Source organism: Crinia signifera, chromosome 6 (assembly GCF_055691185.1).
Source record: "Crinia signifera chromosome 6, ASM5569118v1, whole genome shotgun sequence".
NCBI lineage: Eukaryota > Metazoa > Chordata > Amphibia > Anura > Myobatrachidae > Crinia > Crinia signifera.
Genome location: NC_139222.1, coordinates 107,924,553 through 108,038,823, shown reverse-complemented (window position 1 = coordinate 108,038,823; position 114,271 = coordinate 107,924,553). Strand labels below are relative to the sequence as shown.

Below are 114,271 nucleotides of genomic sequence, written 5' to 3'. Positions count from 1 at the left end.
TGTTTTTTTAGGAGTCTAAACTAATGGGTATCTATTGGAGCAATTAATTTATAGCTCCAAACAGATGCCCATTAGCTGCAACACTTTATATCACACAAACTGAAAAGTGCGAAAAGTTGACAGGGCACACGAACAGCACTTTTCCGTTCACCATCCATTAGTTTAGCTGTGTTTAGCTGAGTAAACTGGACTAATTGGGTACAATGATTAAAGGGTGCCAAAAACCATTGAATTGAGACAATGGACACCTATTAATTATTGTACTTAAACAAAAAGTGTTAAAAGTACAGTATATACATTTAAAGCTGTAGCTCATTGTTGGTGCTTTCTATATTCATCAGGGGTGCTGAGAAGGGGGGAGCAGGTACAGTTTACCCAGGCCCGAGCCTGTCAGGGGAGCCCTGGTTTGGACACACAGGGTTTTTTTTATTTGGTGGGTCTTAGTGCGCCGGAGTCAGCTGTTCAGCGGCAGCATTGGCAGTGCGGATGTGGGCCAGTGTGGGGGAAGCAGCATCACAGAGGTCCTTCTGTGTCGTTCGGCTCTCCGACTCCAGGGCCTGCTGAAAGCCAGCCACGTGACTTGGGAGTTTACCGTGGCTTGGCGACAGGAGGATAATTAGGGTAGGTAGTCCCTGGGTGCCAGGAGGAACTGGGTCAGAGAGAGGCCACCTCCCGCGGGAGTACCACCCACTCCGCAGACCTAGCCCATCCCACTTCCCACATTCCCATCCCAACCGCCACCAGCAGCAGCAGGTGCCAGTGCCATGTCTCCAGTCTAGTAGTCCCAGACCTGGTTCTCCTCCCATCCGTACTTGCGTGGGTTTCCTCCGGGTACTCCGGTTTCCTCCCACAATCCAACAATATACTGGTATGCTAATTGACTCCCAACAAAATGAACCCTAGAATGTCTGTGTGTGCGTGTACATGTGGTAGGGAATAAAGATTGTAAGCTCCACTGGGGCAGGGACAGATGTCAATGTTCAAATATTCTCTGTAAAGTGCTGCGGAATCTGTGTGCGCTATATAAGAAACTGTTAATAAATAAATGTCCAAGGTGGGTGGCTGGTTGTTCTGTGTCTGCTGCCTCCCTACATGCTGCTGGGGCTGAGATCCAACTCTGGATGTCAGCATGTAACCCCTGGCAGAGAATGTAACCCACGGCAGAGCATGTAACTCCATGGCAACAAGCATTTTAACCCCTGGCAGAGCAGGTTAATCCCATGGCAATGAGCATGTTGACCCCCTAATATGCAATGAGCATAACGGTGTGTGGAATGGGTCTGGGACGGATATTAGACAGCACTTACATCGACACCATTAGTTAGACAGCTCAATAGGTCAACATGGTTTTAGGTCGACATACCATTAGGTCGACATGTCATTAGGTCGACAGCTCATTAGGTCGACAGCTCATTAGGTCGACATGTTTTTAGGTCGACACTACCATTAGGTCGACAGTGTCTATGTCGACATGGATTTTTTCACTGTTTTTTTGGCCGAAATGTCGACACAGTCGACATGGACACAGTTTGAAGTGTACCGCAGCCCCTCGCATCGCTCGCAATGCTTCGGGCACGGTGCCTCGCTGCGCTCGGCACACTATTTTATTCTCCCACCGCGCCCTAGTGGATAGTAGGGCATGAAATACCGCCTGTCGGCACATGTCGGCTCAAAAAAACAGTGAAAAAAACCCATGTCGACCTTTTGACTGTCGACATAGACACTGTCGACCTAATGGTAGTGTCGATCTAAAAACATGTCGACCTAATGAGCTGTCGACCTAATGACATGTCGACCTAATGGTATGTCGACCTAAAACCATGTCGACCTATTGAGCTGTCTAACTAATGGTGTCGATGTAATGGCTGTCGATGTAAGTGCTGTCTAACAATAGTCCGGATACCGTGTGGAATAATATGTAATGGGCATTATGGCAAAATATGTAATAGGTATTATAGTGTATGGCATAATGTGTACTGCCCACTACGATGTGTGTGGCATAACATGTTATGAGCATTATGGCATGTGGTATAATATGTAATGGATGTGTGATGTGTAATAGGCATTACAGTGTAAATGTTTGGCCCTGTATCCACCTTGGAATCAGCGGTGTAACAATGGGTCCGCAGACAGGGGGCCCAGGAAGTTGTTGTACCGGGGCCCATGATTTCTCTTGGCGGCCCTGATATTCATATGTAGTTTCATATGTTTAACCTGCACTTTGTTCATGAGCGCTATAAAAAACAAAACAAAACAAAAAAAAAGACTCATCAGGACACCATCCTTCCCCAACCATGGCAAAAAATGAACAGATAAAGGGTCCAGTGTTAAATGAATTTTGTTCTATGAAAACAATATAACCTAGTATATACAGTTATTCCGTTGCATCAACTTTGGATGTGTCTATATTAATACCTAAAAAAATGTTTGTTTTTTTGTCGATTCTACACTTTAATTACATGACCAGTGTCACATGACTGCAATTATCCATGCAACAGGTAAGCCGCAGATCTCTGTTGGAAGAGCAGTTGGATCTTTGAACAACACAGGTGCTGATATATGCAGATTCCCCTTTTGGACTTGGAGCGCAGAGGCAAGAGACTCCATTGCAATTTTTGCATTGTGGTATTGGTGCCCTGTTCCCTTATTCCATAAACTGATTGGCCTGTTACATTACATAAGATTTATGTTTATATCATGTGACTCAGTGTAACATCCTTTAAATGAAAGATTTGTATGGCATTGTATTTACGGTAATGTTTCATATGTTATATAATTCACCTATGTTAATGTGCAGAATGTGTTTTTAGATACAGCAATAAAACTAGCAGCAGCTGCTTCTGGTTTCTAAACAGTCTAGGTATAGAAGGACAAAACAGTTATTGGGGTACACCACATACTTCTGAGGGTCATGGGGGTACCTTCCAAAACAAAACACATTAAGCCTGACCCCAACCCTTTTGCAACCTCTTTTTCAGACCAGCTCATTGAACGATTCCAACATATTCATAACTGTGCATCGCATATTTGCTGCACAGCCTTTGTTGCTTACAGACATTTGGGATTACCGAGCAGGTAATATCACACATCATCATTTGGTATTATTACTAAACACAAATTTTCCTGTGGACTGTGACAGGCATTGACAGGACTTAAGGACCTTATTCTGATTGAGTCGCAAGGCTGCGAATTTCCAAATTGGGAGTCCATCAGACGCCACCCCCTCTCGCATGCAGGTCCCCCCCGCATGACTGCGAATGGATGATTTACATAATAATTCATTCGCAGGTTGAGAGAAACTGCTCCAGCACTCGCAGTTCAGAGACACCTATATAGTGACTCTAAACTGCGAGCCCCAGTACGAAGACAGGGTGTGCAAGCTGACATCCGGTCATGTCAGCTGCCCACCACCTGCATGTCCGTCACTGCCTCATTAGCCTTAGAACGCCCATGAAACGCTGGGCGTTCCCATATGCTAATCGGGCTTCTCGGCACCCCCTGCACTTCTCAGCCCCCTGCTCGATGTGTAGGGTGTGTGCACCCAATGAACTGAATGTTCGCCATGGGCGCAGAAGCAAAACATCGTCCCTCCATTTGAATGCACGGAGGACCGAACGGATCTGAATAAGGTCCTAAGTGTGGGTTGTGTCCAAATTGAAGTGTGCCGTGCGCAGTGGTAGTGAAGGCACCTGACCAGAAGCATTGCAAATAAAGAGCTATGAGAGGGTACGCACTACACTAATTGGGGCGCTGGTCTAGACATGGACACCAAACTGTTATTTTTTTGTTTTTTTTTGTTTAAATCATGGTGATTTTTTGTCAATGACACGGCCTATCCTATGACCCACACCCATCAGTCACTGTGGAGCAAGCATCTGGGCAGCATGAATGGTGTAATTGGTTAGCATTGCTGCCTCACAGGTCATGGGTTCAATTCCCATTTTGACCCCAACTGTGCAGAGTTTGTATATTCTCCCTGTGAGTGTGTGGGTTTCCCCCGGGTGCTCATTTCCTTCCACAATCCAAAAATATACCGGTAGTATAATTGGCTCCCCAAAAAATTAATTTGATGTGAATGATCAAATATTCTTATGAAAGTGCTGTGGAATATGTGTGCGCTATATAAGAAACTTAATAAATAATGTTGTGGGGATGCAGTCAATTTACCAGCAGTCAAAGTACCATCAACCATTAGCAGTTAAAATACGGACACGGTTCATAGGTGCCGATTTATCGTTTTGCTGGTGGGTGTTTAAGCCAAAACTATAGGTAAGTGGCTTCATGGGGAAGGGGCGTGGCCATAAAATAATACCAATTTATATAACGCAGCACAGTTGTCTCCAATATTCAAATTACGGCAGCAGAGTCCCCCTTTTTACACATTGCAGAAGCAGAGTCCCCTTTTTACACATTACAGCACAGATGCACATCAGACACATGTGACCTCCTGGTGCCCATGATTATAGGATGATTTAATTTTTCTGCAGCAAACTCCTTTGTTATTAGGCATTAACTACAATGTAATTGGAGAATAGTGCATCCAAATGCGCTTCCTATGTTAAAGCAGCTCTATTAATGAAGTCTAAAAAAAATTAATAAATCTGCTTGAACATACCGACAGACTAACCAGTGCCAGCGGGGTGCCTGTGGCTGTGAACTCCCCCAGGTTGCAGCCCCCAATAGTCCTGCGGCCAGTCCATCCCTGAGCCACCACTACTTTGGAGCTGAGCATATGCAAGTACAGGTGAGGTGAGTCATATGACACACACACCTCAGGCTCAGCCTCTGCTCATATTTAACGACTGACAGGTCACAGGAGTGGTGGACTCACTTTGATGCTGTTGGGGGTCCGGTAAGCTGCCTGCTGCCTTCTCCTGGCACTGGTCTGCAGGTGGCCGGGCACGCTGTCTTCGTGCGCGGAGAGGGAGCCGGGAGGTTGGAGATGGCGTCAGTGAGCGTGTGACACATGACGCGCGTCGCGTAAGAGAGAGAGTGCGCGTCACGTGGACTGCACAGGCAGGGCCAGGCGGAACAAAAGTAGAGTGGCTGTGGCAGGTTAGGTGGTGCTGGTTTGATTTGTTTTAGATTCAGCACTGCAGCCTGCTGTGGCAGTGCACAGCACTAGTACTACCTGCAGCGGCCCAGCAGCGGCAAGCGGGACTCGGGGGGCGGCCAGTAATTTATGTGGGTGCACAAGCCCTTGAGCAGCCACAGTATCGGCACCTATGACACGGTTAACATTCCAAAGCAATACTAATCTGCATAATGACTGAGAATTTTGAATATGTTGGTATTTTGACTGTCAATGCTTGTCGGTATTTTGAATGTCAGGAAAATCGTACTGAACATCTGTTGTGTCATCCTGTTTTTAAGAAAAAAAAAATATTTTTAAGTTGACTACACTTCACACAAGCGAGACCTTTTCATGTGTAGAAAACATACAAAACCAAGATTTTATTAGAAAATTTAGCTTTCTATAAAGCACTTGCTCAAAATATGTCAAGTGAACAATTTATGAATAAGAGAATAATCAAAATTAACCGTTGTAGAGATTTATTCTACTTACAAAAAATTTACACTTTACAACTTCAATGTACATTGATTTTTTTTGCCATAAAAATGCAAATTTCTAGAAATACTAAACAAGCACTTTCATTCTTGCAGGTAGATCTTGATCTCAGAAATATACCTTGGCATAATAACCACGGTAACCCCGACACTCATGAACTAGACAACCTAGAAATAGCTCTATGACAGATAACACAACATATGCATACAGTGTTTCTTTTTGCAAAGACTTACCTAAAGGGTAGATACATTTTAACGTGTACATTTTAGTATCATTCAAGAACACCCAGTTTCAGAATCAACAATGACATTTAAGTGGAGTTTGGGTGAAACAAACGATTCAAATTCAAGTCAATTAATGCACAAGCAAGTCCAACATCTTCTTTCCATATTACCATTAGTTGGTTGCACATGTTGGCCATTAATTTTAAGAAAAAAATAAAATCTGTTTTATAAGCAGCCAATAAAAAATAAAATATAAATGTCTGAACTGCATGACTTGAGTTTTGTCTTTGCAGTTTACAGGTGAACTAGATTTGCTTGAGAGTTCTTTGGCTAGTGGCATCAATAGTAAAATTTTATAGAGCATCTCTGGTTCAGTTTCTAGATTACATCATATTTTTTTTAACCATTTTATACAGAATATTCAATTGTATAACAGCAACCCACAGTAACACCGTTAATGCTATACCATTACTTAATATAATACAATCTACAGTTACACTAATATTTACAGTGCATGGTTCTAATTCTTGAAGCTGAAAACCTCTTAAAAATTACACAGTTAATGGATAACAGAACTAGAAATCCTCTTTAAAAAGCAATAAGCTCTCTGTAAGTACCAGATTAATTACAAATGGATACAGGATGGGCGTGAAGTGTGAGCATGTCAAACTTTTTTCTGTGTGTGTAAAGAGACACCAACATGATGCTATTCTGCCAGTATTTGTAAACACATTTGAAAGGAAAATGTGCCCTTTTAAAGGGAGTTATATAAAATAAAATTAGAATATTTATATACATATTACAGTTCATCATACATGTTTCAAATCACTTGAAAAGTTCATCACGTATGACTCAAATTAGTAGGCTCTGTTGACGTGCTCTTGGAAGTGTCTTTTGAACGTTCAGATTTAGAGTCTTTGTTGCTCTCTCGGCTTTTGCTGCGAACCATGCGATCTTTTCCTCGTTCTCTATCCCTTTCCCGGTCTCTTGTTCTATCACGGTCTCTGTCTCTCTCACGACCTTTGTCTCTATCCCTTTCCCTCTCCCTGCTTCTAGATCGGTCTCTGTCTCTATCCCGGTCTCTGCTCCTGGATCTATCTCTACGTTTATATGAATCTCTGTCACGGTCTCGTGCCCTCTCTCTATCGCGGTCTCTTTCTCGCTCCCGATCCCTTTCTCGGTCTCTATCTTTATCCCTATCTCTCTCCCTAGCCCTGTCCCTGTCGCTTTCTCTATTTCTATCCCTATCTCTATTTCTATCCAATTCTCGCTTTTCTATATCCTTATCCCCATCTCGATCTCGGTTTTTCTCCCAGTCTCTATTTGGATCTCTTGTTCTTGGCCGATCATAATCTCTATTTCGCTCTCTATTCCAGTTCCTGCCCCTCTCTCTATCCCACTGTGTATCATGCTCTCTCTCCCTACGTCGGTCTTCAAATCCTGGATTTGGTGTATGCTCAGATGCTTCTGGTTCACTGCGACCCTCATAGTTTTTAGCTCTACCGTGAAAGCCTTGACCTCTATGGTCTTTACCTTGTCTGTAGTTGCTAGACTCCCAATTTTGTTCTGTATCTGGTCTATGGTCTGTATAATTTTGAAGTGAATCTGCTGGACTAAGTTTGTTCCAACTTTCACCCCTCTGTGGTGGAGGAATAGTTGGGAGTTCAAGCAACGGACGAGGCTGAGATCTCACAACTTGTTGAGAATCATCAGAAAACCTAGAAGGCCCACGCTGGCCACCATAATGTACAGGACTAGGACCTCGCTGATTGGAAAATAAGGGTGGAGAGTTTTTATTTGGATCCTCAAGTTGAGGTGGTGGGGGGCCCCTTGGTGCACCATAATGACCTGGAGCGGAGCCACGTAAACCATCAAATTCATTTGGATACTGCCCTCTAGGCCCACTAAAATGTGTAGGTGCAGGTCCTCGAAGTCCACTATATGGTGGCTGAATTGTAGTACCTATAGGAGTTTTAAACTGTGATGGTGGGGGTCTGTGAGCGCCATCAAAACTAAATGGTTGTCCTCGATGTATAAATGGAGGTGGTATATGGCTCCTTGGACCTTCAAACCTAAGTAAGCCATCACTTGGGCCACCAAAATGAGGATCCTGAAATTCTAAATGTGGACTATTTTGTCTGTCAAATCTAGGAGGTGACTGTCCTTTTAAAGTGAAAGGAGGATGAAGAAGTCCTCTATCTCCAAATGAATGAGGGGGTGGAATACCTAAATGTGCAGGAAAAAATCCAGGCCCTTTTTGCTCCACAGTTTCAGGCTGCATGTCTCTGTATGCATCCAAGTTATCTGGACTATTTTCTTCAGGATAAGGGGATGGCCTCAGTCCTGGATGATTAGGCATAGACCGTGGTCGTTGCTCACCAAATATGGGTGGAATGTCATTTTGTGGTGGCCCTAATATAGAACTAATAGGAAAAGGTGGTCCATGTCTATTATCTTCCTGTGAAAGTACTGGAATTGTATGATCTATGAAGGGAGTTGCTTGATTATTAACTTGGTCTTTGTTAAGTGCAAACATCACTTCTTTTTCAGGTTGAAAATGATCAGAATGATTTTCTGGAGGTGAAGCCATCAGACCAGAAAGATTAGCTTTTGTGTTTTGAGGGTCAAAGTTTTGAATGTCAGAAGCCCAAGATGGTTCTTGTGAAGGAAAATAATTTTTCTCAATCCCAGTGAGTGCAGCAGTTTGAAGTAACTGAACATTAGAGACTGGTGTTGGCAAAAGTACTTTGCGTGTTGGGTTTGGTGTACTCAAAGTTGTTTCAGTTGTAACCGCATCATTGGTGTTATGCCATATATCTTCATGCTTTTCCAGTGTGCTTTCATTTGGCTTTTGAGTAATTTGTTTGGCAATTTCCACACCAACTACAGGCTTAATCTCATCCGGTATGCTGTCGAATTGCTTGACTACTGGATTAGACTCCATAGTTGCATCTGACAAGGTCTGTTTTTCATTTTGTAACTGCATAAGATCATCTTCAAACTCTGACTGCATTAGTTTTGCTGCTGCATGTCGAGGATCTCTTGATTGCCTTGGATCACGGCTTTGAGTTAGGAATGGCTCTAAATTTGCACTGGTGATAGCATTTGTATTACTTGGCTCTCTTTGAAACAAATCACTCTGTGTCAGAGAAGATTTGGGGGGAGGTGACATCAAAGCATCAGACACAGAGAAATGTGCCATAGAGACACCTACAGCTGCTCTTTGTTGCCTGAGGGCTTCTTCTTGTTCCTCAAGTTGTCTCTTTTGCTCTTCTATTTGTTTGTTTAGGTCATCTAACATTTTTTGTTGTTCAAGGAGGGATGGAGAACCAGAAATTCTAGTCATCGGGTCTGCAGCTGCTTCTGCAGGTTTTATTTTACTTGCAGAAGAGATCTTATTGGGCAATTCTTCAACTGGAACTTTTGCTTCTTCTAAAATGGTTTCATCCTCTGGATCGTAAGCCTCTTCTTCATCTAAACTTTCACATGGTTGTTCTGGTTCATATGGCCTTTCATTGTTGTCAACAACTACTGTAGTATCAAAAACTTTTTCTGGATCATATTCTTCTTCTGGGTCATATGGTCTGTCATCCTCCTCCTCAATAGCTTTATCCTTAGACATCTGTCCAAACTGCTGCACAATAGGGTCCACAAACCCTCTCTCTACTATAGTCTCTACAGTGGTATTGCTAGCAACAGCTGCAGAGCTTAAAGTTTCATTTTTACTATCAGCTGTTTTCCCAAAGAGCGTCTTCAGAATGTGGTCCAGTGGGGTCGCACTCTTTGCTGATGATCCCAAACGCTCAGCTGGTGGTGAAGAACTAGTTGGCAGGCTGGATGCAGAGAAAACGGATGGCAATTTAAGAGCAGAAGGGGTTACTTTTAGAACTGGTTCTACAATTGGCGGGGGTGATCCTGGTGGTGTGGTACTTTTAATTGGCTCACTTGCATATAATGGATGTTTTTGAGGCTTCTTCTCTACTTGACTGGTGACAGGCGTCTTTGTAAAATTTACGATGTCCATCTCTTCCTGACTTGGAGCTTTCAATCGCTTCTCTTCATTTTTTTCTAGCTCACTAGTAGCTGGACGTTTATTTCTCTGACAAATTACCAATCCCAGGATCAAGTTTGGACGTGTGGATTCAAGACCTAGAGTTAAAGACAAAAGGATTACATAACATAAAGGATAACATAATAAATTAAGTCATTGATCGCACGAAAATAAATTTTGAGCTTAAAAGAGAACGTCATTGAACATGTGAAAAAGAACGAGTAGTTGGCATGCATTCTGTCCTATACATAGTTTCAGCATTGCCTTGTGCCAAATTCCCTAATATATATTCCCTAATACAGAGTATAGTGCAGTGTTTTCCAAACTTTTTCCTCCTGATATCCATAAGACAAGGTTTTATTGATACGGATGGTTTAGCACTGATGGTTAAATGAAATTAACTGATACACTAAAGCAGTGGTTCTCAACCTCAGTCCTCAAGACCCCCACACTGCTCATGTGTTCTAGGTGCACAGGTGCACTCATTACTCACTGACACATTTTAAAAGATCCACAGGTCGCGCTAATTATTTCAGTTGTGATCCTGTGTGGAGACATGGAAAACGTGCACTATGTGGGTGTCCTGAGGACCTAGGTTGGGAACCACTGCACTAAAGTCACCTGATAGCATAGCTATCTTTGAAATCTGGACTGTCCTTGTGATTGGAGCAGAGTTTAGAAAAGCTTTATTATAGTAAATAAATGTAGGGCAATCTCTTAAATCCTTCTTTTACATTCAGGTTGCAATGTTTCTCTTCTCTGTTCCAAGATTTGGGAGGAAGGAAATGTAAATTATTTCAAATGCTCTGTTCAACTATTTTACACCTACAAATGTGCCCACATACATCTAGTCTCCTTGCACACTGTCTTTCTGAGCATCTTTTTCCATTAAAATGTGTCATTCGCAACAATGCAAATACTAAGCACAAGCAGTTTATGCGGATTAAAATTATCAGCAGAGTTTGTATGTGCCTCTTATTCACATAGCGATGCAAGTAAGATGCATTTTTGGTGAAAAAAGACATCCGATGCCAAGTTGCATAATACTTGGCAGCTCATCCATACCAGGCATCTCCTGCTGCAGGGCATATTGAGGCAAAATGTAAGAGGACACTTGCCATTAAGGTTATAAATGAATTAACAAATGCAGTCAGAAAAAACTTATTTGGATTCCATTGTTGATTATTACTTGGAATATATATATATATATATATATATATATACACACACACACACACACACACACATGTACACACACATATATATATACATATATGTGTGACAGCCAGAGTTTGCAAATTGCAAAAGAATGCAGCTACAGACGGAGCGCCTGTAGTCTTTGCAGGGGCTGGCGGTGGGTTCGCCAGCCTTCGGATGGAGATGCGCGTGTGTCCCCTTACAACTGAGCTCCCCTGTCGCATTCCCCCCACCTCCCTGCTCCCCCCTCCTAACCCTGCCCTTCTCCCTGAAGCGGAGATGGGCAGGGTTCCCATCCCTCGCTGACGGGAAACTGGGATGCACAGATGTAGCATCCGCTCCCCAGCGAGGGTGGTCTGGCGAGCCCTGGCGCTGGATGAGCGGCGTTACATCTATAAGTGCACCAATAAACCCTAACCACTATATAAAAAAAATTAGTTTTTTTTATATTTCCCTCAATCATAAAAAGTTGTACTAGTCTATTGATCAGTAATGGAGTGTACATATGGTGAGAACCTTGGCTATTCGACTAATCGGGTGTACACATGGTTTAATTTACCCTTTGATTTTGACTGCATAGTCAACAAAATTTTAGCAAAATTGCAATTTTTGCCTCCTCATGTTCTATTTACATTCAATTCATACTATCTACATTCAATTTGCACTATATAGTCATTGCTGCACTTCTATTTGGCTTTTTGCTTTCAGTTAAATGGGAGCATGCATCGGATCAAAATCTTAAAAACCATGTTTGATCTCCATTCGATGTCTACAGATTCAATTTGGACTACGCAGTGGTCGAAGGGTAAATTGCATCATGTGTACACACCATTAGAGTGTTGCCTACTGAAATTTGTGTAACCTATAAATATTGCCGTTCTAAGCAGGCCCCATGTTGAGGATATCAAAGTCCTGAAACAGCAACTGTCTGTGTTTCACTAACATCCAACCACATGTGAATGAGATTTTTCCAAATCACAAGCAGCAACGTTAATACTCAAAGTATCATGTAACCACGAAACTTGCTGGAAGAGATCATGAACCAGGTTGTAAAGCATGAAATAAAAGGTGCTTTGGATTTTAATCAGCATTCACCATAAACCTTGACTTTTAAATCAGAAACCTCTGATCTTATGGTCTGCACACATTTGGTCCAGCAAAACATATTAAGGTTCACAGAATGATTGTACTATAAAAATGGTAGGTGGGTGGGTGTGTGTGTGTGTGTGATCACACTTTTCTCAGACACATTCGAGCTGCATTCACCATACCGCAGAATTCCTCATTCAAATTCGTATTGTACCCTATTAAGGAATACATGTGTTTAAAACTTCTTATGGCTATCGCTTTTGTATTGCGGAGTGTTCCATTAAAGAGTAGATAATTGTAGCAACTAGGTGTATATAAATATACCAATCCCTGCTTAGCCTTGTGAGATTTTCAGGTAGTTGCAGTAATACTTTCACTAATTATATAATCATGTTGAAGATTGTTCCAGTTATTCAACATCGTGTTCCAATGTAGCTCGAACTGGAATCCTAAGTTCTTTTCAAATCGAGTTAATAGTCTCCATTCCAACTTGAAAACGGAGGCAACTGTACCAAATAATTAACAGGAGCATGCTAGGATCCAATATGGTTTTCATAAAATCTGTAGCTTATGTGAATGGAAGCTGACATTGGTTTCTCATTCATTGAAAATGTTAGACCTATACAGTTTAATTGAAAACTTTTATGTACAGAAAACATATCTGGGTGATATAGGAAAGAGCTGACTATAGATAAGGAGTCTTGTTTTTAATGTTTTCTCTGTGTAACGGTGCATACACACTGGGCATTTTTACCCAGTGTGTTTGCACACCGATGAAAGGGAAAATCGCTGGGCTGAAATATCGCTCAGTGCATACACACTGAGTGATTTTTGCCTGTCTAAGCAATTTTCCAAGGAGTGGGTGACTTTCCATAGCAGGCAATGCCAGTAGATGAGCGGCGGTGGCCAACGATTATGCAGGAGTGCACATCAGCATTCACCGGTGGCCCGTACACACTGGGCAGCTTATGAGCTGAAAGCAGCTCAAACTGCAAAACTCAGCTGCTTTCAGCTCAAAATCGCCCAGGGTGTATGGACTGACTGATTTTTATTTTTCAAGTTGCTGGGATGTTCTTTATAGTACAGGTCATAATGAATGCCTAATCATTATGCAAATGTCACTAAAACTCATGTGTAGGCAAGTCAATAAAATATCAATTGTAAGGTAAACAGACAATGACCACTTTTTTTTTTTAATTCTTTATTATTCTCAAAGAAATGTGACAGTAGTAAAACAGTCAAATTTTCTTCTCCAAGGCAGAAATTGAAGTACTTACCATTTTCTCTAAAATAAAACTGCAATTGCTCACTTTTAAGTACAATCTGCTTACCTGGTCCCTCAAAGGGCAACAGTTTAGGTGGAATTGGGTCCTTTGCGCTCAGTGGGATAAGATAAAGGTCCTTGATGTGCCTGTTGTTATTGGCAACTACCCCAAAACGTCCACGGCTGCTGAAATATGAATAAAGGGAGATGTACGCCACTTCTTCCTCCTCAGTAGCAGGGTGAAACCGGATCAAGGACAACTCCTACAAACCAAAACACACAATAGTGGTAATCAAAATGCACACGAAAAATGAAGACATGACAGCACTTACTAATGGCCTGATTAAGAAATGTATTTATGGTGTACATATATCTCCTATAGTGGGGAAGCTACAGATGTGCAGGACCTGTGCTGTTCGCAAACAGAAAGAATCCTCACGACGCACAGGATACAGCTTTATTCACAGTCCACCGGCACCAACCCGGGACTGTAATCCCGGGTCCTGACCCTGCAATTAATCTGGGTTTATCTTCCCAGGATGGTGACCCTGGTTTAGTGTGAATGGGGCAACCAAGGAATTTGTTCTCTGGCTGCTTCAAAACGGTTTTAATTGACCAGGAAGGGCCACATGATGCCTGTTGATATCAGTGATAGGTGGAGAGGGAAAGATGCCATATGAGAGGAACACAGTGCACAGAAGTGTGCCAGAGGGTATAAAGTGAAGAGCCTTGTTTGCAAGATATATATGTTAAAGCAAAGACTTTCACAATTTGTTTTATTATTATTAGAACAAAAAAAAAAAATGTATTCTTTGAATAAAAAGTGTTTGAAAAAGGAAAAATTAGGATGGTATTTTTATTGGAATATGATACACCCAGTCCATTTAGGGCTGTCCCCACATTTGCATGACCTCATTATTGTGTTCCTGCAAACCGTCCCTGAAAAACTGGAAAAACCCTGTTATGTCTGAAAGGGGCCAACCCAGGAATTTACTGGGTTTGTGAAGCAGTATGAAAGGGGTCTTGATCAAATCCTGGGTCGTATGTCTCAAAGGGGTGGTAACTCCGATGTTTTTTGATGCAATGTCTTCAGACACAGCAGCACATCGTACAAGCATGCAGGAGGTGTTTATGCTTTCACATTTTATTTGTACAGCAGCTGCGTTGTACAAAACTATGTCCATCACTGAATCAGGAACTGTACCTTTTTAATCTTCCAATTTACATATTGTGAATTAAAAACAGTGAAACAAAAAATCAAGAAGGAACACTCTATATGCAATTTACAAACCTACCTTTGATAAAGAGGATTTTAATTTGCCTACATAATCCCATACAGTCTTTGGGGAAATTCTTCCACCGATGTGTATTGTGTCCGGCAAGTCCTAAGTGAGATATATTTGAAATTAAGTACCTTCTATTTCAAGTTAGCTACAAGGGCATATATAAACAGTTGTTGGTAATTGGGACAGGTGAATAGTAATGAAAATAATTACATGATTCTCCAAATAGAGTGAGGGCAAAGAACAGAGGACTAAGGTTGGTCCAAAAAGGTATTGATGCTAACTACACATTGTTTTATGTTTATCTAGTTATCATTAGAAGGGAATATTTTCAAGGTAAGACAAACCTCATTTAGATACTCAATAGAGCCAGACACAGGAAAGGCCTTGGTGACAAACTTGGCTACATTTTGCATGTTTATAAATCCTTTCCAGATTGGATTCAGTCGAGATAGGAAAAGGGACGTATCTCCATCCTGTTGAGCTCTATCAGGCATGCTGCAAAAATGGAATCATATAAAAAGGTGTCACAAAACTATGTCCTCCCTGTATGTTGATATACAAGCGAAGAAGCAAACGTTCTGCTTCTTCAGATTAATAGTTAACGTTTTAGCAACATTCAAATCGAAAAGAACAAATGTGTAGGATTTTGATACTGCAGATTGTGGAAAACCGTGAACTAGTCATTTTAACAGCACTTCTGTATTTGTGAATAGAAGGCAATGCTAAAACAATAGTAAATTTGTTCTCGCTTGAGACTTCTATATCTAGGCTTTATATCCAACCAAGAAGATGGCAGGCATCAAACTACTATTCATTTTTAAAACAAAAAGCCATAAATACAGTATGTATCCAATGTGAAAAGAAACAGAAATACCTATTCATATCAAACAACAGACTATGCTATACCTTACGGATAGTGTAATTACTTATATTTTGGTGGCTGATGTGAAAAATTAATGCTTGATTTGCAACTAAACTTGCTTTTCACCGATTGATAAATCCATAATGCATTATCGCATTTATCAGTTTGCAAATGTACATAGCTTTACCACCGTACACATTGCTTGTTCTTTAGCTTTTAAACACTAGTAAGCAGACTAACCATTGTCATTTTGTGTAAAATGTATTTGTTAATGCGCAGCACTGCAAATATGTTGTCACTATAGGACTAAAGGATATCCAACTGATGTTTTTTTTAGTCCAATGGGCGAGGAACGCCTTTGTTATATAGCAGGCATGTCCAACCTGCGGCCCTCCAGATGTGCTAAAACTACACATCCCAGCATGCCTTGCCACAATTTGGCTATTAGGGAATGCTAGAATGATGGCAATGCATGCTGGGATGTGTAGTTTTAGCACATCTGGAGGGCCACAGGTTGGACATGCCTGTTATATAGTATGCTTCAGGTGGCATTTGACATTATTCCTTTCTTTCCATACCATCAGTCTGCTTTATAGGAGGTGCAATCTACCTAGTTCCTGAGGCAGCCAATCACAATTATTTTCTTTTCATGAGCATATGACGTTGTAGCTTATGGTTTTGTGGCAGCGCTACCTACATTCCCTCAAATACAAGATCAGACCCACACAATGGACTGCCTCACTGTGTTTAGGATACAGACCAACTATGCAACAGAAATGGACTATAAATATACCCTAAATTTACCTTTTATTCTTTACTTATATAAACTAATTAAAGGCAGTCTACTTGAGGTGTATAGCGACTGTGTGCATATATCTATCTCCTATCTATTTCTATATATCTATCTACACATGTGCGCACATTCCTATACGCTAAATATGGTGCATAGAACATAATCCAAATCCAGTTATTTAAAATAAAAAAAGAGTGAAGCACACAATTTAGTTCTGCAATGGGCAACATGCATTCCTAAGAATTCTAGGACTACGCACTTGACATTTGGTGAGGTTAAATATCTGATGTCTGTCGTTGGCTTCATCAAGATTGACTTTGGAGCAGTGAAGAGTGGAGGAGGCTGCGGCGGTGCTGGGACTTCCTCATTGTCTTGTGCTGTTCTAGGACTGCTGTCTGGGGCAGTGGGTGCTAACGCTAGAGGCCGGCTTACAGCTCTTCTGGGGTCTCTGCCAGACACAGTAACTGTAGTAACAGGGTTGGAGGGAGGAAGGGTAGGTCCCTGACCAGATAAGAGTGTCTCAGAGTGTATGGGGGAAGCATTGGGTAATGGTGTTTTCTCAGGGATAACTTCGATGACCGGTTCATTGCTTTCACTATTTGTTTTCGGTGTCTCTGAATCATCTTCTGGTGGAGGTGGCGGTTCATCCACTATATCTGGCTTTGTTTTAGTTTCTATTTTTTTTACGGGTGGAGTCACTGTTTTCTGGCGTTTTGTTGGTGGCTCATCATCAGCAGTCATCTGACCTGCAATATGATACACAGAAAATTTACCATCATTATTGCTAGACAAGTTTAAAATATGGATGTCTACAATCAACATGCCACCGACATCCCGTTAGTTTACATTCTGGGACAATACATGGTTTGGAAGGATTGCTCACCTGTACAGATCTTGCAATTGAGATCAAAGAGATGGGCACGGTGCTGAGTTGTTGTGTCCTTTAACATACTGCTGAATATATCTGGGAGGACAGAGCTGCTCTTTTTTGGTGGTGGAATTCGTGCAACTTCTTGCTGCTCCTAAAGCAGAGACAATCTGAGTTAAAGCTAAATGATATGCAGTAAAAACATAACAAATACTGTATCAAGGTTTAACAGTGAAAAAAATAGGTAGTTCATGGTTCAGCATGAAATGGGCATTGGAGTAGCATGCGCAGCCATAGCGACAATATGCAAATTGTAAAGGAAAGTGATTCCTCAACACAGCCAGTCAGCAGAGGAGATGGCATGGAAAGAAGTACAGATATCAAAGCTTTAAAATAACTTGATTTATGTATAAAAGATGTAAAATGTGCAGAGGAGAGTAAACACTTCATCATTTGAGCAAACTCACTGTGTCGGTGTCAGAATAGGGAGGGGATTCTTCCATATCTACAGCTGAATGTCTTGAAGGGGTTTTATTTTCCACCAGAGACTTGGATTTAAGAACTGTACTCTATAAAAAGAAAAAAAAAATATTCCATTTAACAATACATAAATTACCAATCATATACATATAATAAGCACATCTTTGAAATAAAACGTCTGCTTAATATATAAAAGAAATGATGGAAAGGAACTTTAAGAGGGGTATTCAATGTCGGGCACTATTGCGCCTATACAATGCTGTTGTTCCCGACAGCATTGAAGGCGAATCCCGACTAAACAGATCCGACTTTAAAACCAGTCTTATCTGTTTTGCAGGAAACGGAGGTGGATTGTCGAATTCACAGCGGTTTTTCGACAGGCGGAACACTGAACTGAACACTGAATTCCGCCTGTGGACAAACTGGACATTCTGACTGTCGGAATCCAAGATTGAATACCCCCCTAAGTTAGAATGGACACAGTAGGCCTAATATTAATAATATACAAATACTTAAAAACAAAGCTGATCATTTAACACACAAAATGGCTGGTTTAATAGAGAATGCGAAAGATGCTCAGTAGACCCCACTACTTTCTGCACCCCAGAACTTAACATCTAATATCATAACTTTAGGTTTGTTTGATTTCAGTTTCAAAGTGTTGGGTTTAAGGTAATAACAACAAAAATTGTTGTTTTGCTCCCCAAAAACTTAAGTCATTGCTTTTTGTAAGGTCAAGCTCTTAATATAACCGATTTCTCACTAATTGTGCAGAGTTTGCATATTCTCCCCGATCTTGCGTGGGTTTCCTCCAGGTACTCTGGTTTCTGGTAGGCTAATTGGCTCCCAAAAAATTAACCCTAGAATGTCTGCGTGTACATGTATTAGCGAATATAGATTGTAAGCTCCACTGGGGCAGGGACTGATGTGAATGTTCCAATATACTCTGTAAAGTGCTGCAGAATATGTATGAACTATATGAGAAACTGTTAATAAATAAATAAAACATAACCCAACGTACCGGTTTTGATACAGTTTCTCTCCAGGAAGAAATCTTTTTTGACATAAGGTCTTCAGGTTTCAGACGCACTAGTTTTGCCAGGGAGATTTCTTCACGCAGAACTCTATGGAAAAGTCCCTGAAGGAGGAAAAAAAAAAAGCATTGTCAATATACCGTATATACTCGAGTATAAGTCGACCCAAATATAAGCAGAGGCACCTAATTTTACAACTAAAAAACTGGGAAAACGTATGGACTCAAGTGGACCCTCACTCAAGTATAAGCCGAGGGGGGATTTTTCAGCATAAAAAATGTTCTGAAAAAGTAGGCCTATACTCGAGTATATATATATATATATATATATATATATATATATATATATATATATATATATATATATATATATATATATATATATATATATATATATATATACACACACACAATGCAATAATTCATTGATCAGGAAATTTTATGTTTCTAGAAGTCCCTCCCTTTAGAAAGACATTTTTAATTACTTCACATAATGCAAGTAAACAAATTAGACATTCTGAAAAAAAAAATCTTAGTCAATAACAAAAAATTAAAAATTTTAAGCACATGCAAGCAAAATATACATTTAAAATTTGAATTACCTGATTTTTAGGATCCTTCAGGTTAAACATGAGGTTTCGATACTTGCTCTTGTACTGGCTATCTGTGTCTTTAAAAAGACTGAATATTTCTTTTTCAATGTTTACAGCAATCCTACCAACCTCACTCTCAGCCATCTCTAGATCATCACTATCCTTCACCCTGAGGGATAAAAAAGGTAATATTTTATTCCTTCTGTGAAAGGTATATACAAGTGTTAGAAGCTGCCACCATTCTTGAAGGCAACATGAAACCCCTACCAGCAAGTATTTACAATCCCACATAAAACATTTTAGTAATCAGTCTAACCACTGTATATTCCCATTACAAATGTGATGGTTACAGATTTAAATTTTATACTAAAAAAATCCCTTTCCAGCAAGTCACTTTCACCTTGCTTGATTATGCATATTACAAACTAGTACTGCAGCTTAAAAAAATAAATAAATAAAGCGTGCCCTATACAGTTGTTGGTTCCAAAAAACTATAACAATAAAAAAGGAAAGCACGCTATTTATGTAGATAAATAGGGGAGTATAGCCAGGACATCCTTTAACTTTGAGAACGAGATCCAGTATCCTCGGTACTCCGTAAATGATTCTGTAAGCTCTATTACAGAACTAGTTCTTTATGGTAGTTTTAAAATATGAGATGAATACACTGCAAAATGCTTTGTACTGCAGCCATATCGATTTGATGACAGACAATGGGTAAACCTAAGTTCTCACCTTTTGAAGAGTATTTCCTTCAGAGACCGTCGAATATTCTGTCGCATTTGAAAATTAGGGCCTGGCTGTACAGAAATGGATACAGGCTTTGGTGGTGTAATGGATACCGATGTGGAAGCATTGTGAGAAGGAGAAGCTGCATTTGGGGACCTGTGCGATGAATTGGAGGGGGTTCCCTTCTTCATACCAGATTCAGAAGAGTTAGAGTTTGGAGTCTTTTTTGGAATGGGAGGAAGGTTACGAATAGCAATAGTGGCAGGGTGGGGTTTGATAGGTACAATGTTTTTGTTTTTAGCAGCATGTGACTTTGATGGCTGCTTAGTGGATGCGGAAAGAGGTGAAGTCTTCTTTAGCATTGGTATCCGTGGTAGAGCAGACACTGGTTTCATTGCCAAGGACATCGGAGAAGGGGCTGACTTTTTTATAGGAGGTGCAGGTGCCTCCGGTTTCTTTTCAGGTTCTTCGGTTTTCTCAGCTGCAAAAAAAAGTACAAAGAGAAAATATTTAAAACTACAAATACACAGATGGTGTATAATGCTTGCATGTGCAGAAATGGTCTGTTTTCATTGACCAAGTAAGCTAGGGTTAGATGTATAGGATTGACTTAATGTAACAATAACATACTTGATAGAAGATTGAGGCAAATACAACAAACACTTAAATCACTGGTTCCTTATATGATCAGCTCTTTAAAATGGAAAAAAAAATACATCTAGCATCATGGCTTATCCTTGTATGAAAGTTCTACAACTAAATATATTAATTTAAAAATTAAGCAATGTAACACCAGCAGAAGCCAATGTTTTAAGTTGTCTGGTCCTCTATAGATCAGGTTTTTGGGTTGAACCATATTCAGCATAATACAGCCAATGATATCACTGAGCAAACTACAAAAGGTCTGCTTCCATGTGGGAGGGGGACTACTGCCTATAAAGAAAAATAAATAAAAAAGCAGGTGGAATTAAGAGCAACACGGTTTGTTGCCTGTAGTTAAATGTACCAAGAAGTGAGGTAGAGGTAGAAGAGAAACTGGAATCCTACATTTTTTATAACCATGAAACAAAATAAAACCACCATAGTACTGCGAGCACACAAAAATAGAATATTGCAAAGATGTTCTCAATTGCATTAAAAATGTGCGTAGCTGTAGCAGCCTGGAGATGTAGTGTGATGTCCAACAGCAGGTTATGGCATAGATCTTACACAATGTCTAGGTAGACAGTCTGTCAGTGACCTACTCATTGTCGGCCCAATCAATTTGCAATTTAATTCTCACAGCAAGCGATTTAGCTAAGGTACCTTGGCATATGTGCAGTGCGACCGCAACTCATGCTGTTGGCCAATCATTGCTTAATTATTGGTATTGCATACATCTCAGAATCACGCCAAAAGTTATGTATTTCTCTTGGAATTTCAGACATTGATAAAAAAAAAAAAAAAAAAAATTGATAGACCACTTAAGAGAGAGACACCAACTTGACATTTTTACATTGCCATTTCATGGTCAATCATTAAAAAGTGAATGTTTAAAATATTTTGGTGGTATGAATATTCCTCCCTTAAGTTTCCAGACAATCAAATTAAAATATGCTTATAATACAATATCTTGGTGTACAGCAGAAATTCCCAAACACTGTCGGTCGGGAGTCAGACGTTCATTTATCGACATCGGAATCCAGACAGGGGGTGACGAGTGCATCGGAGCCCATTGCGCTTGCCACTCTGTGGGATCGGTGGCACGCGACAGGTTCTATTGTCCCTCTTTGGGGGTCGTGGACCCCCACGAGGGAAAATAGCACGTGTCAGTCGGGATCCCGACTGTCAGGCGTTTAGCAGTTGGGATTCAGATGCCAGAGAAACGACTGTCAGAATCCTGACTGTTGGAGCATCATCCTGCACCCCTCAAGGCACCTGTATGGTTCAGGTTTAAAAGAGAACAAATCTCGTACACAGGTGACATAACTAGTACCTCAATGAACTTGAATTAACCATCTGTTCTCAATAACGGATATCCATAAAACCTGGACTGTTAGGCTACCTTGAGAACCAAGTTTGGGAATAACAGGTTTATAGCCTAGTAGTGGGGATACGGAAAAATCACTTTTAGAAGCCTAAAATATAAAACAGTGACTTAACTGTCACTTTTTTTACTTTTAATATATACACCTATTCTCATTCAAAGATTTACGATATTAAACTCTGCCCTGCAATCTATAAAAGCAAGTTATTGCGCACTAATAGTTCAATTTCATAAAGCTTCTAAAAATGTCAAGTAGTGATGTTTCCCACTGCAACTAGTGTGCAGTACATACGTACACAGCTGCTTCAATTAGGAATGCACTGGTGCTCACGCACCTGCAACTAGTCTAGGGCAGGTGTGATCTGTTCACATGTGCAAATAGATTACAGCATGGATGAGGGAGGACCCATCCGTACATCTTAAAAAAACAAAAAACTGAACCCTCCCCAATCTAAAGGTTAACTGAGCACTTTGATACTTGGGAGAGGTTTTCATAACACATTATGGTACGAACACACGTACATACTCCTCCCCCCCCGTCCTATTAAAATCGATGCCGCCGCTGCTCTAGCTGGCTCTACCCTAGAGGTCTGATTTTAGTTGTCTCCTTTGTTAAACACCTGGATGTATCTTACATATTACTATGGTCAAATTCAGCTTTCATTTTAATCTGGATGATTAATGTATTCATGCTTTATCAAAGAAAAATGTGTTAACAAATCCATAAACATTCTGTTTTCACTTGTTGAATATCAACAGGGTCAGTGTAGTTCTCAACAGTATCTTGGACAGGCTCAATCCAGGTCATGTCATTTCTATCCAGTGGGTGATACACTTCTGTAGAAGCTATAGCAATGCTAAAATTAGGAGTAGTCCACTTACGGATTTGAAAATAAGACTTTAATGAAAGTAGAATATAAAAATAGCAAAAGTCAAACCTCTAGAATTTGGCTTGGGCTTCTTGTCAATTTAGCACATGAACTTCTGCATTTCATGCACGTTATCCAGACATATTTAACTGGCAAAACTCATCTGCTGCAGAGGATGGCAAAGTGTTAAGATGGTATATTTTCCTTTGAGAGTCAGTTTTTAGTTTAGCAGCAAAATCATAAGCTGTTAAATCACTAAGTCAAATGTGGGCCCATCCCCACGTTTTGCTGAGGCACCAATCACCAAACATCGATAAAGAAGCTATTTGGAAATTTTAAAAACACAAACAGCATATTAAAATTTCCTGACTTATTACGGTTCATATTTTGGGTTGGAAGGAGTGAATAAAGTATTTCCAAGATGTTGGTTTTCCCAAATTCTCCGAACCAAGGCATCAGGAGAATGGGAAATTGCACCAATATTTTTAAAGAGATCAATTTGCGGACAAAAACCTCACAATATTTTTTTAAATATTGTAAGATGGACTTTAGTTTGGTATCCCTCAAAATGTTACTCAATAAAAGTAAACCAATAATGAATGCACACAATTGCCTTGCTAGTACTGGTTTACGATTTAACACGGTGGTGTAAACATTCAAGCGGTTCGGTTCCATATGTTAATGACTGCATCACGCAGTTGCTGCAGAGTTGACATCTATGCATTCATGCTGAAAAGTTGCGATCCGACCATGGTGAAGCCCAAAGGAGTACAAACAACAGTCATGATTATGGAATCGGCTGCATACAAAAGTGCGCTTCGACAGGTGAGTCATTATCCTACTGCAAGTAACCATTAGGAGATAGGTAGACTGTGTCCATAAAGGGGATGCACAATGCCAATTAAAATACTCAGGTGGTATTTAGACAACGTTCAATTGGTATTAGGGAGCCAAATGTGTTCTCTGAATTCATTCCACACACCATTACACCACCAGCCTGACTATCAAACATGAATATCTACACAAAATCCTGACCCTGCCATCTCTATGTTGCAGCAGAAATGGAGATTCCCAAGACAAGACAATTCTTCCTGACCGGCGTGGGGGAGCCTGTGCTCACTGTACCATTTTCTTAGCGGAGAGAAGATGATGTCCTGGGACAATATCTTCTGTAACCACATCAAGATTAGGTATGCAGCGTGTTCAGAGTAGACTTGTCTTTGTGGTATGGATATAACAAGTTTTTTTTGTTTTGTGCCCAATCCTCTATATAGTCTAGTCTTTTGTGATTAAAAATTTAAAGGAGGTGCTCCAACTAAGCACCAGCAATATTAACCATGCTTGCTTCCTTGACACTTAGTAAATCAGAGTGGCTGCATAAGTGACGGTTGTACATTTATGCTGTTAATCTACTGTTCGGCAGCATCATTAAAAGTGTCTCTACTAGATCGAGATTGAGCGACTATGAAGCCATTTGAAGAACACCGAACAAATGGATCCAGCTCGAGGACTGGTCTAGCTACTTGGCATATTTTCCTGACAGATGTAGCAATTACAAGATGTGTACACTGGAGCCATAAAAGAAGCACATGCAATACTGATCGAGTTAGGGCATCTTAACAATGGTCAATATAGAGGCATAATGTATACAAAGAAAACAATCCCAACACCATTACCCCACAAAACACCAGTGTGAACTGCTGATAAAAGACATGTTTTAACTAATTATGATCCAAGTGAATGTCGCAAAATAAATAATTTTTCAGTGAGAATTTTCCAATTTTTAGCTGCTCGATTTTGGAGACAACTACTATAACATGGGTTTCCGGCTGTTACTTGGCGAGAGTGAAAGCCGGATTGGCCTTCAGCTGCTGTAGCTTATCAGCATTCACTGCATTCCTTGATGCTCTTCTGTGTACCACTGTTTTAAAGACAAACTTTTGGTCTTGAACCAGTCTGGCCATCTGACTCTTCTCAATGATCAGGTAAGTTTTCTTTCACCACAGAACTGCCAGCCACAGGGTTTTTTTTCTTCTGCATACTGTTTTCTGCAGACTCTGGGAACTGTTAAGTATGAAAATCCAAAGGCATACGATTGTGTGGTACTCCAGTCACACTGTTTGGCCTCAATCATTTGGGTAACATTTGACCTCCAATTCTTGGCCATGTTTGGATGCTATTTATACACCAATGGCCAGATTAATTTATTTTATATATTTATAGATCGCTGCTGTGGCAAACATGTTAATGCCGCAGAAGGGGGTTTCAGAAGATGCCCAGTGTCGGCATTGTAGATCCTAGTAGTATGTTTCAAGACACAGCATTGGCTCATCTTCACAACCATCGTTCGTGGCATCGGCCACCACAACTGTGTAACCAAGGCCAGTAACTTTGGAAGACGCAGACACCATGGCATCACGACTCGTAGAAAAATGGTCAGACATTGCCATTTCAGTAAACTCCCTAAATTGCGGTCCAACCCAATGGGTGCATTCGGTCAAATGAGGCTGCAACTTAGGGTGCATTGCTTCAGACGACGCAGGACATCAGATGACAGTTGGTGAAATTCATCATTTCAAAGCACTTGAAAATAACACACTTCAGATTGTAAACCACAGAATATTGATCATAATGTATTAAATAAACCAATTGATAATGTAAAAATAAAAAAAATTTAAAAGTATGTATTGTTGCAGATATATTTCACCACAAATCTGTACTCAATGAGTCACTGCAGAATATGTATTAGGTGTTCAAAATTCAGTGCTGACAGTAAACTTTAGACGTTAACCCATCAAATGTGTTCACCATCTTGCATCAAAGAACACAACAAAGTAACCCTAGAAATGTCACTTATTATGGGCCCAATTCAAAGCTGATCACATAGGAGCATGCCCACAAAGGTGACACACAGTAGCAGAAAGGTCTTGGAAAAGTGCTGGGCATTCCTTGGATGTGGCCAATCAGATGAACAGATTGTCTGTCTTATGGGTTTCTTATTTAAAGTGTTTGCAAACCTAAATTAGCAATCATTCACTTTGAAGTTAGTAAATCTGCACCTGCCATAGGACTTGCAAAGGTTTGATGGTGCATCTGATCGACAGAGCAGGTGGGTAATGCATTATATGCATATGGTGAAAGCGGAATCTCAGTCCTTGCACATTCATACAAATATAACTAAATATTTATAAGGTTGCATATAGGTATCTGCTAATAGACGTGGCCAAATCTGCAATCAATCTCTGAATCTGTCTCTAGGTCTTCAAACATAGGTCATTGACATTCATTTTGTTGTTATTCAAATAGATTTAATGCTTACAGCAGAGGTTCCCAAACAGGCATATCAATGGTCCATGTTTTAAAACTCCACATGCTTGGCCAGAGGTAACTTGGATAGCTTTAAAAACTTGGCTCTTAAGAGTGTCTGGAGGACATCATTTGGAAACCTTAGGCTTACAACCATGTTGCTCAAAGTAAAAAATTTGAAATTTCTAAAGCAAATACGAATTTATATAGGGGGGTATTCAATCTTGTCGGGAATAGCGGCGGGCCCTATTCAAAACAGGTGATCTACATAGCAGACAATCAGATTTTGGTCAGTCATTTCAATATTGCATCTCAGAAAATGATAGACAGAATCTGATTGGCTGCTATGGGCAACCAAACCTCTGTTCAGGTTCCGTAGCTTTAGTAAAATGTACCCTTAAGAATGTAAATTAAATCAAAAACAGCCATCACTCAAGTCTCAAACCTACCACTGCTTCTCCACTGGGCAGATTGTTGGCTAGTTTAATACAACATATGAATTGACCAAAATACAGAGGTTTCAACATCTAGCCTTTTGTTATATCTTTGGAGTTTCCATGCAAAGATATGCCTGTTGTGAGTGAGTTGCCAGGTGTCATGAAACATTTGCTAAAATCAGTCTTTTTCTTTATTTTTTTAGGAAAATGCATTGTAGTCACAACGCAATGTCACACAAGTACACTGTTTTGATTCATATACTTGTATATTGTGTGTGACTTTCTGTAAACAGAGCAGAACAGGACTGCTATTGGGAAAAATCGGCAGCTGCTACAGTACATTGTAGAACTTCGTGCATCATCAACACAGTCTCATTGTGTGTGCGCTAGTCAAATTGTGACTTTGGCAAAAAAAGATGCCAGAAAATTCTCACATGACCTGGTGTGCAAAGACAGCATGACTGCTGCAAAACTATACACATACACATTTATACAACTCAAAGTTCTTTGTCCATTCACTTGCTTGGTTGATCCAGTCCAGAAGCAATAATAATTATTATAAGTAAGGGTACTTGTGTAGTTTCACGGCGCCAGCATGGCTCCATGCGTCTGAGTCCCCTTGCGGGGCTTGCTTTGCTCGCTCACGCTGCGGGCTCTGTGGATCGCTGCGCTCGCCACGCTATCTAAAAATCAACTCCATGCCAACGTGGATAGTGGGGGTATGAACTATCCACGTTGGCATGGAGTTAAGTGACTTTATTTTAGATAGTTTGCCGAACGTAGAAACCAGAAACCATGCTGGCGCCGTGAAACTACACAAGTATCTAAGTAACTTTGGTAGCACTGCAGAGGCAGGCCTACAATTACAATAAACTACACCAATAACAACTTCAAACAAAAATTGGTAATTACCACTACCTAAAAAGCAATGTTTAATGAAGGCATCACTTTAACATCTTCAAATTCAGCAGCCAGCAACTTATTTGTATTCCAATTGAGAATACAAGTTAAACACCAAGGGCTGGATGTAATGAAGGTTTTGCCTTGTAAATGAGTGCCCCTTATTAAAAAAATAAAATAAAAAAAGGCGTTTGGCCAGCATCCCACACAGCCTCCAGACATGCACCACATTACATTTGTCCCCAAAATACTTTTTAGTGAATGCATTACATTATCATTTCTCTTTTCCGAGTCTCTCTGGAGAACTAAAAAAAACTGCCTCCTCAGAGCTTTTATGCTGCCATACTACCACTGCTTATACACTGGAAGGATATAGCCAGCAAGTTCATAGCCTGTCAGTAGAAATGCCAACAATGTTTTCTTGCAACTCAAGCTGTACATATTGCCACTTTTCTTCAGCATCACTAACGTTCCTGTCTTTTATGGAATGCATCTCTGAAATACTGGTGAATACACACTTCTCTTGACTTATTTAAAGTTCAAGCCCAAAGGGTATATAATCTCAACAAGACCATACACCCTGTGGCAGAGGGAGAATAGCAATTGAAGCATGACCTGAAAGGTGTCGCAAATGGCCTTGAGGGAACTTTAAGCAAAAGTTTATGCCATCTTACTCCACAAATGATTGATTGGATTGTGATCTGGTGGAAGCCTCTTCATGAAGTTCACGGTCAAGGTTCAAGCAATTAAGTAAATGTGCATTATGATCATGCTCAAATAGATGTACTTTCAAAGAGCCATGTAATATTGCTTTAATATACCTGTATCCTTCTCTAATGAGAACACATTCCATGACACTGCAGGTTTTTAAAGTAGTGGTGCTCATCTGAATGAAATAGCAGTGTACGTGTTCCTTGGACCACTGCTCGTACTGCTTTATCAGTTATAAAACTTGAGATAATTCATCAGCTAAAATATACATATTGTATATTTGGATATGCCCTCTTGTACTTTTATCAATTTGAACTATAATTTTTCAATGGACCCATTATCAATGGGTGAATTTAGAATTACAGGATGGCTTTTCATCAACGAGAAAACTTGACAAAGACACCAAAATCTCCTAGTTATGACCATTCACCAAAATATTAACGGTCTGCGCTAAAGAAAATATGTACTAAACGTGGAACAGATATTGGGCTCATGCAAGGTTTGAAGAACAATTTCTGCAATTTACCCAACTGAATTTTCTTCCCTATGCATCTCATGTTCTTATACAGAAGTCCCTATTTCAGCTTGGATGCATTTTGAGCTTAGGACTGTGTACTTGTTACAGGTAGAACAGAGGTTGGAGGGACATGTATATATGGGTAAAGCAGGGGTGTGGTTCTCACAAATGCATCTCATCATGTTCCACTAGAAAGGTGCACATGAATCTTTCTGTGGTCAGACCACTAGCAGGTGTTCGACCCATGGTGCACAAGACAAAATAATGCAGTTGGCCCATCACAATTTGCAGAGTACATCTGAATTTCCCCATATGATTAATATTAGTATTCTTACTGCTGCAGCCTATTCGCATTATTGATGTTAGCAGCAGGAAATTTTGGTAACAAAGAAACTCATGTAGGTTTAGAGATTACAGCCATTGTTTTGAATGCTCTTAACTAAAAATACCTATTTTTTTCTATATAACCTTGCTGTTTCTTAGCAAAATGAAGTTGATTCTGTTTTGACACAAGCAGTCTGCAGTGTCACAAGGTCTGGCTACAGATTTGTCATTGGTCACATTGCAAGTGTCCAGGATCTTTCTCGGATGCAGGTAAATCTTCATCAAATTTGCTCTTGGAAAACGACATGACAGGTTCTCAGATGAAAAATTTCCACAAAATCAAGTTGGAATCAAGAGTTGTATTATCATATTTTATTAAAAAAGAATGGGTATGAAAGTTTGTATCAATTATACAGCAGCTATCTTCAAGTATTACTTAATGTACCTACTTAGGATTACCGCCGCAAAGTGTATATTACAGATTGAATGTTAAAGGCTCCTGGAATCCAGCACTTTCAAAACTCTTTTTTACACAAGGATGTAACATTGAGATTTTTGGAGTTAAAGCCTATGTTCTAGGATAACAAACATCCTTGTTAACACAACAATTATTTTATTTTCTTCAAAAGGTACTTTAACAAAACAATTAAACTTTAATGCAGATTAACTGCAGCCCTCAAACTATATCCTCACCAAAGCTGTCACTGTCTACTACTATACTGAAAAGCAAAGTACAGTTTATTGCGGTATATAGGGGAAGATGAGTGTGGAGTTAGATAAACCCCACATGCAAATGTCTTCCAAATAGAAATCAGAAAATACAACCGCAACACTTAAAGCCGTTTAAAAATAAATGGGCATTCTGGGGCATGCTCAGGACTTGAAGTTTTTTAGGATATGGGTTTGTTTTTCTCCTACTTCTCTTTTTAAACGTTTCAAGTTTTGATCAAAATTTTACTGGAAAAAAAGACCTTTTAATTACATGTACTAGAAAAGTGCTGAATAACAATCTAATTATTGCAATAAGTGCAGGTGTGGGCAATAAGCAGCCCTTCAGCTGTTGATGAACTACACATCCAAAGATGCCTTGCATTAGAGTTTCCGCATGGCCAAACAGCAAAACTAAGGCAACTACTAATGTGTAGTTAATCAACAACTAGAGGGCCACTTATTGCCTATCCCTGCTTGAATATTGATATCCCTCCAGTCTCCAAACCTATAAGCTTTCCCTGAAAACTCATCTCTTCAGGCAAGCTCATCAAATTCCAGAACCAGTCACAGAACCTTGCATTCTGGTGGAATTGATGCAATAAAGAATACAGTATCTATCCTTATGTATGAATGCCTATTTCCCTATAGATTGTAAGCTTGCGAGCAGGGCCCTCCTACCTTTTGACTGTCTGTAAATACCGTTTGTTGTATCACCGTCTCCTTTTGTAAAGCGCATCGGAATATGCTGCGCTATATAAGAAACTGTTAATAAATAATATTGTTTAGCAGAATCAATACCACCACACAACTCTAGACCAATGCAGAGATTAGTCTGCCAGTTTACATAGGGTATAGATTTTGTGCAGTGCATGCTCAAAATGCTGTTATGTAAAAGTAGCACACCACTCAGGAAACATCTAACCTGAAGATCAGTGACAGTCATTCTTACATATGCAAAGTTCCATAAGGTGTGTTCACACAAATACAGCCTATACAGACCAGCAGGTAACTTCGATTAGTTGTAGTATGCGCCCACTATAGATCACATTGTGTTGACTGTCGCAAATTAAGCACATATGCGACAGACACATATCGGAACTTGTGCAACTTTGCGAGTGTGTGTGCTATGCTATTGCTATTTAAACTCCCATCAGCCATAATGTTAAAACTGACAGGTGAGGTGATTAACACGGATTACCTTGTTACAATGACACCTAGCAAGGAGTGGGATATATTTGAGGAAGAAAGTGAACACTGTTCCTTAAGTTGATGTGTTGGTAGCAGGAAAATTGGGCAAGCATCATGGCCTTCGTGACTGACAATGGTTAAATTGTGATAGCTGGGTCAGCGATTTTTCCAAAACTGCTGGTCTTGAGTGGTGTTCCTCATATGCAACACTTCGTACCTGCCAAAAATTTGCTTCTGTGCTTCTAAAGCTCACTGGTTGTGAATGGGGAGAGTGCTAGCTCATCAAATACTGTAGAACAAATTGTTGAAAAAGTCCAATTCTGCTGTCATAACACACGGTGCATAGCAAGCTTGCAGAGTACAGGGTTGTGTTGCAACGGATCAGATGGAGTGGCGTGCATCCATGCCCCCCCCCCCCCCCAAAACAGCCTACAATGGGCACAAGAGCATCCAAACTGAACTATGGAGCAATCCAATAAGGCGGCCTGATTTGATTAATCCAGTTTTCTTTTACATTGCGTGGATTGGCAGATGCACGTGCTGTTACCTGGGGAAGAAAGTGCCAGGATGTACTGTAGAAAGACAAGCCGACAGATGCAGTATGATGCTTTATGAAATGATCTGCTGATCTTGTGTCCCAGCATTCTTGTGGATATTACTTTGCACATACATATCACCTACCTAAGCACTGTTTGAGGAGCAAGTACACCCCTTCATCACAACAGCATTACCGATGGTAGTGGCCAGTTTCTGCAGGACAATATGCCCTGCCACATCCCAAAAATTATTCAGGATTTGAGGATCATGATTTTAAGGTGTTCCCTCCAGATTCCCCAGATCTCAATCAAATCGACTTAAAAGGATCTGCTGCTAGGATGTTGTATACGATTATTATAGATCCAGAACACCAAAACAAACAAACCCACATTTTAGCAGTACCTGTAAGCGCCCTCCCACCCATAAAAAAAAAAGCCTCTAAAAAGAGCATATAGTTGTAACTTAGTGGATAATTTGCTGTATGAATAATCATTGTTGGTTTAGGCCACTAGACAATGTAATCAATTAGGACTTGTCAACAAGCCATGTGTCTCCAGTATGGTATGGAAACACAATTGCATAAATCTTGTATTTTCTCTATTAAAAAAAAAAAAAAACTTCTATAAACTGCAAAAAAAATAATTGAGCTGGAAGGCTTTGTTGCTTATTGAGCTTTGTGGATTACCTCATCAAATCATGGGCAGCACCTTGCAACTGATAAAAGAAGGTATACATAGCCAGCAGACTCTCAAATCAAAGTAAAGCATATATAATGCTAATGTGCGAGAGCCATGGGGCATACATGTCACAATAGGGGGTGCAGGATGACACCCCCCCCCCCCCCCCCATCAATATTCTGACAGTCATTACACCAACAGTCTAGATCCACAACCGCAATTGAGGGAGAATAGAATGGTTGGCAAGTCTGCAAAGGGCTTTGTTGCACTCGCCCTGCTGTCTGGAACCCGGCAATCGGTATTCCAACATCAGACTAATAACAGTTAGAATCCAGACTGTCGGTGCACTATACTTCACCCCACAATAGGACACCCCCCCCCCCCCCAAAAAAAAATCAGGAGTCAGTAACGTACTGCGTCAGTGAAGCCACCATCTAGGGCAGTGGTTCCCAACCCTGGTCCTCAAATATCCCCAACAGTGCATGTTTTCAAGGTCACCCGGCAGGTGCACTCATTATTCAGGCACATTTGAAAAGATCCACAGGTGGAGCTAATTATAGCACTTGTGATTCTGTGTGGAGACCTGCAAAACATGCACTGTTGGGGGTAATTGAGGACCAGGGTTGGGAACCACTGATCTAGGGTTACATTGGGCAATGTGTCTGAAGTCTTTGGATCGAGATATTCCCCTTCTGGCCTGGTCCACATTTTCCCTCCCCACAGTACTTCCCTGCACCTAGCTCCAACTCTGTGCGGCCAGTTACTTCGGAATCCTTCTTTCCGCTCAGTTCCCCTTGCAAATCAGTATATAAAAGCATGCTCAGCCAGGAAACCATGTGAAGTAGGGACAGGTCGGTATTCAATGCAGTTGTTAAGGGGGGGTTTATATGGGGAGAATGGCTCATCCTCAACTTCATACCCTCGCGTATATCCCATTAAAACGGCAAGGATCGCCGCAAATACTGCGATTCCCACACATTTTGGCCCAAGTCCCAGTTTCAATGGCAACTCACGGTTTCCACCTCGCCTCAGATAACAGGCAAGGAGGCAAACACCAAGGATTCTTACAATACTCTGATTGTGAGCTATCGGTACTTCTATGCACAGATAGCTCACCGGCAGGGCATTGAATACTGGTCAGAGTAAGGAGGGGTGCACTCTCCAGTCTTTAGTCGAAAAATCCTTTAAATCTGGCAGCATGGTTACATGTAGTCCTTACTGTACTACATCTGGACTAGATTGGCAACAGGTCTTGGATTTGCTACTCCAGCACCAATATTAACACAGAATGAGTGCTAGCCATCTGGAAAACTATCTACATATATATATATATGAAATTTGATTGATGCCAAACGAGTTAGCATAATGTTGCTGAATGATGAGAGGTGAATATGCAGCGGTGTATTATTCAGCCAGGGATGACAATCCAATGCCATATTTTTCAATCCCAGGACTGGGGATTAAAAAATGCTCTATAGATTATAAACTTGCAGCAGAGCCCTCTTACCTCCAATACCGATTTTACACCGCCGAAAAACCGCGGGTCTTCAGCGGCGTAAATGGGACACGCCGTGTCAGTTTACACAGGACTTTTACCCAGGTCCTAGGTAGAACACGGCTAGGACCTGGGTAGAGGGCGGTGTAAATGGGTACGCTGGGTCATCCGACCCGGCTCCCATTTACATCAATTGGGGGACGTGCAACCCTCCAGGGGGGCAAAGACAGCCTGCTATACCCTGCAGACAGGGGGGGGGGGGGGGGGGGGGAGGAGATGCGGCAATGGTGTAAATGGGAGCAAAAGCCGGGATCAAAAACCCGTGTGCGACCCAGCGTTTTTGATATAAAAGGGGTAGAAGTCTGTATGTTACCTAGTTTGTTTTAGCACGGTCTACAATCGTAAAGCGAAAGAGAATCGGCTGCGCTATATAAGAAACTAAAAAATAAAGGCTCAATACTGCTTTGCACTTTATCTCTCCCCCTTCCTCTCTACTTGCAGTTTCATAGCCAGTTGTTTTAAGGCCCCCATACACTACTGATATTTGATGAGATTCCGACGGATCTGGTCAATAAATAGACCAAATCTCATCTTTTCACATCTCACCTGACACGATGGGCAACGGATCAGATTTGGGAGGTCGGACTGACTGCACATAAGAAAAACCTTGCAACCCGGAGCTGAGCCAGGGGATACAAATAGGCTGGCGTGGGATGCAGAGAGGCAGCAAGTGGACCCAGGCAGAGGGAGCTAGATCAGTGGTAGCCAACCCTAGCCCTCGAGAGCTACCAACAGTTCACATTTTCCAGACAACCTAGCTGCTGCACAGCTGCACTCATTAATCACTGACACATTTTAAAAGATACACAGATGGAGCTAATTAGCTCACTTGTGATTCTGTGAGGAGGCCTGCAAAACATGCACTGTTGGTAGCTCTCGAGGACTAGGGTTGGCTACCCCAGAGCTAGATTAAGGTGTTTCCGGAGAGGAATCCAATAAACGAGGCACAAACCCATTACCCACCCACATACAAATGAATGTGAGGACGCAGATTGTCCGAAAGCAACTAGTCAACAGCCTCCCCATTCATGTGTATGGGTATTTTTTTTTCTGCAGCGCGTCTCCTGGCTCCCTCCACCTGCAGCTTCCCGAGAGTTGTATGCGATTCATCACATGCAAAACTTGTGAAAAGTAGGACTAATGTATGAGGGCCTTTAGGCTGGCTCCTACTGATACCCCTTCTGAGCTGGTTGGAGACCCAGTGCGGTGATCTCAAGGACATTCATGGCTGGCTGTTTCCAAGCTAATTGTCTTGGGATAGCTCCTGCAGATCCCCCATCTGAGCTGGCTGTAGATCCAGTGTGGCGGGCAGGCAGAAGACTCGGCGTGCAGATGCAGCTGTTGGGCTGCGCAGCATGACCTCTGTTGTCACGCCGCGCACAGCCGAGGAGCAGCCGGGCAACACCTGAGCCGTCTGCTACTCAGCGCTGCCCGACATTTAAAAAACCATGTGCTGAGCAATCCCAGGATGGTCCCCGGTAATTGAAAGCCCAGGGTTTTTAGGCCAAAATCCCAATATTGGCCACACTACATACAGCTATTTTGACTATAGCTCAAGAAAACCAATTCAATGTTATACACAAATGGCTTTTCCAACTCTGAAAGCCATGGGGTAGATCACACTGAAAGCAAGGCTTCCATCACTATGAAATTAAAATGGTGTGGTAATGTAGGGTTGGTAAATGGCATTTTTGTGTATGACTGATTGTATATGAATCTTTTATAAGACAGTGATTCTAAATGTAAAATACACATACTAAAATTTCTCAAAAGCTCATCATACAAAAATATCAACCAATCTGAAAACTGGTGTGTAACAAACCTTTACCTTCCAATGTCTTCTGACTTATCCGTTCAGGGAAGTATATGTGTGGTAAGTATTCATGCTAGTGGAGGGTAGCGGCTCTCATTTCTTCATGTTTTCCTGCTCAGCTTGGAAGGAGTGGTTGTCAGGATAAGAGCTGTAACAACTCTTTATTGTTTCATCAGACATAACGTGGTGGTAGGTTATGCCTTCGGATCGCAGACACATCCACTAGTTAGGATATTAATTTATTCCAGTCAGAATTGTAGGGCTTGAAGTTATGCGCTGCGAGTCTGGTCAACTACAATTGTTGCAATGTGAACAGAAATGTCCTAAACATCTAAATATTTACATGAATACATGGCCATTGGTAGCTACCTAAACTACATACAGTAAACCCAATACAGGCCCAAAAAGTATAATTAAAAGGTGACTGGTGGTAAAACTAAGATTATATTGCACACCTTCATGAAGAATATAAACTACAGCATGGCACACTACTGTGGCACAATCCCAGAGGTGTCAGGTCGCCATGGCCCCTAGAGTTTGCTGCCTGGCAAACAAGATCTTCATCAGCCCCAGCAGTCATTCTTGGGCGTGCCTGTACTGTGGTGGCCATTTCATATACAGGAATACACGTGCCAAGTATCCATTCCGGCCTGCTCTGACCGCTGTGCCTTGCTGTCGCATCCTGACTGCTGTATCCAAACTCCGGCTGCATAGATCTCTCAAGTAAGAGGGTGTTAATGCATGGCCGGGGATTGTGGCCTCAGAGAAAGTAATGACATGGCTGTGGCAGGGGGATGGATGGGATTCAGTATTGAATCCCGGCGTTCAGAATCCCGACAGCCAAAATGCCGACAAGGGGGGGGACGTGGATCGCCCCCCCCTTGCGGGCTCGCCACGCAGCGGGCCCGCTGCGCTCGCCACGCAGCGGGCCCGGTGCCTCGCTACACTAATTTATTCTCCCTCCAGGGGTGTCGTGGACACCCCAGGAGGGAGAATGTGTTGGCATTTCGGCGGTCGGTATTCCGGCGTCGGGATTCTGAACGCCGGGATCCCGACCGCCGGGATCGTAACTGCATCCCGATGGATGAACTATTGTTCGCCTGGGGATAGCTGCACTGTAATGTAGCTGCAGAGAACTGGCCTGTCTGGGTGTACCCCCTTATTTATGTAAGGTGTTGGTTTGTCAAGAGGAAAGGAAAGCTGCTCAGAAATGTGGCTGCTGAAGGAGATCGTCATTCATCCTAGCTCCTACAATTTAAAAATGTTTGTTAAGTCGTACGCTATGAAATTATATGGCAGACAATCTGTCCAATCTCGCGGGTTGGACTAAAAATCTGACAATGTATGAGAAATAACACGCGACCTTTTGCTCCCAAAAACTGTAAAACAGAAGGGAAAAAAATTTAAATGTTGTTCAGACAGATTGGTTAAAGAAAGGATTTAACCAAACTATTTTGTTTTTCCTTTCTGTTTTCCAGGATATTGGAGCAAATGGTTGCTTGTAATTTTCTCCCATTCACTACTAGATTTTCATTCCAACCAGCCAGATTAGACAGCTGGTCTACCAGATAATTGTATAGTGTATGTGCAGCTTAACATATGAATTAAAATGTATTTTATAATGATAGAGAACAGATATACTTATTCACACTTCATAGGCTAATTCTTGATATAAAAGAGCTGGTAATGGGAAGGAAAGATCTGTAAGTATTCCAAGTCTCCCATACACTTTGTGCCAATTTCACCGAATTGTGACAGATCATGTCGCAGAATCGTGTGAAATCGTCCCAAATCGCATGTATTTCCCTTCCCATCTGATACACTGTCCTGTGTGCATTGGGTTTATCGGTCGGTCGGACCTTCCTACACTTCCAACCTCTAACTCAGACCCCCTCCAGCCAGCCTGGACGGCATATAATAATAAATCACATGCAGAAGGACCGCATGATATGTATCCCATTCAATCCTGCCGCTTAGAATCGCATGGTCACACACTACTGCAAAAAAAACAAAACACAGTAGTGTATGGCCACCTTTACACTATAGGTGATAGAAATGAGAGAAAAAAAAATTAGAAATCCAATATAGAAATTGTCCTGGAAAACTTTCCAAAATATAAAGTTACCAAAAAAAAAAAAAAAAAGAAATGTAGCCATGATCAAAATGTTTGAAACACTGACTAAATTTTGTTGTATAACTATTCACAGAGTTTCGCATCTTCACCACTTCCCAAGACATTTGTCGACCAGGCTGGAGAACAAATAAAGCAGGCTGGTCAAGTAGTTGGAAAGCACAATGATGAAGTTGTAGATAGAAGGGTTCCAGGCTAATTTACAAAGTGAGCTGCATATGGTGATCCCAGATACAGTCAGCTGAAGTCTTGTCCAACACAATGAGATTAAAAATAAACAAAAATACAGAACATTGACTAGAAAAGTGTGCATACAAACAAGACTTCACATGAAGGTGCGATACATTTTGTTTTAATTTTTTTTTTTTTTTTTAAATGACATTACTGTAGATCCATCACTTACCTGTGCTGCAGTCCACGCTGGATAAAAGGAAAGATCTTCATTCAGACCACATTAGTGTGCACTTAAACATTCCATAATGTAACAAATTAAATAAAAGAGCCCTGCAAGCTGAATTGTAGCTTGAAGTCAGCAGCTGGGTCCAGAACATCGTAACCCTCAGATACCAAATAGAAGCTTCCTTTTAGGCGAGAGCTGCTAATGAATTCCTAAATTAATTGATGGTAAGAGGTGTTATTTGCAAAGTGTCTGGTTCCAACAGTGGAAAAATATGGGCATATCTTTTGTTTATGGTTCAGATTATGGCTAGAGGTCAAGTGCTTAAATCCTACAGCCTTAAAGACTGCATTAAATAGCAAAACAAAGAAAACCAGACACAGTTTAGTCTTACACCACTGCCTGGTAAAATATAGTTCCCATTGGGCACCTCTTGCTATATTTCAGCCCAGACAAGGTCACACATTTAAATTCATTAAAAAAAGTTGCTGAAACCTTGGGCTTATTGGATGCAGACCGGACAGAGCTGCCTTCTACCTGGACTAGTGTTGGGCACCCTGTGGTTCCACAGCTGTCATACCACAGCTTACCTAAGCTTTGTTTAAAGGATAGCTTTACTGCCCAATCTAGTGTGCACTATACTTACCTTACTGTAGTAAACCTACAAACCTAAGTGACTACCTAAATAAAGGAAATGGTGTCTTATGCTAATTGTGTAATTTAAACCTGTAACGAAGCCAACATTCAAAGAAAAAGTGTGTAAAATAGATGTGAATGGTGTGCTAGGGGAAAGGTTCCTACGCGATACATACATTTGTAAAATAGTGTAGATGCAATGGCAGGAGTCTTTTCTGGCTTTACTGCAATGTAATTATGGTCACTCTCCCAGGAAGGTGCGCCACTGCTGCTTTCCACCTTTGCTTTGCTGTTGGCTTCCTCCTCCATCCGAGGAATCACCACCAGGACCTTCTTCATTACAGTTTCAGGCTTCTCTGCTGCTTTATGCACAACGGGAGGCTTTGCAGATGCCTGTCACAATATACATTAGATAATTAACACCTTAAAAAAGGTAACCTTCATAAATTATATTTCCTGTATCACCCCCAGACTAATTCTATACACGTATTTAAACATATTAAGGCACGTTTTACTGATAGAAAACATTTCAGAATATACATGAAATAATTGCCAAGAAAAACTTAATTTAAATAAAAAAAAAAAAAGATTTTGCATCTGTACATAATCATATGAAACACACTACAGATAACAACTTTAACATATTCTCATTATGTCATAGCAATTTTCATTACGTATTATAGTATAACTTCTCTTTAGTCATTACATCACCACTGAACACAGGTCACTAGTATCCTCAGATATCCAATCAAAGAATAAAAACAGTGATAAAGGGATGAATAAATAATTGTAGTCTTAAAAACATATGACAATGATGTTAATGAAGTTAATGATTCCCACTGGGTTAAATATGGTTGCCATGGCAGCAAATGGCATAGCTGGATAATTACAATACTGACTCAAACTCACTGGGCGACTGAGCTGAAAGCAGCTCCGTTTACTCGTCTGAGCTTCTTTCAGCTCGAAAGCCACCCAGTGTGTACGGGCCAGCGTGGATGCATGCTCCCGCCTCATCGCTGACTCAGCCAGGAGTCTGCTGGTATTACCAGCAGATGAGCTGCGGAGTGGATGGCTTTGCATGGTGTCCGGCTATGAAAAGTCGCCCGCCGCCAGGAAAATAGGCAGAAAAAACGGGCGAAAAACACTGTGTATATTGCACTGAGCGTTTTTCATCACCATCATTTCACCATACACAGTGGGCAAAAATGCAGTGCGTCCGTTGGTTCCTCAATAAACACCATTTCACTGTATTATGATATTTAGAGTATAGAGCACCCAATGGTAAACAGATTCACATCTAGACAAAATAAATGTGTTCCCAAACACAGGTCTCACCTGGGGCTTGGGCAAGGACTTCTTCTCAGGTTTTACCTTGACCTTTTCCTTGGGTTTGGCTTCTTTGCATGCACTTAGCGACTTCATGGTTGCTGCAGCATGTTTCAGAATGCAGTCATGACCGCAATACACAGAGTCAGGAAGGGCAAGGTTTGAACAGCCTGGTCCAATGCATCCTGCTGCTATATCTGGAGACTCTGACGACTTGGGACACACAGAATCCTCATGGGTAACCTCGGTAGTTTCAGAAATCTCAAGTGACTCTTTAGTCACCTCAGGAACCTCAACCTAAAAAAGAGGACTGGTATGAACTACAAAAGCCTTCAGAAGAAACCATTAAGGACAGCAGCCTATATAAATATGTTGTCGTGCTCTCCCCAGCATCACATAACTTGGCTTGGTCAGTGTGGCAGAAGTAACATCTGAGATTGCTATAGTGGTTACTAATAAAGATGACCCTTAGTAGTAATGAAGAATGTAGTTCCTTACCAATATGTTGAAGGCCAGCATCTAGCCAACCATTTTGAAAACTAAAACCATAACTGCATGAAATTAAAGCATTTGGCATGAATAGCTCTCAAACTTAGGAACGCAGTGTCATTTTTACTCTAAATTCTTTTAATTACATTGATAGGTACTGCAAATAGTAAAAAACATCTCTGCCACTCCATTTAACTATGTGGCTCGGCAGCGGAAATAAATTACTTGTTCATTGTCTTTTAAACCCCCTATTATTCTGTTAAAAGATTTTTACATTTTTGTGGGTGGGAACAGCAAAAGGCCACAGAATATGAATGGGTTCTCCCCAATGCCCGTAACAATTACGGACATCAATGAGAATATAAAAAGAGACCACTGTTGTCACCAACAATATAAATCTGATAGCATCATTAAATCAGGGAAGTTCCCTCACTACCATATGTGCTTCATAAATCATTAAATTACAACTGATTAATTTACCTCCCAGATACAAAAGTGATCTAGAAAAGGGCTCGCTTGTGAGCCACCTAATAAAACCTTTTATAGTTTTAATAGCCAGGACAGACACAACCAGTATATGGTTCCCCCAATATCATACCTTGGTTACATTAATTCCATATTCAAAGACATAACATACGTAACAACCATCAATGCAAATGAGTTGCATCTGGCCAATGAATACATGATGATGCACAGACAATTGTCTTCCCGTCAATTTAATATGGTCATTCAGATGGAGCCTTGAGAACACACATAAATCCGTAGTGCCACATGCAGAGAGGACTACCCAGAGTAAATTTTCTATGGAAAAAAGGGTGAAATCTGTACCTTCAGAGAGGAAAGACACAAACTTGCATCAAAACCCCTCTGCAGGAAAGATAACTATGAAAGTATGTACGTTCTTGGATTGAAAAAATTGGAATAGCACCAGGAAAAAAAAATCCCTCCAAATTTTGCAATACGCCCCTGCTGATGAAAGTTTACAGGCCTGGAGCATAGTACAAATGACCCTGGAGGAAAAGCCCCTGGCTGTCAAGAGTGAGATTTCAACAGCCACCCTTTCAAAGTCATACAGGGAAGATACTGATGTAGCAGGAGCCCAGACTGAGGAGGTCCGGTCGTAAAGTTGGATAGGCAGTTCCACAGAGAAGGCCAGGATATCGGCAAACCAGACTCGTTTCTGCCAGTCCAGCGCCACCGGAATCATTTGGTACTTGTGAATTATCCGGGCGCCCGATGTTGAAATTGTATTCCAGTACATTAAGAATACGATGCGACGCGATTTCCCTTGAAGACAAAATCGCGTCGCATTGTATGCTATTGTATGGTATACAATGCAATTTGAACCCATTTTGCCCAATTTTAATCCCGCCCAGGCCACTATCAACGCGAACCCGAAGCGCGGCGAGCGCAGCGAGCCCGCGAGGGGTGGCGGTACGCGTCCTCCGACCTTTTCATACCCCCACTATCCACGTTGGCGTGGAGTTGAGAATATAAAGTGTGGCGAGCGCAGCGAGCCCCGCGAGGGGACGCGGACACCTGTGAAGCCCGCGAGGGGACGCGGATAGCTGTGAAGGTGTCGGCGTGCGCTCGCCACGCCACACTTTATATTCTCAACTCCACGCCGACGTGGATAGTGGGGGTATGAAAAGGTCGGAGGTGGGGTGGCGTTAACAATGGGGGTGGTATTTCACTTTTTTGGGGGTTTTGGGCATTTTTACATTGAAATAAATGTAAAAATCGGGTCTCAGGGACCATTTTACATTGATTCCAATGTTAAAATCGGGTCCACTGCTAAAACCGTGTCCTTCTCTCGTCGCGTTGCATGCCATTTGGTTAACACGCAATGTGACGCGATTTTTCGGACCCGATCAAAATATCAGGCGCCCGGATAATTCACAAGTACCCATCATTTCACCCTATGCTTTCAGTTTGCATATCACTTGTAGAAGCACAGATATCAGAGGGAACACATACATTAGCTGAAATGGCCACGGTACAGACAGAGCATCCACCAAGCATGGTCCCGGATCCCTGGTTCTGGACCCGTAGAGGGGGACATTGCAATTATGGCGAGATGTCATCGGGTTCATTTCTGGCATGCCCCACCATTGAGCCAGCATCTGGAACCCCTCCGGATGGAGAGACCACTAACTAGCATGAAGAGTTTGACGGCTTAGAAAGTCCATCTCCCAATTGAGAATTCCCAGTATACAAATCACACCAGCGCAAGCTGGCATCTGTGGTAAGGTGTATCCACTGTGGTATCTAGGTGTGCCAATCTCAAAAGTTCTGGTCTAGAAGCCACCACGAGAAAGGTGAATTTCTGGGGACAGAATGATCAGCTGAGATCGTAGTCATTTGGGACCATTTCACCAAAATTGCACTGTGAAGAGGGCAGGAGAGGAATTGTGCATATTCCACCATGTCAAAGGCTGAGACCATCGACCCGAAGACCTTAATGCACTAATGCAGACACCTGTGTGTGGGATAGCATGTCCCGGATCCGGGAATGAAGACTCCTGTGTCTATCTTCTGGCAGGAAAACCCTCTGCCAAACTGAATCCAAGCAGGCCCGTGAATCATAGGTGTCAAACATTGACGACTTGGGCCAATTGATAATCCACATGTGCGCCTGCAACAGCTTCACTAACTTGGTTAAATGTTCATGGAGCACCTCTGGTGACTGTGCCATGATCAGTAGATCATATGGTAAGATACTGATTCCCTGTCTTTGAAGGCTGACCGCCATGACCTTCATGAAGATCAGAAAAGCAGTGGATAGTCCAAACTGTAGAAACTGAAAATGTCGATCTTAGGCCGCGAACCTCAGGAATCGCTAATGTCCTGAAGGATAGGCACGTGGAGGTATGCATCCCGGATATACAGGGATGCCATGAAATCCCCTGGCTCCAAGGACACATCTGAAGTTTTCCATACCTAATTTGGGGTTCACAGAACCCCGTTTAGGCTCTTCAAATTGAGGATATCACAGAACCCCGTTTAGGCTCTTCAAATTGAGGATAAGACAATCAGTCCCATTGAGTTTCTGGACAAGGAATAGTGTGACAGAAACCAGAACAACTCTGTGGCCTGGGAACCGGTACAATCGGCCTGGATCATAGGAGGGTCTGGCTGGCCTCCTCGAAGGCTCTTGCTTTCCCCAAATACTTTGGCAAATTGTTGGGGAAGAGTGGAAGGCTTGTCTGTAGGTTTAGACTCGTCTTCTAGTGGACCAGGGACGTTAGCCCCACTGTTTGGATGATCTCGATACCTGAGGATGTATTCTGGAGAAGCTCTGACCCCAGCCCTGGGACGAGGAGTCACCACAGAAGATAAAAAATACATACATTTTGGAAGCAGCCACCGTAGTCACAATTTTGTCAAGTTCAGACTCAAAGAGCACCTTCTTGGACTCGAAATCTGCTTTTCAGGAACAGAGCCAAAGGGTACTCCTGGCTGCCACCACAGAGGCAGAAACTTGAGGCCAAGGTGGCTGGGACAATAGTCACTCAGTGGAGCAGCTTCTACCTGGCGGTACCCGCAGAGAGACAATCAGATAATGCGTCTGTCCATTCACCAAAGAGTCTGTCCATTCACCCAAGGCCTTAGCCACCATTTTCTATCTGTAGGGTCCTTAAGGGACGCCGTATTCGGGATAGGAATAGTCGAACTCCTAGCCAGATGTGCCACATGGGCGTCTACTGGCTGAGGAGTCTCCCATTTTTCCCTGCCCTCTGATGACAGAGGATACATAGTAGGTAACCACTTAAGAGAAATTTAGGGTTAGGTGTTAACGAGGCCTCTATCAGCAATTCTTCTAGCTGCTCGGACCTGGAACTTTTGTAACCACCTTTTTCTTACATTTGAACACAGAACCCTTGGATTCAGGTACTTGTTCATCCTCTTCCACAGTCAGGACCTCTAACTGACCCGATGAGAGCTCCTACATTAATGCAACAAGTTGTCTCATCCTGAGCTGAGGACACCTCTACAGCAGACAAAACTGACCCAGTTTCCTCCTGATCAGACAGAGAAATCAGAGGTATAAACAGATTGAGAGTTCGAACCGCCAGTACACAACACAGCACGTTTAACAGCTTTGCCCTGTAATGTGTGTTGTAGACTTTGAACAGAATCAGAGTGAGGACACCCAAGGAGGTTTCAGCAGTGGGGGAGTCAACCTTATCAAGGGCCCTAGTGGTACCAGAATGCTGAGGAGTGTTAGCAGCTAACCTGTCTACCAGCTGCACCATGACTTGTGTTGTGAGGACTTAGGATGATCGCAGCCGTTATGGGCTGCAACGCATGCGTTTTGATCCATGGGCAGTACAAAAAGTATGGGCAGCACATACTTTTTGTACTGTGTGATGCCCGCGGGAGCACACATCGCAGCATTGCACGGTGCTATTGCACCGTGTATGGGGGCCTTAAGAGAGACTGCCCATGTTGGTTCCTGCACTGAGGCAGGTGACAAACAATGTGCACACAAACCATCCTGCATCTGGTCTTGAGGGGACAAGCCTGCAGGGCAGGACTAATACTGGAGCTCCCAACTCCTTTTGTGACTTGCTTCTAGAAGACAACATACTATTCTGAGGCAGCACCCCTTGTAAGCAATAAGCAGCAACAGCACTAGTAGCAGGGAACAGTGGTTTACACCACAGCCTATTATAATAACAGAAGCCCTGCAAATACAGAGCATACATAGTAAAGGGTGAATATATTGAGAATATATGTGCACACACCCTTATAAGACTACCTTGCACACTATGCAAATAGCAAGGGCTACTGAACTAAACTACCCTGGTATAAGCCATACTGGAGTGACCTGACCTGCTTGACTAGGAGAGGCACCCAGGGGACAGCAGCCCAAACTCTACAGAGGTGCCACAGAGCGCAGACAGTGCTTAGAAAATGGCGGCATTGCATCTGTCTGCTGGAAAGAGAGAAGGAGGAAAAAAGTCAGCAGCTGGAATCCTGTCAAAGGAGATGTGCCAATAAACTGGGCGAGGAGCCAGCAGGTAGAGCTGCTCTCCCCCCTACCAACATAAAAGCCGCCATAGAAAGTGGCCTCTCTGCAGCATTAGCATTGCGGACCCAGCACCTGCCAATTGGCAGGCTACCAACGCCGCGTTACCTGCCACCTATGTCCCTGGTGGTCCAGCAGGTGGGCGAAGTATCCCAATGGTCAAAATACCGACAGCTATTGACAGACTGTCAACATCCCGACAAGGTCAAAATACAGACATATAGAACGTACACAGGTGAAAAAGTCAACATGACTTTAGGTCGACATGGGGTTTTCAGTTTTTGACCCGAATGTCAACATGGACACAGTTGAAAGTCAACCGCAGCCACTCGTTTTGGGTACGGTGCCTCGCTGCGCTAGGCACGCTATTTCTTTCTCCCACCACGCCCTAGTGGATGGTAGGGCATGAAATACCACCTGTCGGCACATGTCGGGTCAAACAATAGTGAAAAAAACCCATGTCGACCTCACGACCTGTCGACCGAAAGCCATGTTGACTTTTTCACCTGTGTACATTCTAAATGTCGGGATATTCACTGCATCCCATACAGACAGACAGACCCCATCTCCACCTGACAGGACAGGGAGTGCTCACCCAGCCAACTTAATTTATTAACACCTACCCTCCGACACCTGTTCACACAGCTGCAGTCAGTCACTGCCTCACCAGTGCCTGAGTGGATCTGCACGCTGCAGCTACCTCCATCTTCAGCAATCAGCTGTGCTGTGTACTGTAAATATAAGAATGAAGCTGCCCTCTAGCACACTATATCAGTCTGAATATCAAGACCCGCCAGCGAATGCCTCGGCAGGGCTAAACCGAAATGATTTTATGAGCCTTATTTTTTACTTTCCCACCCCTGGTTTGTAGAATAAACTGAACAAACCGATAAAAAGGAAAACTGACAGGCAATTATGTCCCAATATAAATGATAGCAGTTACACTTGCAATAGCACCATGCTGCTGGAGCTCTGTAAATGTTCCCTTGGAACAAGAGTTACATTAAGCAGTACAATATTGTGTTTAACTCTGCTTAGAGTAGTCACGAATACTTACAGGATGAAATATCTTCAGTTTCTTTTTGCCAGTGGGATGTGCAGCCTTCTCAATTCTGCCCTTGATACCCTGATCATTAGAAGACTGTTCCACAGAGACAGTACTAGTGGCTACATAACTACTTGAACCTAGTGTGCCCCCAGGCTGCTCTCTTTGGTCACTATCTGTGCCACTTTCTCCATGTTCTTGCAATAGTGTACAGTTAGGACAAATGTAATCCTCGCCTTCCTTCTCCAGCAGTCGCCCACGCACTTCTGAGATCCCGACGCAGTCACCATGAAACCATTCTTCACATCGGTCACAGCAAATCATAAACCTACAATCCAAAAAAAAAACGGGAAAAAAAAAAAAAAAAGCACAAGAGGTAAGACCACCAATACATTTTCTCACACGCTAGGAAACGGCATGTCATGTTCAACATAAAACCACATATACAGAACAAAGTAAAATATACTACGTTGTGTGCGCAAAAGTTACCAATGAAACAGGGCAGCGATTAATGCCAAGATGACAATACTAAAGAAAAAATATATATATTGTGAGGGAGATCAATTGACATTTTACCTGTTATTATGAGGTTGGCGACAGATGCAATACAGAGCATTTGGGTCATACTTCTCCACTTCAGGTCTGATCTTTGGGGACACCTTGATTTCCTCAGGTTTCTGATCTTCCATATGCTCAGCAGTGCAAGCTTCCTGTTTTATCGGCGTATTTTGCACAAGCTGAAGTAGAGCTGCACGATTAGCACTCCTAGTGCGGACAGCGCCCTCTAGTACACTAGGATGTGCTGCATTTGTTGTGCTTGGAGATTGCATTTGTTCCATTTCAGATGTAGGATTATCAGAGCGCCTGCTTCTCAGTTTGACCTGAAGCTCTTTGAGAGTCATGCCATCACTGTCTGAACTGTCATCCTCTTCTTTTTTTACTTCAACTACAGAGGAGGTACATTTGACGTTTGTTTCAGACTTTATATCTGGTGTGCTTTCTACGCTACCTTCTGATGCAGTTTCCGCATCAGTTACTGGACACGACCTATCACTAGAGTCCTCCACATTGTTGCTTCTCCGGCCCCTGTTCCGCCTGACCGTCGTAAGAAACTCTTCCACCCTCTCTGTGCGCTTAGGCTGTCGTCCACTTCGCCGAAGTGAGGGAATAGGTTGCTGAGCCGATTCAGCGGCCTCCATGTCCGCTTCACTTACTACTTCACGTTTGGCTATGGTAGTTTTGCGAAATCCCCAGGTTTTCTTGAACTCCTTGCTTGTTGGCTTAAGATTTCTCAGGATATCCTCACTGATGTGATCTTTGTCATCCAAACAAGAGGCTAAAAATATATATATAAAAAAAAAGTAATGGGTTATACTTAAAAATGCAGCCACATTGCAATTTCTGTTCTTCAACTTTAACGTCATATATTCCAAATATGTACACTTTGGGCACATTAGTTAAGCCCGGAGGGCATAAAAAAAGCTGTGTGTAAACTTTTGTAATATGTATGTAAAATAAAATATGAGTTTTCTAACTCCTTCACATTATTTAAAAAAAAAACAACAAGGCCACAAGCACAGATTGCCATGAGGGTTACGTCACACAAACATTCAGGACATGAAACCAAATCAACCTTGCTCACACTCACAGCAGCTATGGGGGAAGATTTTCTACACACAAGTGTAATGTACTCCTTTCTCACAACAATTTCTTTGAACTGTGCAAATAGATCAGTACACTCAAATTATAAATGGTTTGCATAGGATGCATTATATGTGGTTCTTTAGCATACATTGTATCGGATGTGATCCTAGCAGAGGCAATAAGCTGTGACAAAATATAATGGCAGCCCATAGGATCGGTGACCTGCTTCACATCACAGTGTAACTTTTTTTTTGTATCCGTCGCAGCAATGCGCATAAAAAAAATTGGCTATATCGCAATAGTGGATAGGGGCCTTAAAAATCAGTTAACATAATCCCCTCATGGTAAAATTTAGGCATAAGGCTTGCTCTAAATCAGCGGTTCTCAAACTGTGGGTCCTGACCCCAAAGTGGGTCCCGACCTTCTCAGCATGGGGTCGCGACTCCATGTTGCTGACCATCAGGCTGATGACTTTTCTAATCTCAGTCAGTGATTCAAGGAGTCTGAAAAGTCTGTTATTGTAGACTCCTCACATCATTTGTGCCTCCACAATGCTGCCATGTATGTGCTGTCTGCTGACTACACATGTGACATGATGACCCGCAGTAACTTGCTGGGGTCCTGTCATTTTTATTGTCTGATGGGGCCCCAGAGCAAAATGGTTTGAGGACCCCTACTCTAAATGTTATCATACATTGCAAACAAGCTGTATTTTAAAGAGATAGTTAATATGCCGACAGTTGGGATCCCGGCAGTCAGGATGCTGACCCCAAGACACCAACATCACCACCAACCAGAATCCCAGTGCATAAAGTTCATTATTAACCTTGTGACAGCAGCAAACCCGCCAGGGACCTCACTGTGCTCCCCTGTTGCCGGCATTGCAACTGTCAGGAAATCATACTGAACCCAGATTATTGTGCACATTTGATACTAACATAAAAGATAGTGATTAATGTAAACAATATTTCTATACATTTATCACTTAACATTGCCATTTTATTAATATGAGGGGGTATACAATTCTGAGGGAAATCAATAGTTTTCCCTTGTGGTACCACTAGGGGTGCCAAATGGTGCAATTATGAAGTTTATATAGTGTTCTTTCGCCAACCAGACTACAGGTTGACATTTCTTCCAGCTGCCTCAAGTCGTCACTATAAGCATCCAAATTGGAGTTTGGATGGTCAATGCAGATGGGTTTAGTACAGATGGAGCGTCCCTCTTCCTTGCAGGGGCTGGCGGTAGTTTCGTCAGCCGCTGCAAGGGGTCCCCCACCTCACCCTGCCTGTCTCCCTGAAGCAGAGATGGCCAGGGTTTCCGGCCCCTGCAGCCAAGAAACTGGGATATGCGCCAGCTCGCCAGTGGGGGGCGGTCTGGCGAGTCCCAGCACTGAATAAGCGTCACTACAGCTTTAGTTTTAAACTGCTAATCCCTATCTGTTAGGGCATGGATATGCATGCACACCGAAAAACAATTTTACAGTGACTAAATATTTGGGCGTCTAAAAAATCCCATTTAGAAGGGAAATAATTAACAATTAAAAGCACCCCACTGGTGTCCAATAAATGGCTTTTACTAAGGCCAAATCGGAGCAACAGAAGCCTCCCCTGTAATGTGCAAGTGCTCTTCCTTTGGTGCTGGGTTTAGCTGCACAAAGCAGATAGACATGTCTACATCACTGCTTTAAAAGCCCAAACTCATGACTTATAGCATATATCAGTTCACCATCACAGAAAGCTGTGACCTGATACGTGTTCGCCAGCGGCTATTCAAACCAAACTGGAGCAACAATTAAAATTGCTCCGTGAGATGACTCCTTGTGGCAGCCATGGGGGGAAAAATAGCTTGAAGCTAAAGAGTAGTGGGGCACAGATAGGGCAACCAAGCTGTGACTCTACTATAACGGGCCACAGGAGGCAAGATGGTAAACAAGAGCTGGCTCACTTAGGTAATCTCAAAAAGGGACAGGCCACCACCAGCATACCCAGATAAAATATATAAAAACCATGACAAGGCACAATGCTAGTTATACTCCAGGTGTTAAGTGAGATCTCTAAAACAAGTAATGTTTAGCAACATAGAAAACTTAATGTTACTGCACAAATTCTCTTTCCAAGTTACCATGCACCAGTTGAGAATACTGCAAAGTCTATCGGAGAATGAAAGCTGAAGGAAGAATCTCTTCCAGCAGCTGCATAGTAATGCTGCCCGTACATATGTTAGATATTGCATGCAATCCTTCGATTTCGACCGCATCTGGCCGAGAAATCGAATGAATGTATGCATTTTTAAAGGGACATTTGACGCGATGCACGGGCACGCCAATGTGGGGTCTCAAGATCTTATGTGCTGCACATAATATCTATTGAATCGCAGGAGGTTAAAGACCACATGCGATGCTCGGATGCGTTCCGCAGGTGGGGGGGGGGGGGGGGGGGGGGGGGGGTGCGGCATCCCAATAGTCTGGTATTTGGAAAAGTTAGCTACTTTCCTTAAACATTACAACCATGTAAATACCCCTTAATAAGCTGGACAAGATAAATATAAAATCACAATTACTTGAACCCTTTCAGTGCCAATATCGGTGAGATGTGCAGAATATCCACTAAAAACGCCAGTGTTGCTCACATTTCTTATATAAATTCAAAAAATGGTGGAAACGACGACTATATTTCCTATATAAAAAGGTATATACAGGTCATTATGATGAATATATGTTTGCTTGGCACTTTTCAAACCCATTTTGACAAATTCACTTGGCACTCAAAGGGTTAATATTTATGAACATTTATTTATGCATTTATTTAAAGCAAATCAGTAGGCTTTAGCAAGCATACACCAGCCCTGCACATTGTTACTTAATGTATAACATTACAAAAACTTGCTGTAATCACATAACTATGATGCAAAGCCGCAGAGGATGAATAGATTAGTGCACATTACAACACAATGCACTGCTCCAACATACAAATCTCCCCAGAGGTATAAAAATCTGTTCCAGTTACTGTATTTAGGTAAATATACTATACCAGTCATTCTGTAAGGGAACTAGAGGAATATATGAAATGCAATCATTTTTATTAAATCAATCACATAATTAGCTACTGTGAATAAAAGATAAAGGAATAAACTATATGTCTATTCTATGTTAGACATGTAACCTATATTGTACATTTATATATTACTTAAAACCTTGAAATGTCAAGAGGAAACTTTAAGAACAAGTTACACGAATGAAGTCCTTCATACATTAATGCGTTGCAAACCAGCCTCTGTATGTACATGCCAAATGAGAAGAGGTTATTTAATGACATTCCAAAAGGGTCAGAAATTGGCATTAGTTAGTGGAATGGAAGTGCCCCCTATTCTTTATAAACCTTTCACACCAGAAATGCAAAGACCAAGCCAGGTATTATATTCCAGGGACATACCCGGGTTGGGCCCTATTTACACATGCTTTTGAAGCAGGAATATCCCGGGTTTGCACCTTTCCTACTGAACCTTGGAATACATTGCATTTCTATGAGAATGTCATTAGAAATTTACCTTTTTAGGCCCACAAAGATGGTCATTAGAGGGAGGGGTGGAGGGAGAGAGGAAGGGCGGGCCTTTGCAGGCTTTCAGGGATTAAATAGCACTGCTGGAGTGTGTTGCGCAGTGTCTTCCTGTGGGTGTGGTATGACTGCCCAACAATTGGGATCCTAACAGTCAGTATACCGAGATCGGAATCCCGACTGCTGGTGCTCTGATAGGGGGGTAAGCGCAAAGAAGCCCCTTGCGGGCTCGGTGGTTCGATTCGCTCACCCTCTATGGGAGAACAGAATCCCCACAAGGGAGAATAGCCCCTGGGATGGGTGGTGGGCACAGCGGTGGTGCCACTGAGGAGCAGTGGGGCAGGCAGCGGCGGTGCAGGTGAGAAGCAGTGGCGGTTATCATCAGTGCAGCGGACAGGCAGCTGCGGCTATTACAATTTTAAACTGTGTCAAATGACTGGCCGGCTTATGATTGGCTTAGATAGAGCACTCTCAACCAAATCAGCGGCCTCCCTCCCGGTGGCCACTGATTAGCTGAGAGTGCTCTATCTCAGCCAATCATAAGCCGGCCAGTCATTTGACACATTATTTTCAAATTCTAATAGCTGCTTTAGCCCGCCCGCTGCACTGATGATATCCGCAGCCCGCCCCACTGCTATGATCACCACTGTAGTTCACTACTAAGCACGGCCCTAACATATGCAGCCTGCAGAATTGCAAAAGTGATCTACTGATCACTGTTAACTATACTCCATGCCTGTTGGTCTTTCAAGTATGCAGAGAATAGAGAGAAAGCATTCCTCAAAAATCAAGTCTTGATTTTAAAAAGTATGGTACAGACTTGAACTTAAAAGTGTGATTAAACAATCACCTGTGAGTATATACCCCAGCAATTTTGCTATTTGCTACAACTAATTACATACGGATTCACATATTTAGTGTTCCTACTGAACCTATAAAATGTACAAGAAACTATGGCATACCAGGAGAACTGCTCTCCAAGATTTCAAGGTTGATTTCTGATTCAAAAGCCACAGAAGACTGAGGACTTGTCACTTCCTCCATTGCAGGTGATGCTTTTACTCCTACACTGCAATTCTGAAAATAAATATGCATTTTTGTAAGAGCAGCAGGAGCCAAATCTTAGAGCAAGCATTAGGCCAACAGCTGCAGCACTGAGCACAAAGGGTGTCTGACTGTATCATCGGAGAGAATCACAATGTAGAAACCATTCAACATGGTGTACAAATTGCAATTATAGAAATGTTCTTCTAAGGTTTACTAGGTCTTTAAGGTGTACCATTTCATGACTGGTCTTTAAAAAGGAACACAGACAACTAAATTATTTTTAAGTTACCTACAGTCAGGCACAACATGTATAGCTTATCTCGATCATGCTGAAAAATCTACCCATAGTACATATTAAGCAACAACAAAAACACACGTGTAACAGTAGAGATGGATGGAGCGTGTAAGGGTAAGGTGTTTTACCTAGTTTCAGGGAGAGGTTAGTCTTGATCCATCTTGGAGATGTAAATGTAATACTGGAGGGGTCACAGCAGGCTCTTGGCTCAACACTCACATGCAGATGTGGAGTGCAACTGAGGAAATGCACATGCCTTTCACCATACAGTTCTACTCCACCCAGTCAGGGTGTGACCCTAAAAGAAAGACAAAAGCTCAACTTATCTGCAGTGCATGATGGTCCACAAAGAAAATAAAGATGTACAGTACACTTACAATGGTTAAAAAAAAACAAAAAAAAAACAAAAAAACACAAATCAAATTAAATATAAATGAAATAGCAAAAACAAATATATATATATATATATATATATATATACACACATACATACATATATATATATATATATATATATATATATATATACATATACATATATATATACACACACACACACACACACACACACACACACACACACACACACACACACACACATAAACAATAGTGGTATAGCATCTATGAATAAATAGATTCTACAGACCAACATTCAATGAAGCAGAGGAAGAGGTCATCCAATATATCTCAACATATACTTAAATCCATATGATCCATATAATCTCAACATATAATTAGAAGTGTTCTTCTTTAAGGTACCCATACACAGCGCTAAAGTACTGTGAGTTTTGAACTAGATGTGATGCAATCTAGTTCAAAAAGTATGGGCAGAACATATGTTGGAGAGAGCGCGCCTCCCATCGCAACATGCATTGGTGGCATTAAGGACAACAAAAATAAGGTAGTAATTAAGTGTTCCTTCTGGGAAATGGGAAGGGCAGGGCATTGCTCAGCATAAAGTGGGCAGACTGGGCCCGCCAATACCACCATTGTGGTCGGTCCCGGGCCGAAGGGGCATGCCTGGGTGCATTATCACGAAAAGGGGCGGGCCCAGCAATGCCGAAGTCACAGCGCTGCTGGGCAAGTGCCGGCCATTGCCATCTACAGCGGCGCTGGGCTTCCACGTACACACCGGCAGGGAAAGGCAGCAGGTTCTTTTAGAGGGGTGCTGCTAGAGGGGCAGGGTGCATTTTGCCATTTAAAAAAAAAAAAAAAAAAAAAAATCAGGCAGGGCGCAGCGCCCAGCTAAAACAGCCTAGCAGGAACACTAGTAATTATTACATATTGACAATATAAAAGCTAAATATATCTGGGATTATGACCAAGCACTTCGTGTTCTGTTCACCAAGCACTGATCCTTATGTTATAGGGGACTTGTAAATACAATAAAGAGACAGTGGGGCAGATGTATTAACCAGCGTTAAGTGCAAAAATGCACTTAACGCTGGTTAACTGGGGGGGGGATTACGTCTGTCCTAATGTATTACTAGCGCACCTAAAGTGCGCTAGTGACAGCCCGCCGAGTTACGCTCGGCGGGGCTGTCCCTGCAATCCCTCCCAGGGATTAACGGCCGGGGTGATGTATTAACAGCCTTCAAGGCGTTAATTCACCCCGGCCGCTTCGCCAGCTCAGGGCTAGCGTTGTCCTATCCCCCACTATGGGGACAACGCTAGCCCTGCGTCTGGCTTGGGCTGCGCTGGAGATCTCGCGGTTTTAGCGAGATCTCGCGCATGCCCAGTAAGCCAGGCAGGGGGGGCGACGGCGACTGCGCATGTGCGGGGCGGCGAGGGAGCCGATAAGGAGAGCCGTTAACGCTGGGGATAACGGCTCTCCTTATCGGCTTTGGGGGGGTTAATACATCTGCCTATAACGTTTGCCCGCTTCTCCACGTTATGCTGGAGAAGCGGGACTCGTTATTCTCAAAACGTTATAGGCAGATTAGTACATCTGCCCCAATGTTTACACTACAGTCAAGGCCCATCCACATTATGGAGTAATTCAATTGTTGTGCCATCCAAGCTCAAATGTTGGAGACTTTTTTACAGCCTCAAGAAATGTGGAAAAAGTGTCATCTGGGAACACTAAACATGACTTTATACCATCTATTTTGGTACAACAAGTACAATATTAATGGGCACCCACAACAACTCAATTCCCCCAATTAGCTTTTGTTGAAGACTATGAAGGCTAATAAACTTGTATGCAAATAACTAATTGAAGCATCTACTATACAAGGCCAATAAGCCGTGTTGCTTACCAAATTACCATTGTAGTATTCTACGTTAATTTGACTTTTCATACATTACAATAAGTTAGTAGCATATACTTAGTACGGGTACACATTAAAAACAACCAGCAACACATCTCGTTCTGTCCTTCATTACACTGCACCAGGTCACGTGCAGTATCTTCTGAAAAGCCATGCAGCCAACCAAAAGAGGACACAAGCAACCCTGCGGTAGTGCACAACTGGGCACACACATTGGAGGAGCGCTGATGTTCTGATAAGGCAAATCATGCCAATAATGCTTTAATGTGTAGCCAGCTAAAGGCAGACTGCTGCTCAGAAAGCAATTAGTACAAGGGACCTACATAAAACTTGAAGTAACTCTTAATACTGGAATTCACACCACACTGGTCAAGGTGCAGTCTGAAAGGGCCACCTCTGGTCGAGCAACAAGGGAGTTCAACCCTGGTAATGACCAGGGCTGAACATGGCTCTGACCAGTGTCAAATGCAGTGTGAATGGGTTCCTGGGTCAAACGACTCAGGTCCCGTTAACTGTATGGAGGAGGCAGCGCTGCCAGCTCCAAGTGCTGCCTCCTTTCAAGCCCCCGGTCACGTCACCGACCCAGCAATAATTTCAGACCGCAACTGCCGCTTCGCTCCAGGGATGGGAAGTGTCCTAATCTCACGTGCAACCCAGCATTTACAGTCTGAAAACGGTATAAAGGGGGAAATTTACTAAGATGGAAGTTCTATTTAGAGAAGATATTGCTCTGGGCAACAAATCAGGTACTATTTATTACCTTGCAGAAGATGCTATATAAATAAGTAGATTCTGACTGGTTTCCCATAGCAACATCCCACATGAAAAAACTCCCTTCTTAGTAAATGTCCCCCTAAGGGTGGGTACACATCAGGACGATGAGAGCTCTATACAACCTGAAGATGGAACAATATAATGTGCAGCAATACACAACACAATGTAGTGAAAGACTGCATGACCTTTATGCTGTCACCAGCAGGGTTGGCCCATCTGACTTGCAGAACTTCAGATGATGAAGGCTGGCAGCAATGCAATTGCAGGTACAAACTAAGCAAATGGCACATATTGGGCCGTATTCAACTGATATATTGCACCCGATCTATTTAAAACAACGGGAGATCGCCGGGCAATATTCAATTTATGTTATTTTTCCCCACAATGTTAAGGACGAATTAGCTGCACATAGTGGCTAAACCTGCCCAACCTAATGGGCGCACTGCAAAAAGTCCCATTTGAGCACTCAACCGGGTGACTTCATGCATATAAGCTCATCACCACCAGGGTCTGCAAGCAGAAATTCCCATCTTATTGGTACTTGTGTCGTTTCACAGCGGCAGCCTACACTACAATTGAAGCTACGTTATCAGCGTAACCCAATGGCTGCCTAGCATAGTGTCTCCACAGCAGCCCTGCGTAGTTACCGTACTGTCCACGGGAGCTGCAGCTCTGTCCCCGCGGTCCCTGGCAAGATCTCCTCTCACACAGCACCGGCATGATAAACTGCGCCTCTATTACTTTCCTTCCAACAAATATCTAATTTGAGCTAGTCACAAGGGAAGTGAAGTACAAGGTATGTGATGCTGAAGAGTGAGGGGCTTAAAAGGAATGCTTACTTCACGTAGCAACACTGCTGTAAATTTCACCCAAGTACCTTGCTTGCACAGAAAAGCGTGAAGGTCATTAGATTAGAAGTACAGCCAGAGAATGTGGAGGCAGCTATATAGCTGGTCTAAAAAAAAAAAAAAAAACACTACTACTGCATCCTCCCAAAGTCCCTCATCTCTCAGCTAGATCACCATATCACCAATGCCTAGCGATCAGATAAGCAGTTCTCTCATACATAGCATATCCCACAAAAGGTGTGTAGTACAAAAGATGGACACTATGTCAATGTTCCAAAGCGTCTAATCTGGAAATTATCCAAATATTTGATTGTCTGCATGTCATACCAAAATTCTGGCATTACACCTACAAAAGTGCCATTTAGTGTTTGTGATAAATACATACCCACAGAATCTATATAATCTTGAATAATCTGCCACATGCAGTGGGAGCCAGCTAAATTCAATTTACAATGCTGTGAACAGCACCAGGAGGGAACTCCCAGAGATATTCTAATCAGAGATTATTCTAATCTCGTGGGTGTTCAGCCACGAGAACCAGCATTTTCTGACTTGTGTCCCCCGCTAGAGCGCGCACACACAAAAAAATAAAGTATAGCTGGATTTCCCATTTGCGCAGCCACTGATTGGCTGAGAGCTAACTCAGCCAATCAGCAGCTGGCTATTCATTTGATGCCAGCTGGCTATTCATTTGTATGCTTTTTTTATTCACCTGGATGCCAGCTCTTTGTGTCCCCTCCTCCATCGATGCGATATATTGCAAAGCCGCTCATCTGCTGGAATAACCAGCAGATGAGCGGCTTTCCTGGCAATGTTGCGGGAGCGTGCAGCAGCGCTCACCGCTCATTGCCGGGGCATACACACTGGGCTGCTTTGAGCCGAAAGCCGCTCAAACCTGCTGTTTTGAGCGACTTTAAGCTCAAAGTCGCCCAGTGTGTATGGGCCTTTAAGCTGTGTACACATGGGACGATTCTGAGTATATCATCAAAATCAATTAAAAGGTTTGCCTGATCACCCCGAGTATACACATTGGGCTATAGCCATGCGTGGCCCTGGAGCCTCGCTATCGCCCGGACAAATAGACACTGCAGTGTCTATTCGACTGTACATGCGGGCTGCCAGCCCACGTGTACCCCCCTTAAGTAGCCCTCAGGACCAGATGTAAATCTGCAATTAATGGGAGTAAACAAGGCAAAACAAGATTCTTTGTACTGTTGCGATACAGATGTATTCATAGTCAACAAGTTAGCCTAACCAATGCTATTTCAAACTTTCTACGTACATTGGTTGCCATGCTGCTGTCAAGATGTTAATGCACTGATGACGAACAGAAGCTTCCACCCCAAACATTTCATCTCCTGGTCTTTGAAAATGAATTTCAATAGCTGATTAGACTCCAATGTCATAGCGACAATTTATTCCCTTTAATACAAGCTCCACCGATCACAAGATAAATGCCCAATTTTGCCACACAGCAAGTCATCCATATTTATTTTCACTACAGCCAGTGTCTGACTGCCTTAAATAACATACATTCAATAAAATCCAATAGCATCAGGCTTGCTTGGACCAAATCGCATCATTTAGAAAGTATAATAGTAGCTCTTCTTTTTATGGTTTCATGTACATTATTCAAATTAAACTCCCTAATAACAAAGATTTTTTTCTTTACAAATGGATTATTAGTTCAGATGCTAAAATAAGCAAATAATATCAACTATATTATAAGTATTAAAAGTACATATTCTTGCATTTAGTTTAAAGCTACTTTAGATGCACATCAGCATCGCATACAGTGGCGTAACTAGAATTTTTTCTCCCCCCTGCAAAAAAATGTCAGGTGCGCCCCTCCCCCCCCTGCCACAAACAAATATTCCTTTAATCAGCAAGGCAGCGTGGCACCCGCAGCAGCAGCAGCGCCCAGAGTGAAAACAAACACCCACGCAGGAGCAGCGCACTGAGAGGGAACCGGTACAGGGGGCAGCACGGCACCCACAGCAGTAGCGCACTGAGAAGTAACACCCAGGGCAGGGGGCAGCACGGCACTTGCAGCAGCGCACCCACTGAAGGGCATAGTATACTCAGTGACGCGCACAGCTGCAGCATCGGTCAAAACCTCATGCACGGACAGCGCAGGTACACAATAAACAGTACCTGCGCTGCTTTTATGCATCCGGAAGGAAAGCATCCTGCTCTCTACAATGGGCAGTGAGGAAGGAGCGGCGGCCGGCCACGGTAAAGGGGGAGCGGCGACTGGGTAGCAGGGGAGCTCTCTGGCTGTCTGGACAGTGTGAGGACGCTCAGTGACCCGCCCCATGGGCGGTTCATGGGGCGGGTCAATGAGCGTCCTCACACAGATAGCCAGATAGAGAAGTCTGCATATTTTATTGGCAGCTGCTGCAGACTTCTGTCACTTGGGACTTCTGGCACGCTGTCTGGAAGCCTAGCACTGTGGTCCTGCGCCCCAGCGGTGCCTGCTCCCCCCCGCGACTGCTTGGGCTGCGGAGTGGTAGTTACGCCACTGATCGCATACCAATAATCCCATCTCTTGTGCTTTTCCTGAGATGCCCATGAATGTAAGGCATCAAGCAGATAAAGGAATAGTTCTAATGGTTTCAGCAAGTACTATGGGTTGGCTATATTGCCTATGGTTGTATTGGTAAAAATATGCTTTTTACCAAAATGTTAAAATAAATATGCCAAGCAGCAGCTACACAAAACAACAAAAACACATAGGGGTTTACATAATAAGATTGGACATCTATTAAAGATGTGATGTTGGTAATTGCATCCAATCAGATTCTAGCTATTATCTTCTAAAAAAGTGCTCAAGAAGTAGATTCTGTAGTGTTCATTCTAGCACCAGCTATCTTTTTAAAACCCATGCAGTTCCTTCCCTGCCTGGTGTTGTCGCTGTCTGCTGTAGTCCATCTTGCACAGTGTGGTCTGTATATCAGCACTGTTATGCAAACCAGACATGTGCTAGAAACATCCCAGCAGACAGCGACACCCCAGGCAGGGAACAGAACTGCATGGGCTTTCAAAGATAGCGGGTGCTAGAATGAACACTATTCTGTATGTTTGCTATGGACAACATTTCATCTTCAATAGAACTCCCATCTTGGTAAATAAACCCCACCACACTCTGAGACACCTTTAGATAAAAGTAAACTCATCTGTCAGACTTACCTCATCTAATAAACTAAGTAGTAATCTGTTATACCCCTTTCACACCAGAACATGCAGGGACCCACCCGGGAATATGGCCCAGGAATCATGCCGGACCATTCCCGGGTTGGTCCCTTTCACACCAGAAAAGTCCCTGCATTTTCTGGTGTGTGAAGGGGGCGGGAGGAGGCTGTCAGGCGGTGGGGAGGAGTAGGAGAGTACTCATCCCAGTTGCTGGTCGTCGGTGCAGGCTGGGGATCCACACTGGCGGCGGGTTTAGATGACGCAGCTCTCCAGCGTCATCTGCATCCGCCGCTGTCCTGTCATTTGCGCCCGCCACCTGAGTGGATCCCTGGCCTGAAAGCACACAGAGGACCTACAACGTGGGTAAGAACCCCCTAGCCCTTTCACACCGGCCAGATCCCCGGCAATAACCCTTTTCCATAGCAGGGTTGAAATCCTGTCAATTTTTGCTAGGATTTTAGCCCAGGAACCTTTCACACCAGCGCTTGTCGCGGGTTGTTACCGGGCCCAACCAGGGAAATTTGGCTGGTGTGAAAGGGGTATTACATAGTACAATCAAAAAAGTGAATCGATTCCATACGGATCAATTTAATGAGAGCATGGAAAAAGAAGATGACCTTTTGGAACATTGTTACCTATGACCACTATGGGTAGTATTCAATGAGAAAAATTTGCCGTGTTTTATGGCGAGTTTGTGCTTTTCTCGCGTAGGACGGAGACTTTTGCTTTCAAAAAGCGAGCAACCCTATTCAATGTGCACTTCTCGCCGTCTTTCTAAGTGGTTTTCGCCGTGTAGCAATTCTCCATCTTTTCATGGAGAAGTGGAATGTGAACTATTAAAATAAAAGTTTTTTTGTTTTAATTTTGGTGTAAAAAAAAATCAGGAATTTTATTCTGAGAAGGGGCATGCTATTTTTATTCATGTGATTATAGCACATGAATATATATTTTAATTTAAAAAAAAAAAATTATTTTTTTACACAGAGCAGCCAGCAGGGGGCCGGGAGCCGAGCCGCTCATTAGATATTCATATATTCACTGCACCCGATCATTACATATGCATGTTCGGGTGCAGTGACTATACCCGGTCCCCTGCTGGCTCTGGGGGGAAGGGCAGCTTGTGCTGCCTGGGTCCCGGGGAGCCCCCCCCCCCCCCACATACGTTCTGGGGCAGGCAGGGAGACTTCATTCTCCCTGCTACCGTCCCACAGCTCACTGCCGCGGACGCTTGTCCGCTGCAGGGGTTAAGATTCGCTTCGAGGGGCAACTCGCCCCTCCGACATTGAATACGGAGAGAGCGAGTGGCAGCCAGCCCTCCGGAACACAGCGAGTGTGCAGCGAATCCTAAACAGGATTCGCTGCACACGGCGAAATTTCACATTGAATACTGCCCGATATGAAAACTGCACGCTTTTTTCATATATTAAAACAAGGTGCATTAGAACAGCGAGCAAAGTTGCACGTTTACGTGGATTTCTGTCTAACCTGCATCCATACAGGAATAGCTGTGCAGTTTAAGGGTTGTTTTTATATTAAATGTTTTAAACAGGGGCCATATGGATGAATAACCTGTACATATAGGGGCATAATCATATAATTAATCTTGACTCATCTCCCATATTAAGTAATGCATTGCGGGGCGATATTGAAATAGTAAGTAACGTCGGGTTTAGCCATACAGAACAATGCGAAAAGTTATGTTTGCGCACTCAAACGTGTGATGTTTTGCGCATCTCAACATGCCACCAAATTCGCCCCATTATGTAAATATAAAAGGGCTCGACAAAACCCAGGCGCCAGGTCAACCAGATTGCTTCCTGGCAACCAGATTTGCCAGGAAGCAGATCGAGCCGGGCAGAGTCAGTGGAGGCTTGCTTTAATGCTGGGCAGACAACCCAGCCGGTCTGACTGTATCAGATCAGATCCACCGCGCGGCTATTTCAAAACTCGAGGCCGCTCTCGAGCTGATCGGAGCAGTTCAGCAGCCAATCGGGAGCAGGTGCAGGGATAGCTCCCGATTGGCTGGATCGCGAGCTTCCTCAAGTTTTGAAATAGAGTGCCGCGGACCTGATCTGATACAGAGACTTTTTAAGTTAGGGCAGCAGCAGCTACTAATTACCGTGCAGTCAGTAGAGCGGTACAAACGCTGCTGAGCTGTAGGTGACCTCTGGACTGTCCAAGGTGCGTGACCTGCCTGTGTCCAGATTTCTATGCTGATTGGATGCTGCTGAGCTGTGGGTGTTTGAATGTGTGGTGGGGCGGGCGCTGCTCACCTGCCTATGTCCTGACTGTGGCCATGCAGAGGCTGCTCTGCTGAGGCCAAGGAATAACGCGCTCCGGCCACTACAGTGGGACAATATACTGCCGCTGAGGCTTCCAGGTCAGCCAAGTCAGCATCTTTTTAGTGAAGGTGAGAGGCGCTGCTGCCAGGTGAATGAGGGAGAGGAAGGGGGCTGCTACTGGGTGGAGGATGGTTAGGTGGCTGCTGCTGGGTTAGGGTGGTAACTGTACCCCCTCACCAAGCAACAGCTTCCTATCTGTACCCACTCTCACCAGCAGTTAGGACGCTGCTGCAGGGTGAGGGGGGTACAGTTAGGAGAATGCTGCTGGGTGAAAGCAATTAGGAGACTGCTTCTGGGGGGGGGGTTTAGGCAGTTAGGAGGCCGCGTACGGTGGCTAGGGAGGGGTGCCCCATGTATTTTTTTCTGGATCCACCCCTGATGTTTGGTAATGGGCATTACAGTTTGTGGTGTATGTAATAGGTATTACGGTGTGTGGCATAACGTGTAACGGGCATTATGACATGTGGTATAATATGTAATAGGCATAACGGTTTAAATTTTTGTTATGCGCCTTTGGCTTTCAGTTTGTCTGGCTCCTAGATTTTCAAAAAATTTGTTGAGCCCTGACATATAATATAAATGTTTTAGTCCCCACTAGTTACTAAATGGAGATAAATATTCTGCAATAAAGAATTTTCAGATATGGGAAATCATTTTCAAAAAGCAGAACAGCAGACTATATTGTAAATGTTTTAGGATAAAGTTGGCAGGAAGTGCAAGCCTAATTAAACAATGGAATAGCCGTACTTCTGTCATAAACCAAAATAAAGAACAGCCTGGCATATTGAACGGTGGTCTCGAGAGGCTATTTCTCAAATATAAAAAAAAATAAAAAATGGGTAAAAATAGTTGACACCAGTGAAATAAGAACAATAGTTTATATGAAATAAGATGGTAACTGTAAAATAAAAAAAAATAAAAAAAAAAAGATTGTGTATTATATACAGGTTGGGTATGCCTTTTCCGGATAGCCAAAAACATAAATATTCAGAACAACGTAGTTTTATGGAATATCTTGCTTTTTAATTTGTTGGGTGGACCCACCCTTCCAGCACCTAGCAAAAGTGTTTTTATACTCCCTAGGTGTCTCTGAGCACCTATCTTTCAAGGCACTCCCGGTCCCAATGATGCATTGCGTGGCTGTAACTGGTGGCGTCACCAGCGCATCCTCACAATGAATTATTGGGACCGGGAATGCCTTGAAAGATGGACACAGATGAGAACCTGGGCACTAGGCAAGTAAGAAAAAAACATTGTGTTTCTCCTTCTCTTCTTTTTGGGTCAAATCCCCCGGAAAAAGAGAGAGAGTTTACATCCAGCGCCTAGGGAGCGGTCTGATTGTTCTGTTGTTGGTATTGTATGTTTTTGAAGAACTGTTCTTGGTATTGTATGTTTTTGAAGTGGTTCTTCATATAATCAGTACGGCACCCAGAGCTGCTTATAAGCGCACGGTAGATTGGTTTTAATCTAAACTTCTTCTGCAAGAAAAAAAAAACAAACTATACCCAAAATCAGGGAAAAGTTTGACCTGGGTTGGGTGATCATATAAAATGGGCACAACCCAGTAGTAAGCAAGGTTGGACAAGAGTAACAGGACAGTGTAAACAAGTGACCTTGGTCATCAGACCTGGGTCCAGTTATAAGCCTATTGAGAGCCTACTCACCGGTTGTCATTAGGGTCAGCAAAGGGAAGCCATGGTAATAACCCAGGTCTAGCGTTCTGTTTTTGTTTTAAAAGGGGTATAGCTAAATAACCACGGGAACAAACTGCCTAAGAATCTGGCTTTGATTGTTATGGCTGACCCTGTGTATGAGTCAATTTCAGCCTTCAGTCACAACATGTTTCTAATTGTATATTAGTGAAAGCAGCTCTCTGTAGTGAAGTGGTATGTTAAGGTTATTACTGGCTAACAAAGAAGCAGTCTGGACATATACAATTTTGGATTGGAGCAGAATCTAGTCATGACCGGTGCATGGCAGACGCCCAGCCTTCCTTTGCACACAGTAGCACCAGCTCCGGTTGGTAATGCACCATGTACCCAGCCGCCGCCACCACCACCACCACCACTAATTCCCAGCCACTGTCAGAGCCAGAGCTCCCCCTCACATAGCAGAAGCTCCGGCACCTCCCCGCACACAGCAGTACAACTACGACTGGAAGGGTAATCTGCGCTGCCACCACTAACCCCATGACGCTGTCAAAGCCCAGCCTTCCCCGCACACAGCAGCTACGGGTGCAAGGCCACCATGTAACTGCCCACCGCCGCTGCCACTAACCCCCAGCTGCTGTTAGCAGGGAGCATGGCATAGCAACAAGCATTTACCCCTGGCAGAGCAGGTTAACCCCTGGCAGAGCATGGTAACCCCACAGAAATAAGTATTTAACCATGGCAAAGCATAAAACCCCATTGGTAATGAGCATGTTAACTCCTGGCATCAACCATGAAACCCATAGCAACAAGCATGAAGATAAGAGGAACGTATGTGGCATAATATGTAATTACTGCATGTTGTATTATATGTAATGAGCATTACACTGTTTGGTATAATGTGTAATGGACATTACGGCGTGTTATATATGCAATGGCCATTATGGTGTGTGTACATTTTTAAGGTGCGCCTTCGGCACGCACTGTCCCCATTATTAGTTTCTGGCTCCTAGATTTAAAGAAATTTGTCCAACCCTGTTTTAAGTGATCTGACTAGATTGCTTAGAAAAATGCCCCTACATCGCTCTGTGTGTAGGGGCCACAGCGACAATGATGCACGCGTTGCAATCACCCAGCGATTAAGATCCAGCATGCTGGATACATCTAGTTATAGCACCGGTCAGGGCCAGTGTTCTCACGGGAGAACACTGGCCCAACAGATCACTCAGCACACATCGCACAGCACAGCCACCCCCTGCGTAGACCGCATTAGAAATGTTGCTGTGTTGTATGATCTACCTCAGGGGTTCTCAAACTAGGTCCCCCGCATCATTGACACATTTTAAAGATCCACATGTAGAGCTAATAATTTCACTTGTGATTCTGGGAGACCTGCAAAACATTCACTGTGTAGGGTCCGAGGACCGAGTTTGAGAACCTGTGATCTGCCATAATGCGCACTACCCACAATGCAAAGTAAACAGCCAAACTGTATAAACAAGGATTGTGTTTGTTACAAATGTATCAAGGTCCAAGCTGGGTGTTAAACAGGAATTAGGTCACAAGTGAAGGATGAAATGAAATAAATGATCTCTCAGATACCAGTCACACAAGATTTAAGAAAATCAACCATTTAAACTTTACTCTATACATACTTAAACCACGTACTGCTTAAAATAGTATGCAATACAGCCTTTACATTTGTTATGAGCATTCATCCAACACGCTGTTTACAAATGTGTCTCTTTCCACAGCTCGGCAGATTTTATCAGGCAAATGATATCTCACATACAGTATTATGGGGAGTGGAGATCCATCAGGCTAGAAGTAACAACCAACACCCACTATATTTACAGCAGCACAAATTAAATGGATTTATAAGGAATCTGTCCAGTTAAAGTACAAAAGGTAGAATTCCAACTACTTCCGAATCAGAAAAGTAAGCACGCATAGCACACCGTGATCTAAACTGACCAAAGTTTAACTAAGGGGAAGACTTGTATTTCTATCTTGCTAACACCAGCAGGGCCCTTTACCTCCACAAATTCAATATCCCGGAATAGTCTCCAATCACCCCCGAATTAATTAAGTGTTCTACATTTGCACCCCAAATACTAAACCAGTATTTCCTGCCTGTACTTCAATATAAAGAGAATAAACCCTCCATCGTGTGGTTTTCTGAAGTGTACCCAGTAGTATGGGGTCTCCCATATGCACGGAGTAAGCTATCCGTCCCCAGTGTCCTCCTATGAACCTCGCCTTCAGGCTATTTCCAGAGTATATTCCCCATCTTGCAAATACTCCCCCATTGGGCAAATTCTTCTCAATCCTCTATATCCCCAAGATGCATGCTCCCCTCCTCCGCGTATCACGTCCTCCTACCACCAGGACCAGAAGTGCCTCTTGCCCATCAATGTCACCTCTCCCCCTGCATAGCTCCCATACACACTCAACACCCTCCTAAACTACACCATATATACGCTCTGCCAATTGCTCTGTAATGCAGCCCAAATAACCTCTCCCTCCTGCAATGTCCTCCAATACACCCCCGACCCCCGCTCCTCAGTGTGTGTAGGCCTAAATTCCAAGGCACATGAAATGGCCGCCCTCTACTTCCGCCAATCTCTAATACACACCGTCCCCGCTCCAGCGCGGCCTGCCTCAGCCGTTTCGGGTGACACGTACCGGTGCACAGCGACATACCTCACCCGTCCCGTCGCGGCCTGCCTCAGCCGTTTCGGGTGACACGTCCCGGTGCACAGCGGCCTGCCTCACCCGTCCCGTTACAGCGCGGCCTGCCTCAGCCGTTTCGGGTGACACGCCCCGGTGCACAGCGGCCTGCCTCAGCCGTTTCGGGTGACTCGTCCCGGTGCACAGCGGCCTCCCGGTACACAGCGCGGCCTGCCCCGCCCGGATAACCGGTATAGGACAGTCTGCACGTCCTCTTATTAATCCTGAACGCCAGCCCTCGCCGACTACAACACGAGCAATGAGTTTCCATTTTGTACGTGACCCGGCGCTGTGCACAGTCCGCAGAACCCGTGTGCCCGGTGGCAGTATACGGGTGCGGATGACCCATACTGCTAGTATCTCCCCCGGTTCCCCCTCTCTCCCGCCTGCTCACCTCACTCGCCGAGCCTCTCTCACACGACAACCGCCGCCATTAGCTGCTCATCTACGGGGTCTCTGCGGATACACAGCACGGAACACACGAGGGAGGCGCCGGCTGCGCCCTCTGCTGGGGAGCGGCAGTACGCATGCGCGTCTATACTGAGGCCGTAGTACACTAACGTGTAGCGCTAATGGCGCCCGTAACATTCCTTCTTCAACTGTACACACTGATCAGTGGTGTCTTATGCTAATATTTTTACAGGAAGTCCCCCCTACCCCCGTGTGTTCGCCGTATCGCAACGCCCCATTAGCAGCTGCACGCGTACAGTAAAGGATTTGCTGCCATCCGCTGCACCGCAGAAAATGGCTGCCTAGGCAGCAACTCTGTGGTAACAGTCTCCATGGTACCGTCTGCGGCCATTTCATAATCATAATGTTGGTGCAACAGCTAACTCCGACTCAGATTACGGCAGGACCATTTTAACAGCAGTATGGGCCAGGTAAAGCCGTGCAGTGGGGCTCTAACTGATATATAGAAGCATAGCTATACTAGTAAAAGTCCATACACACTGGCTGTATATTTGCGTGGTGATGGCAGCACTCAGTAGAAATGAAGAGACAGGAGACCTGATAACTTCCTACGTTTCGAGACCTTATGGTCCCTTTATCAAGGTGCAGAGAACAACGTTGACACCATTCACAGGCATATTGCTGATACACGCTGGTCGATGGTACAGCGACATGTCGGCAGTTTGATTGGACGGCCGATATAACTGCCAGTGTGTACACAGCTTAAAGGTCCATACACACTGGGCGACTATGCCCAGCGTGTATGGACAGCAATGATGTTAATCATCGCTGCGGGGAAAGCCACTCAGTGCATACACATTGAGCGGCTTTCCTCCTGGCCGGCGCCGACGAAGGGGGGAGGACGGCTTTGCATAGCGCAGAGCTGAGCAAAGCCATCCTCAACGCTGCTAATCTGCTGGTAATACCAGCAGATGAACGGCTTTCCCAGCGATTATGCGGGAGTGCGCAGCAGCGCTCATCGCTGGGGCATACACACTGGGCGGCTTTGAGCTGAAAGCCACTCAAACAGGCTGTTTTGAGTGGCTTTCAGCTCAAAGTCGCCCAGCGTGTATGGGCCTTTAGTCTCTGCACATTTTACATCTGTCTCACCGGCAATGCAGCATGGCTTTGCCCATTTGCATGCATTTTGTTTACTAACAAAATAGGCCCTTACTTAAGCTGGCCATACACTTGTCCGATTTGGAGACTTTTCAACGGATTCCGATGGATGGGGCCTAGAAGTCGGGGGAAAAGTGGCCAAATTGCAGGTGTTTGACATTTGATCCAATGCACAGTCACTGAATCAGAGATCCCAGTGTCAGGGAATGGTATCACATGCAATATATATCACATGCAAAAGGACCTAATGCGATACTGCCACCCGGGAAGGTCCTATGGGGATCAGGTGCGACTTCTCCAGGGTAGAAGTCGCAGTAGTGTATGGGGGCTTTAGTTCAGCATTGAGCAGATCCAGGTTAAGGCACCAAACTCCTGTTCTGGCGTCTAAACTAAAGACTTTGCACATATTTCGGTACTTGTGTATTATCACGGCGTCCACTAAGCTATTTGCTTAGTGGGCTATTCTGCGTAGGAAAATTGCATCGCATGGGCCATTTTAAGTGCCATGCGATGCGATCCGATTTTCTTATGTAATATTTTCAGTGCTCTCTAACATATATTTTATAGGGTGAACGATGCCATTAGGTATTCAATAATGACATACAATGAGGTTTTAGGAACCCCCCCCCACCCCGAAGCGTGGCGAGCGCAGCGGAATGCATCCTCTGACCTTTTCATAGCCCTAGTATCCACGTCGGCGTGGAGTGGATTTTATATAGTGTGGCGAGCGCAGGAAGCCACCGAGCCCGAATCGTGCCGAGGGTACGCGGAATACATGTAAAGTAATCCGCGTCCCTCACCACGCTTCGGGCTCGGTGGCTCGCTGCGCTCGCCACACTATATAAAGTCAACTCCACACCGACATGGATAGTAGGGGTATGAAAAGGTCAGAGGACGCGTTCCACTGCCGCTCGCCATGCTTCGGGGTGGCGTGGATAGTGGGGGGAAGGTGCCTAAAACCTCCTTGTATGTCATACAATAATATAACTGTATACATAATGTCATGGCATCGTACACCCTATATATGCGGGAAGTGCGATGCGATGTGATCCCCTGGGGCTAAGAGAGCAGTGAATAAATTACATAGGAAAATTAGATCGCATCGCACGGCCCTTAAAATGGCCCTTGCGATGCGATGCTCCTACGGTGCCGTACGTAAGAAACTTGGGCGCCGCGATAATACACAACTACCCATATTTCTTCTGGCACATCAACAGGCTAGGGGGAAAAAAATTTCAGGCATCTAAACAATGCAACAACTTAATTGCTGTTTTGCGCCCCTAGTGGAAGCAGCAGTGCTGTTTTGCGCCCCTAGTGGAAAACATTTGAATTGTCCCCTAGTGATGTTTTGCGCCTCTAGTGGAAAACTATTGAATTGTCCCTATAAAGCAGTGGTGGCCAACCTGTGGCTCTTGAGCCTCATGCGGCTCTCCCCCTTGTAAAGTGCGGCTCCTGCTCCCACTGCTGCCTGCCGCCCACCGTCCGTCCCAGTCCCCCCTGCTGCCAGTTCCCTGAATCCCTTCTCCTTCTGAGGGGAGGAGAGCGCGCATTGCGCATCTCTCCTACCCCTTACTGTGCATCCTTGTGACTGGGCCGTCCGCCAAGCAGAGCTCGTGGGCCAGCAGCCAATCAGGAGCCGGCCAGCGAGCTTTGATTGGTGGGCGGCCCAGTCACAGGGAAATGAGGGGGAAGGAGACGCGCGGTGTGCTGTGCTCTCCTCCTATCGGTGACATGACAGGAGGACTGCAGGGGGACACCAGACTGTCCTCTCCCCACCTGGCAGCAGCAGCAACAATGATGAGTGCTGCTGCTGGGAAATTTGCACTGTGGGGACATAGCAGTTTGTGGCACTGTGGGGGCATACAAGCTTTTTGGCACTGTGGGGGCATACCCGGCACCGTGTGGTGCATACCTGGCACTGTGTGGGGCATATGTGTATCTGGCACTATTTGGGGGCATATGTATGCATAATATGCACTATTGGAGGCATATTTGTATCACACCCAACCAAGGGGTCAAAATAGACTACACCACTTTTTTTTGGCGCATGCGCCTTCGGCGCGCGCATGATGTCGGCTCTTTAGCTTTACTACCGATATTTTTCGGCTCTTTACCTCTGACCGGTTGGCCACCCCTGCTATAAAGTGTAGTTTCAACATACTGTAGTTTATAGTTAAGATACAAAGGGGGAAATTTACTAAGGATACGACTATGACACAGTCGTATTCATATTCTTTATACAAATGAATATGACCGCCATCGGTCGTGTTTTTCCCAAAATGTACTAATCTGCCGTATTTACTGATTCATATTTGGCTGATGGTGTAGGCGGACATATTACGCCAGATCCCTATTTGTATTTAAAAGCTCTATATATGGCCGCTAAATATAATACTAGTCGGCAGCTCTTTGCAGGCTGCAGTGTAAAAAAAAAATGTAATAAAAATAAATAAATAATAAAAAAAGGCATGGGGTCCCCCCACGCCCATAACCAGCCCTGGGCTCAAACAGCCGGTCCTGGTTTCTAAAAATCACAGGGCTTCAACAGATAAACAATGGGTGGCTATTGAATCCGACTCTACTGGGATGCATCTCAAATTTATACCTTGGTGCTCAGCAGTGGGAAGTGTTGATCACCCACTAGTAAGCCCAACCTTAAAACTGTGGAACAAAGCTGAGAGTGAAAATAGGATTTTGGGTACCTACCGGTAAATCCTTTTCTCGAAGTCCATATGGGATACTGGGTTCACTACTATGGGGATCGAGACCTCCGCAGGAGAGACAGGCACATAAAAGAACTTTCAGTGTGGGTGCACTGGCTCCTCCCCTCAATCTCCCTCCACTAGTCAGTTAATGAAAAAACTGTGACGAAGGAGAGCATGTGAGGAGTATGTGATAATTTACTGTGGTGAGATTCATCCAGCACACCCAAACAAACAAACATAGAAAAGGTGAATCCTAACACTTTCAGAGGACACCTTTAACCAGAAAAAAGTATATATGTATATGTATCTATATCCATATATATAACCGTCCTATAGACAATAAGGCAACAAGCCTTAACGTAATAAAAAGCAGAAAACTTACAGCAGAATAGCCGCACTGAGGCGGGTTCCCAGTATCCCATATGGACTACGAGAAAGGAATCCTATTTTCTCTACCGTCCAATGGGATACTGGGTTCACTACTATGGGGAGGTCCCAAAGCTACCAGAACGGGTGGGAACGTGCGGAGTCTGCTGCAGAACCGCATTCCCGAACTGGGAATCCTCCCTAGCCAGGGTGTCAAATTTGTAAAACTTTACAAAAAAGTGTGTTGACCTGACCAAGTAGTGGCCCTACAAAGTTGCATGGCCGAGACCCCTCGAGCAGCCGCCCAAGAAGTACCTACAGATCTGGTTGAATGAGCCTTTACTGAAAAAGGAAGGGATAAACCAGCTGTTGCATAGGCCTTTTGTATAGTACATCGTATCCATCTGGCTATGGTCCGCGTAGAAGCAGGTGACCCCTTCTTCTGCGCATCATAAAGCACAAAGAGGCTGTCCGTCTTTCGGATCCTAGCTGTGCGCTTGACATACCCTTTTAAGGTTAGGACCACATCCAAGGAATCAGGTATATCTGGATGTGCCGCGCTAGAAGGGACCACAATAGGTTGGTTTAGGTGGAACCCAGACACAACCTTTGGAAGAAAATGTGGTCTAGTCCTGAGCTCAGCCCTATCGTCGTGGAACACTAGGGCCCTTATTCTACTCGGCTCGGTACGGCCCGCGTGCGGCCGTACCGCCGATGTTTTTGTTCTGCACATGCGCAGAGGTCATTCTGCGCATGTGCAGCCCCCTTCGCCGCAGACGGATTTCGTCCGCCGCAAAGGGGGCGTATAGGGGCGTGAGGGGCTTCAGCCCCTCATTACCCTATGTGTACGCCCCGCGTTTCATGGGCGTTCCCATGCAAACGCGGGGCGTATGCATGGTAATGAGGGCATGACGCCCTCATTACCATGACATGGGGGCGGAAAGCTGACGTCGCCGGATGTCAGCTTTCAGCCCCCTTTCAAGCTCCCACACGGACGATTGTCCGTGTGGTCTGAGCTTGCGGGAGCTGCCGCGGCGTGCGGGCCTGCCTTCGATGGTCGTCGACCATCGAAGGCAGGGGGCAGCTCCCACCATGGTGGAGGCGTAGCCTCCACCATTTTTGTGCGGATCGCCAGCCGTCCGTGTACGGACGGCCGTGGCGATCCGTCGGGTGGGCGGCCCTTGGTTTGTGCGGTCGGAGCCCCGTGTGCGGCTCTGACCGCACCAACCAGAATAAGGGCCTAGATAAGGACTCCTACATGACAAGGCCCCAAGCTCGGACACCCTCCTGCCCGAAGCCAGGGCCAGCAGTACAACCGTCTTCCAAGTGAGGTGTCGCAACTCAAGACTCCTCTAGTGGAACAAACCTAGCAGATCTTAGAAAAGTAAGAACCACCTCCAAATCCCACGGTGCAGTGGGTGGCACAAAGGGGGGCTGAATCCTCAGGACCCCTTGTAGGAAGGTTTGTACTTCTGGCAAGGCCGCAATCTTTCTCTGGAAAAACACCGACAGCGCAGATATCTGGACCTTTAAGGATCCCAATCGGAGTCCCTTCTCCAACCCAGCCTGAAGGAACCGCAGCAGGCTGTTTATTTGAAAAATATCCGGAGGTAAGGTATTTCTTTCGCACCAGGCAATATATCTTTGCCATATAACATGATAATGAGAAGCCGTCACCGGCTTTCTGGCTTTTATCATGGTAGTGACCACAGAGGGATGTAGACCCTTGTGGACTAAGATCTGCCGCTCAACCTCCAGGCCGTTAAACGTAGCCGCTGTAAGTCCTGAAAGACGAACGGGTCTTCCACTAGCATGGCCTGAATGTCCCCGTACCAGGCCCTTCGTGGCCAATCTGGTGCCAACAGTATGGTTTATGTCTCCTGATGCCGAAGCCGCTTTAGCACCCATGCCAACAATGGGAGTGGTGGGAACAGGTACACTAATTGGAAATCCCAGGTCCAAGTAAGAGCGTCCACTGCTATCGCCCCTGGATCTCTGGTTCGTGCACAATACCTCTCTACCTTGTGGTTCAATCGTGAAGCCATTAGGTCGACACTATGGTGTTGAACACTTGAGGGTGAAGCCCCCACTCTCCCGGGTGAAGGTCGTGACGACTCAGGAAGTCCACCTCCCAGTTGTCGACTCCCGGGATGAAGATTGCTGACAGGGCCTGGACATTCTGTTCTGCCCAAGAGAGTATCTTTGTCGCTTCCCTCATGCAAGGCATGCTTTTCGTACCACCCTGTCGATTTATGTAAGCCACAGTGGTGGCATTGTCCGACTGGACCTGGACCGCCTTGCCCTGTAACAATGGAGCCGCCTGTAACAGGGCATAGTAGACCGCCCTCAACTCCAGCTTGTTGATATGTAGACTGGACTCCAGTGGGGACCACCGACCTTGGAGGCGGACTCCCTGTGTCACAGCCCCCCAGCCCCTCAGGCTGGCGTCTGTGGTTACCAGAATCCAGTCCTGGATCTGGGACCGTCGGCCTGCCAACAGATTGGATGAATCTAGCCACCACTAGCGAGATCCTGGTTCTTGTTGCAAGGCCAATCCTCCTGTGCATCTGCAGGGGGGAACCGGACCATTTTGTCAGAATATCCAGCTACAGGACTCTGGAATGGAAACGGCCAAATTGAATTGCTTCGAATGAAGCCACCATCTTGCCTAGGAGCCTGAGGCAAAGATGGATCTGTACCAAAGGAGTCAGTAGAACCTCTCTCACAAGCTGTTGTATCGCACTGACCTTTTCCATTGGCAGGAAAACCCTTTGTTCCGACGTGTCCAAGATCATGCCCAGGAATAACATCCTTTGGATCGGAACCAGCGATGATTTGGACATGTTCAGAATCCATCCGTGGTCTCTTAGAATCTGCATGGTCAGATTGAGAGCACTTCTCAAGGCTTCTGCCGACCCTGCCTTTATTAGCAGATCGTCCAAGTAGGGTATGACGTTTACCCTTTGAAGCCTGAGGAGTGACATCATTTCCGCCATTACCTTTGTGAAAACCCGCCGGGCTGTTGACAGCCCGAAAGGTAAGGCCCGGAATTGGTAATGGTCCTTTCCCAAGGCAAATCTGAGGTAGATTTGGTGCGGGGGCCAAATTGGGATGTGTAAATAGGCGTCCTTTACGTCTATTGAGGCCAGGAACTCCCCTCTTTCTAGACTGGCAATCACCGACCGCAAGGACTCCATCCTGAACTTGAACACCCGAAGGAAGGGGTTCAGTGACTTTAGGTTCAGGATGGGCCTTGCTGAGCTGTCTGGCTTCGGTACAAGGAATAGGTTGGAATAATATCCCTGGCCCTGCTCCGTGCTTGGGACTGGCACGATTACCTGTGTCTGAAGGAGCCTGTGAATGGCCCCCTGAAGGAAAACCTGATCCTCCTGGGATGCTGGAAAGGCCGACTTGAAATACCTTCTGGGAGGGGGCTTGTCGAATTCCAGCCTGTAGCCCTGTGAAATGAGACTCCTGGCCCAGGAATCCAGGCCGGAGGCGTCCCACACATGACTGAAGTGCAACAACTGCGCTCCCACCTCGAGAGATTCTCGTGGCGGGAGAACCCTGTCATGCTGCAGGCTTAGAGGTAGCCGTGGCATTGGTATGTTCTTGGGTACCTGAGGTGTTTGGTTTCCTAAACTTTCCTCTCGTGCCTCTGTTGGCATTGGAGGCGCCCCGTGCCTTGGGGCGAAACCTGTTCCCACGAAAGGACTGCTGGGAATTACCTGTGAAGGTGCGCTTTGTTACTGTGGGTGCCGATGGAAGGAAGGTGGATTTTCCTGCCGTGGCCTTGGAAATCCAGCCGTCTAGTTCACTTCCAAAGAGCCATTCGCCTGTAAAGGGAATAGCCTCCACGCTCTTTTTAGAGTCCACATCCGCAGTCCACTGCCGTAGCCACAAGGCCCGTCTGGCTGACACCGCCATGGCCGAATTGCGCGCATTTATTGCGCCCAATTCCTTCTGCGCCTCACAAAGGATCCTTGCGGTGTCCTGAATGTGACGCAGACTGTCACCAATCTGAGCCACCGTCATGTCACCCAACAACCCCTCCTGAATCTGGGTTGACCAGGTATGAATGGCCTTAGCCATCCAACAGCTGGCTAGAACTGGGCGTTGAGAGGCCCCACTAGCTGTGTACATAGACTTGAGGGTAGCTTCAAGCCTTCTGTCCGCCCTGTCCGTAAGGGTGGATACACCCGGGACTGGCAGCAACACCTTCTTTGAAAGGCGGGAGACAGATGAGTCCACCACCGGTGGCTCCTCCCACTTCTTCCTGCCCAAAGGTTCAAAAGGATAAGCATTTGTAAACCTTTTAGACAGAATGAACCTTTTATCAGGGTTCTGCCATGCTGCCCTGAAAACCGTTTCTAATTCTGCCTGCTCAGGGAAGTACACTGGCTGTTTCCTCTGAGTCATGAAGAAAGGATCCCCTTCTGCGGATGCCTCCACCGGGAGATCTAAAACATCCCTAATGGCCCTGATTAGTGGTTCAGGACCATGTACTGCTAACTCAGGGACTGGTTCCTGCTGAACTTGCTCCTCTCCTTCCTCCAATATGTCCTCATCGTCCTCATCTGAGTCAGGGGCCATTGCAGCAGCCGGCCTCTTCTGGGGCTGTGCGGGAGGAGGAGAAATGTTAAGGGTATGTAGAATATCAACCCTGGCAGATAACATGGACAACTCCCTCTGAACCCTCTGCGTCTGCTGAGTGTTAGTGGAAAGCTGTGAAGCTACAGAATCCAACAATGTCTTTATGTTGGAGGCCCAAGCAGGCTCCTGATCATCAGCCTGAGATGTCCCTGCAAGCTGTGGGGGCACCCCACTGATCTGGGTGTCAGCACCACTGGGTTGTGGTGACATACAAGTTTCACAAGTGACCTGGGACTGTGACTTGGGTACAAACTTGGTGCTACACACCATGCAAGTAAACTTTTTTACCATGATGAGGCAGTACCTCTGATACACAGCAGTACAACTCACCCCCACACAGCCACTCACGCGCACACACCACGCCACTGGTATGTGAAACAGACTATGTGACTTTGTAGTATGTGTGCCTTGTAACTAATCAGTGGGGAAAACAGAGCAATTGGGGAACCAAGTGCACCCTTAACCTTAACTCACAGATCTGGGTGAGCTGGTAATGCTATACACAGTGATTGAACAACACAGTGTCTATAAACAAGCCAGATAGCGCTGCAGCGCTAAATCGCTATTAACTTGCTGTCTCTGCCATGCTGCAAGGACCCGGATCCACCACGCCAGTGAGGAGCCCTTTCTGTAATGGAGTCTTGCAGCATGAAGAAGCAGGAAGTGACAGCGCGCGCCCAGCAGAGCCTGGTCCCGCTCTGAGTGAAGCCCCGCCCCCCTGTACACGGAGCTGGCGCTTCATCTAATTTTATACTGGCACATAATGGCGGTTTGTTAAAACAACCTATGGAGTGTCCCTGGTGGTCCAGCGGCAGCACCCCTGTGCCAGTGTCACTTGATGTGGGGTTCACGCGGTCCCTACTTGAGGGCCGCCATTACTGCCCGTCATCGTGCCGCACAACAAATGGCTGCGGAGTCCCCTTGTGGGACCCCCAGCCTGTACTCACCACTGTAGTCTTCTGACCTGTCAGGGGTGTGCGGCGGCTGGGGGGCTTGCTCGCCACGGCGCAATGCTGTGCGGTGACAAGCCCCACACAGAACCGAAATGTCCTGCAGCAGGGTCAGCTCTGCACCTGAAGAGGCCGGGGACTGACCCTTCCCCTGACACCCACGAAGCAGGACAGCTGTGTGGTCACCACAGCGCCCCAAAATAATAAATCTTAAATAAAACTGTCGAAAAACTCTGGAGCATCCAGAAGCACTGCCTCTCCCTGAGGCACATTTTTTAAAACTGACTAGTGGAGGGAGATTGAGGGGAGGAGCCAGTGCACCCACACTGAAAGTTATTTTATGTGCCTGTCTCTCCTGCGGAGGTCTCAATCCCCATAGTAGTGAACCCAGTATCCCATTGGACGGTAAAGAAATTAAAAATCACTTCCATAATATCTCCATTGACACCTATTGTTCATAACCCCAAATTCCTCCCTAGCTCCTCGGGACAGATGTCACCATAGATGTTGTCTGGGGTCACCAGAATACACCATCTGATCTCCTCTGGGGCATATATACCTTTTGAGACACTGGCAGAGAAAACAGGCCTGAACAAATCGGATTATTGGTTTTACCTTCAAACTCGACACTTCATCACGTTACTAGGGGGTATTCACGTACTGGGTAGGGTGCTTACACCGTTTGAGAGGATGTGTTCCCAACAACAGCCTCCCACACACGTGATATCTAATATCTATCAGCTACTACTATCTGCTCTTATGCCCCGAGCCGACATACCAGGAGGCCTGGGAGAAAGATTTCACCTCCAAAAAGATCAAAATTTATTGGGACAATGTATACCAGGCCAATAGTGCTTGTTCAGCTAGCCTAGAAGTAGTTGAGACCCAATATAAACTACTGACTAGATGGTACCGCTGCCCAAGTATTTTACATACATTTTACAAGGGTGTGTCCCCTCTCTGCTGGAGATGCGGACAGGAACAGGGCACTCTGTTCCACATATGGTGGGATTGCCATTTGACACTACCATTTTGGGATGATATAAGGAAATTAGTCGTGGAAATACTGGGCCACCCTGTTCCATCCGGTCCTGACTTTGCTCTTGTCGCATTCAGACATACCCATATCCAAGTACAAGAAATCGCTACTTAGGCACATGAATAATACAGCTAGAGCAGTGCTCCCAGTCCACTGGTGCTCGAATGCCCCCCCTACAATGTGGAAATGGTGCCAGCGCATGGACTTCTACATGGCAATGGACAATATATATTTTTCCACCCCTGAGAAATTACCTACATATGCACATATGTGGGATGCTTGGCTAGAATTCAAATTGACCCCCTCATATAAAAATCTAATACCTAGAAGCCCATAAAACAACCACCTCACTAGGGGAGACTTGGGCAAGTTCTGGTCATCCGCCTGGCTGTACGATGCCAAGACTCATCCGAAAGCTAGATAGAGGACTAGGACACCTCTCCACAAACTTGAGCCGCCCCCCCCCCCTCCTTCCTTTCTTCCTTGTCTTTCTTTCTTGTACTTTACTATTTCTATGTTAAAATTTATGACTGTTTATGACTGTGTTTTTGCAGTTATCTCTGCCTATGTTATGTAGTGATTCTCATCCACGTGCTTTGTTGTCATGTTATATCACCACTGTGATTCCCTGGATTACTTGACATATATTGTTTCTGTTATTGATTGATGGAAAACTTTTTTGAAAAGAAAGAATTCATAAAATAAAAAATCACAGGGCAAACTAGATAAAATGGTCATCTGGAACCGGAGCCGGTCCTGGTTCCCAAAATATGGGGGACAACATATTCAGGGGTCCCCCCGTATTTCAAGAACCAGCACCAAGCCCAACCAGCCAGCAGGGTTATGCTACAGCTGGGGGAGACACTTCAAAGCATTCACCCCCTGACCGGTCAGCCTGGGCAGGGATCCTGGAAAAGTGGGGACCCCCCCCAGTGAAGGGGTCTCCCCTCCAGAATTTACCTGACCAGGCACTACCTGTTTTGTCCCCCGTATTTTGGAAAACAGGACCGGACCTTGAGCCTGGTGCTTGTTTTAAAAAATCCATGGGACCCCCATTTGGTTTGCACCGTGATCTTTTGAAACTAGGACCGGCTGTTTGAGCCTGCAGCTGGTTATGGCCATTTGGGGGAAGACCCCACGTCTTTTTTTTAGGTACTTGTTTCCTAGCACGGCCACACCAATTTACATCGGGGTGGTCGTGTCGGAAAAATTGCGTCCATCGCATGCGATTTGATCGCATGCGATGCGATCGACGCGACCGACCCGATTTTTTGACTGAATCAAATGTGAATAGGGTCCCTGGGACCCGATTTGACATTGGATTCAATGTAAAATATTCCCTAGACCCCCCCACCCCACGATAGACGCCAACCCGAAGCGTGGGGAGCGCAGCGAGCCCGCGAGGGGCGTCGGTGCGCGTCCTCCGACCTTTTCATTCCCCTACTATCCACATCGGCGTGGAGTTGAGAATATATAGTGTGGCGAGCGCAGCGAGGCGAGCGCAGCGAGCCCCGCGAGGGGACACGTATCACTTCACAGGTATACGCGTCCGCTCGCCACACTTCTCAACTCCATGCCGACGTGGATAGTAGGGGAATGAAAAGGACGGAGGACGCGCACCGCCGCCCCTCACGGGCTCGCTGCGCTCGCCACGCTTCGGGTTGGCGTCTATCGTGGGGTGACGACGGGGCCATATATCATGTGAAATGGGTCATATTGTCCCATTTCACATTTTTCACATTTTTTTCAATGTGAGATGGACTTAATCAAGTCCATCTCATCTTGTGCCATTATAATGGCACAAGACCGACGCGATGCTCAAGATTTCAATGTTAAAAAATATTTTAACATTGAAGCCTATGGCAAAATCGGGGGCATCGCGTCGGTTGCGTCGGGACCAATTTTAATGGTCCCGACCGACGCGATGCCCCGATTTTTTACCTTTGCCGGCTAAATGGACCTGATTTCAAAGGAAATCGGGTCCATCATTGGGATCGTGTACCTTAACTTAAAGGTACACGATCCCAACGATTGTGGCCGTGCTAGGAAACAAGTACCTTTTTTTATTATTATTTATTTTAAACTTTTTTTACACTGAAGCCTGCATGGATCTGACTGATCCGTGCAGGCTTATGCCAAATACCCCTGAATATTTTCCAGTATATTGCGAATTACCGCCCATATATTGCAAACAGCTGGTTAATAAATTAGGAATCACCATTCTACTGAATGGTGATTACTACTCATATTCTTTTAATGGCATATGCATTCATATTCGTAAATACGAATACGTATGTGCCATGAATATGAATTGACTATGCCAAAGTGGTCAACTATATGACTGTAGACCAGTGGCGTAACTACCTATTTCCCCCCTCCCCCCCCGCCGCAAATTTTTTGGCCCGCCCAATGCTTACTCTCAGACCGCCCCTATACCTTGCTTCTTCCCATCCTGCAGACCAGGCCCACCCCCTGCATTCCCTTGGCCCGCCCTCTTCTTCCTCAGTCACAGCACACCCTCTTCTTCCACTCCACCCTGCTGTGTCTCCCGTCCAGCTTACCAATCCCGCCTCCTCCACCCATGCCGTTGCTGGGGAGAGGATTTATGGTGATTTCAAATAGAGAGAGGCACTGAGTTATTTTATTTTATTGTGGGGAATGTAGTGCAGAGTGTAAAAAGGGGGACTCTACTTGCCGTAATGTGTAAAAAGGGCGTACCCTGCTGTCGTAATGTGTAAAAAGGGCGTACTCTGCTGCCGTAATGTGTAAAAAGGGCGTACTCTGCTGCCGTAATGTGTAAAAAGGGCGTACTCTGCTGCCGTAATGTGTAAAAAGGGCGTACTCTGCTGCCGTAATGTGTAAAAAGGGCGTACTCTGCTGCCGTAATGTGTAAGAAGGGGGACTCTGCAGCTGTCATTTGAATAATAGAGGCTACTGTACTGCGTAACATGCATTGGTATTATTTTTTGGACACACCTTCTCTGTGAATCCGAACCCCTATATTTTTGAATTGAGCAACCACCAGTAAAAACATAAATTGGCACCTCTGGTTGGGATCATTTGGTCTACAGCATGATGGTCGACAGTCATTAGGTCGACATGGGAAAAGGTCAACATGGTTCTAGGTCGAAAGGTCATTAGTTCGACAATGTCTATGTCAACAGTCAAAATGTCGACACAGGGTTTTTCACTGTTTTTTTTTACCTGAACAGTCGATATGGACACAGTTTACAGTGAAAAACCCCATGTCGACCTTTTGACTCTCGACCTAGACATTGTCGAACTAATGACCTTTCGACCTAGAACCATGTCGACCTCGACCTAATGGTGTCGACCTAATGACTGTTGACCATCATGCTGTAGACCAAATGACCGCATTCCGCTACAAAGTATGGCACTTTGATAGCAATCCCTTCTGCTGTCTGTTGATTCAGAGCTGCATGCAATGCTGATGTACATGGAATTGAGACATTTTTTGCTACTGAAAATGTGCACTAAACCCTAAAAACTCCTGTGTGCATGCATAACATAGAGCAGAAATTCCCAATCACGGTCCTCAAGGCACACCAAGGCCAGTATTCAATGCCTCAGATTCGCCGTTTTTTTTTCAGTGAATCTGGCAATTCGCTGGGTTAACGGCGAATTTTCTGTCACAAAAAACAATTCGCCATATTCAATGGAGGCAATTCGCCACAAATGAACAGCGAATGTCTGCCGATTCGCCGTAAATGATTCTCCACAATTCGCCTGTGATTTTCAATGGGGTTTTTAGTGGAATTCGCCGACAGTGTATTCAATGCTCAAATGGAGAACTGCTTTCTCCATTGATTTTCGCCATGATTCTCCGTTTAGCATTCGTCATCTTTTTTAGGTGAACTGTAATGTGATCTTTTAAATTAAAGCGTTTTTAATTTTTTTTTTTTGTTAAAAAATCTGAATATTTTTCCTATGAGAGGGCATGCTATTTTTATTCATATACTTGCAGCACATGAATATATTTTTAATATATATATTTTTTTTTTAAACAATATTTTTTTTTTTTTTTTTACACATTCGCCAGCAGGGGGCCGGGAGCTGGAGCCGCTCATTAATATTCATATATTCACTGCACTGATCGGGATCAGTGAGTGCAGCAGCTCCGATCCCAGCACCCTGCCAGCCCTTCTTCACCCCCACAAAGTGACTGGACACCCCCACAGGTGGGACACATGTGTGTTGCTGCGCTGGTTGTGGTGGTGGGGGGGAGGGTATGCGGGGGACATGAGCTGACAGGCAAGAGGACGGGGACGGCTCCAGCAGCAACAGACCTCTGGCTCTGGCAGCCCCAGCGCGATGATCGCAGATGTCAGCGCTGGGGCTGCTGGAGCCGGAGGTCTGCCACTGCTGCTGGAGCCATCCCCGTCCCCATCCTCATGCTGTGCGGGGGCTCCTGGCAGTATCAGCGCGCTCCCCCGCCGGGACTCTGCTCAATCCCCTGCAGTGGCAGTGTAGCCGCAGCAGCAGGGGAGAGAGCCCTGGACTATTCGCCCCAGAGAGTGATTATCGCCGTCAGGGGCAGAGAGCCCCTGACGCGTTGAATAGGGAGGACGGGAGGCTGCTGGGCGAATCTCTCTGAAGGGAGAATTGTGGCGAAAGTGCAGCGAATCCTACACAGGATTCGCTGCCAGCCCGGCCATTGAATACTGGCCCAACAGTGCAGTGATATCCTGGCTTCAGCACAGATGGTTTAATCAGAATCACTCAGGTACTAATTAAGCCTGGATATCACTAAAACATGCACTGTTAGGGCAGTATTCAATGCTCCCAATTCTCCATTTTTTTTCACTCTTGCGGTGAATCTGTTTCACTGAAAATGTGATTCACCCTATTCAATGTTCACCGAAAGCAAACAGTGAATGCCGGCGAGTTCTCCGTTTCATGTTCGCTGTAAGTCGCTGGAGTATTTCAATGGGGTTTTCACTGGGATTCGCCGAGAGTGTGCTAGGATGGAGAATTGCATTCTCCATGATTTTTGCCATGATTCGCCGTTTTGCATTCGACATCTTTTTTAGGTGAACAGGAAAGTGATCTTTTAAAATAAAGGGTTTTGGGGGGGAAGTTTGGTGTAAAAAAAATCAGATTTTCTTTTCTAAGAAGGGGCATGCTATTTGTAATCATGTGCTTAACCCTTTCCCGACGGGGCGTTTTTTGTTAACTTTTCTTTTTTTTTTCCTCCTCGCGTTCAAATAAGCGTAACTTTTTTAATTTTCCGGCTATATAGACACATGAGGGCTTTTTTTTGCGGGACAAGTTGTACTTTTTAATGGTACCATTTACTATACCGTATAATATTCTGGGGAATCAGGAAATAATTCAATGTGGGGTAAAAAGAAAAAAAAACGCAATTCCACAATTTTGCGCTGGTTACGTTTTTTTTGGAGTTCATAGTTCGTTTAAAATGATGGGTTATCTTTATTCTATGGGTCGTTACGATTCCGGTGATACCAAACTTATATAGTTTTCGTTACGTTTTACCACTAAAAAAAAAAATAGAAAATTTTACGTTTTTTCTAATTTGCGTCGCGTCGCCATGTTCTGCGGCTTATAACTTTTTTATTTTTCCACCTACGGACCTGGGTGAGGGCTCATTTTTTGCGGGCTGAAGTGTACTTTTTAATTAATACCATTATGGGATATGTGCGACTTTCTGATCTCTTTTATTTAAATTTTTTTGGGTAGGCGATGCGACCAAAAAACGTAGTTTTGGCGTTGGGAATTTTTTTCCGTTTACGCCTTTAACCGTGCGGGATAACTAATGTTATATTTTAATAGATCAGACTTTTAGGAACGCGGCGATACCAAATATGTTTATTTTTTTATTTTTTATTTATTTTTATTTGTGAAATGGGGAAAGGGGGGTGATTTGAACTTTTAATATTTTTTTTTTTTTTTTTTTTTACTTTTACTACAAGGCCCCCTAGTGTACTTGACCACTAGGGGGCGCGATCGCCTGTACTAGGTTCAGCCATAGAGCTCTATGGCTGAACATAGTGATTTTCAGCACTTCCTATTACATCCTGCCTCAGGCAGGATGTAATAGGAATGCTGACATGGCCAGCACAGGGGTCTACATTAGACCCCTGGCTGCCATGGCAACCGATCGGCACCCTCCGATCTCGCCACGGGGGGCCCCGATCGGCGCCGGAGAGGGGCGCCCCCCTCCGATCAGCTATTTAAGCACTGCGGGCTGCTTTGCCCGTGGTGCTTAAAGGGTTAAACGGCCACGATCGGCGAACTCGCCGCTCGTGGCCGTGAGAGCAGGTACCTGGCTGTAATATACAGCCATTACCTGCTCTCTTTCAAGCCAGCTCACTCCGTGAGCTGTCTTGATTCCCCCGCAACCGTCATATGACGTACATGTACGTCATATGTCGGGAAGGGGTTAAAGCACATCAATATATATTTAATTTTATTTAAAAAAAAAAATTTTACATTATTTTTTTTTTTTTATACACTTTGGCCAGCATGGGGCCGGGAGCAGCTCATTAATATTCATTTATTCACTGCACTCTGGTCCCGATCATTACATATGCATGATTGGGACAGGGATTGTTGCGGCTGATGATCCCAGCCCCCTGCCAGCTCTGGGGGTCTCTGCCAGCCTTCCTCAGTGTCAGGCGCAGGCAGGGAGACTTCCATCTTCCTGCCTGTCGCCTTCTCCCAGCGTTTCAAAAAACGGTATATTTAAACGGTATTTAAAACGGGTCTGAGCCTTCACATTGCAGGTAGATTACAGTTTTAAATACCGTTTAAGTACCATTCACATCAGTCAACCCGTTTAATCCCCAGAACATGTTTCAAGGCAGAATGCAGGGGACAGCCTATCACAGGTCTGTAATCTCTTGTTTTTACTAAATACCTTTTCAGAGCCATTCTCACTGCATAAAACCGGATCTGAAACGTGTAGGACTCTGCTTTTTAAACGTTTTGAAATACCGGTTATCTTTAACCGGTAAATCAACTCTGGCGCTTTCCCACTGCAGCCTTAAACATTTTGAAATGTAAAAAAAAAGGCAATATACCGTTTAACAAGTGCGGTGTGAAAGGGGTATTAATGTAGCCAAGGGACTGTCCAAAGCAAAGCAAGGCATGCATAATGCATTTCAGATATGAAATCTTTCTTCAGAAGTGTCATTAAGGATCCTGGAACCAGCTTCACCTTATTACCAGATCCGGAACTGGAACTTTGGTTGCTGGCTACATTAAGGATCCTGGAACCGGCTTCACCTTATTCTCAGATATGGAACTGTAACTTTGGTTGCCGGACCCAATTAAACAACTATGGTTTATGATTGTGCCTTAGAACGTTTACTACATGCTTTTAAATCATTTTTAAATTGTAAGTGCAAACCTTTATTATAGAAACATAGAATATGACGGCAGATAAGAACCACTTGGCCCATCTAGTCTGCCCCTTTTTTTAAACATGTTACCTCAAACCATATTTGATCCTTATTTTTTTGTAAGGATATCAATATGCTTATCCTAAGCATGTTTAAATTGTACTACTGTATTTGCGTCTACCACCTCTGATGGTAGGCTATTCCACTTATCTACTACTCTTTCTGTGAAAAAATTCTTCCTCACATTTCCCTTGAATCTTCCTCCCTCTAGTTTCAGTGCATGTCCTCGTGTTCTGTTGCTCCTCTTCCTGTGAAGAATGTCTCCCACCTGTACCTTGTTAAAACCCTTGATATATTTGAAAGTTTCTATCATGTCCCCCCTTTCCCTTCTCTGCTCTAAAGTATACATATTAAGATCTTTTAGTCTTTCCTGGTACGTTTTGTGATGTAGGCCATGCACCATTTTAGTTGCTCTTCTTTGTACAGTCTCTAATGCATTTATATCCTTCTGGAGATATGGCCTCCAGAACTGAACACAATACTCTAGGTGAGGTCGTACCAATGACCTATACCAGGGGTCGGGAACCAATGGCTCGCGAGCCAGGTGTGGCTCTTTTAATGATTGCATATGGCTCGCAGACTGCCTGATTTTTTATCCCCTTTCTATGAGGATACGCGGCTGACATCGGGGGAATGGATTGAGCCGTCAGCGCGGCGGCGGGGGGGGGGGATGTGGGTGGAAGAGCTGATACGCCGCAGTGTGTACTGTAGGCTCTTCCAGCTACATCCCACACCCGCCGTGCTGACAGGCTGCCCGCCGCGCTGATAGGCTCCCCACCTCTGCTGACACGTGGGGAATCACTGCGCGCCACACGGGTGCTGGAGGCTTTTGGACACTGACGGTGAGTGTAACTTACAGCAGTAAGTTTGTGCTGGGGCATTCTGTGCACTTCTATTATACTGCTGGGGGCATTATGTGTGGTATACTGCTGGGGGCATTATGTGTGGTATACTGCTGGGGGCATTATCTGTGTTCCTGCTGGGGGCATTATGTGTGGTATGCTGCTGGGGGCATTATGTGTGGTATACTGCTGGGGGCATTATGTGGGGTATACTGCTGGAGGCATTATGTGTGGTATACTGCTGGGGGCATTATGTGTGGTATACTGCTGGGGGCATTCTGTGCACTTCTATTATACTGCTGGGGGCATTATGTGTGTGTTATACTGCTGGGGGCATTATGTGTGGTATACTGCTGGGGGCATTATGTGGGGTATACTGCTGGGGGCATTATGTGTGTTATACTGCTCGCATTAATGGTGAGTATTATAACAACATTATTTAAAAGAATAAATTCAGAGGCGTTTTATACTGACATTTACTTGAATTCACTTTTAAAATATATTATATGGCTCTCACTGAAATAAATTTCCAAATATTTTGCTTTCATGGCTCTCTTAGTCAAAAAGGTTCCTGACCCCTGACCTATACAGTGGCATTATTACTTCTTTCTTTCTTTATTAAAGCATTTTCTTTTTTTAAACGTTATGCACTATGTTCTCTCCATTTCTTTTCCTATATATGTAAATCAAAACTATAACATTGGAGTAGGGTTACCACCTAGTCCCTTTAATTCCGGACACATATTAATTACACAGGTTCTGTGGCTGGCTGTCTTCAAGACTCCACTTCACCTGATTTTAAACTGCCACAGAACCTGTGTAATTAACATGTGTCCGTAATTAAAGGGACTAGGTGGTAACCCTACATTGGAGGAGAGTGATCAACGTCCTATGAGTTGTGGTTTGTTGGAGGTACTCTGTCCTGCGCGCCTCCTTCGGCTGCCTGAAAATTACCACTAAGGTCACCCTCAGACCTTAAGTTTTGGAAATGCTAGTGGAGTGGGTGTGGTAATCGTACTGGGCGCCAAAGTTAAAATATAATGTAATTTATTGGTACAAACGTAAAAACATAATAATCAGTGTATAAAACACATAAGAGCAGTGTATAAAACACATAAAACAAAGGTGCGATTCTTCTTACCCCTAAGGGTATTTGGAGCCTGCAAGGATGGGAGGAAGGGGCAGGATGCAGTCCGGAATGTGCACCCTGCTCTAGGCTCCAAATACCTTAGCACTGGGTTGGTCCTGATGGTTAACTTGTGGATACCAGTCACTGCCATGTTGGGACGTATGCATACCCTCCAACTGTACCGGATTTGCCGGTACAGTACCGCTTTTTAACGGTCTGTACCGGCAAATAAAACCTGTACCGAATGTACCGGTTTTTGTGCCCAAAGCCGACTCCCCCAGGCTGTCAGGTGCGCCAAGCACCCGACTCGCCCAGGCTTGCCAAGCACCCGTTCCCAAGGGTGCATTCATTGTGGGTACCGACTCCCGGACCAGCATGTGCGTCGTCGTCGTCATGATGTCATGAAGCACACAGGGGACACAGGACTCCGGCCGCGCGAAGTGCAGCAGAGATAGCTGCTTTAGGCTGAGGACTCCCGGACCAGCGTGTGGCCGCGGCGCGTCATAACATCATGGCGCTTCGCGCACAGGGGACAGGACCCAGGACTCCCTGAGCGAAGAGAAAGCTGCTTCAATCAGCTATCACTGACTGCACACAGCGTGGAATACAGCGGCCGCGGGACCCTGGTCATCATCATAAACTTTTTTTTTTTAAATGAATCTCTTCTCATTCTAGTTACGTGCTGCAGCTCAGTCCTATGACATATGATGGCTGCTGACATATTAAATAATGCATTTATTTTCAATCTTCTGCCTACAATATTATGAATAATCTGAAATGTAAAAAAAAAGATTATTCATAAGTTATTGTAGGCAAAACATTGAAAATAAATTCATTATTTAATATGCCAGCAGCCATCACATGTCATAGGACTGAGCTGCAGCACGTCACATTAAAGGAATTTAAGTGCTCCTAAAGTTAAGAGTATCCCCTTATTAAAAAAAAAAAAGCCCAGTACACATTTGGAACGGAGGCATGACCACACCCCCATTTACCCATGACCACGCCCCCTTTCTACATGTGTACCGATTTCTGCCCTTCAGATGTTGGAGGGTATGCGTATGATGTTGACCCAATGCTTGTCGACCTAATGACCGTATCCCTATAGGTGACTCTCAGCCAGTCTGTAGCTAGCCTACAGCGGAAGCGGCAATGAGCCTGCTGGTTGCGCACTGCAAGTCCGTATGCCGGCATTTCTAATAGTTCCACGCCAGCCATATATAACAATGGCCCTGGGGTGACGCCACAAGCTACATACTGACCATGATCTATACGTCACCGGCTGTTGTTAAGCAAAACTCGCGTGTAACATCTTCTGCTCATGCGCGGAAAGGGGACTGCGGCGCCGCGGCCACCACGGCTGGTCATGTGTGCAATGCTCGCGAGCCGCCGTCACGTGACTCGCGCTGAGATCTTGGTGCGGCGGTGACGTAGGCGCCGGAAGTTCGGTAAGTGTATGTTACCGGAGAGAGTGTTGTCCCGGTTCTCTTACACTGTCATTTACTCCGTGGGTCTATTCCGGCCATTGTATGGGAGCGAGGCACAGGTACACCGTCAATTGCGTAAATTAAGCTGTCGCTTCTATTGTTTTCAGTTCCATACTGTATTCTGTCCTGTGTTCCCAGCATCCTGTCATTTTCTCAATCCCGATTGCCTCAGCCTCCTGTCCTGCTCTCTGCCCACAGTGGCCTCAGCCCCCTGTCGTTTTTTCTGCCCCCGGTGCCCTTAGCCCCCCCCCCCCCCCCCGTCGTACTGTCTGCCCCGGTAGCCATAGACCCCTTTCCTGCTGTCTGCTCTCTGTGGCCTCAGCCCTCTGTCGTTTTGTCTGCCCCCTGTGGCCTCAGCTCCCTGTCGTGCTGTCTGCCCCTGGTGGCTTCTGACTCCTGTCGCGCTGTCTGCGCCCCGCTGGCCTCAGACCCCTGTCGTGCTGTCTGCGTCCCGCTGGCCTCAGACCCGGGTCGCGCTCTTTGCGCCCCGCTGGCCTCGGACCCGGGTCGCGCTCTTTGCGCCCCGCTGGCCTCGGACCCGGGTCGCGCTCTTTGTGCCCCGCTGGCCTCAGACCCCGGTCGCGCTCTTTGCGCCCCGCTGGCCTCAGACCCCGGTCGCGCTCTTTGCGCCCCGCTGGCCTCAGACCCTGGTCGCGCTCTTTGCGCCCCGCTGGCCTCAGACCCCGGTCGCGCTGTTTGCCCCAGGGCGACTATTGACACCCCCCCTATTGTGCTCTCTGCCCTGGGCTGACTGTCTACAAGATCCTGATATTTTCTGTGTTCAAGTACTTACATCTCTTTCCTTGCATCCTGCTAAAATATATTTTGTATGTTAGCTGGGGTTCCTGATGTATTTCTTAAATGTCCCCTGAATATGACTTCTCATGTTTAGGGGACCCCCACTTTTCTGTTCTCTATTACGCTCTCTATTACGCTGTCCATTGGCTATCATAGAAATGTCCAGGGAAAGACTGTTTCAGCATTTGAGTCGGGTATGGTACAGGGGTCCGACAGTCAGGATCCCGACTGGCCAGACTCAGACAGTATGGTGAGCGCAACTAAGCCCCTTGCGGGCTCGCCACACTGCAGGCACGGTGGATCCTCACGAGGGAAAATAGCAGGTGGCCGTCGGGAACCCGGCTGTCTGTGTTTTGACAGTCGAAATCCCAACGTCGGGTAAATGCCTGTCGGGATCCCGACTGTCGAGACCCCGTCCGGCACCCTTTGAGTCCATGCGGATTACAAGACTTCAATCACGGGCATTCAGCGCTAACTCTTAAAACAGGGGTTCCCAATCTTTTTCGAATCCTGGCACCCTAGAGTATCAGAATTTTTCCACGGCACCCTTAGGCCCCAAAAAATATATATAAAATTAAGTACATTGTGTTTATATGTACTTGTTAGATTCAGTTATGTGGTAAAGGACAGGATTTGCTTCTGATTGTACATATTTTATGATTGGCGGCCACCAGCACTGGTTTCGTCCATTAATAATTGATCATAAATAATTTGAATTGGTCCTGGACCACCAACCCGTGGCACCCCTGCAAGTGTCCCGAGGCACCCCAGGGAGCCACGGCACACAGTTTGGGAACCACTGTCTTAAAATGTGACCAGTGCACTAGTGTAGATGTATTAAATAGCCCTTATTATTTTGTAATTTTCGAGCCTCACTTCTCATTTAGTAACGTGGAAGTGGGCACTCGTATCCCCCTAATGTATAATAACACAGATGAGGAGAGCTTTTATGTCCTGCCTCTTCAGCTCTCCTTATCGGTGCCCCCATCAGAAGTGCATGTGCACCGCATTCCCCTGGCTGGCTAAACTGGGCATGCATTAGATGTTATCGCAAGATCTCATGCACAGTCCAGAGAAAAAATTTGAACTATTAAAAAAACCCAAGTTTTTTGGAATAATCCGGATACAGGATACTCAACCTGTACCTACTTTAGTTTATTTTTCCTACCGTATATTACCTGCTATGAAAAAAATGTCTCTTTAGAGGGCAAGATCATTCGTGTCCTATGTGGATGTCATCATTTTGTACTTTTAACCTCTGGCTTGTGGTAAAATGAGCGAAGCTTCGATTTATAGTCCAGGGATATAATATACAAAATTGTCTGTTCAGAGTGTAAAAAAAGTTATATACATTTGGATGAATTAAGGTGTTATGGTTGTATAGTATCTTACTGTGTAGTTTTATTGATATTTAATAATCGAACAATTGTATTTTTACTTTCAAAGTTACCATGAGTTATGCAGAGAAACCTGAGGAGATCACCAAGGACGAATGGATGGAAAAGTTAAACAACTTGCACATCCAGAGGGCAGACATGAATCGTCTCATCATGAATTACTTGGTAACAGGTCCGTGCTACACTTGTGTAACATGTTTTCCGCCATGTTTCATGATACATACTTAAGCTGGACTTACTATAGCAACACTTTATCTAATTCTTGATGGAACACAGGCCGCACTCATTTACTTTGTGGCTACTATAGAAGATTATACATTTTCTATACATAGTTTTATCATTTTATTCCAAGCTGCCTGACCTAATTTTTGTTACCTCTATACCTTGTCTGCCATCTGTTTAGTCCTTCCTGAAACTATCCACACCTCCATTTATTTCCTGTTGCCATTGGTCACTTGTACTTTACCAGAGCTAGAGTATTATCACAGGATTATTACACCTCAGTTAGATTGCCAGTAAAGATCTGGGAGGAGTGGAGAGTTTCGGGGAAGAAGAAGTACTGACACTCCTTACTGTATAAACTAGAGCACAGGTTCTCAAACTCAGTCCTCAGAACCTCACACAGTGCATGTTTTGCAGGTCTCACAGATTCAAGTGAAATAATTAGCTCTACCTCATGATCTTTTAAAATGTGTCTGTCAGTAATGAGTGCACATGTCGGGTGACCTGGAAAAACGTGAGCTGTGTGGGGTCCTGAGGATCAATTTAAGTACCACAGTACTAAAAGATGAACACTGCAAGGAGCCTTTTTAGCATGGTCCACACTAGATTCTTTATTAACCAAGCCGAGCGCCACCTAGGTTTAGATTTTAGTCTTAGAATTTTAAATGCAGGGTTCTGCTTACATTTCTCCCCTCTCCCCTCAGAGGGATTCAAGGAGGCTGCTGAGAAGTTTCGAATGGAATCTGGTATCGAGCCCAGTGTAGACCTTGAGAGTCTAGATGAAAGGATAAAGATTCGGGAGATGATCCTTAAAGGACAGATCCAGGAGGCCATTGCACTGATAAACTCCCTCCACCCAGAGTTGCTGGATACTCACCGCTACCTTTATTTCCACCTGCAGGTCAGACACATGGCTGGACTTTGATGTTTAATTTTATGTCCGATTTAATCTCTGTTGTAATACTAACCATAATACTTGAGAAAAAAAGCTCTTTATTTTCTACCAGCAAGAGCTCTATACAAAACAGGCATCCCCACTCCTGTTTGAAATACACACCAAGCTTTAGAGCACATGTCCAGGTCACTTTAACAAATCAGGGAGTTCCATGCTCTTTTTCATAGCTCTATTTTCATCTTAAAAGCCCAATTTCATGAAAAGACCACTCCGGCCAATGGAGAGGCTGGTCATATGCAAAAATGCGTAAATTCGTACGTGCTCTTTAGGCATCCATTTGATTCAAAATCAGCCCCTAGGGTTTTAAATTACATTTCAAAGATGATTAACTTCGTTACCAACTTATATATACATTTTAACGTATAGACTTCCAACTTAAAATTTCTACGCAATTCATTATTTGCGCTACCTCTGCTGGTTGTCTTTATAACTATCTTCGTGACGATATACTGAACTTTGGTGTCATGGCTGTCTAGAATTTGCACATCCTAATTCTGAAATGCTGACAAGTTAACACCTTACCGACGCAGCCTGTTTTTGCCTTCCTGACAGAGGCCTTTTTTTCAAATCTGACATGTATCACTTAAGTGGGGATAACTTTTTTTTGCTTTTACTTATCCCAGTGATTTTGAGATTGTTTTCTCGTGACACATTGTACTTTAAGTTAGTGGTAAATTTTGGTCGATACAGTTTTTTTTTTTTTTTGTGAAAAATACCAAAATGTCGTAAAAAAATTGAACATTTTGCAAAATGTTAAATTTTCTGCTTGTGAGACAAATAATCATACCACTCAAAATAGTTCATAACTAACATAGACCATATGTAAACTTTATGTTTCATTCATTATTTCAACTTTCTTTTATTTTTTTTGGACACTAGGGGGCAGCAGAGTCAAAATTATATACATAACACAGTAAACGCTGCAATTGGCTGTTCACATTTGAACAGCCAATTGCAACGATCGCCGATCGGGATGGGGCATCGCTGCCCCCCCTGGGCAATGAGGGAAGATGTCTGCTGTCAGGGACAGCAGACATCGTCCCTCTGTCACCGCGTCTCTAGACGCGGTGACAGTTTAAAGTCATGACGTACATTTACGTCATGTGTCGGGAAGTACATCCCGACCATGACGTAAATGTACGTCAAATGTCGGGAAGGGGTTAATAGTTACAAAGTTTATAACTGGCATACAAATGTTTTGAAACACCTGGTCTTATGGACCCTACGCAAGTAGTGACCCGCTGAGTGTTCTGAGCGATGCTAGAGCACTCGGCATGATTGCTCAGCACACAGTGATGTGCCAGCGCTGTGTGCTGAGCCATCTTTTAGGGCCAGTGTTCTACAGTGAGAACACTGGCCCTGACCAATTAGTAACCTTTGTGCTGGTTCTTAATCGGCGGGAAATACTGGCGCGTTTATCTACATCACTAGAGCATACAGTGATTTATGGGCATTTTCTAAGCGATGTAGTTAAATTCAGTAAAATCCTTAAGAAAATGCCCGCGTATCACTACGTGTGTATGGGCCCATTACAGTGTTTGTTGAAGTTTAAGCAATCTAAGTCCAGTGAATAACTGAGATGTACAAAGGTAAGCAGGACATTTCACAAGGCTATAACTAAAATAAAGTTGTTGGCAAGAGCTGATAAATGTAAAGTGGTTAAAGAGGCTTTCCCGGGCTATGAAGTTTTGTGTTTGAGTGGGCAAAAAGATGGTTCTTTAGTGTGTGGAGTTTAGTTATTAAACAATACTTCCTGGCCCATTTAAGGCAAAGAAATAAAATAAAAGGACAAAGCTTTTGACCGGCAGGGATGAACCACCCTGGGGATAGTGCCTAAGCTACGGCTATACAAAAGAAAGAAATGCACATAAATGTATATCTGTGATTTATAGACAATTCCCCGGGTGGTTCTACCTTGCCTGTTGGAGACTGTGGTACCCAAGTTGTCTCTTGGAACATGGTGTCTGTATGGGAGCATCTGGTGGGTGGGTTCCTATGGTCTGGTAGTGTTTGTACTGCACATTGTGTGGGCATATAAACGTTGGAAAGTTTGATTTTGTTTGTATATACGGTACTTGTTTCCTAGCACGGCGCCCATCTCGTTGATTGAATGCCTTAACTTTAAGGCACTCAAGGCATACAATCAACGCGATGGACCCGATTTTCTGTCAATCGCCAGCTAATTTGCCGGTGAAAGACAAAATCGGGTTGATCGCATGGGCCGCGATGCGACCGATGCGATCAACCCGATTTTCCCATAGGGAACAATGTTAAAAAAAATTTAAAGTGAAAATCGGGTTGATCGCGTCGGTCGCGGGCCATTATAATGGCCTGCGATGCGATCAACCCGATTTTACATAGGTGACAATGTGAAATGGGCCAATATGGTTAAAAAGTATGTTTAATGCCCCCCCCCCCTCATTGTTAACGCCACCCCACTATTGACGCCAACCCGAAGCATGGCGAGCGGCGACGGTACGCGTCCTACGACCTTTTCATACCCCTACTATCCACTTCGGCGTGGAGTTGATTTTATATAGTGTGGCGAGCCACCGAGCCCAAGGCGCCACGCTTTGGGCTCGGTGGCTCGCCACACTATATAAAATCAACTCCACGCCGAAGTGGATAGTAGGGGTATGAAAAGGTCGTAGGACGCGTACCGTCGCCGCTCGCCACGCTTCGGGTTGGCACGGATACCTTCACAGGTATCCGCTGCGCTCGCCACGAGCGCAGCGGATACCTGTTAAGGTATCCGCGTCCCCTCGCGGGGCTCGCCACGCTTCGGGCTCGGTGGCTCGCTGCGCCCGCCACACTATATAAAGTCAACTCCACGCCGACGTGGATAGTAGGGGTATGAAAAGGTCGGAGGACGCGTACCGCTGCGCTCGCCACGCTTCGGGTTGGCGTCAATAGTAGGGTGGCGTTAACAATGGGGGGGGGGGCATTTGAAACATGAGGGTACTATTAAAATGGGGGGTTTTGGGGCTTTTTACATTGAAATCAATGTAAAATTGGGTCTCGGGGACCATTTTACATTGATTCGAATGTAAAAATCCGACGAGATTTTTCCGACCCGATGGATACAATCAAAATCGGTGGTGCCGTGCTAGGAAACAAGTACCGTATATACTTTGTTGTGGTCCTTAGGAAGGGGCTGACGCCCTGAAATATCAATAATGCACATGCTTTCTTCTGCTTTTTTCATCACTATTGTATTTGTAACACTATTGGAGTATGTATCTACCTTGTGCAACACCATGCAATATGCTCTGTTCTACGTATAGTTTGTCACTAATTCATTTTACAGCAAGATAATTACCCCCAAAAAACTTCACAGGCTATGCCAGAGCTACCTTTTGGGCAGGGCTGGGCAACACTGGCCCTCCAGATTTTGATGAACTACACATCCCAGCATGCCTTGCATCAGTTTCAGCATGGCCACATAGCAAAACTAATGCAAAGCATCCTGGGATGTGTAGTTCATTAACATCTGGAGGGCCGGTGTTGCCCAGCCCTGCTTTTGGGGATAGTATTGACATAGTTTGCAGACTTAAACCCCATACAGCTGGTTTGTGATGAACTGGAAAGAAGGTTGAAAGCAAAGTAATCAAGTGTACAAGTGTAGGAAGTTGTGCAACGGATTTGTTAACAACTTCCCAAATGATCATAAGCGTACGCACGGGGGTGCCTGGTGTGCACAGGCACACCCTAATGCCCGACACCCAGCATCACAGTCACACGATGCAGTGACTACCTTGAGGGATGATTATTATTGTCCTTCTATGACGCTCAGTTATGCGTAACCATCCGGCCGCCCGCCCGGGTTACCAGGCCACTGACTTTTACCCTCATGGCTCCATCTCGCGTAACATAAGGCAATGTCGTCATACTAGCCTTGCACCCTAAATAGTTGTAGACACTCCCATGCAGAGCTAAAATTATTTTCATGGTGGTGTACACCCTAATGTAATGTGCTGTGCACACCTATGCAAATGATATTCTATTTCCAGATAGCATGCCACAAGTGTGTATTATGAAGTCAAAACATTTCTTAAGCAAAATGATTCTAGGTTTCTTTTTATCTCTGTTTGTTTGTACTGTGCTTTTCATTTCAGAGTACATTGAAACATTGAACTGCATACATTTCATTCTAAAACTGTCAAAATAGGGGTTGTGACATTCATTGTATGTAGATGGGATGAGATGTAACAAGACCACATTAAAATGGCTAAAAGCTTTCCGGTGTACAGTGACTGTCACAAAGTAGGTATTAGCAAAGGAGTTGTATGTAGTGACAGGTTTTCTTTGTTTATTCAGCAACAACATCTCATAGAGCTGATCAGACAGCGGGAGACTGAAGCTGCCCTGGAGTTTGCTCAGACCCAGCTGGCCGAGCAGGGGGAGGAGAGCAGGGAGTGCCTAACCGAGATGGAGCGGACACTGGCACTGCTGGCCTTTGACAACCCAGAAGAATCCCCGTTTGGTGACTTACTTAACATGATGCAACGGCAGAAGGTAGATTTCTCAGCCACTTCCAGGCAGTGCAAGAGATTGGAGTAGACATTATAAAATGTGATTTCACACTGAATTCGATTTCTCTAATAAATAATATGTAATCATGTGAAACATAAGAAACCTAAATCAAGGAGGATTTTTTTTAAATTACTTTTAAGTTTATCTCTCCGACATTCAGTGCATGCAGATATTTTGGTAGAATTACTATTCCTGATGATAATGCATCTTAATTCACTACAAAACACTGCACTTGTGAATCCCTCTGGTTATGCTACACAGAGGAGGCCATGGTCACCTTTACAAAGAGAAATAAAATACAGCAGGAGGCACCACATGTAAAAAAAAAACTGTCTTGTGTTTATAGTTCTGTAAGAGAGTGCCTTCTGTCCTTTTTTAGAGGAGTATAAAGTCACTTTTCTTTCCTTGTAAATCTTGCAAATCACGTCTTGACATACGTTGACGTGTAGATTACAGCTACATCTTGTACTTCTGTTAACAGTTGGGCATATGTCCAATATTGTCCGTTTGCTGATTGTATTTAACAAAGGCTTGTTTCACAGACACTACACAAATGCCTTAATTGAATGATTTATGTGTTTACAGGTTTGGAGTGAAGTCAACCAAGCTGTCTTAGACTATGAGAACCGCGAGTCCACACCCAAACTGGCGAAGCTCCTGAAACTGCTCCTGTGGGCTCAGAATGAGCTAGACCAGAAAAAGGTCAAATACCCCAAGATGGCTGACCTCAGCAAAGGGACAGTAGAGGAGCCCAAGTAACAGAGAGACTGTCCCAGAATGTGTGTGATCTCATCCATTATCAGTCTGTGACTGCAGCATTTTCTACCAGCACGCATTTTGGCACTTCCTTCCCTTAGACAATTCCCTTTAGGGCTGTCCGTTTACAGGGACAAGAGCCCAACAAAGAAGCAGAGCTGAAAGGTTATAATAAAGTTTATTGTGTCTGTTATCCTCATGGACCATTCTCTGACCTGGACTTCAGTCAGTGCTTTGAATGCAGGTCCCACCAATCACCGAGAGGGAATAGGTAGAATGTAGTCTATGCATTGTAAAACAGAAGTAGGGGAATTTCACCAAAAATTACTACACTAAAGTAAATATTTAATCCACAAGATAGATAAATATAGTAATCTGCTAAATATATATTTATTAATTCCCAATTGTACCACAGGTGTCTTTGAACGGGATGATGCATAATTATTAGTAATAATTGTAATGCAAATAATTATGTATTGGAAATATTTTCTGTGACTTCCTCTGACTAATTTATTTTAAAGCAGTCCCAAAACTCTATTTATGGTTTGTGCTAATATTATGCAGAAATGTCTCCAATGTTTCTGAATTCTAGTGACAAATGGTGCATATTTATCCACACACAGGTTAGCCAGCCATTTTGTGGGGGGCTAGCCAGCCATTTTATAGGTGAAGGGAATTCATTAACCAGTATTTGGATATTGGTTTAGCGCAAAAAATTGTGGGCTTCTGTAATGTCACCGATTGTTTAGTCATTGATTGTCTGCAATTATTGGTTCAGCTCAAGTGGTTTCCATTGAGTCAGTAGGCTGCATTCAGTTATTGATCCCTCACAAAAAAGGCTGCCTCTTGTGCGTGACTAGTTCCAGATAAAAATAATATTGTTTATGCTATAAATTATAAATGTCATTGCAGGTGTCTACAGATGGAAGAACATATAGAAATAGTTACTTAGAACTTATTTTTTTGTTGATTCTACTTTTATAAGTAACCCTCCCCATCATTCGTGGCATGCTTAATTTTAGTTGGTTAGAAACCTCTTCAGATTATCGTTATTTTTTTCCCTTTCTATAGATGGCTAGATATTTTGCAAACCTGCTATATGTGTATGCAACAGTGCCATATAATTGGTATTGAACATGCCACAAAAAATAAATAATAAAAAACACCTCTGGCCGTACAAGGCTGAAAGGACAGTGATGTTTGCAACTGAAGTCCCTGTATTCAATCTAGACAACCGTAATCAAACATGCAGTATACCATGTCTTTACCATCGTGACCTGCCAGTTCATCCCTGAAGTTGTTAAATATTGCATCATGTATGAAACATAGGCACACCCTTTCAAGTGATTTGCCCTATTGTGCTGGATGCAAGTGTATTACCTACGGGGAAGTGACAGGTTCGCAGCATAGAAACAGATTTAGCAAAAAGCCATTCATAATTAGTGGACATTGTGATAAATGCTAAGATGACATGGGAATTTTTAATATAACTGCCAGCTCTAGAACACACTGGTCTACGTATTCAAATGTACTTACTTTGTTTTGTCATTTTTTATTGTGTGTACTTATTATTTTATGTCAATGTTGGACAGACATTGGCCATTGTCTTTGTGGCCAATACTTCACAATGAATTGCAGCCATCCACACCTTGAACCTGCAAGCTTTTTGGATGAACACTGATATTCAGGTTGTATTGAGTAATGCAATTAATAGAATATATAATTATTTGCATATTCAATATAAATCCCATTATGCGGATGGTTTCCTTAGTCTGCCTCCTCTTGTCACATGTTCAGGTTACTAAAAAGGCTGGGTCTCTTTACAGTTCTGTAATTAAAGTGATGTAATAACGTACAAAGCCACCATTCTCTACATCGGCAGCAAAGGGTTACCACTTTGTAGGTTGAGCCAATATGTATGGGAATGCAGCCTATTTTTTTTTTTTAATGAAGAATAGTGACATCACTAAGACTTTGTACCTCAGTGATGTCATCACTTTCTAGTGAATTGATAGGTTGTATTTGGATATTGAATGAGCACATGAATAACCTAGGTGAGGTCATTGACTTGCTAGTGAAAGTCACAGTCTTGTGAATATATTTGTTTAGGCCTCAACTTGGTCACCAAAACTTTCTGTAGGGGACAAGTATCATTTGGTCAGATGGTAGCGGATATGGGATTACACTCCTTTACAGATCTGTTTCCTATTCATCTCTTTTGTGAGGTACAAACTGATAAAAAAAAAATTAGGTCAATAACTATCTCCAACTGTGGCTTTTATGGGACAGGACATGCCAGTCTGGAGCCTCATCACCACATCCAGCGCATTGAACAGTTGGAGAATGTTGGATGGCTTGCCTCTGTGCTGGATTTGTGAATTACATTGTACATAGCAGTATGCCTTTTGTATATAGTTTTACATTCTTGCAGGTTGAATACATTAATGTGTGTGTGTGTGTGTGTGTACTGTGCATTATACTTGGGAGAGGTTAGTCAAATGTTTTGCAATTAAAATTTCTCAAGACATGAAATCAGTGCTGTCGTCTTTTTTTTTTCCTTTTTTTTCTTCCCCATCTACCTCTAATATTTTTAAGGAATGTAATGTTTTGGGTTGTTTTTAAATTGTACAAAAACACTGCATATGCCATATGTTATTCTGAAGATGAGATCAGTTGTTGGGCAGTATTTTTTAGCCTTACGCTCAGACTTCCAACCACGCACCTGTTTTCCAGAGAACATAGCGGTGATGTTTTATTGATTCTTATCTCTACTTTGTCATTCTACATTTAAATCAGCAATGCAAGATCTACTAGTCCACCAATATTTTGAAAAGCAACTTATTGGAGTGCTGTTCTAGTAAGTCCTCTAGTGATCTCTGTTCTATATGTATCTGCACTAATTTGGAATGGCCTTTTGGGTGATGACCTTCTGCCTTAAGGCCCATACACACTGGGCGACTTTGTGTTTTGAGTGGCTTTCAGCTCAAAGCCACCCAGTGTGTATGACTTGATGATGAATGGTGATGTGCGCTCCAGCATCATCGCCGGGAAGCCGCTCATCTGCCTGGTATTTCCAGCAGAGGAGCGGCTTTGTGGACGGCTTTGCATAGCGATGCGCTATACAATGCCATCTGCCCCCTTCTGACGTCACCGGGCAGGGGGTAAGACGCTCAGTGTGTATGGACCTTTAGTGACCTCTTTAAATAAAATGCAAGATTTTAATGTAAGGGAACAATGCATGCACAAAGGCTTCTGGAAGCAACGGTGGGACATGTAACTAACCATAGAGACATCCCTGGTGCTCTGAGTAATTAGACAAATGGTGAGAAGCTTTTTGGAGAAATGGTAAAAACACCTTATTTGGGTCAAAATGGTGTGAATTACTCCTGGATACATTTGTTGTATTATCATAGGTGAAATTTAGCACGACTCACAGATGAATTGGCAATCGGGTTTGTTCATGTTATTTAGGGGTTTATTCTAGTTCATTCTTTCTGACAAAATCCTTCTTAGATGGACAAAACCATGTGCACTGCAGGGGGGCAGATGTAACATGTGCAGAGAGAATTAGATTTGGGTGAGTTATTTTGTTTCTGTGCAGGGAAAATACTGACTGCATGATTTTACACTTCAATATAGATCTCACTTTGAAGAAAAACCCCACCCAAATCTAATTCTCTCTGCACAAGTTACATCTGCCCCACCCGCAGTGCACATGGTTTTGTCCATCTAAGAAGGATTTTGTCAGAAAGAATGGACTAGAATAACCCCCTTAGTTACTGCAGGGTTGTGTAACACCCAAAAATAACATGTGACAGGCTAAACCCCATACACACTAGATGTATTTTTAAAAGATATTGCTCAGAAGGGCCCTAGTGTGTACACTCAGTATCATTAACAATGCGCATTACCGCACTTTGTCAACTACCTCCTGTCATTGGGAAACACAGGGAAATTTAAATAGCCAAAGACCTGCATGTTCAGTTGGTGACCTCACTGAACGATATCAGTAACTTAATTGTTCAGTGTGTATGTACTATTGAGTTGAACAATGGCACTGTCGATTATGGCTAACGTTATCGTCGGTGCCCCTAGTATAGTGTGAATGGGGTTTTGGCGAACTCTACTGTCCTTTTCTAAAATTGGATTGCATTACACTGTATAATACATGTGTATTTGTTTTTGTTTCAATATGTTTTGGTATACTTCCACATTTTTCTTTTTAGTCTTTAGGAGAGAGGGATACAGATAAGCTGGTTGGGGGACTGGGCTGGATGAAGCATTGGTGAATGTACTAGCTTCCTTTGTTCACTGTGGTAGGAGCAAGACCTTCTGTATTAACTTTCAAAGATGAGGGAATCACAGAAATGTGGGAAACTGACTGATGAAACATGACAGCTCTCTGATTATGTACCTTCAGAACACTTAGGGGGGTATTCATTCTTTGTTGTGCACCCGCAGCCATCTCCTGACGGGGGAGATGGCTGCAGGGCCCTATTCAATGCTGTCTTCCCCGACAGCATTGAACAGGGGTTTTGCGCAGAACGAGCCCGCTCGTTCTGTTGAGAAAAGCCGGAAATAGGCGAGCTCCTGGCCGGAGCTAGTCTATTTTCGTCATCAACTCGCGGCCACGCCCCCTTCTCGGCGGCCGGGACATTGAATCCCGACTGCCGAGCTCCAGGCGAGCAGAACGGGACAGGGGCACGGCTGTCGAGCTTGCTCGACAGCCGTTCCCCTGACATTGAATACCCCCCTTAGACTACATGTAAACACCCAGTTAGTCATTTTTACACACGTACAAGATGTGTATGACATAAAGGGGGCAAATTAATTGCTTATTTTTTTGTAGATGTTGGCCACTAGATGGAGCCTGATGGCAGCAATTCTATTGTTCTGCTGTTAGGGCTCAGTTACCGCCAGCACCACCATTTCTGCATGCAGTTTCCTGAGGTGGCAAGCAGAAATGTGTGCGAACTGCTTTGTGTGCACATTTTAGTCAGATTTAGCTGCTAAGGGGCCCATTTATCATTTAATATTTGTAGCGAAATCTCCCACAAAGCTATTTTACGGAGGTTAGCTGCTAATATTAAGGGGCAGTGCAGTCTGCGGGGGTTCAGCTGCAGACCCCCTGGCACCCGGCTGAGTGCATCTCAGGGACGGGCTGCTTTCGGAGCCCTGTTCCCGTGTGTGCAGGATTACATATCCCCATGATAGGATCGCATATTACAATGCGATCCTGCGCGGAAGTATTCGGGTTGGCACGGATACCTTCACAGGTATCCGCTGCGCTCGCCACGAGCGCAGCGGATACCTGTTAAGGTATCCGCGTCCCCTCGCGGGGCTCGCCACGCTTCGGGCTCGGTGGCTCGCTGCGCCCGCCACACTATATAAAGTCAACTCCACGCCGACGTGGATAGTAGGGGTATGAAAAGGTCGGAGGACGCGTACCGCTGCGCTCGCCACGCTTCGGGTTGGCGTCAATAGTAGGGTGGCGTTAACAATGGGGGGGGGGGGCATTTGAAACATGAGGGTACTATTAAAATGGGGGGTTTTGGGGCTTTTTACATTGAAATCAATGTAAAATTGGGTCTCGGGGACCATTTTACATTGATTCGAATGTAAAAATCCGACGAGATTTTTCCGACCCGATGGATACAATCAAAATCGGTGGTGCCGTGCTAGGAAACAAGTACCGTATATACTTTGTTGTGGTCCTTAGGAAGGGGCTGACGCCCTGAAATATCAATAATGCACATGCTTTCTTCTGCTTTTTTCATCACTATTGTATTTGTAACACTATTGGAGTATGTATCTACCTTGTGCAACACCATGCAATATGCTCTGTTCTACGTATAGTTTGTCACTAATTCATTTTACAGCAAGATAATTACCCCCAAAAAACTTCACAGGCTATGCCAGAGCTACCTTTTGGGCAGGGCTGGGCAACACTGGCCCTCCAGATTTTGATGAACTACACATCCCAGCATGCCTTGCATCAGTTTCAGCATGGCCACATAGCAAAACTAATGCAAAGCATCCTGGGATGTGTAGTTCATTAACATCTGGAGGGCCGGTGTTGCCCAGCCCTGCTTTTGGGGATAGTATTGACATAGTTTGCAGACTTAAACCCCATACAGCTGGTTTGTGATGAACTGGAAAGAAGGTTGAAAGCAAAGTAATCAAGTGTACAAGTGTAGGAAGTTGTGCAACGGATTTGTTAACAACTTCCCAAATGATCATAAGCGTACGCACGGGGGTGCCTGGTGTGCACAGGCACACCCTAATGCCCGACACCCAGCATCACAGTCACACGATGCAGTGACTACCTTGAGGGATGATTATTATTGTCCTTCTATGACGCTCAGTTATGCGTAACCATCCGGCCGCCCGCCCGGGTTACCAGGCCACTGACTTTTACCCTCATGGCTCCATCTCGCGTAACATAAGGCAATGTCGTCATACTAGCCTTGCACCCTAAATAGTTGTAGACACTCCCATGCAGAGCTAAAATTATTTTCATGGTGGTGTACACCCTAATGTAATGTGCTGTGCACACCTATGCAAATGATATTCTATTTCCAGATAGCATGCCACAAGTGTGTATTATGAAGTCAAAACATTTCTTAAGCAAAATGATTCTAGGTTTCTTTTTATCTCTGTTTGTTTGTACTGTGCTTTTCATTTCAGAGTACATTGAAACATTGAACTGCATACATTTCATTCTAAAACTGTCAAAATAGGGGTTGTGACATTCATTGTATGTAGATGGGATGAGATGTAACAAGACCACATTAAAATCGCTAAAAGCTTTCCGGTGTACAGTGACTGTCACAAAGTAGGTATTAGCAAAGGAGTTGTATGTAGTGACAGGTTTTCTTTGTTTATTCAGCAACAACATCTCATAGAGCTGATCAGACAGCGGGAGACTGAAGCTGCCCTGGAGTTTGCTCAGACCCAGCTGGCCGAGCAGGGGGAGGAGAGCAGGGAGTGCCTAACCGAGATGGAGCGGACACTGGCACTGCTGGCCTTTGACAACCCAGAAGAATCCCCGTTTGGTGACTTACTTAACATGATGCAACGGCAGAAGGTAGATTTCTCAGCCACTTCCAGGCAGTGCAAGAGATTGGAGTAGACATTATAAAATGTGATTTCACACTGAATTCGATTTCTCTAATAAATAATATGTAATCATGTGAAACATAAGAAACCTAAATCAAGGAGGATTTTTTTTAAATTACTTTTAAGTTTATCTCTCCGACATTCAGTGCATGCAGATATTTTGGTAGAATTACTATTCCTGATGATAATGCATCTTAATTCACTACAAAACACTGCACTTGTGAATCCCTCTGGTTATGCTACACAGAGGAGGCCATGGTCACCTTTACAAAGAGAAATAAAATACAGCAGGAGGCACCACATGTAAAAAAAAAACTGTCTTGTGTTTATAGTTCTGTAAGAGAGTGCCTTCTGTCCTTTTTTAGAGGAGTATAAAGTCACTTTTCTTTCCTTGTAAATCTTGCAAATCACGTCTTGACATACGTTGACGTGTAGATTACAGCTACATCTTGTACTTCTGTTAACAGTTGGGCATATGTCCAATATTGTCCGTTTGCTGATTGTATTTAACAAAGGCTTGTTTCACAGACACTACACAAATGCCTTAATTGAATGATTTATGTGTTTACAGGTTTGGAGTGAAGTCAACCAAGCTGTCTTAGACTATGAGAACCGCGAGTCCACACCCAAACTGGCGAAGCTCCTGAAACTGCTCCTGTGGGCTCAGAATGAGCTAGACCAGAAAAAGGTCAAATACCCCAAGATGGCTGACCTCAGCAAAGGGACAGTAGAGGAGCCCAAGTAACAGAGAGACTGTCCCAGAATGTGTGTGATCTCATCCATTATCAGTCTGTGACTGCAGCATTTTCTACCAGCACGCATTTTGGCACTTCCTTCCCTTAGACAATTCCCTTTAGGGCTGTCCGTTTACAGGGACAAGAGCCCAACAAAGAAGCAGAGCTGAAAGGTTATAATAAAGTTTATTGTGTCTGTTATCCTCATGGACCATTCTCTGACCTGGACTTCAGTCAGTGCTTTGAATGCAGGTCCCACCAATCACCGAGAGGGAATAGGTAGAATGTAGTCTATGCATTGTAAAACAGAAGTAGGGGAATTTCACCAAAAATTACTACACTAAAGTAAATATTTAATCCACAAGATAGATAAATATAGTAATCTGCTAAATATATATTTATTAATTCCCAATTGTACCACAGGTGTCTTTGAACGGGATGATGCATAATTATTAGTAATAATTGTAATGCAAATAATTATGTATTGGAAATATTTTCTGTGACTTCCTCTGACTAATTTATTTTAAAGCAGTCCCAAAACTCTATTTATGGTTTGTGCTAATATTATGCAGAAATGTCTCCAATGTTTCTGAATTCTAGTGACAAATGGTGCATATTTATCCACACACAGGTTAGCCAGCCATTTTGTGGGGGGCTAGCCAGCCATTTTATAGGTGAAGGGAATTCATTAACCAGTATTTGGATATTGGTTTAGCGCAAAAAATTGTGGGCTTCTGTAATGTCACCGATTGTTTAGTCATTGATTGTCTGCAATTATTGGTTCAGCTCAAGTGGTTTCCATTGAGTCAGTAGGCTGCATTCAGTTATTGATCCCTCACAAAAAAGGCTGCCTCTTGTGCGTGACTAGTTCCAGATAAAAATAATATTGTTTATGCTATAAATTATAAATGTCATTGCAGGTGTCTACAGATGGAAGAACATATAGAAATAGTTACTTAGAACTTATTTTTTTGTTGATTCTACTTTTATAAGTAACCCTCCCCATCATTCGTGGCATGCTTAATTTTAGTTGGTTAGAAACCTCTTCAGATTATCGTTATTTTTTTCCCTTTCTATAGATGGCTAGATATTTTGCAAACCTGCTATATGTGTATGCAACAGTGCCATATAATTGGTATTGAACATGCCACAAAAAATAAATAATAAAAAACACCTCTGGCCGTACAAGGCTGAAAGGACAGTGATGTTTGCAACTGAAGTCCCTGTATTCAATCTAGACAACCGTAATCAAACATGCAGTATACCATGTCTTTACCATCGTGACCTGCCAGTTCATCCCTGAAGTTGTTAAATATTGCATCATGTATGAAACATAGGCACACCCTTTCAAGTGATTTGCCCTATTGTGCTGGATGCAAGTGTATTACCTACGGGGAAGTGACAGGTTCGCAGCATAGAAACAGATTTAGCAAAAAGCCATTCATAATTAGTGGACATTGTGATAAATGCTAAGATGACATGGGAATTTTTAATATAACTGCCAGCTCTAGAACACACTGGTCTACGTATTCAAATGTACTTACTTTGTTTTGTCATTTTTTATTGTGTGTACTTATTATTTTATGTCAATGTTGGACAGACATTGGCCATTGTCTTTGTGGCCAATACTTCACAATGAATTGCAGCCATCCACACCTTGAACCTGCAAGCTTTTTGGATGAACACTGATATTCAGGTTGTATTGAGTAATGCAATTAATAGAATATATAATTATTTGCATATTCAATATAAATCCCATTATGCGGATGGTTTCCTTAGTCTGCCTCCTCTTGTCACATGTTCAGGTTACTAAAAAGGCTGGGTCTCTTTACAGTTCTGTAATTAAAGTGATGTAATAACGTACAAAGCCACCATTCTCTACATCGGCAGCAAAGGGTTACCACTTTGTAGGTTGAGCCAATATGTATGGGAATGCAGCCTATTTTTTTTTTTTAATGAAGAATAGTGACATCACTAAGACTTTGTACCTCAGTGATGTCATCACTTTCTAGTGAATTGATAGGTTGTATTTGGATATTGAATGAGCACATGAATAACCTAGGTGAGGTCATTGACTTGCTAGTGAAAGTCACAGTCTTGTGAATATATTTGTTTAGGCCTCAACTTGGTCACCAAAACTTTCTGTAGGGGACAAGTATCATTTGGTCAGATGGTAGCGGATATGGGATTACACTCCTTTACAGATCTGTTTCCTATTCATCTCTTTTGTGAGGTACAAACTGATAAAAAAAAAATTAGGTCAATAACTATCTCCAACTGTGGCTTTTATGGGACAGGACATGCCAGTCTGGAGCCTCATCACCACATCCAGCGCATTGAACAGTTGGAGAATGTTGGATGGCTTGCCTCTGTGCTGGATTTGTGAATTACATTGTACATAGCAGTATGCCTTTTGTATATAGTTTTACATTCTTGCAGGTTGAATACATTAATGTGTGTGTGTGTGTGTGTGTACTGTGCATTATACTTGGGAGAGGTTAGTCAAATGTTTTGCAATTAAAATTTCTCAAGACATGAAATCAGTGCTGTCGTCTTTTTTTTTTCCTTTTTTTTCTTCCCCATCTACCTCTAATATTTTTAAGGAATGTAATGTTTTGGGTTGTTTTTAAATTGTACAAAAACACTGCATATGCCATATGTTATTCTGAAGATGAGATCAGTTGTTGGGCAGTATTTTTTAGCCTTACGCTCAGACTTCCAACCACGCACCTGTTTTCCAGAGAACATAGCGGTGATGTTTTATTGATTCTTATCTCTACTTTGTCATTCTACATTTAAATCAGCAATGCAAGATCTACTAGTCCACCAATATTTTGAAAAGCAACTTATTGGAGTGCTGTTCTAGTAAGTCCTCTAGTGATCTCTGTTCTATATGTATCTGCACTAATTTGGAATGGCCTTTTGGGTGATGACCTTCTGCCTTAAGGCCCATACACACTGGGCGACTTTGTGTTTTGAGTGGCTTTCAGCTCAAAGCCACCCAGTGTGTATGACTTGATGATGAATGGTGATGTGCGCTCCAGCATCATCGCCGGGAAGCCGCTCATCTGCCTGGTATTTCCAGCAGAGGAGCGGCTTTGTGGACGGCTTTGCATAGCGATGCGCTATACAATGCCATCTGCCCCCTTCTGACGTCACCGGGCAGGGGGTAAGACGCTCAGTGTGTATGGACCTTTAGTGACCTCTTTAAATAAAATGCAAGATTTTAATGTAAGGGAACAATGCATGCACAAAGGCTTCTGGAAGCAACGGTGGGACATGTAACTAACCATAGAGACATCCCTGGTGCTCTGAGTAATTAGACAAATGGTGAGAAGCTTTTTGGAGAAATGGTAAAAACACCTTATTTGGGTCAAAATGGTGTGAATTACTCCTGGATACATTTGTTGTATTATCATAGGTGAAATTTAGCACGACTCACAGATGAATTGGCAATCGGGTTTGTTCATGTTATTTAGGGGTTTATTCTAGTTCATTCTTTCTGACAAAATCCTTCTTAGATGGACAAAACCATGTGCACTGCAGGGGGGCAGATGTAACATGTGCAGAGAGAATTAGATTTGGGTGAGTTATTTTGTTTCTGTGCAGGGAAAATACTGACTGCATGATTTTACACTTCAATATAGATCTCACTTTGAAGAAAAACCCCACCCAAATCTAATTCTCTCTGCACAAGTTACATCTGCCCCACCCGCAGTGCACATGGTTTTGTCCATCTAAGAAGGATTTTGTCAGAAAGAATGGACTAGAATAACCCCCTTAGTTACTGCAGGGTTGTGTAACACCCAAAAATAACATGTGACAGGCTAAACCCCATACACACTAGATGTATTTTTAAAAGATATTGCTCAGAAGGGCCCTAGTGTGTACACTCAGTATCATTAACAATGCGCATTACCGCACTTTGTCAACTACCTCCTGTCATTGGGAAACACAGGGAAATTTAAATAGCCAAAGACCTGCATGTTCAGTTGGTGACCTCACTGAACGATATCAGTAACTTAATTGTTCAGTGTGTATGTACTATTGAGTTGAACAATGGCACTGTCGATTATGGCTAACGTTATCGTCGGTGCCCCTAGTATAGTGTGAATGGGGTTTTGGCGAACTCTACTGTCCTTTTCTAAAATTGGATTGCATTACACTGTATAATACATGTGTATTTGTTTTTGTTTCAATATGTTTTGGTATACTTCCACATTTTTCTTTTTAGTCTTTAGGAGAGAGGGATACAGATAAGCTGGTTGGGGGACTGGGCTGGATGAAGCATTGGTGAATGTACTAGCTTCCTTTGTTCACTGTGGTAGGAGCAAGACCTTCTGTATTAACTTTCAAAGATGAGGGAATCACAGAAATGTGGGAAACTGACTGATGAAACATGACAGCTCTCTGATTATGTACCTTCAGAACACTTAGGGGGGTATTCATTCTTTGTTGTGCACCCGCAGCCATCTCCTGACGGGGGAGATGGCTGCAGGGCCCTATTCAATGCTGTCTTCCCCGACAGCATTGAACAGGGGTTTTGCGCAGAACGAGCCCGCTCGTTCTGTTGAGAAAAGCCGGAAATAGGCGAGCTCCTGGCCGGAGCTAGTCTATTTTCGTCATCAACTCGCGGCCACTCCCCCTTCTCGGCGGCCGGGACATTGAATCCCGACTGCCGAGCTCCAGGCGAGCAGAACGGGACAGGGGCACGGCTGTCGAGCTTGCTCGACAGCCGTTCCCCTGACATTGAATACCCCCCTTAGACTACATGTAAACACCCAGTTAGTCATTTTTACACACGTACAAGATGTGTATGACATAAAGGGGGCAAATTAATTGCTTATTTTTTTGTAGATGTTGGCCACTAGATGGAGCCTGATGGCAGCAATTCTATTGTTCTGCTGTTAGGGCTCAGTTACCGCCAGCACCACCATTTCTGCATGCAGTTTCCTGAGGTGGCAAGCAGAAATGTGTGCGAACTGCTTTGTGTGCACATTTTAGTCAGATTTAGCTGCTAAGGGGCCCATTTATCATTTAATATTTGTAGCGAAATCTCCCACAAAGCTATTTTACGGAGGTTAGCTGCTAATATTAAGGGGCAGTGCAGTCTGCGGGGGTTCAGCTGCAGACCCCCTGGCACCCGGCTGAGTGCATCTCAGGGACGGGCTGCTTTCGGAGCCCTGTTCCCGTGTGTGCAGGATTACATATCCCCATGATAGGATCGCATATTACAATGCGATCCTGCGCGGAAGTATTCCTTTCAGATTGCGTTGTAATAAATAGGCCCCTTACTGTGGCTAAACATAATGCTTTAAGGCGCTATAAAAGTAATGGGGAACCGATCAGAGCAACTGAGAAAATGACAACATACGCCCACAAAATGGCCACAGTTGTTGCTATGACATGTACTGTTAAAACCATATAACTTTCAAGTTTTAAAATCTGGGGATTTAAAAATAAATACTGCTCAATCCAAAGCCAATAACATTCCCTGCGTGTAATTGTACACTAGGCTAGAATAGTTTGCTATAACAAATCAGCAGCAGGATGTGAATGTGTCGATGGACACAAATTCTGAATTCTCTTCAGTCACCTTGCCTGAGGCTTTCTAGTAATTATTCCCTTTGTGAAAGTGCCCAGTGTATCAGACAAAACAATTCAAAGGGGAATTATTCTTTTAATAAATTAAATTTTTTGTTTACATAAATATCTGTGAAAGATTTCAATCTAATATTCTTCTGAACCTTCTTTAAATACTAGCTAAGCAAAGCATTACCATGCTTTATAGTGTAATCTAGAGCCATCATGCCCAGCAGGTTCAGTTCCAGCTCAGTACACAGCTACAGTAGCAGGCTCTGTAGGACACCTTTCATTTTAATTTTGAAAGCTTGTTTCCAGTTGTGGGTTTTCTGTTTGAACAACTCACTATTACTAAGTAACCTATCACTGGCTGGAAAACTTATGCTGAGTGGGGCGGGTAATGTTTCTGACGGACTGACTGCAAAAATGTTGCATCTCATGGACTGACAGGAGGTATTAAGTATAAGTTTCTGCCTGTCTTAATAAGTGGGGACGTTGTTTAGGATAACTCAGTTGGGTGAGCCTAATTATCATTAACACTATTTAAAAGTCTGGCAAACTGTCTGGACACCAGAGCCAGATTTTAGGGGTGGGGGTTGCTACTCACACAATACATGGTGGGTTTAGTCCTCATTGGGTCTTAGGCAAATACCAGTTTAGAGCCCTCAGTCTTGAAACCATTTGTAGCGCTAGATTTGCATTCTGGATTCATGCCCCTTTCACAATTTGTTGTGCCTAGTTTATTTAGGGTATTCATAATACCCCAAACAAATCCCTAAACGAACTACCCTCCCTCGGCTCATCTCACTTATGCTTGTGTGCTCTGAGCACAGTTCTTTCTTGATGGCACTGCTCTCTGAACTGTGGAGGAGAGAAGATACAGCAGCCTATGATGACAGTGCAATTAAGTATAACCTCCTTTAATTAGCCCTGTCGACAGCCCCCCTGGGACCTTATGGGCACCATACACTACAACCATGGGTGACATTTATTAGAGATCGTTGTTGTGTTTTTGGCGATTTATATCGCAAAAACGGCCATTTTTTTTCCCCCAAATCGACTACTTAATGGGTGGCGATTTGCGGCATAAATCGCACTTTTTGCCGCTAATTCGCACTTTCTGAAGTGCCGATTTACAACATCGCATCCAGATGTTTTCCCATTGAAAAAGATACAAATCGCTAATTTAATGTCTGCCGCATTTGGAAATCGACAGCAAAATGCGATTTTTGCCCCCAAAAAAACCAGACCAAGTACAGGGTGGCGATTTGCTTAAAATCGCCAGCGTTTGAGTGTAGAAACGGTTAAATATCTCACAGGTGACCCACATAGCACTTACTAACTCCCCTACATATACTCCCACATGATTATGGACACCTGTGAGGCTGTTTGAGATGGACATTTTGCAGAGTGGACTGGAGGTGCTAGTGTATGAGCTGGGCCGTTTGGAGGAGCTACGCAGGAGGGATGCTGCTGCTGCCCACCAGATCCAGGTACCCCGACCACTCCGTGCTTCTCGTCGGTACCGTGCTGGGGTGTACCTGGACTCCCTCTCTGATCAACAGGTGGTGGACATGTTTAGGTTGAACCGACAGAACCTGTTGAACTTATATGAGTAGGTGAGAGATGATTTGGACCCTTGTGGGGGGGCCAACTATGCAGTGTCTGGGCTGCAGAAATCAATGTGCGCCCTCCACTTGTTTGCCACAGGCTCCACTCAGTCTGTGAGCTCATGGGCCTTGGGGGTGTCACAAGCTACTTTCTCTAAACATTTTTCTCAAGTGTTAAATGCATTAAAGAAGCTGTGGCGCACATATATCACATTCCCACGTTGTGAGTCCGAGTGGCAGGACCTGAAGGTGGCATTCTATCGGCTCTCAGCATTTCCAAATGTGCTGGGAGCCATAGACTGCACCCACATTGGGATTCGGGCCCCGCATGTGAGGGAGCATGTCTATGTCAATCGCAGGGGCAGACATTCCCTCAATGTGCAGGTGTTCTGTGATGCCAACCTCAGAATTCTCAGTGTGGTTGCAGGCTACCCCGGGAACTGCCATGATGCCTATATCCTGCGGCACTCAGCTCTCTGGGACCGTTTCCACAACAACACCATGCCAGAGGGCTGGCTACTTGGTAAGTCACTTACCACTGTTTACATGCTGTTTGCTTACCTATGTCTTTCCCTTTAACATCCATGTGTGGAACCTTCTATTCAAGAGTCATTTGTGTTGTAATTGTTTATACCAGGCCAAACAATATAGTATAGGCTGCTACTATTATGTGCAAATTACCCACATGATATGTGACCACACAAATCCCTTTAAATGTTAGGTGACTCAGGATATGGGTGTCATTCGTGGCTCATGACACCTCTGCGGAACCCACAAAGCCCTGCACAGCACCGCTACAATGCTGCACATATTGCTACCCGCAATGTAGTGGAACGCACCTTTGGGGTGCTGAAAAGCCGATTTCGGTGTTTGGACAGGTCAGCAGGTACACTGCTATACCACCCTGCCAAAGTGGTTTTGGTTGTCCAGGCTTGCTGCATAACATAGCTTTGGGTCAACCAAATTATGTAGATGTGGCCCCTGCAGCAGTCGTGCAGGAAGCTCAAACTACTGATGTTGTAGTGCGAGGTACACGGAGGGGGGATGTGGTTCGTACACGGATGCTCCTGCAGCATTTCACAGGTAATTAGTGTGTGTACAATGATTAGTAATGGGGAACCTGTAACACACATACATTGGTAACATAACATTTTTCCCTGTCCATGTTAATTGCCCAGAAGCAGACCAACAATAATGGCCAACACCTGCAAGCTACCCCACCACAGCATACTTTATGCCTGGCAACATGATTACACCTATAACAATGTCAAGTAAGTACTGTAGTTTTCTGTGTGTACAAATGTTGGTTAATACAAATTAACATAGGCTTAATGGATGGAGGTGACATGGATCATTGATCTCAGGTGCT

The 114,271-nt window shown here is 44.0% G+C and overlaps 3 protein-coding genes across 6 annotated transcripts; 2 read left to right on the top strand and 1 right to left on the bottom strand.

Moving 5' to 3' along the window:
- Positions 1-5,536: 5,536 nt before the first annotated feature.
- DIDO1 (death inducer-obliterator 1) lies at positions 5,537-67,562 on the bottom strand. Of its 2 annotated transcripts, XM_083146783.1 has the most exons (17): positions 67,408-67,562; positions 53,337-53,506; positions 52,829-52,943; positions 47,242-48,001; positions 46,678-46,993; positions 40,109-40,396; positions 38,950-39,166; positions 20,045-20,519; positions 19,319-19,478; positions 18,705-18,821; positions 17,671-17,772; positions 17,219-17,357; positions 16,595-17,081; positions 15,025-15,175; positions 14,690-14,779; positions 13,462-13,657; positions 5,537-9,942 (listed from the first exon to the last, which is right to left on the bottom strand). In XM_083146783.1, the coding sequence occupies exons 3-17, from the start codon at positions 52,908-52,910 to the stop codon at positions 6,635-6,637; spliced, it is 6,888 nt and encodes a 2,295-aa protein (XP_083002909.1). In that variant the 5' UTR covers positions 52,911-52,943; positions 53,337-53,506; positions 67,408-67,562; the 3' UTR covers positions 5,537-6,634. The 2 variants fall into 2 exon arrangements, with proteins under 2 accessions (XP_083002909.1, XP_083002910.1); XM_083146784.1 differs by lacking the exons at positions 52,829-52,943; positions 67,408-67,562 and having other exon boundaries at positions 53,337-53,492.
- Positions 67,563-67,657: 95 nt separating this feature from the next.
- LOC146007968 (glucose-induced degradation protein 8 homolog) lies at positions 67,658-100,388 on the top strand. 3 transcript variants are annotated; one of them, XM_083146787.1, is made up of 5 exons: positions 67,658-67,894; positions 91,440-91,562; positions 92,317-92,513; positions 96,885-97,082; positions 97,686-100,388. In XM_083146787.1, exons 2-5 carry the CDS (start codon positions 91,445-91,447, stop codon positions 97,857-97,859), a joined length of 687 nt encoding a protein of 228 aa, XP_083002913.1. In that variant the 5' UTR covers positions 67,658-67,894; positions 91,440-91,444; the 3' UTR covers positions 97,860-100,388. The 3 variants fall into 3 exon arrangements, with proteins under 3 accessions (XP_083002913.1, XP_083002912.1, XP_083002911.1); XM_083146786.1 differs by lacking the exon at positions 67,658-67,894 and adding an exon at positions 89,000-89,156; XM_083146785.1 differs by lacking the exon at positions 67,658-67,894 and adding an exon at positions 89,103-89,254.
- Positions 100,389-104,725: 4,337 nt separating this feature from the next.
- Positions 104,726-108,249, top strand: LOC146007966 (glucose-induced degradation protein 8 homolog). The gene is made up of 2 exons (XM_083146782.1): positions 104,726-104,943; positions 105,547-108,249. The coding sequence occupies exons 1-2, from the start codon at positions 104,857-104,859 to the stop codon at positions 105,718-105,720; spliced, it is 261 nt and encodes an 86-aa protein (XP_083002908.1). The 5' UTR covers positions 104,726-104,856; the 3' UTR covers positions 105,721-108,249.
- Positions 108,250-114,271: the final 6,022 nt, after the last annotated feature.

What these genes read in the sequence shown, in the direction of transcription:
- LOC146007968 (XM_083146787.1), top strand. Translation starts at nt 91,445, where the DNA reads ATGAGTTATGCAGAGAAACCTGAGGAGATCACCAAGGACGAATGGATG. An exon ending in CATGAATTACTTGGTAACAG is followed by an intron (nt 91,563 to 92,316) that starts GTCCGTGCTACA and finishes CTCTCCCCTCAG; the next exon opens with AGGGATTCAAGGAGGCTGCT. An exon ending in ACATGATGCAACGGCAGAAG is followed by an intron (nt 97,083 to 97,685) that starts GTAGATTTCTCA and finishes ATGTGTTTACAG; the next exon opens with GTTTGGAGTGAAGTCAACCA.
- LOC146007966 (XM_083146782.1), top strand. Translation starts at nt 104,857, where the DNA reads ATGGAGCGGACACTGGCACTGCTGGCCTTTGACAACCCAGAAGAATCC. An exon ending in ACATGATGCAACGGCAGAAG is followed by an intron (nt 104,944 to 105,546) that starts GTAGATTTCTCA and finishes ATGTGTTTACAG; the next exon opens with GTTTGGAGTGAAGTCAACCA.
- DIDO1 (XM_083146783.1), bottom strand. Translation starts at nt 52,910, where the DNA reads ATGGAGGAAGTGACAAGTCCTCAGTCTTCTGTGGCTTTTGAATCAGAA. An exon ending in CCTATTCTGACACCGACACA is followed by an intron (nt 17,358 to 17,670) that starts GTGAGTTTGCTC and finishes TCTCTGCTTTAG; the next exon opens with GAGCAGCAAGAAGTTGCACG. An exon ending in TTAACCTCACCAAATGTCAA is followed by an intron (nt 15,176 to 16,594) that starts GTGCGTAGTCCT and finishes CCATTTTTGCAG; the next exon opens with CATGCCTGATAGAGCTCAAC.